This window comes from Miniopterus schreibersii, assembly GCF_964146895.1.
Source record: "Miniopterus schreibersii genome assembly, chromosome: X".
Taxonomy (NCBI): domain Eukaryota; kingdom Metazoa; phylum Chordata; class Mammalia; order Chiroptera; family Miniopteridae; genus Miniopterus; species Miniopterus schreibersii.
The window spans coordinates 93,652,768-93,796,946 of NC_138104.1; the positions used below are offsets into that span (position 1 = coordinate 93,652,768).

Sequence of the window (144,179 nt, forward strand, 5' to 3'; positions counted from 1 at the left end):
GCAGAGCTTCTTGAACTTTAATGGGCACACAGGCCCCCTGGGGATGCTGTGAAAATGCTCCTTCTGATGCAGGATGGGGCCCCAGGGCCTGCACTTCCAAGGAGCTCCAGGGCCATGCTGAGGAAGCGGGGCTCTCTGCACCCCTGCAGAGCTGTTGCCCCCCACCCTGACTCTGCATGAAGTCTGTTGCTGAGAAATTCTGTAGCGCAAATACCTGTTGGCACTGCTGCTAGAAAGGCAGTGGGACAAGGACAAGCAGAAACCCTTTGGGAGCTGGCCTGTGGCAGTCAGTGGCTTAGAGTCCTCTTGTGGGCATGACATGGCCCAGGAGGGCTGAGAAGACAACAAGGAGTCGGCAGCTCTTGGCATTGACACTGGATCGCCCACGTCCATGCCCCCAGGAACTCAATGTTCAGATGTGGAGGAGAGAGAAAGTGATGAGAGAGATGACACATACGAGGACAAAGAACAACAAATTACAGGTGCGTGATGTTCCCAGCCAAGAGCTACATGATGAAAAGTGTTTTATTTTTGAAACTTTTACTTAATGATTTTAGAGAGAGAAGAGGGGAGGGGAAGAGAGAAACATCGATTTGTTGCTCCACTTATTTCTGCAGTCATTGGCTGATTCTTGTATGGGCCCTGACTGGGGATTGAACCCACAACCTTGGCGTATCTGGACAATGCTCTAACCAATTGAGCTACCCGGTCAGGGCATGAAAGATCTTTTAGAAAAAGGTGTTTCTAGGTTTAAGGGAGATCTCCTTTTGTAGACTGAAAGAACTTACCCCATTTCAGGGAAAATTCACTATCTACACACATATGGCAACAAGTTTTATCTACAAAAGAAGACAACCTACAATCACCAAGACAGGAGAAAACAAATCAGCATGTTCTGCACACTTACTTGAAGCTTTACGTGAATTCTCTCCTTGGGCCTCAGAGCATCCCAATACAGGGTAGTGCTGACCTTTAAGGTGACCAGATTCAGGGACTCGAACCATGTGGCCAGGATCCCTTTGCTCTCCAGCTGCCTCAGCTCTTTCCATCCTTCTGGGGGCAGACAGGCTTCCTCCAGACGTGGCACAGGCAGCTCCGGCTCACATTATCCTGGCTCAGTAACCCCAGAAGAAAGAGATGGAGTCTCTCCTGGTTTCACTATAGAAGGTCTCCAGTTGTCTTTATGCTATGTGATCGCCCTTGGGTCCATCACGGTGGCCAAGAGAATGGAGCAAGATAACTGGCCAGGGCAGAATTAAAAGGGTGGAGAGAGAAAATAAACAAATAAAAGAGAGGTTTGGCCAACAAATGCAAAGGGTCCGCGACGACGGTGAGGTCTATGAGTTGCCCCACTGTACAGATGATGAGAGCAAGGATTGGAGAGGCCTAGTGACTTGCCCAAGGTCATACATCCAGTATACATTGAGGAGGCGAGGATTCAAACCAAGGCAGTTCAATGAGCGCTCTTAACCACTATGCTATAAGGCAACAAAGACCGTTTGGTTTCAGACTTCTCTGCAACATCAGCTTTCAGAAGAAAACGGAGACACAGCTAGACGTCTTGAGAGAAAGAGATTGTAAGCAAAGATTTGTACACGCCACGTTTTTCACAATAATAGCTAACAAATATTAAACGCGCACTGTGTGACAGGCACTGCTCTAAGTGCTCTATATATACAGAGAGAGTCATTCATTTCGTGAACAACCCTGTAAGACAGGAACTCTTATTATCCTTATTGTACCTGAGAAAACTGAAGGCCAGAGCAAACTTACTTCAGAGTTAGGACGGAGCCTCGGCAATCTGATCTTCTGAGGCCATGCTGTGAACTGCTCTTCCATGCACCCAGGGTTCAAACCATACCAACACCCACTTCTAACTTTTTTTTTTTTCAGAGAGGAAGGGAGAGGGGGAGAGATAAACATCAATGTTTTTGGTTTTTTTTCCAATATATGTTTTTATTGATTTCAGAAAGAGGAAGGGAAAAGGAGAGAGAGACAGAAGCATCAATGATGAGAGTCACTGATTGGCTGCCTCCTGCACACCCCCCACTAGGGATCAAGCCCACAGCCCGGGCATGTGCCCTGACCAGGAATCGAACCGTAATCTCTTGGATCCTGGGCTGATGCTCAACTGCTGAGCCACCCCAGCCGGGCCAACACCCACTTCTTTAAAAAATTTAATAAAAATATACACCACAATAACAAGAGATCAAAAAACAATACAAAAATGAGATCATGTGGAAACCACAAAGTTAGTTTTTAAAAGTCTAAGTGATTAATCTCCATCTAAACCTAAGATTTTCTTAACAAAGAGAAGATGGAGGAAAGTAAAAGTGAGCTCAACTTGGCTGAATCAGGAGGAACTAGAACATTAACATTTCAGTTTTAAAATTCTGATAACGTAAGAAATATAGGCAACAGAATAAATGCTTTTTAAATTTTTGTTCTCAAATATTTTTTTAGAAGTTTTCTGAATGTCGCTGGTGCCATAAACTCTTCTGTAGGAAAACAATGAAGTATTATTATTATTAAATATGTCTTTATTGATTTCAGAGAGAGGAAAGGAGAGGGAGAGAGAGAGAAACATCAATGATGAGAGTCACTGATCGGTTGCCTCCTGCACGCCCCCTGCCGGGGATCGAGCCCGCAACCTGGCTTGTGCCCTGACCGGGAATCAAACCGCGATCTCCTGGATCCTAGGTCGATGCTCAACTGCTGAGCCACACTTGCTGGGCACAATAAAGTATTTTTTAAAAGAAAGGTAAATAGTAGGGTGTGTTTTTTTTGTAATATGAACTCAAGGATTCAAACTTATTTGATGTGTTTAATCCATGCAGTTATCTTTACTGATGCTCAAATTATCCCAACTGTGACTAGCTGGAACTTTAAGTAGGCTCCTGAGTCCTTTTGCCATGACTCAGTAGTCTCTGAAAGCTTTATTGCTATCAAAAAACTCTGTACAGCCCACCTGGAGGGGCTCAGTTGGTTCAGAGTCTTCTCGTGCACCGAAAAGGTTGCCACCAGTTTGATTCCTGATCAGGGCACGTGCCCAGGTTGAGGGTTCTGATTGATGTTTCTCTCTCACAGCGACTGTCTGTCTGTCTGTCCATTTCTCTTCCCCTTCCTCTCTCTAAGCATGTGCTCAGGTGAGGATTAAAAAAACAAAAGACCTTGTACGTGTCTTTCCCCAGATCCGCAGAATGTTTAAAGGTCATACTTACGATTCTAAAAGGTGTATATGTGCCTTCCAAAGCACAGAGGATACAAGCAAAGAAAATCCTCATAGGAGAGAAACCAATCATAAAGCAAAAGAAATGGCAAAGAAAATGATGAAACATGATAAGCTAAATGAGTTAGTTATAATGAGAAATATAAATGGATGCTACTCCCATATTTAAAAATAAGCTTTCCCATCCCTGGCCGGTGTGGTTCAGTGGTTAGAGCATCTGCCTGGGCACCGAAGGGCCTTGGGTTTGATTCCCGGTCAAGGGCACGTATCTGGGCTGCAGGCTCGATCCCCGGCCCAGTCGGGGCAGGTGCAGGAGGCAACCAATTGATGTGCCTCTCTCCTATTGATGGTGTGTGTGTCTCTCTCCCCCCGCTCCCCTCCACTCTTTCAGTGGAAAAAAATATCCTTGGGTGAGGATGAACAACAACAAGAAAAATAAAAATAAACAAACTTTCCCAGACTGGATTTAAAAAAATTAGTGCTATGGTATTTAAAAGAATCACAAAATGGCACAAAAAGATCTATGTAAGAAAATTGGGAATATATGCAAAACAGACACACATGAAGGGAAACCAAACATCAAAATACTTAAATTAGAATTTGAGACCAAAAAAACCACACACACACACACACGACATGGAATAAAACGGCATTGAAATGTATAAAACCAAAATAAGATAAGAAGGCGACTCAATAATACAATTAACATCTTATTTAATGGCTTCCTGGAGGAAACATGCGCGCTAGAACAATATGCCTTTTTTCCATGGAGCACTTATGAAAATTGAATATACAGCTGCACACCACTCACAGTGGCACTTCAACAGGGTTCAGTCGTTGAAGAAGGGACCCAAAAGGACAAAGCTTTCAAATGTGCAGTTTATTACAGGGAAAGGACACACTATAGCAGGAGCCTGAAAATCAGAATAAACATCGCAGCATATGACTCACAGCAGGGGTCTGGAGAGGCCACGTGCAGGCTGCTATTGTCCCCTTTCTCTAAGGGCCAGGCCAGATGTCCGTGGACCGGGAGCCCGTGCTGTGCGCACAGAACACTTCGGAACCAGGAAGACAAAAATGAAGTCTGCTGAGGTTGTTTATATCTTGCTTGTCACCGAGGCATAGCCCTGCAGAACCCTGGGCGGGGGGCTGGTGACTATCACACCCAGACCAGGTGCAACTCTCCAAGTGCATTGTTATTAATAAGCAATGTTGACAGGCTGGGTCAAACTCCCCTGAAACTCTTTGGACTCATAGTTGCATAGACACACTATACATCAATGCTTCATGCTTTGACCAGGAGCCATGCCAGCCAGGAGCTTTAATTTAACCAAGCAGCTCAGGTTAATTGTAGACCTGCCGTGATTACGCTTTCGCTTTACAGCACAATAGCAAAGCAGAGTCTCTCACTGATTTCCAAAACACTGCAGCCATACAAACTGTATTTTTGGATCACGCTTCAAAAAATGAATCAATATGATAAACACGAAGTAATCAAAATGCAAATTAAAACAAGGTGCTTTTTTTAGACTATAAGTCTGACAAAAATTAATAAGAATGATCATATCCAGTGTCGATAAGGAATCTAGGGGAATCTGGCCTCTTTGTTCACGGCTCCTGGAAACATACATTTGTAGAATCTTTCTTAGGCACATCTTGGTAATCTCGATCAAAATCCTTAAAAAGGTACATTCTCTTGGCCCAGAAATTACATATTTGGCATTTCATCATGAAGAAATGATTGAGGATATGAGCAGGCAAGAATGCTCATTGCAGCACAGTGGATAATAGCAAAACGTTAGAAACAATCAAAATGTCCAGCAATATGGGGACTGTTTCAGTGAGTCACAGCCATATCCAATTGTTCAAAATAATTTTGTAGAAGTCTGTTTGTAGCAGGATATGTTAGTTGCATATCTAAAATTGTCTCCCCTGCCCAGCCGGCGTGGCTCAGCGGTTGAGCATTGACCTAGGATCCAGGAGATTGCGGTTCGATTTGCAGTCAGGGCACATGCCCGGGTTTTGGGCTCCATCCCCAGCAGGGGGCATGCAGAAGGCAGCTGATCAATGACTCTCTCTCATCATTGATGTTTCTCTCTCTCTCTCTCTCTCTCTCTCTCTCTCTCTCTCTCCCTCTCCCCCCCCCTTCCTCTCTGAAATCAATAAAAATATATTTAAAAAAAAGAGTAAAGTTGTCTCCCCTCTTCTATAGTAACAGAACCCAGATACCGTTTAGGGCAGCAATGTTCACTGCTCCAGGCACAAAATCATGACAGTCCTGTTCCCACTTGCCAAGCTTCCCTTGCACCCAGGAGCAGCCATGTGATCCAGTTCTGGCCAATGAAATGTAAGAAGTCTGCTGGGGGTTTTGAGAAAGATTTTGCTTTCCTAATAAAAGGGAAAGATGCTGTTAATGCCCATAATCATCTACTGCAGATCTTATAGTAAATGAAAAAAATTAACTAGTTGTTAAGCAAGAGTTGTTTGGGTTTTCTGTTATTTGGAGCCCAAAGAATCCCTAACTGTGGTGGATACTGTGATGTGCCTCACCAGGCCTCCCCCAGGATTCCCAGACACTAGGAGTGCGAAATGCTGACAGTTTTCACCTGCCAGCTATCTCCAGGAATTCCAGGAAGTTGGCTGCCTGGCCCAATGTCATGTCCCTGTCCTGGGAGGCAGTCCATAGGAGTACAAAGGCTCAGCCTTCTTTCTTCAATCTGGGACAACTCTTCAGGGTCCCCACCTCCACAGTTGGAGCCCTTGTAACTACTGCACCATTGCCTAACTTCCCCTTGTGCCTAATCCTACTTTATTCCCAACCCAATGGTGTTGATCTTAAGAGCACTTCTTAATAAATTTCCTGCACTCAAATCTTGTCTCGGAGTCTGTCTCCTGGGTAACCCCACCCACAGCATCACTGACACATTTATTCATGTAAAAAGACATTCAAAATATATTGCTAAATGACACAACAACATGTTATAAAGCAGTATGCATGGTGTTTTCTTATACCGATTACATAGGGGTGGGCAAAAGTAGGTCAATAATAATAATAATACAATAATTAATAATAATAGAATAAACTCTGTTTTGCAAACTCACAACTGTAAGCCTACTTTTGCCTGGCCCTGCATATCAGCATAGTAAAAATGCGAAGGAAAACACACTAATACAGTGGTACCTCGTTTTTCGAACGTCTCCGTGGACAAACATTTTGGGTTACGAACGCCGTAAACCCAGAGGGAAGTGCTTCAGTTTTCGAACCCGCCTCGGAAGTCGAACGTGCCCCACGGCTTCCACGGAGGGCAAGATCCTGAGGCCCAGCTGTCGGCTGTGGATCCCTCGGTTTTCTAACGTTTCCGAACTCGAATGGGCTTCAGGAACAGATCACGTTCAAACACTGAGGTCCCACTGTATTTTAACACCAGGACTTGTGTTTCCAACAATATGCTGGACTAGATGTTTAGAGAAACTCCTTCTAGTTCAGAACACATTAAATGCCAAAAAGTAAGTTTTAATATTTTAATACAGAGTAGTGATGAGAAAGTAAGGAGATTCCAGGGAGGGGGGCGCATAGAAATGATAGGAAAGCACAAATCCTCCCACAAAAGCTAAATATCATATTTACTCTGGAGGTAGCTGCTGATTCCTGGTGGCCTAGAGCCAGGTTTTCATGAGCCATCGCTGTGGGAGATGGGAGACAAAGCCTAGAGCTTGAGCAGTGGGAGAGGTCAGGATGGAGACCCTCGCATTAAGGTAGGAGAGCCAAAGAGCAACAGCCTTAAGAAGTTCAACTGGAAAAGCCCACCCTGCAGATGGTGCTGGGAGAAGTTTGCTCCATGGGAACAACCAGGCATGAGCAAGTTCACATGGGTGTGGGCCAGATCTGAACCAGGATCTCTGGGGCTCCAAACCAACCCTATGCCAAAGACAGAGTTCAAAGTGGTCCTTGGCAGAAAACTGACAGAAGAAAACAAAACGTTTTCTTTGGAGGAATGCATTCATAGACTTCATAGAATTACCATATGTTTCTGAACTACAAATTCAGAAAAAAATTGCTAAATCCGTGAGGGTCAGCAGAAATATCACACTTCAGAATCAGGCACACACACTCACACACATAAAAAAAACTATAGATAGTGAGACATTCACATAAAAAATATAACAATGCTGTTTATTGTATATAAAGAACTTAAGATGGGGTTGATAGAATAAGGGCACAGAAGTTATCATGAGGTAGATTTGCAAGAAAATCATACAGGAGTTTATAAAGTAAAAAAGTAACTTAGAAACACTAAGGATGTTATACAGCAGACAGAACTAAAGAGAAAATTAGAGAATTAGAAGATATATCTAAATAAATGACCGATATAGGGCAAAAGGACAGAATGATAGAAAATATTAATTAGAGGTTAAGAGAAATTAGAGCATAGAGAAGGTCCAAAATACTCTGTATGTTCCAAGTGGAGTTCCAGAAAAAGGCCAGTAGCAGAGAAAAAGGCAATAACAGAGAGGGTTTCAGAAATTATGAATGACACTTCAGATGCTGAAACCCAAGAATTCCAAGCAGAGTAATTAAAAGAAATCCACAGTTTAACACATAGTAATAAAACTGCAGAATACCAAAGACAAGGAGTAAACTTTCCAATAAAAATATGAAAAACAATTTTATTTACAATAGCATAAAAATATGAAATACTTAGGGATAAATTTGCCAAAAGATGTGAAAGAGCTGTACACTGAAAACGACAAAGTATTGCTGAGATTGATTAAAGAAGACCTAAAAAAATGGAGAGATATACTTAATTCATGGGTTGGAAAACTCAATATTAAGATGTCAATCCTGTCACATTGATCTATAGACTCAATGCAATCTCAAAGTCCCAGCAGGCTTCTTTTTCTATAGTAAAAAACTGACAAATAGATCAATGAAACAGAATAGAGAGTTCAGAAATAAATTCACACATATGTAGACAACTTATTTTTTATAAGGGTGCAAAGGCAATGCAGTGGCAAAAGAATACCCTTTTCAAAATATGGTCATGGGGTAATTGGATATCTACATGCAGGAAAAAAATGAGCTTGGATCCATACCTCATACCATATGCTCACCACATACCAAAATTAATTCAAAATGTAAAATATACCTAAATGTAAAACATAGAACTATAAAGCTTCTAGAAGAAAACAGGGGAAAATCTTTGTGACCTTGGGTTAGGTGAAGATTTCTTAGCTAGGACAACAAAAGTATAATCCATTAAAAAACAAACTGATAAATTAGACTTCAGTGAAATTAAGAACTGTTCTTCAAAAGACACTTGTGATAGAATAAAAAGATGAGCCACAGACTGGGAGAAAATCTGCAAAGAATATACCCGACAAAGGACTTGTATCCAGAGTACATAAGGACTCTCAATATCCAACAACAAGAAAACAAACAACCCAATAAAGATATGGGCAAAAGATTTGACCAGACACTTCACCAAAGAAGATAGGTGAGCTTTGGCTGGCGTGCTCAGTGGTTAGAGCATTGGCCAAGCACCAAAGGGTCTCTGGTTCGATTTTCAGTCAAGGGCACAAACCTGGGTTGCGGGTTCACTCCCCACCCCTGGCCGGGGTGCACACGAGAAGCAACCAATTGATGTCTTTCACATTGATGTTCCCCTCTCTCTCTCTCTCTCTCTCTCTCTCTCTCCCTCCCCCCTCTCTCCCTCTCTTCCACTCTCTCTGAAAAGCAATGGAAAAAATATCCTCAGGCAAGAATTAAAAAAAAGAAGGTACATGAATGGCAAACTCATGAAAAGATGTTCACCATCATTAGGCCTAACAGGGTTGGGCAAAAGAAGGTTTACAGTTATAAATACACAAAACACAGTTTATTCTTGTATTATTATTAATTATTGCATTAGTTTCCATATGAACAACTGTAACCTGCTCTTGCCCCACCCTGTATTAAACCACATGAGATACCACTTCACACCTATAAGAATAGCTAAATTAAAAAGACTGGAGCTCTTCTCTAAGCACGCCCAGACCTCCCTTTTTCTCAGATGTGTACTTTGCTTCTTTTCTCTTAAGCTTTAAAGGTCCCAAGGAGACTTGCACACAGGGGCTTGCCTGGGATCCTGTCTCCATGGGCCCTTCCTTTGCCTCACTATCCCAGGCTTTAATAAACGTACTCTCACTTTCACCTGGACTTGTGTGTGTCTTGAAATCGTCCCTGCATGAGTCAATAACCTGCAGGTGGCCTGACACTGAAAGGTCCTGGGCCTTGCCTGGGCAAGACCAGCCCTTGGTGCGGAAGCAGCCCGGTAACATATTTGCATCTAAGATAATATACCTTTGAAATGTCAGTAATTTCCTTTTCTAGACTACTCAGGTCACAAAAAAGAAAAAGAAAAAAAGACATGGTATCAAGTTGAGGAAGTTCCACTATATTCATAATTTGCTGAGAGTGTTTATTATGGATGGGTATTTAATTTTGTTAAATGCTTTTTTGCATCAATTACATTATCATGTAATTATTCTACTGTTGATATGATTGATTACACTGATTGATTTTTGAATATTGAACCTTTATATCCTGGAATAGACCTCACTTGGTCCTATTATAAACTTCTTTTTATATATTGCTGAATTCCATCTGCTAAATTGTTTTGAGAATTTTGGTGTGTAAGTTCATGCATGCCGTTCTGCAGTTTTCTTTTTTGTAGTGCTTTTGTCTGGTTTTGGTATTATATTGTCCTCAAAATGAGCTGGAAAGTACTCCCTCCTATTCAATTTTCTGGACTAGTTTCTATAGAATTGTTGCTAAAACTCAGAGAATTTTAAAGCTGGAAGACACCCTGAAATCACTAAGGGCTGACCAGAAACTTGATTGGACTTTAGAGACACCAGAGACCCCTTTTAACACTCTCCAGGCAGCCAAATTCACCTGGAGGCTTCCATTCCTTGGAGGGTTAGCGAAGAATTAAATGGTTTTTCTTGACACGGTATAAAAAGAAGAGAGTCGGTTCAGAAGGAGCCAAAAAGTCATTTCCTAACAAAGCTGACAGTTGCTCTCTTCACTGCACTATAAAGCCAGGAAACAACACAGAGTAAACCAAAGCAGTAAGAGCTGCTGAGTCTTTGGTTTTCCCAGAGGCTGACTCGGAGGCAAGGATTCCAGGGCAAGTAGTTTATTTAGAAGGTACAAAAAAACCCTAAACAAACAAACACACACACACGGGAGTTACTGGGGAAGTGAGACAGGAAGGCAAGGCGGCCAACAGAACAAGTGCATTACCAAGCCGGGCGGCTGAACTGAATCGTGGCGGGGCAATTCCGAGGGCCAGTGTACCGCACACACGCACACCTCAGTTATTCCACAAAAGACAGAAGGAGCTGGGATATTTGTACACCAGCTTCTTGCAGGAAGAGGCAGAGCCAGAGCCACTGCCACTGCCGAGGGGCATGGATTCCTTGGCCCTTCCCGCCTGCCCCATAAAAACCAGCGGAGCCAGCTCCAGCCGCCAATGCCCTAAACAAAAGCCAGTCTGCTTACCAAAAGCAAAAACAGAAACCAAAGCAACTGTTTTACCTGTTGGTTCCAATATTGATTCCTTTTCCAGGTTTTGCATTTGTCTCTTGATCCATCCACTCTTCTCTCTGTGGTTCTTAGAATGTCTGTCTATACTGACAATTTACGAAATCACACTTTCCCAGGTTTAGAAGGATGCGACATGGGCTGAGGGGTTGAGATGGCACAAGCAATGTTATTTCAGCTCCCTTAATAAAATGTGGCAATTATTCCCCCCAAATAAAAAAATATAAAGATGTTTACCATCAGTACATCGCAGGAGTCTTCCTAACAATGCTGCTAAATGTGAAAACAATTTTATAGAGAAAAGGAAAGGTGGTCAGGGGCTGGTAAGCTGGAAGTTAGGGATATGGGCGGCACACCTCCAGCACCTGCCACAGCCTGGGAGGGGAATCACATTTGGGACAGGGAGAGAAATTACCCTCCGGATAAAGGCTGGTATGACTTTAGAAGGGAACTATAAATACCATGATTTCATTTATTCCAAAATTACTCAAATGACAGAAATCTATTCCTGGGGGTGACACTGTAAAATTCTTCTCAGAAATAATACTCATTTGATGCTGCGCCTTTGGAAATAATCTGTGAAGGCAAAAGGCACGGGCAGCATGTAGTCTCTCATTCCCTTTAAATGAATGCAAACCTCGGTATCATCATCTGATCCTATTTTCCCAAGCATGTTCAAAGAAGTACACTGACTTATTTGTGCTAAATGAGAAGGCGCTCTGAATGAGACAAAAGTAATGGACTGCATGCCGAGAATAACCTATGGATTAATATTTAAAGTTTCTCAAGAGATGATGTCATAACAAACCCCCTGGAACAGATAGTATAATGGCATTAGTCACGGATTTCCGGAAATGCTGACCCAACAACTTTTAATGCTGGAGGTTTTTTATTTATAGAAACCTGTAATAATCATTGATCCAAAATAAGCTCAGGTTGTATCTGAGTCTTAGTATTCTGAGATGGAATGGTGTAATTTTTGGAATTTAGTTTTTGAGTCTGGTCCATAACTATCATAACTTGATTATTTCACTTTTAGAAGTTCCTCATACCTCTGCAAATGTTAGAGAATATAATTTGACAGGTTAATTTTAATGCCAAAGATTGTCATAATTTAATATTACCAGGGAGAAATGAATATTCACTTTTCCAAAAATACAGGAGGAAATGACTTACTTTTGGAGAACTTTAAAAAAATGACACACATGAATATTTTAAACTTAATGTCGTTTCTATGAATCATAGCTGAATATAATACTGTAAATTTATGGAGTAGGGTTGAAAATTTTTGGTTTGGGGGCAATCTTCATTCTCTCATATCTTCCTGGTCTACAAATCTGAGCATCCCCCCTTACTTTTAAGCAAATAATTAATAGAAGTGAAGTAAGTCTTGTTACTAAAACTTCATTAATTCTATAAACATTATATATAACATAAAATGTTCACTAGTACATTATGAGAATAAGCCACAAAACTATTTAAAATTAAAGCACACTTTAAGTATTTTAGCCAAGTTCTGTTCATGAATAGGAAGCCTTCACGTTTGATTTTTAAGCAAATCAACATTTCTTCAAGTTGCCAATATTATTCTAGTAATAATTAGCATTAGTTAGGGAGACTGTAATATTGGTTCATCATAGGAAAAAGTTATAGAATCTTATTATTCTGTGTCCTTTTTTAAAAAAACTTAAGGTTCTGATTATTTAGAAATATGTATTGAAATTTCCTCTTCTTTTTAAAAATACTTTATTGCTGAGTTCCTACCAACTGTTCCTATGAAATCTGCAATCATTGCCAGTGATACTGGTGAATGTACCATTATTAAAACCAGCCTTGCAAAACAGGTTTCTATACAAGTGGTTATGTAGTTGATAATTTCTTCCGGAAGGCATTGCTGTACTCTGTCTATGTTATTGTCAGGAGTCCCTTCATCAGTTAATATATATTTCACATATAAGGTCTAACACTTTTGGCGATGCTTTCTGAGTTGGCAACCGAGCTGCTATAGCATGAACTATAACAATCTGTCCCTCAAAAAGATTCTGTCGGTTGCCTTAAAAATTACTTTGTATTTTTATAACATCTCATTCAGGCATGTAAGAAGTGCTCGATGTATGTTTGCTGAATTAGTGTTTTTGTTGTCACTGTTGTTGTTAATAGTAAGGAATGTGCCTCCAGGTCCACCTACTGATTTACAGGAAATGCAGCAGGCAGAAGAACATGTTGAGCTACCCCAGAGGAATGCAATCAGCAGAATCCAGATCATGGGAGATGCCACAGATAAGCAATCCAGTTTTTCCAACAATTGTAAAAGGAAAGAAAAGAGGCAGACAGGGAACCTACAGATTAAAAAGAGGTAAAAGCCATATAAAAATAATAGGTGAAATTAAACCACAGTGTTTATGGATGCATGCTTAGGTGACGAAACCATGAAGTCCTGAAGTGATTACAGTACAAGTCAGAAGTATGGTTGCTTTTAGGAGAGGGGGAGCAGATGGAGAGCTTTTGGGGTGGTTGGTTGGCCATAGTTCTTTTTCTGACATGGATGGCAGTTACAAAGGTGTCTTGCCTTACAATTATTCATTAAACTGCATGCTTGTTTTATATGGTTTTCTATAGTTAACAATAAAAAAGTTTAAGAAATAAACAACAAGAAATACATATATTTTCAAGTTACCAACATGGCATCAGACAGGTCCAGTAAACACAACATCAAGATCATAGATCACAGTAAAATGCAGTAAAATAATTAGGAAGTGATACTAACTGTGCTTTTATTTATTTATTTTTAAAATATATCCATTGATTTCAGAGGGAGAGAGGGAGAGGGAGAGAGAGAGAAACATCAATGATGAGAGTCAATGATCGGCTGCCTCCTGCATGCCCCCCTGCTGGGGATCGAGCCCGCAACCCGGGCATGTGCCCTGACCGGGAATCTAACAGCGATCTCCTGGATCCTAGGTCGATGCTCAACCGCTGAGCCACGCCCGGCTGGGCTAAAGGAGGTTTTAAGTGTATACATTAGGATAAAGAAAAAATGATCCCAGAAGGAAGTTTGCGATTTATAAAACAGCAACAATGTCTAATTTGGAGGTGAAAAGCAAGATGGTACTGAAATAATCAATAAATAACTTTTAAGATAGATAGTGGTGATTAGCACCATAACACCCTTGGGTAGTTGGGGGGGGGAGGGGGCAGGGTGGAGCTCTTTTGATTTAGATTTTAAGTACATGCTAAAATTTAAGAGTAATCACTAAGAATAGAAAGAGTGTATAACTTCCAAAATAGAGGGGAAAATATGGAATCAAAAGAACAATCTGCAAGAAAACAGGAAAGGGGGGAAAGACATAGAAAAAGCAGGAGAGATAGCACAAAATAAAATGGTAAAGATAATTCCATATATCAACAATGAATATCATAGTAAAGTGTAAATGGTATAAACTCACCAGTTAAAACAAAGATGTCTTCAAATTGGAGCAAAACAAAGCAAAACAGTCCAGATACTTGCTGTATCCTAGAGAAAATCTAAAATACAAAGATGTTATGTCAGAATAGTTAATGTTAGCTACTGTAACAAACAATCTCTAAAATCGTTGGGGCTTCACACAACAAAGTTTATTTCTTGCTCACATAAGAGCCCATCAGGTCAGGTTGCTCCTCTGGCTGTCACTCTTTCAATCAGTGATATTGGAATCTGGGGTCCTTCAATCCTAGTTCTATCACCTTGGAGTTCTTTGCCTCTAGACATGTAAACAGGGGAGAGAGCACACAGAAAATCATGTATGAAATTGTTGCCAAGCCTAGAAGTGCCATACATCACTTCTGCCCGTATTCCTTGGGTGGCCCCAACTGAATTGCAAAAAGAGCTGGGAAGTGTAGTCCTGTGCTCCTAGGAAGAGGAAATGGAATTAGTGAGCACCTAGCCAGCCTCTGACACATAAAAAGGTTGAAAATAAAGAAAGATGCAAAAGCATATGCCAGGCAGACCCTACCCAGAAGAAAGCTAGAGGAGCTCTGTTCACATTGGACAAAATAGTCTTCAAGGCAAAATGCATTATTAGAAACAAGGATGGTAACTACATAAAGATAACAGATTCAATTCACCAGGAGGAGATGCTAATTCTGAAATTATATGTCCCTAATGATATCTTCAAATAACAAAGAGCAAAAAGTGACAGAATGCTGAGGAAAAACTGACAAGTCCACCACCATAGAATTTAACATATACCCTTCTCAGTAACTGATGTCACACAGCCCCCAAATTAGCAGCACATAGAAAATAGAAATAATACAATTAACAAGCTTGATCATAAAAGGGCACGTATAGGGAAAAGTTTTCAATTAGTAATAACTGCACCTTGGATAAACCTCATTGGCTGTGATAAGGCCACTGAGCAATGCTGAAAAAGGGACAAGTGCAGACTCTTGTACCAGTGACAGAGAATGCCCATTTTTCTTTCTCTATCCTGGGCATTTTCTTCCTTAACAGTGCAGAAAACATTTATCCAAGCTGAACATACACTTGATTAGAGAGCCAGTCTCAACGAATTTCCCAGAATCAGTATCACACAAATTATGTTCTCTGATTACAATGCAATTAAGTTAAAAATAAATAACAGAAAGATAAGCAAAGAAAGAAAACTGTGCATGAAGATGTTTACTGTAGTGTTAATTACCTACAATAGTGAAAACTTAGAATCCCTGACATATCCAATGATACAAGTAAATTATGCCTCATCAACCCCATGGGCTAGCATGTAGCCATTAAGATTATTTTTTAAATGGACTATGTTTAAGAGACAATATTAAGTGAAAAAATAAATCTATAGGGGTGGGCAAAAGTAGTTTTACAGCCTGGCCGGGCCTGGCTCAGCGGTTGAGCGTTGACCTAGGATCCAGGCGATCGGGGTTCGATTCCCAGTCAGGGCACATGCCCGGGTTGCAGGCTCGATCAGTGACTCTCTCATCATTGATGTTTCTATCTGTCTTTCTCTCTCCCTTCCTCTCTCTGAAATCAATAAAGATATATATTTTTTTTAAAAAAGTAGTTTTACAGTTGTAATACAAATAACATAATAATAAATCATAATACTAGAATAAACTGTTTCATGTACTCACAACTGTAAGCCTACTCTTGCCCCCTCCATGTTACTTATGATTACAATCATGTGAAAATATGTGTGCATTTAGACAGATTAGAAACATATAAGCAAATTAAAACAATTGTTATATTATAGCGATGAGATTATGTATAATCCTACTTTTAAAATAATTTTCTGTGATGTGGTTACAGTGTTTAATGTGTGTTGAAAGAATCAATAGTAGGCATGTTCTCCAGCAGCTGATGCTAGTTATGTCTTTTTTGTGTGCTAGCTATGTCTTAATGTCGATTATCCCTTTCTCTTATGACAACAGAGTTTTAGTGTGGAACATAACTGCCGGAAACGAGTACATTCCCAGCTTCCCTTGTAGCTAGGGATTACAATGGGATGAAGTTCTAGCTAATGTGAGAAGGGGCTGCCCTTAAACATGGAGTCTGCCCTTCCTGTCCTTTTCTTTCACCTTATCTGAAATTTCCCTTTGCTTTGCTATTGTACATACTATGGGTGGACTGAATCTGATATGCATTTCATTGAAATGGGGACTGCTTCATAATTTAATAAATGAGAATATGCATGACTCATACAGTAAATACCTGTTTTCTATTCAAACAGTGTCCAGTACAAGCTTTGAAAACAAGGGGATTATCTGTCCCATTTCTGGAGATCAAATGAGGATATATTAATATTGAAGAGTACAGGCTTAGTGCTCTCCCTCCCAGGGGCACGCCCGAACCTTTCCCTTCCCCCACAGGTGTGCATCTCCTAAACTCTAAGGGTCCCACAAGACTTGCAACCAGGGGAGCAATGGGCAGTGGCAGCTCCTCCCAGGCTAACCCCTTGAGCCTGTTCCCAAGGCCCCCTTAAGCTCCTTCTATCCTAAGCCTTTCCTTGTTTCACTGTCCCCAGCTTTAATAAACGTACTCCCAAAATTAAAAAAGTACATGTTTATGTTAAATATATTCTAGTGAGAATCATACACATTGACTCCAATATTCTTCATCATTTAAGGGAATGTTTTAGCAGAGAATGAGATCCATTTATAGCCTGCTTGGCCTGAGTTAAAGCAGCAACCAACCTCCATATTTTAAACATTAAACAATATCAAAAATTGTATTTTTAAAGTTAAATAAATAATGTCCTTTGTTTAACTATCACAGCCTCTGGTAAAGTTTGATATCATCCACTACACTGGATCACAAAAATATCAATACTTTGTACTATATCAGGCATGAGAATTTATCAATTAAAAGGATATTGATAAATACTACACAAAACAGCCTTCATACTTGGAAAATATCCAGAGTACAACATTTGAGCAGATGCAAAATTCTGTCCCGACTGTTTGCAATGCTCAGTAACGATTACATATGCTGTGTCACACTGAATGTAGCAACAAATTCATTATTAATTGTATTATAATTGAGAATAGGTCAATCACAAGCTGTTCTATAAAAACAATATGCTACTAAAAAAAAAAAAAAAAAAAAGACACTGCAGGCTGACTCCAGAGCAGCCTTATATTCTGCAAATTCTAATATTTATGCTATGCATGGCTTGTTCAGATACTTTTAAAAAATGAAGGAAAATCAAAATTGAATAAAAGTGCCAGGGATTAATATACTCATCATTTCTCGAACAAAACTGTGTATGGCTAGTTTGAGGGCATCTAGTTAAAATAATCTATTCAGGTTAAAATTCTGCCAGCAAAAAATATTTGTACCCATGGTAATACAAAAAGGGCTTAAAACTCTGTCGCACGTTTGGTTAAGAGAGCACACTGAGGCCGAGTTTGTGTTGTGCTGGTCTTTAGTACTCATACTCATCATTTACAGGCGCACAAGCCAACCAGGCAATCACTTGGTCTTCTTTCAATTGGCTGCGCATTAAAATGGTGGGTAACGATGAATATACAATTCTTGACGCCACGCAAACGGTTCATCTTTGTTTTTCCCCAATCTGTCATCTGACTTGAGTTCCTTAATTTTCACTATGTCAAAAGATGGGGTGGAGAAGACAACCGTTCGTTGTTCCTTGGTATCTGGTCTGCCTGCCCGAGGTCCCTAGGTAGAATTAGAAATGAAAGCAGAAAGTATTTTATAGTTGTTTTTTACTACTTTGTTTTCATATTTAACTTTTGCTATTTCGCTCCACCTCAAAAAAAATTATAGCATATTTTTTAAAAACTACAAAGCAATGCATGAGTACATGTTCATTATAAATATTCCTATGATGCAGGGGTATACCGAGGCAGAATTTACACACTACTGTTTTTTAACTTTATTTTTATTGTTGACACTATTACAGATGTCCTCACCCCCCCACCTCCACCCAGCCCCCGCCCCTCTTCCCTCTGACAGCTGTCAGTCTGTTCCATGTATGCATGTCTCTGTCTCTATTTTGTTCATCAGTTTATTCTGTTCATTAGATTCACAGGATGGCTTTTAAGAAGTTCAGATAGAAATGACTTCCACTCTGAGAAAAGCACCATTAGAGACCTGCTGACTCATCAGTGTCAATATACACAGGGTTGTTGGATTTTTTGCCAGCTCATGCTGATGTGAAGCCAAAACAGCTGGTATTAATCAGGTTTAAGAATTTCAAAACTATGCGTTACCAAGAGAAATGTAGCTTCATACTATTCAAGGTATATAACAAAGGTGTTTCAGCCTTGAACTTGTAGGTTAGAATTACTAATAGAATTACTTGCAGTTTGCATACCGTCAAAACAATGAATTCAGTACAAGCTAAACTTACAGTGCCCACAGAAGTGTTTGCTCCTTTCTCCATCTCATGAGCTTTTCTCATTTTTTCATTTTTCATTTGCGCTTGCTTGGACCGGAGACCTAGATGTTTAACTAGACTTTGCGGTTGACAGGGCCGATATAAACGTTGACTACTTGACAGCGATGAGTACCTAGGAAATATTTATTACAGACAGAAAAATTGCACAAAGTAAAAGTTAAATGTACAGCAAGTTCCACCTTTTATTAAAGCATCCTCTAGCAAATATATCAGAGATCTCAGTACTTGCACCAATACTGTGTATATATTTTTAGGCCAAAGTTTTCATTTCTGCTTGAGTTACATAGCACAGCTCTTTATGTGTCATGAAGACACTGATGATAATAATGATAAAAATTCTAAAACGTGGTATCAGTTTTCCTGGAAGATACCATGTAGTAGCCATTTGAATCTTGTTTTTAAACCATATACTAACACAAAAAGGTATTAAATTTCATAATGGCTGAAAAAAAACCAAACTTCTAAAATCAGTGTTGGGCTCAGACATAGTTGGTACCATGCCCATAGGATAGGCCCCTTGGCCTTACCACTGCAGGGCACATAGGCCCAACTTCCAACTGCTGGCACTGACCTCACTCAGCCTGAGAGCTTTCTTGTGAAAACAAGAACCCATGTGCGGGGAAACTGCCAGAGAAGTAATACCTCTTCTCCTAAGCAACCCTTAACCAGTGACCAATGGGTGCTGGTGTGCAAATATCCCAACTCCTTTGCCGCCTGTGGGATAACTTGAGTTGCATGCTCTGTACTGGCTCAGGCATTCCCAGGAGAGATTCAGCTCCAGTTACCTACAGTGGGAACCTGCTTGCTAACACACACTGTTTTGGCTGCCTGCCCTTCCCTGTTTCACTTCTCTACCCCGTCTTATCAGTGGTTCCTGGGATCACCTCCCAAGTAAACTACTCATATTCAAATCCTTGTCTCATGGTTTGCTTCTGGGAAATCCCAAACTAAGACGACATTCAAAGGAGCCTTTAGGAAAGTCCTTCCCCCCCTTCAATTGATTTAGAACTTGGCTATTTATTTGGCTCTATAAGGCAACTCATTCTTGGATAATCAGTAGCATAAGTCCAAATAGCAAGGAGTCTAGGGTTATATATGGTGGCAGAGAAAATGACATCATTTATTTGACCTTGGTGGTAATAGGGTTAAGTTCTATATTCAGTGTTTATATGGATGAGTGAGAGAAAATCTATTTCATGATGACAGACTGCACTCTACACCAGGCCATCTGTCTGGCAAACATATAGTCTTGCTCATAAAAATAAATGGGCTAAATTATGTTATTGGGTCAGCAACACTCATCTCTACTCCTGAAAAAACAACAACAACCCAGTGTGTTTGTGTGACAACAGGTCACCAGTGTCTTCTTCAGGTACTAATGGAGTATTTTTCATTTCAAATATGACAGTGTGAAAATGTACTACCAATGGGTCCTCTTTAGTCTCCTTATCTCTTTTTCTTAAGAAAGCAAGCTTAATCTGTAAACAAGACGGGCTAGGTGAGACTCGGTAATAGGAAGAAAAAAGAAATATAATTGGAGCAGGCATATTCTGTTCATGTTATTTCAGATCATAATACAGTCTGTTTTGCTGCAACACACGTTTCTATAATGTGAATTGGCTCACATGCTATTGGTAAAGAAGGGGATAATGCCACTGTAATTTATTTGCAATTTATCCTTGGCAAGGCGAGCCAGAATAGCAACAGCAGAATCATAACCTTCAGGAGAAAGGAAAAAGTCCTTAGCTCTGTGCAGCATGGGCAATGGGAGCCCTCTGGCTGTGTTTATAAAAACAACAGTTAGCACCTGCACCTAGGGCTCTCTTCCCAGAGAGACACCCCACCCCCACAGCCCACCCTTACTGTCCTCCATCCTGCTCCCCACCTTGGGTGGCTCTTGCTTCTTGGCAAGTCGCACTGCCTCTCATATCCACTTAAGAGGCAACCACTGCCCGGCCGGTGTTGCTCAACGGCTGAGCATCACCCTAGGATCCAGGAGATAGTGGTTTGATTCCCGGTGAGGGCACATGCCCGGGTTGTGGGCTCGATCCCCAGTGGGGGGTGCAGGAGGCAGCCGATCAATGACTCTCTCATCATTGATGTTTCTGTCTCTCTCTCTCTCTCCCTCTCCCTGAAATCAATAAAGATATATATTTTTTTAAAAAAAGGCAACCACTTCCATCTGCACTATCTCAGTGCCCACTACTTGTTCTAATTAAAGAGTTGCCAGCATCCCTACCCTATTGTACATTTTTTACATATGCCGTGGTGCCTCCAGCCATTCTGAACTGCCTGTCCGCTGGTACAAGTTATCTCCCCCAGGCAGCAATGGTCCTTTTTGCTGCTCTGTTTACAAAGTTGCATAAGTTTTGAGCAGTCTGCCTCACTCCTATTTTTCCCATATGCCCTATTATTATCTTCCGCGAGCTATTTGGCAGAATGGGAACATTTTCAGAAATGTGCCTTGTATTGTAGCCTCAGTGAGGGACCACTTTTACCTAACTTCAGAAACAATCCGCAGCTGGTTCTGACGCATCTCTTCTGTTCGCGGTCTCTGTAACAGATACTTCATTTCTTTCTTCAGACGGTTTGAGATTACTCCAGACTCTGCATAATCAACTATGTCATACATTATCATTGTCCTGGGAATGTTTCTGAGGCTTAATCTTCTCCAACAGTTATTTCTTCCACCAGAAGATGCAGGGGTCTTATCAAGAAGACTGGAATACTGCAGGGTCGGACAAAAGTAGGTTTACAGTTGTGAGTACGTGAAACACAGTTTATTCTTGTATTATTATTTCTTTTATAAAAAATATTTTAAAAATTGTTTTTTAGAGAGAGAGGAAGGGAGAGGGATAGAGAGATAGAAACATCGATGAGGAACATCATCCATCAGTTGCCTCCTGCATGTCCCCGACTGGGGATCTAGCCCGCAACCTGGGCATGTGCTCTGACCAGAAATCGAACCATGACCTCCTGGTTCAGAGGTCAATGCTCAACCACTGAGCCACCCCAGCTGGGCTATTATTTCTTAATTATTGTATTATTTTCCATATGAACAAGTATAAACCAACTTTTGCCCCACCCTGCATATGGAAAAAAACCAATTAAGAATGATTGGTTGTGGGTGCTCTAGAATGGTTTTAGACACATTTCCCAAGGTTCCACTCAAATGTCACTTCATTCAAAAAGCATTCCTTGCCTGGCTGACATGGCTCAGCACTTGATCGTAGACCTAGGATCCAGGAGATCGAGGTTCAATTCCTGGTCAGGGCACATGCCAGGGTTGAGGGCTCGATCCCCAGTCAGGGGTGTGCAGGAGGCAGCCGATGAATGACTCTCTCATCATTGATGTTTCTCTCTCTCCCCCTCTCCCTTCTTCTCTCTGAAATCAGTAAAAAAAAAAAAAAATATATATATATATATATATATATATATATATATATATATATATATATATATTTTTTAAAGAGCATCTCTGAATTTTATTGGCATCTCTCTTCTATGACTCTCATTACTGACTACTTGATGTTTTAGCTGTCTGTGTACATCTTAGCTCCTCTCTGGGAAGGCAGAATCCCTGTCACACGGCACCACACCCACTACATATTTCTTTAATGCATAAACATTTTAATGGCAAATATAACTCAGAGAAATTAAACGCAGGATGAGCCTAAAAACTGGTAATAGCTATGTGATCTGCATACCTGGTAGTGCTCCTTCATGACATGCTTGGGTTGAGATGACATTTGCCTAAGCCTTTTTAGAAATAATGAGCTCATCTCTGGTGCTAAGTGGTAAATTTCACTATTTTCATTTGAAATATTTATAGAAATCCCCCTTTTCTTTTAAAAATATTTAAAACATAAGATTAGGAATTTTAAAAGTGCAAATATGTATAATCAATTGAACCTCATACATGGTCACCTAAGAGAGAGGAATAAAGAAGAGGGATCTATGATGCTGGGAAATGGAATAGCAGCTAGGCAGTCAGGGTGTGCACACGCACGCACACACGTGCAGATAGTTCTCCCTTTGTGCTATTTAGGCATGCATGAATTTCAATTACCACTATTTAGTTGAATAAGCCCAGTCCTCCAACAACATGGTTCAAATTTCAGTTACCACAGTGTAATCGAGCAACTGCATAAAGGAAAACTCTGCTGCTAGCTCCTCAGTCCACAGATCGCTACATAAATAACAGATGTGGATGGTGATTAGTGACCAATCACGTCCCTTCTTTCCAAGTGTGTCAATGACTGGTTACTGGGGATCTGTTATTTACTTCACACACAGACAGCAAAGTATGTAGCTGTGTTGCCTCTCTGTCTCCCAGTGACAAGAAAAATAACAATCAAAAGAGGGAAAAGCCAAAAAAGAAACAAAAAGTGGTAATGCTGGAAGTGAAATTCAAATAGAATGTAAATGGAGTTGCAGAAGAAACAGGTGACTGCGGGGATGTTGATGCTGCCACCATTCAAGGGACTGCACACAGGCAGCCCGAAGAGCCTGGTGACTGACAGTGAACTTACCAACATAAATGAGGAAAGTGGCTGGAACAAAAAGGGTCAAGCTGCCCCGGAGGAAGCAACTCCGGCAAAAAAGACACTTCACAGTAAAAGGACTCTGAGGTATATCATAGCACTTAAAGTCCAAAGGCTAAGCCCTGGCCGGGTGGCTCAGCTGGGCAGCGCATCATCCCCACGCGCCAGGGTTGCGGGTTGAATCCGAGGTCAGGGCACATACAAGCAGCAACCAATGAATGCATAAACGAGCGGCCCGACAAATCGATGTTTCTGTCTCTCTCTCCCTTCCTCTCTCTCTCAAATCAATTAAAAAATTTTAAAGTCCAAAGGATAAAATGTTGCTGGGTGATCCAAACTTAAAAAAGAAGTATGACAACTTGCCAAGGCACAGAGAAGATGCTCACTGGTATTGTAAGTTGTATAAGAACAGAAGACAAGCACTTTAAACTACTCTCAACTGGTTTTTAGTAGCTTTATTGAGATTTGCATCCCTTACAATTCGCCTATTTAAAGTGTATAGTTCAATGGTTTTCAGTATGTTCACAGTTAATAAGTTTAAGTTTTTTACAAAGAAATGGAACACTTTACTTCTCAATGTTTTATAGTGTACTAACTAAATCTTTTGGGTTTTATTTTTTTCATTTTCCTATATATGTACAACAGATAGCAAGAGAGCTTCTAATGTTGTGATGAGATTTTTTTGAAGGCATGGAACAATCACAATTTTCCCCATTGATTATAATATTTGCTTTGCATGATTTCAGTGTGCGTGGTCATTTTTATGGTCCTGCACTACTGTGTACAGTGAGGACTGCCTGTATATTTTATTTCCCTAGAGTGGACTAGTCAGATGGGTAAACATCTCAGCACTGCTCTGTACTTATTAGCTATGTGACCTTGGGCAACTTTTAAAAATCTCATTAAACTCAATTTTTCTCACCTGTTAATGGGTCACATAATTTATAAACTTGAAGATTAAAGGAGATAATATGCATATAAAGAGCTAAAATCTGTGCTGTCCATAAAGGGCTCAATAAGCATCAGTAATCACCATCTCTCTCTCTTCCAGTATGTCAACCTGAGGACTTCTTTTTATGTCACTAATCTTTGGCATAGTCACAATCTGTAAGTATGAGCCCCATGTCCTTGGCAAAGATAGTTGGCACCCCCAAGCTCGACTTATTTCCTGGTCCAATGCCCTAATCTTCTAGGTTAATGCTTTAGAATAAAGAAAAAAGAATTGGGAGTCTCTAAGCACTTTATTAATTTCATGTTTCACACTGAAGCAGATGAGTGAACAGTTAAGGCCATGTATTGTTATTATGACCTAGAATTTTGGGATCCCTTGTTCTTTGGAATGTGTGAAATGGGGTAATAATAGTACCTATCTCTTAGGGTTGTTATGAGGATAAAAGGAGTTGGTATTACAGTCATGCACCACATAATGATGTTTTGGTCAACGACAGACCACATATATGATGGTGGTCCCATAAGATTATAGCAGAGCTGAAAAACTCCTTTCACCTAGTGACACTGTAGCCACTATATCATCATAGCACAATGCATTGCTCATGTGTTTGTGGTGATGCTGCTGTAAACAAACTTACCGCACTGCCAGTTATATGAAAGTACAACACATAAAATTGTAGCAGCAAGCTACACCATCTAGGTTTGTGTAAGTGCACTCTATGATGTTTGCACAATGCCCAAATCACCTAATGATGCATTTCTCAGAATGTATCCCTGTTGCTAAGTGGCGCATCACTGTACATTAGCATTTGCTATGATTATTATTAAGGTATCGAGTTTAAGTTCCCTGATTCAGCACTGCTGTCCTATCAGTTATGCAAACCAGAAAGCTAGGTGCCATGTTGGTTACCTTCCTTTAGCTTACCGCCCTGTCACCAAGGCCCACTGCTTTTTTAAAAAATATGTTTTTTATTGATTTTAGAGAGAGAGAGGGAGAGGGGGAGGGGGAGGGGGGAGGGAGGGAGAGAGAGAGAGAGAGAGAGAGAGAGAGAGAGAGAGAGAGAGAGAGACTGATTGATTGATGAAGGAGAAACATCAACATCAACTGGCTGCCTCCTGCACACCCTACTGGGGATTGAGCCCGCAATCTGGAAATGTGCCCTGACAGGGAATCGCACTGGCAACCTTTTGACGCATGGGATGATACCCAACCAACTGAGCCACACCGGGCAGGGCTATGCTGTGTATATTTTACCACAATAAAAAAGGTATTATTCTTGGAGGACAGAGTCAGAAGGCTTTTTGTTATTGTTGTTTGTTTTCAATATCTAAATCTAAATTCCTTACTTTCATGTAATCTTGCACGGTGACAATATCTATTTCATCAGTTATTTTGAACTTCTGGGAAAGACGTTCATCTTCCATAATTTGTTCATAAAATTTCTTTCTCCCCATTATTTTGAAAGCATCAGTTGAGGCCTATAAAGAAAACAGAAAATAGACTTTTAAAATAGTAGTATAATAGCAATAATTATCAGCATACACTTTACATATTTTTCTGAGAAATACATCAAATATTCTTTTTTTAATTTTTTTTTTATTCTGAATCCTGCGGTTTTGACTATTTCACTGATCCAAATATTCTTCCTTTCTTCTAGTAGCTTGCTATTCAATATGTGAACTGTATTTACAAAGAAAATATTATATAGGGATTTAGAAAACCACTTAAAATTTGTTTCCATAACCATATCTACAGTTTATTATTATTATTTCTTTTTTTAAAAAATATATCTTTATTGATTTCAGAGAGAGGAAAGGAGAGGGAGAGACAGAAACATCAATGATGAGAGAGTCATTGATTGAGCCCGCAACCCGGGTATGTGCCCTGACCGGGAATTGAACCCCGATTGCCTGGATCCTAGGTCAATGCTCAACCGCTGAGCCACGCCCGGCCGGGCTATTATTATTATTTCTTAATGCTCACCCAAGGATACTTTTTCTATTGCTTTTCAGAGAGAGTGGAAGGGAGAGGGAGAAACATCAATGTGAGAGAAACACTGCTTGGTTGCCTCCCGCATGTGCCCCAACCAGGGCCAGGGATTGAGCCTGCAACCGAGCTACATGCCGTTGGCTGGAATAGAACCCAGCACCCTTCTGTCTTCAGGCCAACACTCTAACCACTGAGCAAAACCAGCTGGGGGAGTCTACATAGTTTTACAATGTAGCTAGAGGAGTAGCTGAGTCTACAATCCTTGGAGGACCAGCTTTTAAATTTTTAATAATTCTCATCCGAGGATGTTATTACAGATTTTAGAGAGAGAGGAAGAGAGAGAGAAAGAAATATCGATGTAAGAGAGAAACATCTATTGGTTGCCTCCCCTACCTGCCCTGACTGGGGATCGAACCCACAACCTAGGTGTTTGCCCTGACTGGGAATCTAACCTGCGAACTTTCTGTGTTCGGGAGGTTGCTCCAACCAACTGAGCTACCTGGCCAGGGCGAGGACCAGTTTTTAAAAGATGTTTTTTACCCCCTGAAAAATATTCTTTTCCCTTAAAAAAACCAAACAAACCTATAATGCCATTTGTGCTGTTCATGCAGAGAAAATTTATCTGGTTATTAAATAGGTTGGCCTACGAATTGCAATAAAAGGTGTTACTGGGCCAACTCTCTTTTACGTGTTAGTTAATATATGGCCCCCAAATGCAGACATGTTCGTTTCAGATTGCTCAGACCTCCCTCTTCTTCAGACTTCATTCTCAGTAGCCAAAGATTGGCAAACAAAGGGTTTTTTACATTTGGTACTCAAGGAAAGGACGTGAGAGAGCAAAGATGGAAAAATCACAGAACATGCTGAGGCTCAAATCCTGCCTGGCCCTATCTGTGCCAAACTCTTCCATGCACATCTCTCCTTGGGCTAAGAGCTATACACGGACTGAGTAGAGCCTTAAGGACTCCCCACCCTCCTTCCCACTCCCTCTAAGTATGTGCTGCCTCTTCTAGCACCTATCTGTACTACGTGTCTGTGCTTCTGGCCACAAAGGGTATGCTTATGGGAAGGGAGACTGGCGTAGATGAAAATTCAAATACCGTTTCATTCCAGATCAGTCTCTCTTTTCCTGTGTATCTCACAATGTGATGTCGGTGCACGTACGGGAACTCTTGTGTTATATGTCGCTGATACAAAGCCATAGAGGAGTCTTTGAGACAGGACTGAAACTCAGAATCTGTTCTTTTTACTCACCATACAATACAACAGCAAGCCTTGATGTATTTTCTATTTCAATTCTCACTTTTGTTATCTAGAATATTCCTTTTTTATTTTTTAAGTTTCAAAGCTTACAACACAGACACATATGAAAAATAAAATACAGGGTGGGGCAAAAGTAGGCTTACAGTTGTGAGTATGCGAAACACAGTTTATTCTTGTATTGTTATTTATTAATTATTGTATTCTTTTCCATACGAACTGTAAACCTACTTTTGCCCTACCCTGTATTCAAATGGTTGTAGTTTTATTTCTAATGCACTAAAGGGAGAGATAGTTTACTGAAAATGTGATGGAACTGCCCTTTAGGCAGACCGTTTTGGTTTTCCATTGTATTAGCTTCTCTCTGCACTATGCAGCTAAACTAAAGGCAGCATTGGCACATATCTCCATTATGCTTTCCTGCAATTAATTTTCTGTGGGTTCTAATGAACGATTCCCACAGTGCCACTAAAGGTAAAAGCACATAGACACTGAACAGGTCTGGAAAACCATTTAACTTCTGCTTCGAGCATTTCTTTAGATATAATTATATTTGACTTTAGAACAAGTGACTTAAAAAGGCATTTCTTGTTAGTTCCTCCCTACTGTACTCCACTCAGCCCCCCCCAGTCTCCCGAAGCCTAGTTTATTTGTACGGTGCCTCGGCTGTGTGGCTCAGCTGTGTCAGGCCCAGCCCAGTGTCTCAGCCAGAAAATCCCTACACCTGGTAGCACGGGGCAGGCTTGCTGCCGCCTGTGACAGGGGTTTGAAGAAAGTTTGCCCTCCAGTGGCCAAGATGTTCTTTCCCATACATCTACTACGTGTGGCTGGTTCAGGAAAGTGCTTCTGGATAGGAAGGGCTGGAAAGAAGAGTGCAGCCCCAAAAGAAAGGGAAGGGTGAGTACTAAGCAAGGATTCCAGGATAGCTGCCAGTCAGACTAGGGCTCAAGAGGCAGGTTCCATTCTTAGTGGGCGACTCAAAGGGTCAGAGGGGGCATCTCTAAATTTGACACCTCCCCTGATACCCAGCCTCAATGTGGCCCAGAAGCCCCCCCAGCCCTGTGGCTCCTTGCTGGCCTAGATCCATAATTGGGCTTATCAAGTTACTCTAACATCTCAAGTCTCTTCCCCGCCCGGCTGGGAATTCTCCCTCACGGAGGCAGTGATAGCTAGTACCTCTGCATGAGAAGTTTCTTGGTTTGAAACAGTTCAATTATACACAGGCTCAGAATTAATAAAACCACCATAAGCGCCTCAAAATGTGCAGAGTACATGGAGAAGTGTCCGAGTCTCAGTTGTGCCGACAAGCCTCTCCGAGTTTCAGCTTCCTCACAGGAAAACAGGAACATGTTATCAGGGGCCATATGAGAGCGCACTCAGTGGGCTTCCTGACTCAGCAGTGGTTAACGGCATGGGCTCTGGAGTCAGGCTCACTGGGTCTTGATGTCACTTCCTTCACTTCCTAGTCATGAGACCTTAGACAAGTTACTTAATCTCTTTAAATTGTTTTTTAAAAATATGTTTTTATTGATTTTTAGAGAGAGGGAGAGAGAGATAGAAACACCTATGAGAGAGAAACATCACTGATCGGCTGCCTCCTGCATGCCCCCCATGGGGGACCAAGCCCGCAACTAGGCATGTGGCCACCGGCCATCGAACTGGTGACCTCTTGATTCATGGGTGGATGCTCAACCACTGAACCACACTGGCTGGACTAATACTTAGTCTCTTTCAAATGAAGATAATAACAGGATACATTCTAGAGTTTATGAGAATTAAAGAGTAATGCACATAAAATGTTTAACATCATACTTGATGGTGTTCAATAAGGGCAGCTATTACTAATTTTTTCCTTTTTACATAAATGCACAATCCTCAAAAAGAACAGGATCTTCAATTTAAAATAACAGTTACTGAATGTTAATGTTTAAAAATTGTCAGGCCCTAGCTGGTTTGGCTCAGCGGTTAGAACACTGGCCTGTGGAATGAAGGGTTTCGGGTTCGATTCTGGTCAAGGGCACAGACCTTGGTTGCGGGCTCCATCCCCGGCCCCAGCCGGGGCTCGTGCAGGAGGCAACCAATCAAGGTGTCTCTCTCACATCGATGTTTCTCTCTCTCTCTCACTTCTACTCTCTCTGAAAAGCAGTGGGGAAAAAATCCTCTGGTAAGGATAAAAAAAAAAAAAAAAAGAATTGTCAGTTACCCAGAAGTTTTCCAGGCCATGGTGGGGGCACCTTTAGGACAGTACTCGTCAAAATATATTGTGCCCACAATCACCTGGGAGTCTTGTTAAAATGCAGATGCTGATTCAGTGAGTCTGGGGTGGGGCCTGAGAGTCTGCATGTTAATAAGTCCCAGGGGATGCCAGTGTTGTGGGTCTGTAGACCACACTTTGAGTAGCAAGGCTTTAGAATATTCTAAATATAGTTTGTGGACTAACTACAGTGACAACCCTCTGTAAATAAGCATTGCTCTGAAAATAGATCATCAAAGTAGGTAACTGAAACAAGATCTCTTTTTTGTACACATGGCTATCCAATTGTTCTAGCATCATTTGAACTGCCTTGGCACCTTTGAGGAAAATCAATTGATTGTCTATGTGTAGGTCTATTTCTGAATTCTCTATTCTATCTCATTGATCTGCATGTCTCTCTTTATGTTATCACTACACTGCCGGGATTACTGTGGCTTTTTAGGTCTTAAAATCAGGTAATGTAAATTTTCTGAATCTGTTCTTCTCCTCCAAAGTTTGTTAAGCTATTCTACATCCTTTCACTTGTTTTTGCTTTTTGTTTTTCTGTGTGTATGAATATATGAAATATGCCATTGGAAAATGATAAGGAGCCCAGCCAGTGTGGCTCAGTGGTTGAGCATCGACCAGTGATCCAGGAGATCAAGGTTTGATTCCCAGTCAGGGCACATGCCCGGGTTGCGGGCTCAATCCCCAGCAGGGGGCATTCGGGAGGCAGCCAATCAGTGACTCTCATCATTGATGTTTCTCTCTCTCTCTCCCCCTCTCCCTTCCTCTCTCTGAAATCAATAAAGACATATTTTTTAAAATGATAAGGAAATGAAACTAGAAATGACAATAAAAACAAGAAAGAAGCTAGAACAACAACAACAATCTGTGAAACACCCCTCCTTTGTAAGTGAACTTAGATTAAACATCTGAATGGACTAAAACTGACTTATTTCTTTCATATTAAGAAATAAATAAACTTAGGAAAGTTGGATAAGTTTGCTAAAGACACAGTTTCTACATTCAAAGAGCAAAGGAGTTGAGTAAACTTATAGTGAGAAAAATTCCACTTCTATCAACCATTAATCCAAGTGTTACCAGAGTTTGTTTTGAAGTTAAACTAAAGGGAAAAAGGAACCCTAAACATCCTCTCCAAACTGGGTATGTCCTAATCATTTAAAACCCTTATAATGTTTAGTGAAAAATTCAAGCTGAATGAACAATAAGAACAAAAAATTTAAAAAATATATTTGTGTGTGTATTTTCATGGGCAAAAAATGAAGGCTACACAGCAAACTGTTAACAGTAATCACTCCAGGGTGAAAGTTGCAGCACAGAGAAGAAATGCAGAAGGGCATATTTTTTTTCCTCCTTTTTTTTTTTATCCTCAGCTAAGAATATATTTTTTCCCATTGCTTTCCAGAGAGAGTTGGAGAGAGAGAGAGAGAGAGAGAGAGAGAGAGAGAGAGACATCGATTGGTTGCCTCCCACATGTGTCCCAACCTGGGCCGGGGATTGAGCCTGCAACTGAGGTACGTGCCCTTGGCCCGAATCCAACCCAGGACCCTTTAGTCCATGGGCAGACGCTCCAACCACTGAGCCAAACTGGCCAGAGCAGGCATACTTTCCTTTTTAAAAAAAATCTCTGCGGGATTTCCTTTTAAAAAAGTTACTTTGTAATTTAAATAAAATTTTAAGTTATTATACAGCATTTTTATGAGTTTTAATATACACACAGCGCTTTCCAGTCACAGCGTCCAAGGCTCTCGTTTGCTCCAGCCTGGGGACAGTAGGGGCCTCCAGGAGCTGACCCAGGAGAATTTCAGTTCCTGGAAAGGCCCCATTACGTAACCTCAGAAAAGCAGCAACTGATGCTATTTTATAGGCGAACTCTAAGCAAGCTCATTCTGTAGATAAATGTGGTATGAACGTAGAATAAACATTTACTTTCGCATTTGAAGTCATCCTATATAAATGAACAAATATGAATGTTTCTGAAACACCATATTCTACATGAAAACACATAATCCACTTGATACATTTCTGAAACTGAGTTACATTTTCTATGACGTAGCCTTACAACAGAGAAAAGCAGTCTCTTTTCCTTTTCTAATACTCTTTGGAGAATAAATGCCACACAGGCTAGAGCTGATCAGAAACTGCCAGGCTGTGTGGTCTTCTATCCTGAATTCATGCCATTACTGATTATTTCAGATGGGCCATACTTTTCATGTAAAACACTTCCAGAAGGCTATAGGAAAATAACCTTTGATTTATGGTTTATAAAAGGCTAAATATGAGAGTGTACACATTTATTTTTACTCATTTATAGTCCTATATAAGGGCCAAAGGAGAAAAACCTGTGCTGTAGATCCCTGCTATTAAAAGTGTGGTCCAGCCAAGCCGGCGTGGCTCAGAGGCTGAGCATCGACCCAGGATCCAGGAGATCGTGGTTCGATTCCTAGTCGGGGCACATGCCTGGGTTGTGGGCTTGATCCCCAGTGGGGGGCATGCAGGAGGCAGCGGATCAATGACTCCTCATCATTGATGTTTCTATCTCTCTCCCTCTCCCTTCCTCTCTCTGAAATCAATAAAGACATTTAAAAATAAATAAATAAATAAAAGTGTGATTCACTGTCTGGCAGGTATGGCTCAGTGGCTGAGTGTTGACCCAGGAACCAAGAGGTCACTGGTTCGATTCCTGGTCAGGGCACATGCCCAGGTTTTGGGCTCGATCCCCAGTAGGAGGTGTGCAGGAAGCAGCTGATCGATGATGTTTCTCTCTCATCGATGTTTCTATCTCTCTATCCCTCTCCCTTCCTCTCTAAAAATCAATAAAAACATATATTTTTTAAAAAGTGTCATCCATGGACCAGCAGCAGTGGCAGCACCTGGGAGCTGGGTAGACTGAGGCCCCATCCCAGACCTACTGAATCAGAAAGTTCAGTTTAAACAAGATCCTCAGGGGATTCCTATGCTGTAGACATTTTGTTGAATAATCATGAAACTTAAAAGTATAAGAACGCATATGAAAAAGGATAAACATTTTAAAAGTTCATTTCCAATAATCCAGCGCTGGTTTTCTAAATATGCTACCAGAATTGAAGAAACAATGATAAAATGTCATTAAGACAAAACTGCATCAAATGTTGTGCATAATTTTAAAGCCCTGACCAACTGGCCACTTTAGTCCATTACAGGGGTGGGCAAAAGTAGGTTTATAGTTGTGAGTACCGTTTATTCTTGTATTATTATTATTATTAACCTACTTTTGTCCACCCCTGTATTAACAAACCAAAAATGTAATACAAAGAATACCATTGGATATTTTCTACGGTCTTATATAGTAATTATTCCAAATCTTTTTTAGCTAATAAACAGAGATGCTTTGAAACATATGCTTAAAAAATACTAACTGCCTACTGGGATGTTTAATGGTAAAATAACTTAGTCCGTATACTTAAATGCAATCCAGATACTACATATCTATGTTATGATGTTAAGATATATAGGAAGCTAAATAATATAAAATGTACATCGTGAAACATCACCTTACTTGACGGCTTTAACATATTTTTTCCGCTGAAATACTTGTAACCATGGCCTCCAGTATGTAGAAAAATTTTAAACACAATAAAAGGTGGAAATGTTTCACCACTAAATCTGAAATAAGACCAAAAATGTGTCATTTGGCATCAGGTTTGGGGCCCAGTTACTTCTCCCCCGTGTGCTTAAGATAGTTTACATAGTTTCTTGCATGCAGAGTAAAGGCTATGCCAGAGCACAGAACAAAATGGTAATGAAATAGGTTACAGAAGATGAAAGAGCCACATTTATGTGTGTGTGCTCACAACTATTCTCATGTGTGTCAGACTGGACACACCATGGGATGTGAGAGCCACTCTCAAGGCAGCGTTTGGCCCAGGAGTCATGCATGCCTCAGTTTCTTCACATAATAAATGTAAATAAGAACGCATTTGCTCTGGAATTATATACTGAGAAGTTATGAGGACTTAAGAAAATAAATTTCTAAAATTTCTTCATATTAACCAAGTACTTCTTGAAATAAATCAGCGTAGAAACATTACCTGAATCTAACTTTACACGTCATGCTAGGATCTTTAACAAGCTTGGCCTCTAAGGGGCAAACATTCTTCAGTATTTCATGTGTCACACAATATTCCTGAAACAGATGATGGTGCCATAAATGGAAGGTGATACCCTGCCCAGATGCAATTGGCTGAAAATAACAGAGGCGGCATAACGTGAACAGTACACCAGACTTGGAGTTCTGAAGACCTGGGTTCTAGTCTTGGCTTCTCCACTTACATCTCAGTTGCTTCACGTAATAAATGTAAATAAGAACGCATTTGCTTTGGAATTATATACTGAGAAGTTATGAGGACTTAAGAAGATAAATTTTGTAGCCTGGAGCCAATGACTTCATGCTTTTGGCCTCCCAGTTCGGGTGTGTGTTCCTCCTCAAGACCCCAGGCACTGTTCTCTCCAGGTATTGTAATTAACTATAAACTTTTTATCTCCTACTCGACTGTAGGCTTAATAAAGGTAGGCGCCGTGTCCTTCTTTCCCACTGTATTCCCAGCATGTGGGACAGGGCCTGGACCACAGCAGGTGCTTAACAACCATTTGATACTGAATGAATCATTGTAAAATGAGGCCGATAATAGTACTCTTCCTAGCTTTTAAGTACTTTTCATATACCACATACCGCGTTAGGTGCCTTATATGCATAACCTCATTGAATCCTTACGGCTCAGCAATAGTCCTTGAATATTATCATTCCCATTTTACAAATGAACAGGCTGAGGCTCTGGCAGTGTCTGCAACTTATCTAAAGGCATGCAGGTAGTAAGTGGGGAAGCCAGGATTCAAATGTTGATCTGTTTGACTTTGAAGTCCCCACTTCTCCCCCCATATGACCCTGCCCAACATTTATGCCTATGACAATCACATAAAAATGTACACCAAAGGGCTTTTAAAATGACAAAGCATTATTAATGTAAGGTAGTAACTTGAAGCATTAGGATAACAGATTTTTAAAAATTATTCATTTCCTTCTTTCTGTTACTAAAAGAATCTAAAATAACAAAACCAGTATTACGATAGTTAAATACAAGTTCCATACGGGAAGACAATGGACAATGAACCTGCAGTGTCCCAAGTTGACCTGGGTGGGTTTTCACTGACATCACAAATGGGTCTGTGGGTCAGATGGTGAGGAAGTATACACACTGCTCAGATTTTATGACTTTTTCAGAGGGGCTAAAATCCCCTTAATGTGACTATTACTAAATATAGACTACTGTCATAATGAGTGATTTTATTAGGAGAATATTTGGTACTATATGTAGGAAGTCCTAATATTCTGCCAGGGTTGCCAGAGTTGTTTTTTGGGGGGTGTGGGGGGTATGCATTTTTTACTCAAAGAGGACCATATTATTCATACTCTTCTGCACTTGCCTGTTTCATTAACACAATATCTTAGCCATCTTTCTACTGCAGAACCATAGGCAAAGCTTTGAGGTTTAACACCAGGATAGCACCAACACTTATTTACCCAGCATCATATGGATGAACATTATATGGTTTACTTTCTTTGCCGTTACAAACAATGCTGCAGTGAAATGGTACATATATTGCGGAAGAGAGTCCTAGAAGTGAAATTGCTGGGTGGAAGGTGAGGGCACTTTTCATTCAGAGATTTTTCTTGTTGGATGATCACTGTCTCACATCTTCAAATAAGAAACCGAATTTTACAATAAATATCATGTGGGTTTCAGAAAAAGAAGTAACAGTCACCTATGTTAAAAATAAATCCAGAAATATCCATTTAGGGCTAATCAAAGAAGCAATCTCAGAACCCTATGCAATAATATTGGATTTAAATTGGAGAGAAAAAAAAAGGTTACATGCTTTATCCTTACTTAACAGATATTTTAGCTTGATAAGTAATTAAATCTGTCAGCGAAAACACAAAACAAAATACATACGGCTGCACAAATTGTGTGCTTTAGGAGTTGAAATATTGTCTTGTCCATATGAGATAGCCAGGCTCTTTGTATTGTTAGAGCTGAAATATCTTCATCAGTTCTGAGAGGGGGGAAAAAGAGGTTAAGATTTGTGAAGTCGCTTTCATTTTCCTAAAATCTTGGGGAACTCTGAATTTATGCTTCCTCCTTCTGCACCTCCCCACCCCCCACCCTAAGGCTGACCTAATGAGGAACATTTGGATGTGGTAATTGGAACTGGTCATTTGCAGAATCTAGTTAGAATGAGGATATGAAATACTTGAGAATATTTCTCTTGAGATTAAAAAAACATCCTGGCTAAAACTTTATCATCAAAAGGCACATATATTATAAATAACGTGTGAGGAGACAAATTTGTTTTCTAAAAACATCCATGACCTAAAATGATTCCGCTGCAGTTAGTTCTTAAAAACACCGTCCAACTGGTTCCAGTGCTAAGAAAATAGAATGTGGAATCGCTGAAGTTTACAGTAGGCCCAATTCTCTTCTGGGAGCAGATGACCATGTTCTGGAAAAGAAACTCCTCTGTGATCTACGCTTGAACCAGGGTCATCCCAGCAAGGTCAGGGAATTATTTTACCTTGATCATGTCCCAGCACTAACTGGTAGCAGGGATCTCCCCCTCCCCAACCCCCCAACCCCATCATTACCCACTACAGGCTAAAGCGCAAAGAGAGGTGTTGTGTAACTTCACCATTGGCTGGCAAAATGCAGACTACAAGGCGCAGAGTAGAAAAGGCCTGGCGTATGGAAACAAGCCTTTGAATCTGAGCCAATGCCATTTATTAGCTGTCTAGCCTTCTGCAAACCACTTACCTTCTCCCAGTTGTGGCTTCCTCACTTATAAAATGTAATAATAAGACTGCTTCACAGGGTTGTCAGGATCAAAGAGATGTGCATTAATATGCTTTGTAAATTATGAAATACTATAATTATAATAATTATTCAATTTGAAAGTAATTTTAAAACACACAAAAACCCCTATAATTTACAAAATAAGAAGTGTTTGATGTTAGCTAGGTAAATACTGTATGTAAACAATTTAGTTGCAGAAAATGATACAAGGTGAGAAAGATGGCTGGCTACTTACAGTGATACTGTCTTTGTCTCTTCAGTATTTGACAAAGATATTTTGCGGCCTTTTACCAACCTTGGATGAAATGATTTCTGAACACCAGTGATGGCTACCTTTGTGGAATGATTCATTTTTCTTATAATGAAGCACTCTGAAAGTACATAAATTAAGCATTTGAGGTCATAATCTATATTATTACACTGCTTGGATGAGACTCAAGTGTTCCACTAATTTCAGAACCCCTTAAAAAGGAAGGCATTATGTATCCCTTAATATTGCTTACAGTTTACAGTCTTTGTGTATTAAAAATATTAGGAGGAATGTGGGAAAGACAAGGGGATCTATCCAGTCGCCTTCTAACTGGTCTTCCTGTCTCCAGGCTATTTCTCCTCCTGTTCATTCTCCACGCTACAGCTGGAGTTAACTTTTTAGAGCAATAATCCAACCTTATCACTCCCCAACTTAAAATCTTTCAGGAACACCTCATTTCCTCTAAGCTGAAGTCCAGACTCCTAAGAATGCCGTTCAAGCCTTTTCACAACCTAGTTCCATTCTTTCTTTCAAATCTCAAAATATCAACTTGCATCAACATTCCTCTCTACAATCTGGGAGAACAAGAACTTCTTGCCAAAATCAGTCAATGTTTTACAGCTCTGGACCACTGGTCATGCCATGTCCTCTACCTGGAATGACTCCCCTGCCACCAGCAAACATCAATTCATCCTTGAAGACCCCAGCTAATTGATGCCTCTTCTCTTGTTTTCTACCTCTTACAGAATTGCTCACTCCTGTCTCCAAGGTCCCATAATACTGCATATGTTTTCCTTTTACAGTACTTCTCATATGGCATTATAATATGTTTTCTTGGCTGTCACCCCAACAAGCTTATTGAGGGCAGGAGGCATCTTGCTAACTATGGGACTCCCCAATGCCTAGCGGGGGGGGGGGGTTTACATGCTTGTCTAAAAATTTTCCACCCTGGTTGTGTCATGGAATAACTGAAACTTTGGGCAAGTTTCTTAACCTCTCAGTAACATAGGTCCCGCCTTGGTAAAGTGAGAAGGTGTGTACTAAATGATCTGATTCCATCTCTGTTTTTCTATCCTTTGATGCATTACTCTAATTTGGATGCAGTTCTCAAATTCTTAGGATGAGTTGATGTTTGCTGGTGGCAGTCACTGCTTAGTCTCTTCTATTAAAGCAGAGGCTCTTTATCTTTTCTTTTGGTGTGTGGACGGACCTCCTATGGACAGACTCCTTCCAAGAACTATGCTTTTAAAAATGCATAAGATTGCCTGGCTGGCATGGCTCAGTGGTTAAGCATTGACCCATGAACCAGGAGGTCATGGTTCAATTCCTAGTCAGGGCACATGCCCTGATTGTGTGCTCAATCCCCAGAAGGGGGCGTGCAGGAGGCAGCCGATCAATGACTCTCTCTCATCATGACTCCCTCCCTTTTCCTTCCTCTCTCTGAAATCAATAAAAAGTATTTTTTAAAATGCATAACATAAAATATAGGATTACAAAAAACTCCAATTATATTGAAATCATTGTTGCAATATTTTCAAAAACAAAATTATAGAAATATGTGTTTTTATGCATTAAATAAAATGAGAGCTCTAATCACTACTGTACTTGTGAAGTGGTAATGAGTAGAAATGTTATCTCAAGAAATTGTCCATGACTAGAACATGATATGAAGATATCTGTGCTTTCTCTATAGCAAAGTCACAGGTACTGCTGATATTACTGTGGTTTGTTGCCTACACTATAATTGAAAGAAATGCTAAAGTTCAGTTGGAGGTTAGTAAAATAAAGTTGTAATTTTTCCCTGTCCAAGTTCACATACTTCCTGAATTAAGAACTCCTGTCCTAATTGATCACTATGCTTCACATTTTTATATACACATGTCATTCCACTTCTAATGTAGAGCCTTCAGAGTCTTCTCAATATTTCTCCTTAGGGATATAGATGGGGGTGGCATGGAATATACAATTCACTTGAAGAGAAAAGCAGCCCTTAACATCTGGGAGCTGGCCTGGCACTCAGCTGGGGTTTGGTGTTACCCTGGCTTCCTAAGGACACCCAATCCAGAGCAAAGCCCCGCTTCCTTGACCTCACCCCCAAATCACCCAAGGAAGCCCAAATGCTATAATAGATAAATCATCTAACACCCTCTTACGGAGATGCCCCACTGTTTCCCAAAGTGTATGTTTTCCTAGAAGCAATAAGAAATAAACCCAACTTGTTCAACCACAGTGGTGTTCCAAGTGGCCTTTGACTAGAGGGCAGTGACACTAGAGGGCCACCATACAAACCTCCCCAATCTTCCGGATGCCCGCCTGGATGAGTTTCTATGGAGTTAGGAAGTGAAATACATTATGAAATATGAAACACCCACCCATTATGACATACTGTAGCAATTACGCGAGATCACAGGCTTTAAAGGCAAACTACCTAGCTTTGGATTCTGGCCTCCCACTTTCCTTCTTTGTGGCCTTGTACAGATTACTTCTCTGTGCCTCAGTTTCCTCATCTATTAGGTCGGGAATAATAATCGTGCCCACCTACTTTGGTCGTTGAAAAGATTAGATAAGCATGTGTAAGGGGTTTAGGACTGAGCTGGGCACGTCGTAAACGCCACGTTAGTGCTTACTATTCTCGTTAATAACATAACTGTCCTTATTACTTATTTCTACTAGAATTAAGGGACCAACATTTGATTCCCAGCGAGGGGCATACACTTCGGTATATCAAAGAGAAAACAAGGGACTAAAGGCCGCAGCAGGTTAGTTTAAGAGCTCAGAAACGGTAAAGAAAAATTCTGAAAACCTTTCGCGAGGAAAATCCAGGCCCCGAAGTCAGCGGCTTCCGGCGCAGGGGCTTCCCGAGCCGCCCGAGGCCCATCGGGCGCCCCCGCCCGGCGGCGGCGCGCAGAGGATTCCCAGCCCACGCCGCGGGGCTGCCAATCAGGCCGGCGAAAGCAGATTCTCAGCGCCGCGAGGCGGCCGGCCGTCCCTCCTCGCTCCGCCTGGTGTCGCCCACGCCGAACTGGCGCTTTCTGGCCGCCTAGCAACCGCCGGCGCAGGGGCGGAGCCTCCGGGAGGCGGGGCTTAGCTTCGCCCGTCGCGCTAAGCGCGACGCGCTGCAGCTTAGCGACGTCGCTTCTAGCCCCACGCTTCCGAACTAAGCTTTCGCGGGATCCACTCGGCTGTACCGCGGTCACCCGCACCCGCAGCCCGTTCGCGGTAGGAAGAATCAGGACCCTAACCGGCCGCCGTAGCCGCCTCTCTGTAGTGGGCGGGGTCTAGGTCGGGGTGACCCCGCCAGAGCCGCCGTTGCCAGCGACATGTTCAAGGTGAGAGCTTGGAGCCGGGTCACTGCTGTCACCGCTCCCTCCCGGTGTCCCGGAGCCCTCCCCGCGCTCTCGTGGGCCTCTCTGGGGACTAGGCCCTACTCGCCCTGAGGCTTTTCCCGCCTCCGGGCCGGCTGCATCTTGGTCCCGCGGTTCATTCACCTGTCCGCTTTGAGCCGGCGGCTGCCGGGCGGAGGCGTGAGACTCCGGGGCGGGTGGGTGGGGCCATTTGGGTCGTTTTCTCGTGAATAAAACACTTTGAAAAATCAAAGTACCCCCGAAAGTATCCACCCTGTCCCCGCTGGTGCCCTCTTGGGTTTGTGGGTAGGGTGAGGCCATCTCGGGGCACTGCGGGGGTTCGTCTTTGGTTGCTTGGCCGGGTCCGGTTTCAGAACCTAGTGTATGAATGGGGGAGGGCCGCCCTCTTGAGCTGCTGCAGGATGTGGGGTTTGCTGGCTTAGGAACGGCTGGGCGAGGGGGGAAGCTGGAGCGTTGCCCCCCTCCTTAGTGAACATTATTTAGTATGGACAAGTCGACCTCTTTCTTCACATTTTGCGAATTCGTGTCCTTTGAAAGAAATCGACTTGTACAGTGAAGACTTTGTTCGAAAATCTGCATTTTAACGTAAAGTTGTTATTCTATTAAGAAAGTAAATGGTAGTTTCTATCATGAAAAACAAATCACAAGCTGCCAGAAATTAGTTTGCAAGAAGCATTACACCCATAAACTAATGCTAATGCAATTTCAAAAATACCAAGAAATTTTTTTGAGTTCGTGCAATGTGCTTTGGGTGCATCAGTACAGGCTATAAAATCAGGACATAGATTTCTGCCTTCCAGTCCTGGCACTGCCACTTTCTAGCTGTGTGACCTTGAGCAAGTCACTTAACCTCTTTGTACTTGGTTTCCTGTTGGTGAAATTGGGGGAGTAACATCTGCCTCATAGGGTTGTTATAAGGAATAAATAAGTTCATATGTGTAAAGCACTTGGAAGGGTCTCCGGCACATAGAAATACCATCTAAGCATTCACTTTTATTTTGTCTTCAGGCAGCTCACAGTTTAGTCAGGATGACAGATCCAATAAGCAACTTTCATTCGTTTGATTAGCTTGTGTTGAACACCTATTATGTGCTAGAAACTCAGTTCAGCTTTAGGGTGCAACGACAAAGGATATGCTGTGATCAGTTTATATAGGTATCAACAATGTACTGTGGTAGTAAAAAGGAGAGCAGATCTACTCTGCCTACCTAACCTGGGCTTCTTAACCTGTGGTCCTCAGCCCCTCAGAAGTGTCTGGATAGAATCCAGGGAGTCCCTGATCTCTGGTGGAAAAAGAATTTTTATTTTCACCAACCTTCAACTGAAATTTAGCAATTTCTTCAGTCATGAATGTAGGTAACTGTCTCAGTTATCTGTTGCTGGAGAATGAGCCACTGCAAGCCAGTGCCTTAAAACAATGATTTATTCTCATCATCTATAGGTTAACTGGGCAGTTCTGTTGGCATCCCCCAGTGGCTGAATTCAGCTGGTGGCTACACTACAAGGTGGTCTTACTCCCATGTCTGGGGGCTTGGTACCCCTCAGTGGGCCTAAGTTGAGCTTCCTCACATGATTACTGGGTTCCAAGAGGGCAAGTTTCAATGTACACACTTATCTGCTTGCATTACATTTGCTGATATCAAGACAAGTTACATGGCCAACACCAGGGTCAATGTGATAGGGTACTTCATCAAAGCATGGGTGTGAGGAGGCGTAGTTCACTGGGAGCCATTAACTTAATAAGCTACTATAGCAACAAATCACAATACTATTAACAGTACCTGTCACCAAAACCAATGCAAGTCAAACATTTTCACATCACATTACAGTTGCAGATGTCATTTATGCTCATCACTACTTCAAAATTACAGTAGTTATAGGACTTACTGTTCGATCTTTTTATTTAATGAGCTAATAAGGAAGCACATATTACTATGTCAGATTGGGGGTTTTAAAAATATTTTTGTAGCTATTGCAATATAATTGGTATTTTATGCAATTAGAAGCATTACTTTGAGAAGGAGTCCATAGGGCTCACCAGACTGCCAAAGAAGTCCATGGCACAAAAAGGCAAGGAACCCCTGGGGACTTCAGGAGAGGCTTCACCAAGGAGACATTTAAATTTACTTGAAAGACAAGTAGGAGTTCCTGAGGTGAATGAGCTGGGGAACATCAGCACTGGTATTCCATTGGGGGAAGTGCCAGGAACTCAGTTCTGCTGTGTCAAGGGAAAGATAGAGTGAGCTGAAATGATTCAAACATGTAGTTGGAGTAGAAAGACGCAGGAGACCTTGGAGAACACCAAAGTACAAGGAGTAGGCAGAGGAAGAGGGGACACCAGAGATGTTGGAGAAGTAACTTTCGAGAAGTAGAAGCACAAAACAGTGATGTTTAGAAAATTAAGGGAGGAAAGTTTCAAGAAGGATAGGCTGTGTTAGGATGCTTTCAGCTGGGAAAACCCAGTTGCTTAAATAGTAAGGAAAATTATCTCACAAAGTCCAGAGGAAGGGTGGACTCGTGTGGGTCAACAATGTCATCAAGGACCCAGTCTCTTTTCTTGGCTTTCAGCAATAAGTTTGGTTCCCCTATGTTGCAAGATTACTGCCTGTAACACATGCTTTCCTATTCACTAGAGCAAGAGCAAGAGAGGGCAAAACTCCTTCAGTCTGATTGGACCAACTTAGGTCAGGAGTCTGCCCATGACCCTTTAGTGATCGCTAAGGGAATGCCATGCTCTGCGTGGCTTAGACACAGGATCATCTCCAGATAGGGTCACTTTACCTTAATCACATGGGAGAAATGAGTTCATGAACACAGTGGGCGAATGGAGACTGGATATGTAACCAACAGTGTCCATTACAGAAAGATGAGTTAGGTGAGTTTGGAGAAGTGGTCATTGATTTGGGCAATTTGGAAAGTTTTCATGATACGTTTAGGTTTACTGATGGAAGTGAAAGCTAGGTTATATGGCTGGTGACCAAGAGATGTGTAAATGTGCACAATGATCGATAAGCTTGACTGTCAAGGGAAGGAGAGAGAATATGCTAACTAGAGGGACACATTGGGTCAGGATTCTAGAGTTTTGTGGTTGTGGCAGTATTCAAGATTTAGCAGTGTTTATGGCCTAGGGAGGAATTGGGGAGGGAGCGTTTACAAGAGAGAATTCTTCAGCTTCAAAAGGAGGAGAGATAATCCCTCCCTCCTGTGAGATGGTAGGAGAAGGATGGGAGTGACAGTAGACCACTGGTTCTCATCTGGATGGTGCCAACCCCCTCTGAGTACTTGGGTGGCTCTTCACATCTTTAATTTAGTTGGGTTGAGCATTTGTATATTGAAGTATAATTCTTATAAATCTTTCCTTTTTGTTCTCCATTATGTTACCATCAAGTCAGTCTACTGGTCTCTTTTTTTGGACTTCCGTGTGTAAGTGGGTGAGAAGCTTTGAGGGCTCTGCTGAGAGCTGCTAGGGCAGGTCTATCATGATTGCAGCCTGGGAATGGGGACAGAGCAAATAGTAGGATTGATCTGGGTTTAGGCATTATCAGCTTGGGTCACCTAGGACCCAAGGGTGAAGGAGCTGATAGTATAGGTGTTGGTGGAAAAAGTACAGTGTGTGTGACTAGTTATGTGCATATACAATTAAAATACTTGAGCTGTAACCAGTTTTGATTTAGCTATTCATCTTCAGGTCAGCAGAGGGCACTGGTGGATTATAAAACACTTTTGAAGGGCCGCCCAGTATTTGCATTTTATTGCAGGAAGCAGCTTTTCAGGGTGCTGCCCCTGGAAGCGTGGATATCGAGTACATGCACCCAGCCCAGATTCACATTACTAGATTTCATTCATTACACAAATGCTTACCATGTTCCATCTATGGGCTGGGCACTGTGCTGTACCCTGGTGGGTACAAATGAAAAGACTCAGTTCTTACCTAGGAGAGAGTCCCTAAATTTGTCCGCATATCAGAATTAGTCAAGAGACAAATAGTTTCCAGGGCCCTGGCCACAAATCAGGTTTAATTTATAAGTGAGATCCAGGAACCTCTTTCTAGTTTTGAAAAAAACCCCAGGTGACTGAAACTTCCATTTCAGGAGCTCACAATGCTGTTAGCAGCACATACATAAACAGCCCATTCCAATGCAGTGGGGTAAGTGCTCTGATAGAAAAGTGTTGGGGAAATATAAATATAGAGCAGTGTGTCTCAACCTTGACTGCACGTTAGAACCATCTAGGGGGCTTTTATAAGTCCTGATGCCCCAGACCAATGCCATCAGAATCTCTAGGGTTGGGATCTAGGCATCTAGGTTTTAGAGCTTGCAGCCAACTCTGAGAACCATTGACATAGAGGAACAAGCACCAGCAGGGGGCATCAGGAGACTTTGTAGAGGAGACCGTGCTTGCGCTGACCTTTGAAGCTGGACAGAAGGTTGAAAAGGCCTTCCAAGTAGAGCAGAAAAGTGCTTGCAAGGACACGGTAGTGAGAATTCAGCACAGCATTAAGACCTTACCGTGTTACTGTGGGCAAGATACCAAAGTTCTCTGTAGCTATGTCCCCATCTGTAAAGCAAGGATGAGACTAGCACCAACCTCAAATTGTGTGGATTAAAGTAACTCAGACCTAAAGTTTAGCATGGTGCTTGGTACAAAGTAAGTATTGATAAATGCGAGCTGTTAGTCACTTTTACTTGGCCTCTTGTAGGAGGCTGCTACAGTAGTGGTTTTTCTCCTTTTTACTTACAGCAGTAGTATGGTGGTGCACATTCATGGGGCTTTCTGAAAGTGTTTATTCAAAACTTGGTAGTTGACTGGATGTGGCAGAGGAGAGAGAAGGACAACTCAAGGATACTGTTTAAGCTTTTGGCTTGGAAAATTCAGTGGCTGTTAGAACCATTCATTGAAATGGGAAAGTGGAAGAAGGCCAAGTTTGGTTTGGGGGGAGATGATCATTTGATATTGAAGAGTTTGGGGTTGTTGACGTATCTGTGGACAGTAAGAAGCGATATTCAGTTGAGATGGAACCCAAGGGTATGGAGTTTTCATGAGAGAGATGTGGGCTGGAGATGGGAGAAGCCTCAGATGCCTCGGCTCCAGAAGTGAAAGCTGGTCTGCATCAGTTCCTTTACTAAGGACAGAGATGTGACCTGTACTCAGAGCTCCCTACCCAGAGAAGCCTGAGGTGACCTTATCTTAGGCTCTAGGGCATTATTACTATCAAACCTCGAACAATTTGGTACTCAAACAAAGGGGAGAATGTGCCAGTATGAGTCAGTTTACCTCTAAACCGCCTATTGTTAACAACTCAGGAAGTTGTGCTGTGAATATTTTTGTGGTTTTTTTGTTTTTTTGCTTTTGTTGCTGGCAAAATGGAGTATTAGAACAATTTAAAAACATAAAGAGGCCATCAAGAGTGCTAATATTGCTAATGGTGTGAAAGAAACTGATCACAGGCAGTTGAAGAGGTAGAAAAACTGTTGTTGATTTGGATAAATGGAAAGCAGTGGATGCTGCAAGCTTACCTGAAAGACACCCCTGGAACGAGTGCGGAGAGTGATTCGTTTAAGGCTAGTAGGGGGTGGTGCGATAAATTTAAGAAAAGAAGTGTTTGTTTATAGATTAAACAGTACATTAGACATGTACTGTATATATGAAAGGATAAAACGGAATCATTTGGGGGTCTGGAATGAATTCAATTTATATTATTTCTAATGGGGAAAAATGATTTGGTTTTCGAACAAGTCGCTTCTCGAACAGCCATCTGGAATGAATTAAGCTTGAGAACCGAGGTTCCACTGTACCTCATATACTCTTTGTGGCTGTTTGGTCTTGATGCCTTTATTGCCTATCTTACTTTCTTAAATTAATTTTCTTACCATGAATAATATGTTACAGCGGTACCTCGGTTTTCTAACGTCTCCATGGACGAACATTTCGGTTTACGAACTGCTGTAAATCCAAAAGGAAATGCTTCAGTTTTCGAACACGCTTGGGAAGTCAAACATGCCACTTGGCTTCCGCTGAGGACAAGATCCTGAGGCCTCCCTGTCGGCTGTGGATCCCTCGGTTTTCGAACGTTTTAGAACTTGAACGGTCTCCGGAATGGATCATGTTCGAAAACCGAGGTCCCACAAACTGATGAGAGAATTGCACTGCTAAATGGAAAAGGGACATCATATGTAAATTGGAAAAGAAATATTGTGACTTCATTTTACTCAAATATTATTTTAAATGCCACATATTTTGAAAGACGATAAAGATATTTTCCCCTACAATTTAAGCATCTTTGAGGGAATTCTTGAGGCATTATAGTGAGTCCATTTTTACTCACATGACTAACATGAGGCGGAAGGCAATTGTCGTCAGTGAATTTGGCATTCTTTGTGCACATAGTGGTCTATTAGGAAATGAAACCTATTAGGAAACCTTCTCTGTGTACACAGTGATCTATTAGGAAATGAAACCTAGATAGACTTTGACAGAATAGCTCTTCCTCTTAGAAAATATAGATTTTTTTTTTTAGTTGCTTGAAAAATATAGAAGCATTTGAAAGGCAAGTCTTTTTTAAAAATATTTTTTTTATTTCAGAGAGAGGAAGGGAGAGGGAGAGAGAGATAGAAACATCGATGATGAGAGTCATTGATTGGCTGCCTCCTGCATGCCCCCAACTGGGAATCAAGCCCACAACCTGGGCATGTGCCCTGACCGGGAATTGAACTGGGATCTCCTGGATCCTAGGTCAGTGCTCAACCGCTGAGCCACGCCCAGCTGGGCTGAAAGGCAAGTCTTGATGTAAATATTCCCCTGTGATTTTTTTTTTCCCCTACCTATATTCCCTTAACTCAGAAAAGAACAAATGGATTTTGGGGTGCCATTCCAAGAGAGAAAATATATATATTTTTTGGAGATTTAGGTAAGCAGTGGTAGGTTTCTGTCTGGATGAGGAAGTTCAAAAATATTCAAAACGTGGTAAATTACACGTCATCTGTATTCCAACCGTATGAAACCAGTATAGCCCAACCAGATGAGTCAAAACCTGTCTGAAGAAACAATTATCTCAGTTTTTGGCCCTGAGGTTTCCTCCCTATCTATCAGTCATATTTTTGACTTTTCTGTGTGAATTTTGCAAAATCTGATAACTTTTTAATGAGTAGGAAATGAAACAATTATAGATGAAATGTAGTTTCTTTGCTTTGCCAACCTCATTTTCTGGTGAATTCTGCTCTCCAAAGATAAAATAGAAGTTGATTTTCTGTAAGAAAGAGATAAGTGTTAATCTTGAAAACAGCCTCAGTTTTTTCTTTAGTCATCTCTTTAGATCACAGTGTGTTCATAGTGGATGAGGAAGAGCTAGGAAGTATCAGTTACTCCAGTACAGAGTTGAAAGTTTGTCATGAAATAGTTCTGTGTTTGTCATAGTTGGAAGACAGTTTTTTCTTTCTGTCGGCTAAAGTCTGAACTCTAAAAATGTTGGTGTGGAACAGATTGAAGTGATTGTGGTTTGTATTGTTGTTGAAGTATAAGTGCTCCCGAATGTGTACATTCAAATGAGTGCCCATCAAAACTGTCTTTTTGAGAGGACAGATTTAATTATTCTGTCAATATATTTCTCCCAAACACAGTCACTGAGCAATATACTTATTACAAAAATATCACTGATCAAAACATTTTTCCCATCTTCTTTTGGCGTTATCTTCATATTTTGTGGTAAATTCTTTAGAATATCCTCAGGAGCTAGCTATTTTTGTTTTTTTCATATCACAACACAAATCAATATTCATTGGAAAAACTTCAGGAAATGCAGATAATACTAGAGACTCCCACTATTTATAGAAAACCACTGTTAACATCTTTTCAGACTTGTTTCTGGGCATACTTATATATGTTATATCCTCAATTTGATGTTTTTTTAAAAAAAACTCACATGTCCGGCCGGGCGTGGCTCAGCGGTTGAGCGTCGACTAGCATCCAGGCGATCGGGGTTCGATTCCCGGTCAGGGCACATGCCCGGGTTGCGGGCTCCATCAATGACTCATCATTGATGTTTCTATCTCTCTCTCTCCCTCTCCTTTCCTCTCTCTGAAATCAATAAAGATAAATTAAAAAAAAAAACACAAAACTCACAAATTCCCCCTTTTTAAACAGATACCATTTTCTAATCTTTCTCATTTTTATTTCAGATATATTGAGACAGATTTTCTTACAAGCTGAAAATTTGATCTGAAGGCATTTAGAAATGGAAGCCATAGGATCACATATTGAAAGTAAATTTCGTGTACTAATTTGTTATATAAATAGTTGCAATAAGTTTTGACTCAGTATATGATCCATCAAGATTACTACTTTGAAGAAAAAATACTTTTTTTTGAGGAGGCATACTGTTTATTTTTCTTTCTGGCTGTATGGATTTTTTTTCTTTCTTACCATCTTAACCATTTTTTTTAGTTTTTTTTGGTGCTAAAAAGTTACATAATATAAAATTAGCATCTTAATCGTTTTAAGTGTACAGTTCAGTAGTGTTAACTATATTTACACTGATGTGGAAAAGAGCTCCAGAACTTTTTCATGTTGCCAAACTGAAATTCTATACCCATGAAACAACTCCCATTTCCTCCTTCCCCCAGCTCTTGGTAACCACCATTTACTTCCTGTTTCTATGAATTTGTCTACCTTAAATACCTCATATAGATGAAATTATTCAGTATTTGTGTTTCATGGCTGGCTTCTTCACTTAGCATAGTGTCCTCAGGGTTCTAATATTCCACTGTACGTATATACCACATTTTCTTTACCTGTTCATCTTTCCATGGACACTTGGGTTGCTTCCACTTTTTAAAAAATCCTCACCCAAAGATATATTTTTATTGATGTTAGAGAGAGGAAGTGGCAGGGGGGAGAGAAACATCTGTGTGACAGAGAAGCATTGATTGGTTGCCTCTTTAACACCCTCCAACTGGAGATCAAACCCATAACCTAGGTATGTTCCCTGACCTAGAATCGAACCCACAGCCTTTTGGTGTACGGGACGACAGACGCTCCAACCGGCCGAGCCACCCGTCTGGAGCTTGCTTCCACTTTTTGGCTATTGTAAATAACATTGCTATGAACATGGCTGTGCACATATATCCTCTGGATAAATACCCAGAAGTGGAATTACTGGATCATATGGGAGTTCTATTTTTAATTTTTTGAGGAAGCTGCGTAGTGTTTTTCTTTATGGCTGCACCATTTTACAATCCCACCAACAGTGCCCTAGGGTTCCAGTTTCTCTCTATCCTTGTGAACACTTGTTATTTTCTGGTTGTTCTTTTGACTATTTTAAGGGGTATGAGGTGAGAAAATACCTATTTAAAAAGTGTTTAAGTAACACTGAAATAAATTCCTTGAAAAAAGTCAAAACAGTACAATTAAGGTAATTATCAGGTTTCCATTGTCTGCTTCCCTCTAACCCCCTTCTCAGAGAAAGCCTCTGTTACCAGTTTGGTGTGTGGCCCTCCAGATTACACAGGATTGTCGTATAAAATACAGTGGTGCTTCGGTTTTCAAGCGTCTCGGTGGACAAACATTTCCGGTTACGAGCGCTGTAAATTCGGAAGGCAATGCTTCGGTTTTCAAACCCGCCTGGGAAGTCGAACATGCCCCGCGGCTCCCGCTGAGGGCAAGGTCCTGAGGCCCAGCTGTCGGCTGCGGATCCCGTGGTTTTTGAACGTTTCAGAGTTGGAACCATCTCCTGGAACAGATCACATTCAAAAACCGAGGTCCCACTGTATAGGTACTTTACTGAATGCTCCTTTTGGGAGTGAGGGCACATTTTTTGGTATATCAAGAATATGGACTCATTTAGTTTCTCTTTTTATTTTTAATTCAATTTATGACACATTAGTAAGGACAGTGATGTAGCCTGATCTGGGCATAATTGTTGATTGTTTGAATCATTTTGTTTTACCCTAAATTCTTTCACATGTTTATTTTTGTTTTATGTTCTTTTTTTTTTTAGAACAAGAATAACCTCAAATATATTGTTAGTTTTCAAAGACCTTTTTTAAAAAAAATCCATTTCAGATTTTTACTTATTAAATAACTGAAAAGAATCCAATTAAAAGCATTTTGTTTTTAAATGAAAAATGGAAATTATTGCAGAAAAGATTGATTGAAGATCAAAGAGCCGGTGTAGCATGGTGGGTGATACATAATTGTGCCTCATTTCCTGTAAATAGGGGAATATCTAATTTTAAATGGCATTAACTTTAAAATGTCCCCAAATACATTTATTTTACAAAATGATAGATATAAAAATGATCTTATGCAATAACTGTGGAAACAGCTGCACATTTTAATGTGCAGGTTATATAACAGCTAAAATGCAATAATTAAAGCTTTAGATTGCCCTGGCCGTGTGGCTCAGTTGTTTAGAGCATTGTCCCGTACACCAAAAGGTTGCGGGCTCAATTCCCGGTTGGGGCTCATACAGGAAGCAACTGATTGATGTTTCTCTCTCTCTCCCCCCCTTCCTCTCTCTTTAAAAATCAATAAAAATATATCCTCAGGTGAGGATTAAAAAAAAAGGCATTAGATTTATTTATGCAGTTTTTGATACCAAATTATTTTGAGTGGATTATTGTCAAAAATCCTACTTGACCTTAATATTAAAAGGGAACTTTTTGATTTAGGATGTTTTTGAAATTAAAGTAGCAGCCATGGTTTATGGTTGCTTTTATTTGCTCTGTATAGCAGTCGAATCTACCACAAGCTGAAAAGATTGTGGTATGTCAGAAATCATCCTCACGTTCCAAACCTTTGGTTTCTTTTGTTACTTCTCTTTACTGAGCCTGTTCCTAGTGATGCTGAGTCTTAACATCAGCCTGTTGGGTGACTGCGAAAAGATAGAAAGGAGGGTGGCAGGAAGGCAGGCGGAAACTTTCCAATTGTTGATTCCGCCTTCTCTCTGCAGTTTCCCAGAATTTCTTGTTGTGGCATTATTCCGTTTTCTTTGTCACTCCTGCCCCTTGTCTGTTAGTGCACTTACACAGGTGGTGTAATTATTTGTTTATCCGCTTTATTAGGCTGTGGAGGCAGTGACCACATCTTATTGTTTTTGAAGTCTGTTTTCATTAAAGAGTTGCTTTGAAGTTGTCCTTTGACTGTGTGGCTTGTAGGGCCATTAAATGAGGTAGGAAAACTCAGAGAAAAGTAGGTTTTGGAGAAAGAAAATTCATTATGAGGTAGTAATTGAAAAACTTGGTGCAGATGCCCGTGGAAAGTTAGATATACAAGCTTGAGGCTTAGGAGAGGCCCTGGCTGGGAATACTAATGTGGGCATCAGTAGCGTAGGGTTGGAGTTAGAAACAAGACTTAGATTTAACCGAAATTGCTTAAAGTGAGAAGAGGAGAGGGTGTGAGGAGACGGTCAGGGGTTCATGAACTTCGAAGAGCCAGACAAAAGAAGACAAGGCCTACAGAGCTTGTAGGATGGAGCTAGAGGAGAACCTTGGAACAGAGGAAGAGAGAGGTTGAGGATGGTGGGGTGGCCACCAGTTTCACGGTGCAAGCAAGGTGCCAGATGTTCGCTGAAGTTTAGATAACTGGGAGGCCTTGGAAAGAGCGGTTTTAGGCACCTTGAATAGTGAAGGGAGGAGGGAATAAAGTAGAGAAAACAGTCTCTATAGCTTGGTGTTGAAATATAACACATACAGAAAAGTGTAGAGATCACAAGTGAATTTTTACAAACCGACCACTCTAGAATCCCTTGTCAATGTAAGAAACGTCCAAACCGGTAGAGAATTTTTACAATTTTATTTTCAAACTGACGATTGCCAGGAAGCCAGATCTCAGCAGATTGAGAAAACGCTCCCCAAAATGGCAGTTTTACCTCTTACTTTTTACATCAGAATCCAAGGAGAGGACTTAAGGGGGTTACATGAAAGTCATTGGTGATAGATTAGGGAGGCAGGAGAAAGCAAAGTGGGGAAATCCTTGAGATTGGATAAAAAGTAGCACGAATAGACACTTTACATTGGTGGGTACAGGATCGTTAACAATTAACATTTACAGCACATAGAGATGGTATGCCTGGAACAAGGTGACAAAGAGGGGTTCTATGGTCTGTGCTCTGGTAGAAGGTTGTGCCCTGAGGGGTCTGGAAAACAGAAATTACCCTGACATTCCAAAGATTTGTTATCATAGATACAAAAAGACAATAGACAGGCGCAGTTAAGGTTAACATTGACCTTTGTCAGGGAAGATCTAGGCCAAGGACATGACTACATGGCATGACTCACTTTTAGTTAGGAGGTTTTCATTTCAGACCATCCTATGTGGTTACTTTAGGTCCCTGAATTTGTAAGGCCTCCCCGAGCTCCTCAGGTTTAGTGTGTGTGTGGCCCCTTTTTCCCCCACACCCTCATGGCCCTTCTAGTCACTCAGTAGCTTGCTAAGGGTATCCACTATTCTACCTCCTAACCGTGGTCTATTTTTAAAATAAATTTGTCAGTGGAGGGAGATGGAAGGATAGGGTGGTAGTTAGAAAGGGAATTAGGGGTAGGAGGTATTAGTTGTGTTTTGTTTAAAGATTTTCTTGAATGTTAAATCCTGTAACTTCTCTAGCTGGTGGCCAGTCACTATTTCTTTTTATGTTTGGGACAGTTTTCATTTTACTCTTTCAGATGTCTTTAAAAGTAAGTATGTTTGGAGTATTTATACAAATTAAGTGGAATAACTGTTCCCTAAGCATCTGCTGTGCAGTAGTGGTTTTCTAAACTTTGCTGAACATGGGAATAGGTTCTTGGGCCCCTCTAAGGTTTACTGAATGAGATACTCTGGGAATCTTTGCTTCTAAAAAATTCCCCGGTGATTCTGAAGCCTCGTGTACACAGTCCTGCAAAGCAAGGCTTACATTTTATCAAGAAGGAAACTGGTATATATTTTAAATGAAAGACCTAATAAGGTAATAGTTCTAGAATTGTGGGAAAATAAAGGGCCACCCTTCTTAAAAATGGGAGAGACTGTATACTGGATTCTCCATAAAGTTGAAAAAGAAAGCAAGTTGTTAGGGTTTTGAGACCCAGCATTATTAAACATCCTAAAGGGTAGCTTTTATTTAGCTTGAAGCTTTTGTCTTTAAAGCAGTTTTACAGGGACTCAATCAGAAAGAGGTCCGGGAGCCCTGGCCGGGTGGCTCAGTTGGTTGGAGCATCGTCCTATGCACAGAGAGATTGCAGGTTCAATTCCTGGTCAGAGTTATAAAAAAAACAACAGTGGTCCTGGATCTAGACTTCTGGGCCAGAATTCTGGGCAGTGCACTTTTATTGCAAAACAAGAACTACTCCCAAACCTGGTGTTCAGTTTTCATTAACAATTAAGCCCCCTGTGGAGATACTTTGCTAGGGAACAGAATCAGACAGAAAGTTTAGCCACGTGAGCCAGGGAGCTAAGAGACACTCTCCAGGAGGTTTGCAAAGCTATAAGGGTCACCAACTCATCTTTGTTTGAGCCAAATTTTATTTTTCCCTATAACTATGGGTTTCTTACACCTATATTCAAAACCAACACAAAAACAAACCAATACATTGGGGTCCCTACTTTGAGACCCCCAACCAGCTGAATTCTAGGAGAGGCATCTAGTAACTGAAGGGTACACTCCAGAGGATAGGCTAGATATAGAGCAACACAGCTTCTGGATCTAGTTAGTCTGTTGCTATAGCTTAGCACTCATGGAAGATGCAGCTCTTAACCTAGCGGGCTTGACTTTGATCCTGCAAGCCAAACTCATCTGGTCCAAAGTCCAACATGTCTAATGAGCCTTTGGAAGGTACGTATGTACCCAGTGGCTGAGCCAAACCACCTGCCCTGGGGTAGAGAGTGAGCCTGGCAAACAAGGATTCTCAAGAACTGTCACTTGGAACAGTGAGTGCTTAGGCCATGGGCATGTGCACGTTAGAGGTTCCAGCCCTTCATCAAAAAAGTTCCAGGGGAGAACTCACTTCCCAGGAGGTATTTTTAATCTGGTTGTACCATAATGGGTCTCATGGAGAGAGAACAGCTTTATGTTCATGTTTCACAAGGCAACCCAACAGGAGTACCGATGGGAGAAAAGGTGATAAAGCCTAGAGCTCTGGTGATTATGACCCACATCGAGGTAGCTGGTTAAATCTTTCTTCAAAACATTTAACTTTCAGATCAGTATTCTCTTACTTCCTTGGGGAGTCAAAAGATTGAAGAAAGTGCCTCTGTTGCCCTCACACTTACCTGGGGGTGACCTCTGTACATTTTGACAGCCTTTCCCTTTTTATTTTTTAAAAAAATGTATCTTTATTGATTTCAGAGAGAGGAAGGGAGAGGGAGAGGGAGAAAAACATCAATGATGAGTCATTGATCGGCTGCCTCCTGCACGCCCCCTACTGGGGATTGAGCCGGAAACCCAGGCATGTGCCTTGACCGGGAATTGAACCACAGTCTCCTGGATCATAGGTCGATGCTCAGTTGCTGAGTCATGCCGGCCAGGCAAGCCTTTCCCCTTTTAAATTCTGATACTGAATGGGTTAGCCTGAGTACTTATTATGAACTCTAAGAAATGTAATGATAGCCACCCGGCAGGAGTCCAGTGTCCACAATTCCCATTTGTGATAACATCTGGTCCAGCCCAGGCAGAATGGGGTGGTCTTTTCCCAGGAAGAGCCCCCTTTGATGCCAGAAAGGAAAGTGAACCCCTCAAGATGTCGGGCAGCACATAAGCATCAGGCTTGTCTGCCTATGGACCTTTTACGCAGGCTCCTCCTGTGGTTTCCATCACACATTCAATACCACCTGCTCCTTACCACAGTCAGGTGTGTGGCTGACTCTGTCCTAGGAATGACCATTGGCCTGAAGTTGCCACCCATATGTTGGCATGGATTTGGCACCACTTAGGTGTGCATAGATCCTTTTAGAAATATAGTTTGCATACAGTGAGATGCACAGATTTTAAATTGTACAGATCTTACAACAATTTGAGTTTTGACGTCTCTGTACACCTTCTGTAACCCTCACCCCAATCAAAATATAGATAATTTCTTTCATCTCAGAAAGTTCCCTTGTACTCCTTCTCAGTAAGTCAACCCCCCCCCCCTTCCACACTTTACCCCCAGGCATTTACTGCTCTGATTTCTGTTACTATGTATTAGGTTTGAAGCCATAGAGTTTAGAACATACAGAGTTTCTTAAAGTCTGCATGGTAAAAGATGTCAGCAAATAATATTTATTTAAGTAAATTAGTACTTCTCAATGGGGCTGGGGGATGCCCCCCAGGAGACTTTTGGCAGTGCCTGGAGACATTTTGAACTCATGCCAGGGGATACTCCTGGCATCTAGTGGGTAGAGGCCAGGGATGCTGCTAAGCCCCCTGCACGCACAGGGCAGCCTCACAGCAAAGAATGATCCAGCAGCAGATATCAACAGTGTCCTGTCGGGACTGAAAAACCCTGAAGTAAAGCATGTACTCTCTGCCCTGGGGAAGATTCGCCCAAGTCTCCCGGGATGACCTTTGTTTTGCTTATTTGTTGAGAACGTGCAGGAAGCTAAAAGGGTGACTGCTGGAGGGGGCTTCGTTGGGTGCTACCAACCTGTGGCACAGTTCTTGCCGTTGAGGGGGAGTGAGGGCAGGCTAGGGGGTAGACTAACAGGAGGAGTGGAAGGAGAACATGACTTGGGCAGTAAAGGGGCAGGCTTAGCACAATATTAAAATGAGAACAGTGGAAAAGAGGAAAAAATAAAGTAGAAATTAATAATCAAGAATCCAATAAATTGTTAAATTTTAAAAATAAAGTTGAGATTGAAAAGAAAAGATGAACAGGAGAATAATTATTAAAAACATAAAACGTGGGAATCTGAATTAAAGTGAGAGAAGGCCATGAGATGGAAAATGAAATACGTACATAGGATTAAGGATTGAAGGCAGGAATCAAGACTTAAGAAGGTCAATGTAAGGCATTATGTCCAACGAGGATGAAGCTTGGGGTCAGCATGAACCTAAAATGCCTGGAGCTCCAGTCCTGGGTGGGGATGAAAGGGGGGTAGCTACCAGCTATTGCCCATGAGGAAGGGCATCAGAAGCAAAGTCCAGGGTGGGACCAGCTGGCTCAGTGGAAAGTCCTCAGCTCAAACAGTGCTGTTAGTAGGTCATGGGCAGACTCAGAGGGCAGAGAGCACGAATTCACACCTCCAGATACCAGTAGCCTAGTGCAGGGAGGGACCACACTGACTGGGTCAGCAGTAGCTGGCTAAACTTCACCCTGGAAGCAAAAGAAATTTGTAGCAATATTTCCTTGAAATTAAGACCTTTCAAGATGAACACATAATACTTGCAGGATGTGTTAATTATTTTTAAACCAGTTAAAGTAATAACCACTTAAAAAAAATAACTTCTATCTCTTTGCTTCTGAAATACGGGAATTTCCTTTGTGTGTGTGTGACTTCAGGCATGCATTTATTTTTGTTTGTTTTATCTTTATTGTTGAAAATATTACAGATGTCCCTCCTTTTTCCCCCCCATTGATCCCCTCCACCCTGCACCTGCCCCCCCCCCCAGGCCTTCACCACACTATTTTCTGTGTCCTTGGGTTATGCATATATGCATATAAATTCTTTGGTTAATCTCTCCCCACCCACCCTACCCACCCCCGCCTTCCTTCTGAGATGCGTCAGTCTGTTCCATGCTTCTCTGTCTCTGGATCTGTTTGGTTCATCGGTTTATTTTGTTCATTAGATTCCACATATGAATAAGATCATGTGATACTTGTCTTTCTCTTACTGGCTTATTTCACTTAGCATAATACTCTCCAAGTCACACCATGCTGTCTCAAAGGGTAAGAGATCCTTCTTTTTGTGGTTGCATTGTATTCCATGGTGTAAATGTCCGAGAAGATGCTTGATATGATTTCAATCTTCTTGAACTTGTAGAGACTTGTTTTGTGTCCTAACATGTGGTCTGTCTTTGAGAATGTCCCATGTGTACTTGAGGAGAATGCATATTCTGCAGCTTTGCGATAAAATGTTCTGTAAATGTCTATTGTCAATTAAATCCATTTGATCTAGTGTGTCATGTAGGATCACTGTTTCCTTGTTGATTTTTTGTCTGGAAGATCTATCCAGTAAAGTCAGTGGGGTGTTAAATTCCCCTACCATGACTGCATTGCTGTTGATCTCTCCCTTAAAGTCCTCCAGAAGTTTTTTAAAAAATATATTTAGACGTTCCTATATCGGGTGCATATATGTTTACCAGGGTTATATCCTCTTGTTGGATAGATCTCTTCAGCATTATGTGACTTTTGTTATCTCTTGTTATGGCCTTCAATTTGAAGTCTACTTTGTCTGATATGAGTGTTGCTACCCCAGCTTTTTTTTTTTTCATTTCTATTTGCATGGAAAATTTTTTTCCATCCCTTCACTCTCAGTCCAGACATACATTTCAACAGACATTTTTCTTCTGTTCTGTGTATGTTTTGTGGGTATTACAGAATAGCCTAGTCTTCACAGTACAGGCACTGCAAATCTCAGCACTGGGATTTCCGTGATGCTAAGTCATGCCGAAGTACTTAGAACAGGTCAGCTGCTTCCTTACTTTTCACCTCTCTTCTGTCCATTTAGGCAGGCAGTAAACAGTTCCTGAGCATTTCTTACATGCTAGGCAGCCATGGGCACTAGAAATACCAAGTAAGACATGGCCCTATCCTGAAAGGGCTTTCAGTCTAGTAGGGAGAACTTGATAGACGTAAATAAATGGACAGATAAGGAAAGCAATGAATCTTCCTGCTCTTAGGCAGTGGTACAGAAAGACAAAGCAAGCATAGGCAGAGGACTCAGCATGTGCACACCCGCGAAGCTGGGAAACAGCCTGGGAGAAATATAGGAAGTTAAGTTTTGTGGGAGAAGGCAGAATGATAGAGAGATGAGGTTAGAGAAGGTTGGGGTGAGATTGGAATGGGCCTTGTTTGGCCCACATGAAAGTCCTAGGTAATGAGTTCCAGAGGATCTCAAATAAGGATAGAAAATAATCAGGTTTGTAGTTTACAAAGATCATTCTTTCACAGTGTGGTGGTTTGAGTCATCAAGAGGCCAGGTGAGCAGTTAGAATGCTGCTAAAACAATCCAGGAAAGAAATGAGGGCCCAAGGGAGAACTGTACAGGAGGAGATAGAGAGGGTGAATTGAGATTATTCAATAGGCAGAATTAAGAGGACTTGACGACCAATAGAATGGGGGTGGCGGTGAAGGATGACCTCAGAGTTTCTGCTTAGGTTTTCTAGTTGGGTGGTAGCACCCTTTCCCGAGGGAGAAAGTAGAGGAAGTGGGACAGGTCTGGGTCAAGTGCTGTGTAAATGTAGGGGATAATGGAGAAAAAGCTTCCTGACTTGATTCACAGCACACATCCACCCATCAGGCCTAGTGCGGACTTGGAGGCACAGATGAGGTCCTGATGAGTTAGTTTTGGACATGCTTGATCTGGGGAGCTTGTGTCCCATGCAAGTGGAAATATCCAGAAATCAAAGGGTGAGTGAGTTGGTAACTCAGGCTCTGGACTAGAGCTGTGTATCTGAAAGTCACTGGGCATGAATGACTCCCAGTAAGGGAGAACAAGTCACAGAAAGAGACTGAGTTTAAGAACTGAAATTGAGAGAGACCATCTTTGGATGGGAATGGAAAGGGGAAGCTTCTGAAAGTTTGATTAGCAGAATTACAGAAATAACCTTCACTCTATTCAATGAATTACTAGGTGAGATCATTAAAAACTCCTTCCCTTGTTGATGTGTGTGTGTGTCTATACCTATATCTGTATCTGTATCTGTATCTGTATCTGTATCTATCTCTATCTATATCTCTTTTATTTTATTTGAAAAGCTAAGTCGAAAAACTTAGAAACTACTGTCTTTGGGAAATTAAGATAAAGGTGACGTGAAAATTAAGTCCACGAGAACCTGTTTTTTAGGTTCTGACTTCCATAAAACTTCAGGAACACATTTATTTCTCATAAAGCACAGGAAGCCTTTCAGGGCAGGAGTGGCTGAGGTTATGAATATGCTCATGTTGTGCACATTCATTTCATAATGTTGAGCGAAGGCTTAAGATTGCTTCTGTGTTTCAGGTAATTCAGAGGTCCATGGGGCCAGCCAGCCTGAGTCTGCTCACCTTCAAAGTCTATGCATCACAGAAAAAGGACTCACCTCAGAAAACTTCTGTGAAGGTTAATGAGGTAACATGCTGTTCATCTTGGGATGTATTTTGAGCATCCAATTTACTTACCATGGGAAGTATACAATTTGTGTATCAGGAAGATATGACATTTTAGAGGACGTTTAATAGGAGGAAATACATTTCCTTATAGTTTATTATTCTTTGTGAAGTTACTAACCTGGCTTTTTCAACAGATAAACTTTAATTAATGGTACTTGGCATAGGGCATAATATTTCCTAGATTTTTACTGGGGAATCTGCTGTGTACCAGTAGATTGTAAGCACAGTTCGGTTCTATGTGATCTGCCTGATTCAAGACTGCTTATCAAGCCAAGAAAACAAATTGATTTTTCCTCTCTCTTAAAAAAAAAAAAAAAAATTAAAGACCTGGCCTCATTTTGCTTCTTCGCCAGATTAGAGGCTTATAAGTAGATGCTTAATGAATACTAAAGAAATAAAACAAGAAATCTTCTCTCCATTCACATCTTTTTTTTTTTTTTTTTTTGTCTGTACTTGCCACTGATAATTTTGGATATTTGATTTCTGTTGCCTGTGAGTAAAGTGACATAGACGTCTACCTTCAGGCATGAGCAGGGTTACTTGAATGGTGTTTATATAAAACTAAATAGCTTCTCTTTTGCCCTTTAGTCTCTTCTTCTCAGGCCTTGGGGCAGTAGAGTTTTTGAGGGTGAAGAAGGCAGCCAGTAGTGGCTGTGAAGAGTTTCTTCTCTGGGTGGGAAACAAACCTGCTATCCTGCTTTGATTAGCATCAGACTGATCATTTCAACTAAGTAACATGTTCTCCAGTTACTCTCAAGCTTTTATTTTTAACCCCCTCCAACCTACCCTTTAGAGTAATATTATTCTTTTTCCAAACTAAATCTAAGGCAGAATATCAAATTTCAGTATACAAAACAGACAAAGGAAGGCTGCTTTGTCTGCTACCAGCGGGGGGGGGGGGGGGGGGGGGGGGGGGGGGCAGTAGAAGACCTCATAGCACTGCCCTCTTGGCCTTGGCCTTATTGATTAAGGAAATAAGTAAGGTGCAGAGATCCTGTGAAGCAAGGTTTAGGGTACATGTAACCCTTAGAGTCCCTGCAGTTCATGAATTATTAGAAATACAATGCTTACAATTTTGGTAATTGATGTTGTTTCATTGCTGTATAGACACTTCTATTTTTTTGTTTTGTTTTTTAATGTATCCAGCTTTCACTCTACTCCATTCCTGAGGAGGGTCAGTCTAAATATGTGGAGGAGCCAAGGACTCAACTTGAAGAAAGCATCTCACATCTCCGACAGCATTGCGAGCCATATACAAGTTGGTGTCAGGTACAGCTCTTCTGAAAATGGAGTGAACACATTTCCGTTTAGAGTCAGTACTGGAAAGTGTGTATCAGCTGCATGTTTTCAGAAAAAGGCTTGATAAAGCACCCCAAGTTAAGAGTACCTAACTTACACATGTTCATCAGTGTCACCCCTGGGGGGTGGGGCAGAGAGCCGTAGCTCCCTGGCGATGGCTGTTGCCCTAGCTGCACAGAGAATTTCCCTCCCACCGGGTGGGTGCAGCACCATGACTAGAGTGGAGGGCTGGTAGTATCTTGTTGGTCACAGCTATGAAAACACTATTGTCTACCAGTAGAGGATACGGAGCTGGAACTCTAGAGGAAGGAAAAGAGCACAATATAACCATTTATGTCAAGATTGGAAAGTCCCCTCCCACTTAGAGATTCCACAAATCAGTACCACTTTAAACAGTAATGGTTACAGAGCATTTTGAATGCTATAATATGAAGATAAATAACTAAAAGAGGGTAGAATTACATATTTGAGTACTGAACTGTTTGCCCCAGTAACCCAAGAACTACTTAAACAGATTGGATTCTGTCACTGCTCAGGTTTTAGATCAGGCATTTGTCATTATGTTCATGAAGGCATTTCTGTGATTTTTAACATCTAAAACCGAAGTTTACAATTTATAGAATGCTGTCGTGGGCTTTGATACATATGTTTGCTATACTTGATCTTGATTTTGAAAATTGATGGAAAATTAGTAAAAAGCATGTAGATGTGTGTGACATGGTCTAGATTTATTTTGCTTGAAACTTACAAACTCAATTTTCATCCAGAACTTATTTAAAAATTTTAAATTTCCGCTGTCTATGTCAGTACTTAACCAATTTAGAAAGAAAATAGTAAGCATAGACTATCAACAATATGAATTAGGCCATTATACTTAAGTATCATAACCATATTATTGAGTTATATAATACCTAACATCTATACATAATGAGTTGTAAAACACTTAGACTTTATTCTCTTGTTCCAGAAGATTTTTAAGCCATCTGCTAGTGGTTAAGATAAGGTCAGCAAAGTTGTGCAAATATTTTTGTATCATGTAGGCATGACTACTGTTATTTCTCTCTCTCTTTTTTTTGTTTTGTTATGAAAGTACTTTGCCTCTAGCTTTCAACCTAAGATTGCTTTTTGTTTTTTACTTTTTCGTCAGTGCAGCAAAATACCTCTGTAGATGATAAAATAGTTATCAACATGTTTATTTGCACTACTTCTAAATAAATTTTGTGTGATTATAATGGTTTTATTTTCCTGTAGGATAAAGTCTTCATGAATAGAAATATCTTTAATTCTAGTCCCTTTCTTCAAGAACTAATTTAATTTTTTTCATGGTAAAAAGATTATGCCAGCAAAAGAAGTGGGCAGTCACTCTCGACATTAATCTGTAGCTTTTTTTTTTTTTAATGGGGAGCAAAAATCAATAATGAATTTTAATGAAATGATATTCAGTTGTTTTTTTTGTTTTTTATGTCCCTCTCCAAATTTAGCATTTATTATTTAAGTCCATTTAAAAGTATTAGGATAACTTGTTCTGACTTGAACTAAATTATATAAAACGAATCCTTTTCCAAGTGGCAACTGGTTCTGATAACTTCTGATACCCACACGTCTCTTTTCTCATCTTCGCTGTAGACTTCTTGAAGGTGGTTACCTTCTAGGTAGTTTTTGGGATCATCTGATGTTCATGTCCAAAGCCTTTTTGTTGTTGTTGCTGTTTTTAAGGGAATATTAACACTTCATTTGCTTTAGGACTAGGGTAACTGTCTTTCCAAAACTTAGATATATAGACTCCTTTGTTCCAGTAAAGCTAGTCATTCCTGCTTCAAATGAGCAGTTTTTAGATATAAGCTCTAAAATCATGGCAATCAGGAATTAGACTTAATATGAAAGACAGATTTAATCTCACAGGGAAAGGATTGATTATTGAGGGGACTGTTTGTCCATTCTCTTCAATTTTAATAGAGAATGACAAGGCTGGGTTGTTGAAACCACTCTACTTGAAATCTTTGCTTCCTGTGGCAATCATAAGCCATTCTGTGAGCAATTTGCACTGAAGGGGAGATTACAAAAGAAAATAAAGAACACAAAAAACCCAGATAGACACTATGTTTTTGTTTGAAAAGTGTTGATAACATGATAATTTATTCAGTAAAGACAAATATGTTTATTGTTACTTTCTAATCAGCAAATCCTACTCATTCATTTTCTTTTCACCTTTTTAGGAAATGTACTCCCAAACTGAGCCCAAGATGCAAAGTTTGGTTAAGTGGGGGTTAGGTAAGTTGATTTTTAATGAAGTATCATCAGTTTCTTCATTAACATCGGACTCTAACCGGGGTTCCATGGATGGGCTTCAGGAGATCTGTGAATTCCTTAAAATTATATGCAGAATCTTAGAGCTTTGTAGATTTTTCTGGGAAGACAATCTATTGTTTTCATCAGATTTCAGAGGGTTAATGTACCCAAACACTCAGGTAAGTCTCTTCAAGATCATTAGTATTTTTGGGCTAGCAAGTGCAGATATACTGGATTTTTTTCTTTAAATCTATTCCAGGTGCAATGTCCCGAACTCATGGTAACCCACACTGACCCATCAATAGGTTTTCAGAATCAGGAGAGCTCTTTTGCACAGCTATTAATACATTTTATAGAAGTTTAAAGGCAGGAAGAAACTGGGTTGGTGTGCCTAGGAAAGGCCTTATTGCATAATTAGTAGTGTTCTTACATTTTCATTAGTTCTTATTTTTTTCAAATTATAAAAGAAAGTTTATTTAGAAAGTCACAGAGGTAGAAAAGGTGAGCCAGCTGGGCTGCATGGGCTCAGGAACTGAGTTACAGAGGCAAAAGAAGGGCCCTTGGCGCTTTGGAAAAAGAAAGGCAGAGAGAATGTGCCTGGGGGAAGGACAGGGGGAAAGATTCAGGCATATGAGAGAGAGAGACAGAGAGAGAGAGAGAGAGACAGACAGACAGACAGACAGACAGACATGCCCTGGGGAAAGAAGGGGGTGGGTAAAGGCATGGGTGTGCTCAAGAGAGAGAAAGTGCACCTTCATTTTGTTTTTTAATTGTTGACAGTATTACAGATGTCCCCTACTTCCCCCCTTTGTCCAGGTTCTTCATTGTTTTTTACTGTCCTTGATTGTTTTCATAAGCATTTATCTCATAGACTCATAAACTGGGTTCACAGTCTATGTTTTGACTAATCTCAGTCAGGAACTGGTAACATTTTATTTCCCTTTTTGGACATCTTGGCAAATCAAACTCTTATTTTTACAAGTGTTTGTTTCCATGACAGAATAAAATAAAATGAGTATAGTTTACTTCTGTGCAAAGATCATGATAGAGTGTTGATGTGCTGATAGCCCTGAAACTACCAGATAAATAAATTTTTCATTTCAAGACAGTCATATTAATAGTCTACCAGTTCTTTAAATTATTCATGCATGTTAATAAGTAACATCTTAATTTTATTAATTTCATAAACACTTATTTAGTGCTTATTATGTACCAGGAACTACTAAAGTCTAAATACTTTAAAAATATTAATTTATGGCCTGGCCAGGTGGCTCAGTTGGTTGGAGCATTGTCCCATGCACCAAAAGGTTGTGGGTTCAATCCCCATTTAGGGCACATACGGGAGGCAACCGATCAATGTTTCTCTCTCACGTTTATATTTCTCTCTCTCTCTCTCTGTCTCTGTCTCCTCCTCCCCCTTCTTCTCTCTCTAAAATCAATAAAAACATATCCTCAGGTGAGGATAAAAATATATTAATTTATGTATAATCCCCACAACAACCCTGAAAAGTACTTTATTACCTTCATTTTTTTAAATCCTCACCCAAGGAGTGAGGATATTTTTTCCATCGATTTTTAGAGGGAGTGGAAAGGGGGAGAGACAGAGAGAGAAACATTGGTATGAGAGAGAAACATCAGTTGGTTGCCTCTTGTATGCACCCCAACCAGGGATTGAACCCACAACCTGAGTATGTGCCCTGACCTGGAATCGAATCCACCACCTTTTGGTGTATGGGACCATGCTCCAACAAACTGTGCCCCACCGGCCAGGGCTATTACCTTCATTTTTTATCTGAGGAAACTAAAGAACTCCTGATCTTTTATTTGGTCATATGTGACTGAGGAGATCTCTTCATTGTCACCTGTTATTTCCCATTGATTCAGAGCAGTAGGCATTATTAGCAATATGTCATTTTTTCTTCTCTTAGACTCATAGTCCAAGAGCAAAGCTCTTAAGAAGAAACATTCCGTTATGAGTTGTGGTGTTGTCTGCCAAGGCAGTCAGTCCATTTCCTAGCAGTCACAGCCAAGTCATGTTACCAGAATCTGGGCTTCAGCCTCAGTGCGGTCTTATAGCATATCTCCTTTCCCATTTCTTTGTGATTTACCCCCTTCGGCCCAGCTCACCAAGGCCATCTGGTTGTCCTATCAACTACTCCGTGTGTATGCCTAGAATTGAAAACACCATGGTAATAGGCAGAAATAAAGGGAAGCAGATGTCCTGGCCGGTTTGGCTCAGTGGTTAAAGCGTCGACCCTAGGACTGAAGGGTCCCGGGTTCGATTCCGGCCAAGGGCACGTGCCTCGGTTGCAGGCTCAATCCCCGGCCCTGGTGGGGCTTGTGTAGGAGGCAACCAGTCGATGTGTCTCTCTCACATTGATGTTTCTCTCTCTCTCCCCCTTCCACTCTCTCTGAAAAGCAATGGAAAAAAATATCCTTGGGTGGGGATTAAAAATAATAATAATGATAAAGGGAAGTAGAAAATTGTCTCAAATGACCCAGGCAAAAAGATGGAAACTTAAAACCAGGTTAAAGGCAAAGTAAAATGCCAGACAAGAATTAGTACCAACAACACAAGCCCTATAGTAGGATTTAAAATGATCACCACATTTCGCAAAGAACCCAGGAAATGGAAAACTGGCATGTGCCTGGTATTATCTGGGGGAGAGAATTATTGAGTATTCCAATTAGTTCAGTTCTGCATAAGTCACCGTAACGGCAAGCATTGAAGATCAAGGCTGATTAAGACAGTGGTCCCAACCACTGCTGCATATAATAAATTATTCATTATTAGTGCAAACACAGAGATGGTCACAGACCACTATCAAAGGTACAGAGGAAGGAGATTAGTTTAATAGAGATTAGGGAGATGGGAGCAGTCAGGGAAGGGCTTCTGAGATAAGCCTCAAAGAAACAGAGGTAGCCACACCAAAACATGGGGGTAAGGCTGCGCGGCATTCCACACAGAGGGCACAGCTCGATCCAGGCCTGGATGTATGACTCAGTGTTGGGTGCACTGGGAGCTGGAGGCAGATAGGGAGCACTGAAGATGAGGTTGAGAAAGAGATGTGAAGGCTTTTTAAGTCATGACCTAGCTAAAAGCCATTCATTAATTCCTTCAGTATTCATCAACTCCTAGCAGTATTTTTAATAAATTATCCGTTGAATGAACACCCACTGGTACCACTGAGGAAAGTAACATAGAAGTCTGAGCAGTGCCCCATTAAGGAGTGTATGTGCTCCTTGTTGAGACAAAATACACCCCTGGCTAATTAAACACAGTTGCTGTAGAAGTAGGCGCCAAGTTATGGTACAGAGAAGAAATATGATGGGACTTTAGAGGAAGAGAGGTGTGGGCTGATGAGCGTGGGAGAGGCTCTTCTGTGCAATTAGGACTTAAGCTGGCAGTTATTTGGTGGGATTGGCTCAGTGGAGAGGAGAGGAGATGTGGCATCATGCAAATGAGGTATAAGGCATGTTTAGACATGGCCAATAGGCCTACGTGTTGCCTTTATTTTTATTTATTTTATCACTATCAGCAGTGACTATTTCCCGCATATACTTGCACTACTAGTTTCTTTCATTATCCAAATTTATTCTGTTCTTGAGTTGGAATAATGAGTTCAGATAGCAAAGGATACTTTCCCCCTGAGTCTAATGTATTTGGTTCCTTAGTTACAGAAAGCAGGCCCCAAAGCGTCAGAGAGCGATAGATTTACCCAAATCTACAGGCATACCTCATTTTATTGTGCTTCACTTTATTGCCTTTTTTTTTTTTTACACAAATTGAAGATTTGTGGCAACCCTGCATTGAGCAAGTCTGTTGGTGCCATTTTTCCAAAAGGCTCAGATGATGGTTAGCATTTTTTTTTTTTTTTAGCAAAAAAGTATGTTTTAATTAAGGTATGTACATTGTTCTTTTCATCATAATGCTACTGCACACTTAATAGGCTGCACTACAGTAAAAACATAATTTTTACAGGCAATGGGAAACCAAAAAATTCATGTGACTCGATTTATCATGGTGGTCTGAAACCGAACTTTCAGTATCCCTGAGGTACTCCTGTATTCTGTGTTTCTGTGTTTGGATAACAAGTTTGGATGGCAGGGGATCCCTGTATTTGTATTTCTCCCCGTGTGAGTAGAGTCAGGTGTGTAGCCTTCAGGAATATGAAGGGAATCTGACATTACTATACTGTCAGTAGGTTGTCAGGCCAGAATGCTTGAAAATTGGATACTTGGTATGTGAATAGTAAATCATGTTTATCATAGAAAAAGAATGTGTTGAAAAGAAGCATATTAGCAGAAAGCCAAGAATACATTATTTGAAAAGCATTTGATACTATATATATTAGTTAGATTTAAGATTTTTTTTTATAATGAGGAATTTATGGAACTGTTTCCTCATCTGATTCTATTGTAGACAGCTATGAATATCTTCAAAATGCACCTCCTGGATTTTTTCCAAGACTTGGTGTTATTGGTTTTGCTGGCATCGTTGGACTCCTTTTGGCTAGAGGTAGGTACAATTTTGTGGGTTTTTAAAAAACAGCTCATAAGGGAGAGAGAAGATATATAGTTGGTTCTTTCTTTTCATTCATCAGTTTTCAGAATAATGAGTTGGATCCTGAGTATGGCCTTCTTAATATATAATTGATATGGTTGTTTCCTTCAGGATATTTGATTTTAAGCATACATGGAAAGTGTAAAAAACATAAAATGCAAAGTTGTATACTCTTGGTTGAAAAAAGAAATTAGTTATCCTTTATAGGCACATTTACTTGTTCAAATTGCTGTTGTTCTTTGGTACAGAAAGAGAGAATGTTTGTTAACCAAAGTCTGTGATATCTGAGACACTGATTTAAAATGTTTGACTATTAAGATCAGGCTATTAATCACAGTAAGTAGAACAGTGATTTCATAGACATTTTATTAAATTTTTTGATGTGTTATAGCTTCAGTACTTGAGGATATAAAAAATTTTAAACACTTAAAAGCTAACAAATGCCAACTTAAATATTAGTATACTTCTGGATTATAAAACATTTATAGGAAATAAAGGATGGTAAAACCCTTCACAATAATGAAATGGATCTCTTATGAACTACTTGAATTTTCACTGATTGTGAAATCCAGACTTTACTAAAATTCCTAAAATAGAAAGTTTATGAACCTTGTAATCAGATCCCCATAAAAGATTAGTGTAGAGACTAGTTTGGTACCCATTCCTCCAGTTTAAAAAATCTCTGCTGTACGTGCCTTAACCATAATGTTAGAATCTGGAGAAGCACTATTGGTGCCACTCCCCAACCTGTGGAATGAACTCTTATTGGAGTTTCTGTGCCCTCCTCCCATCTGTGTAAGAATTAAATTTAGAGTTCATTTTTCCTAATCAGCTTGAGAAATAGTTGAACCAATTCCGCCTTCTCCCCCCCCCCCCCCCCCCGTTTCTGTAAAGCTGTCCAGAAAAGCATTCCTGTCTTATTTAGATAGTGTTCAGAATTTATGAAGATCCCAAGGCCAGGGTATTGGAATCTTGGCTACTAATTAACATATCTTCTCCCAGAATTACAGTTTTGTGTGTGTGTGTGTGTGATGAGAGGACTTGAAATCTTTTCTCTTAGTAAATATCCAGGATTCAATATTATTAACTATAGGTACCCTGCTATACATGAGCTCTCTAGTCTTATTTTCTGTTTCTTTATCCATTCATCCATTGTCAGACACTTAGGTTGTTCCCATGTATTGGCCATTGTGAATAGTGCTGCAATGAACTTGGGAGTACAGATAACTCTTCGAGATACTGATTTCATTTCCTTTGGGTATATACCCAAAAGAAGGTTTGCTGGACCATATGATAGGGTTTCTTGAGCATATCTGCTAAGATAGTCTGCCTTAGTTGATGAGGATGGCCATGGCTGTGGTGGTGACAAGAGAGGTGAGTGCATGATCATTCAGAAGAACTGGGCCCGGCCAGGCCTCTCAAGGTCTGGCAGGTGGTTGTTGCTTGCTCTTGTGGCCCTCTGGTGACTCCCCCCAGCCCTGGCAGCCAGTGGTTCCCCTCTGGCAATGCTGATAGTTACAGCTCAGACCACTGGCTTCTTGGGAGGTGTGGGCATGGAGATGACGGAGGCAGGAGGTTGCATTTCCTTCCTGAAATTCTGGGGTCCCTGCTCATTGTGTGAACCAGTAGGAGCCGGAGGCCCGAGAGCTGCTGCATATCGGCTTTCTCTGGAGGAGTGAGAAATGGCAGGCTGGCAGGCTTGCTGCCCTTCACTTGGTCCTCAGCTGTGTGAGCCGCCCAGGTGCTGAAAGCTTCGTGTACAGGTGGGATCCCAGGGGTGTGGCAGGCTTTTCTCTTTGGGAGTAATTATATCCTTTCAATCAAGGCAATAGGACAGGGAGAGAAACATTAATTTATTAAGAGTCTAGATTGATAATATTTGTATTCTTTTCTGCAACCCCCATTCCATCTTTGGGGATTTGCCTGTTTAAAGTTAAAAACCAATAAACAGCACTTACACATTATTCTGTGTAAGCGTTAATAACATACATTGCACTAGCATCTATAGGGTGTCCCAAAAATGTATATATACACTTTGAATAATTATAAAGGCAGTGTTTATTAAAATACATTTCATTTTCAAAACTGAGCTATCAGCTGTTAAAGTGTATATACATTTTTGGGACATGCTGTATATGCATCCCATATAAAAACCTGTGCCTCTCAGTGGAAACTGTTTCTCATATCAAGTTCATTTCAAGTGTATTTTCCTGTTTTACCTACTACCTGTTTTCTTAACCTCATTCTCAGGTTTCTCCCAGCTCTCCGTCCTGTTCAATTCCCCTTTTCCCGAGGCAGCATATCCTCTCAGTCTGGACTGATACTCAGCACAGCTGTTGTCTTGGGACAGGGCTCCATGCTCTCTTGGGTGTGACCCTCTTTTCTCGTTCCATGTCATCATTTCCTTGGTTTGCTCTGCCATGCTGTTGAACTACATGCTTAAGTCACTTTCAAAAAAGCCTATGTTGGAGGTAAACTTTCCAGGTCCTTGCAGGTCTGAAAATTACTTTTTGCCCTCATACCAAGTAATAGTTCTGTTGGGCCTAGAGTTTGTTTTCCATCACAACTTTGAAGGCCACTTCTTCTAGCATCAGGAATTGCAGATGTGAGTCAGCAACCAGCATGGAAGCTTGCTCCTTTGGAAGTGATTCATTTTTTTCCTGGAAGCTTTGAAGATCTCTTAATCTGCAGTGCTCTGAATTTCCATGGTGCTGTGATTACATATAGTTTCATTCCTGGTTGAGCATTTTGGTGGCTTGCAGTCTTCAGCTGGAGGAAGAGATCTATCTTGTATTTGTTTGGAAATTTACTCTCATCCTTTTCCTTCCTGAACTCATATGAATTAGCAATTGAGCTGTTTAAACTAACCCTATATGTCTCATATTTTCTTGATTATTTTATTTTATTCTTTTTAATTTTTTTTACTTGGTCATTTCCAAGACCTCATTTTTGTTCTCTGATTGTTCCTTTTTCGTAGAACTCTTTTTTTAAATGTAGTAGCTTCTTGAATTTATTCGATGATACTTAATTACATAATTACAGGTTTAGTTTTGTTTTTAACTTTTGTTTCCTATAGGGTCATTTTTTTCCTTCTTGCTTATCTTGATCTTCTCTCTCTCTCTTTTTTTAAAATCTTTACCTGAGGATATTTTTTACATTGCTTTTCAGAGAGAGGGGGGGAGAGAGGGGGGCAGGGGAAGAGAAAGAGAGAGAAACATCGATGTTACAAAGACACATCAATTGGTTGCCTCCCGCATGTGCCCCATCTGGGGCCGGGGGTCAAGCCTGCAACCAAGGTACATGCCCTTAGCCAGAATCAAACCTAGGAACCATCAGTCTGAGGGCTGATGCTCTAACCACTGAGCAAAACTGGCTAGGGCTCAATCTTCTCTTTTATATTTATAGGCTTTCCTCAAATGACTAGTGATCCTTGGTTGTACAGTCATGTTTAAGAACAAAGCAATTGAAATGACAATAGGAACTTTTGGAGCATAGATGGGGCTTGCTGGCAGGCAGGTTCTATGTCAGGGTGAGCTGAATGGAAACTGACCTTAATATGGGAGGCGCCTACCCTCAGTGCCCGAGTCAGGAAGGCTCTACTCTCAGGCACTTACATGCAGTGCACACACACCAGTGATCTTAGTTCTCAACAGAAATCCATGGCACTTCTTTAGAGATACTCCATCCAGTTTTTAAATTTTTGCCTGGAGAGCCGCCTGGCCACAGGCAGTTTTGCCCTGGACTGGCGTGGGGGAAGGAGAAAGTCAGCTGGCCCATGCACAGAACTTGCATTTATACCCCTGTCTTGATCGCTGGTTGCCCTCTGCACCCTTCCTAGTACCTGCCATCTCTGGGCTTCTGGGACATCCTGTTCCCTCCTCCACTGCAGCCCCTCCCTCCTCAGGACTTAAAGGCTGTGTGTCCTCTTGCTTCCATCCACTCGCCATTTTCTGAAAATTGGTTGATACTTACCTGTCAGTGCCCCCCACACATTTTCATTTTGCTGTGGGCTTGTCTGTATCTTATTCTTACACTGTTATTATCATGGAGTATTAGAAAGGAGAAGAGAGGAATACTTGTGTTCAGTAGGTAAATAGGAAGCCAGTTTACTATAAAAGAACATAAACCTTAGAAGCCAAAATAATGTGTTTTTTCTTTGCAAAACATTCTTTTTTCCTGCTTCCTTGAAAATGGTGGCTCTCTTAAACATTGCGCTGATGAAAGAAGCCAGTCGCAAAGAACATATATTATATGATTCCATTTATATGAAATGTCTGAGTAGGTAAATCATTAGAGAGAGAAAGTAGATGAGTGGTTCCCTAGGGCTGGGGGCAAGAGGAATTGGGGGTGACTGCTGATGGATGTGGGGTTTCTTTTGGGGTTGATGAAAATTTTCTCAAATTGCTTGTGGTGATGGTTGCACACCTCTGTGAATATCCTAAAGCCACTGAATTATACACTTTAAAACACTTTGAACAGGTGAATTGTATGAATTCTATCTCACTGAAGGTATGAAAATGTGGTGGTCCTTTTTGATATGTTTGATATTGTTGGGCACACTCTGTCAGTCTAGGACCGAAGAAGTTTTACTCAGTGTTAGGCAAATTGTGATGGTAAAGATGGAATCATTTAACAGTGTCCACAACCTTTTATTAATAGGTTCAAAAATAAAGAAGCTGGTGTACCCACCTGGTTTCATGGGATTAGCTGCCTCTCTTTATTATCCACAACAAGCCATCGTATTTGTCCAGGTAAGTTAGACCCAGTAAGTTAAGGTGTCCTTATCAAGCTTAGGTATGTATGGGTTTATTGCTTAATTTTATTTTATAGCTTTTATAACACCAGACTAAAATTTGTTTGCACATATAAATGAATACAGCAGATTTAAATGTCTTTCTCCACTATGAACTTTAGTTCTGCATTCAGCGTTATATCAGTCATATGGGCCTTCAGAGAATGCACACTAATTTGAATATTAATAAAAGAAAACTTAAGATACCTTTTTTTGCCTATTGACATGGAAGTCCAGAGACTCAAATTCCAAAGTTGATAGTTATGGTCCATTCTCAGTTTGGGTGTATCTGGTCACAACCTGCCCTCCTTGGAGTTGCAGGCCCAGGCCTGTGCTTGGCCCTCCATGTCTTCTCCCTGGTCCTGGAGCTGGCCTCGCTTTCCTTGCTGGGGTACTTCAGGGAGTGCAGGCCCCTCTGCTGGGAGCACCCTTCTCGGGGCTCTCATTTGGCTGCTCCTTTCTCACCCTTCAGGCCTTAGCTTGATGGCATCCTGGCAAGTAGAACACAATGGCAGGCAACATGGTTAAAGCTGATGTCTTAGTCAGCTTGAGCTGCCTTAACGAAACATCACAGACCGTGGGGCTTAAATGACAGAAATTTATTTCCTCACAGTTTTGGAGGGTGGAAGTCCAAGATCAAGGTGTCAGCAAGATTGGTTTCTCTTGAGGCCTCTCTCCTTGGCTTGCAGATGACCACCTTCTCACTGTGTCTTCACATGGCCTTTTCACTGTACATGTGCATCTCTGGTATCTCATCCCCACCATACAGTGACACCAGTCATATTGGATTAGAGCCCCACCCTTCTAACTTCATTTGACTTTAAAAGACCCTATCTCTAAATAAAGTTACTCTGTGGGTTAGGGTTTCAACATACGAATTTTGGGGGGAAGTAATTCAGTCCATAACCACTGAACCAGCAGGTCTCAAAGTATGGTCCTTGGACCAGCAACATCAGGATCACCTGGGAACTTGTTAGAAATGCAAATTCTCATGGAACCTGCAGGAACCAACCATGTGGACAAATGAAAAATGCCTTTTGTCTACAAATTGCAGTGATCCTACATAAACATGGAGGTCTCTGTCTGGCTTAGGACAGCTGACTAATTCTGATCGTTCCCCTCCATACAACCTTTAAAACCGGCACTCCAGGTACTGCTTTCCTTGCCACTTCGTTTAATATCTCTGCTGATTGAGTGCACTGGATTATTAATATACAACCAGGTGAAGTTGCTTCTGCATCCATCTTTTTTTTTTAAAAAATATATCTTTATTGATTTCAGAGAGAGGGAAGGAGAGGGAGAGAGAGAGATAGAAACATCAATGATGAGAGAGTCATTGATCGAGCCCACAACCCGGGCACGTGCCCTGACCGGGAATCGAACCCCGATCGCCTGGATCCCAGGCCGATGCTCAACCGCTGAGCCACGCCAGCTGGGACTGAATCCATGTTAACTGATTTTTGAAAATAGGAGTCCACTGTGCTGACTGCTGCTGACAGTCAGGGTACAGTTAACGTGCTGGAGTTGATATGAAGGGTTTACTCAAGTTAAATTGTACTTGATACTGCTGAAATACAGAAGACAGAAACTGTCCTGTCATGTCTCTTCCCAAAGTCATCATGGGTTTTGGATTTGTTTTAAGTATTTTTTCTTTTACTCTTTTCCTCCTACATGGCCTTTGGGACATGGAAATATCCAGGGAACACAGTGTAGCTCTGCAGACTTTGCTGCTGTTGGTGGTGTAGTCATCACATTTTTGTGATAAACACATTCTTTTGTGTTTTCTTTTAATAAAGATTTTTTAAAAATATGTTTTTATAGATTTCAGAAGAGGAAAGGAGAAGGAGCGAGAGATAGAAACATCAATGATGAGAGAGTCATTGATTGGCTGCCTCCTGCACAACCCCTACCGGGGATCGAGCCCTCAACCCGGGCATGTTCTCTGACCAGGAATCCAACTGTGACCTCCTGGTTCATAGGTCAATGCTCAACCACTGAGCCATGCTGGCCGGGCAGAAACACATTCTTTTGGATAAAAATAAGTAATAAATTTTTTTAAGTTAAAAAAAGAAATGCAAATTCTCAGGCCCCAACCCAGACCTCCTGACTGAACTTAGTGGGACTCTAGGCATAGAATCCCATGGAAAACTGGCAAGAGCAAAGCAGGCTCTAGGTTTTGAGTTCCTGGACAGCTGATAGAGAAAGGGACCAGTTGCCAGAACTTCCATATCACACAAAGACTTGTGGAGGAGGAGGAGCAGTGCTGTCACCACAATTGGGCTCTGAGGGCTCTGAGCCAGGCTGACATGACACTGAGCTCCCTGGAGTCCTCATGGCAGGATTGAGTCTAGATTCCTGGATCATGCTACAGTTGTAGATGGGACCCTAGTGGCTCTAGCTATGGGAAATTGATGGCTTTGGTGGCAAATTCCAGTAAGATCCCTCTAGCATGGTCTTGATGTTGTTTGTAGCAGCCCTGGAAGCAGACACTGTTTTGCCTGTTTCAGCCCCAGCTCAGGAACAGGATCATTCTGCCTGCTCTAGATCATAAAAATAATCTAACATCATGTCAGCCTCCTATAGTTTAAACAATAAATGGATAGGGTGGGCCTGGCAGCTGATTGAGAAGCACAGGTGGCTGCCCCTTGAGTAGGTCTTTTTAAAATCTTATATGCCATAGCATATGTTGAAAAAGATCTTTGGTGTTCACAACCAAGATAGTAGGATACAAATCTGAGTTGCATTCTAATTTATTTTTAAAGTCAGTGGGAAGGAGTTTTGTCATTTATTTTGTACCTAGGGTAAGCCAGAACAAAACAATTAACTTTATTTTCACTAGGTATAAAACATTAATGATCTCTTTGGGATGGTGAAAGTGTTCTAGAAATGGATAGTAATGATGGTTGCATAACATTGTGAATGTATTATTTAATGCCATTGAATTGTACACCTAAAATGGTTAAAATTGTAGATATTATGTTATGTTACGTGTATTTTGCCACAGTAAAACAAAACAAGCATCAGTGATTGAAAAGGATTTTCTGATATTGTTTTAGTATCATTTGGTTCCTGTTTCACAGTTTAAATTCTTGTGGTTTTTTAATGAATACTCTCACTTTGGACAAGCCCCTTAATCACATACATTCTGTTTTCTGTTCAGTAGTGTTTGGATAAAAGTACCGTAGAAAACCTTTAAAATGATAGTGAATGTTATTTTCCTCTCAGAAATTTATAACACCAAAAACAATTTTATATATGTGGTGAATGCTCAAAATGGCTCCCTATGGGTCCAAGAATCTCACCTTATTTTAAGAACAGTTGGAGCAACTGGAAGAATATGACTTGTAAGAAACCAACAGGTTACAACAAGCGCTGGCTTTACTAGCGCCATGACCTTAGACAAGTCACTTGGCCTCTGAATATTTCCTTATCATCTTTGCCTACTTACCTACCACACAGGGTTGTTATATAGAATGGAGATAATTCATGTGAATGTGTTTTGTAAACTAATATGTTATATATGGATAAATTATTATAAAAATTAGGAATAAAAGAATAACTTCAGAAATTTGCGTTACTGTCATGTGGAAGAGTAATCAGCATTCTTTGTCATAAATAGGACCAATGAATGCAAATTACTGGAAGCGTGGTTTTTAAAGAAAGCTCAATACTTTGAAAAAAGTTTCCAACCACTAAAGCTAGCTAGCCACAGGTGGACAGGTTCCTTTTAAGGTACCTGACCCCCAAATATTCTTTGACCCTGGCGCCTATATCTTAGGATGTTGTAGAAAGGATTTGGGGTCAGGAGGCAAAATCCCTGTAGCAACTCGAAGACTTTATGTTTTGGGGACCTGGGAAGACTGGGAGCATCTTCATTGGGTTCACCATTTTTTTATCTAAACCCTAAAATGAATGATTGGTTTTCAGCTTGGCGAATGTGACTTGGTTGGCTGTTATGTGCTAGATGTGGTAGGTACAAGTCGCCTTTCTGCATCTGCGTTTCAGGAATTTCCCATACCAGCAGTTATCTCCTACATTTTTTTCCTTGAAATTGTGAAAGTTTGGAATATACACCTGATTCGTGGCAGATTATTTTAAATGATAACTACATACGACCAAACTATGTTTCTTATTCTGTTTTTACTGTTTTTTATTTGCCCATGTTGCACAGTTTTAATGTGTATGTCTCCAGACTTCTATAGCCATCATATGTTTAAATACAGTTCTGTTGGAAATAGGGAAAAGAATAGTGGAGAATTCTGTTCCTTACCAGTCACATATGGACCAGCAGTGAATCTTTTGTATTTTGTTTCAAGGTCAGTGGGGAGAAACTGTATGACTGGGGTTTACGAGGATACATAGTCGTAGAAGATTTGTGGAAGGAGAACTTCCAGAAGGTGAGAAAGAGCTTTTTCATTGTCTTCCTTTTGCTTTAAATGTGTAGTTTCCTAGGGTTTTGTGAAATTCTTGATAACCCTATCGCTCAAGCTGGCCTTTTCTGTTGATTTGTCACGCCTCTCGCTCAGATTCTCTGACGACCGATGACCGTAGTGGAGGAGCCAGAGAACTTCTGTGCTCTTGCTTCTTAACAGCAGGGCTGAAGAGGTGGTAACCATAAAATGCCTTCCGCAGCAGTCCTAGACCATAATTGCCCCTGTATTGTATTTATAATTTGCTCAAAGTGTAGCATATTATCTGAAAGTTTTATCAAAACTGGATACAAAGGGAACATACCTTGCTCCCCGACAAAGGACAAATAACCAAGACTCCTTGCTCTTTCACTCATTCAGCTACAGGCCAGGTTCTCTGTGCTGGCTGATGGACAGGTGACAGGGAGGAAGTTGCGAAACTGTAAGGCGGTGTCACCTTTTATCTCTCCTCGCAGCCACATTGATGATTGGATGTTGCCCATGTTTACTGGAATTTTCTCTCTCCCTGATCTGGAGGACTGAGTACAGAACAGGCATCATGTCTCCTCCCGGCGCTCAGAGGCATAGCTAGCTAAGGAAGAGTTAGAACGCTTATATTAACATACCTTCTACATTGTAAACCGAAGGAAGTTTATTTTGACTCCTATCTCAAATCACAACACTCTTTTAAAAATATAAATAACTGTCTCAAAGGTAAAATCCAGAACTTGGAAATCTGGAAGTAATTTATAGAATAAATTAAAAGCCCTCCTCATTGAATACATAAATAATCTTCCAGTGAAATCTTTTTTTATCTTTGTTTTCTTTATGTTGACACTATTACAGATGTCCCACCTCTGCCCAGCCCCCTCACCCCTCCCTCTGGCCATCACCACTTCCAGTGAAATCTTGACTAATTTTTGTACTGGTTTCTAAAGGAATTAGTCTCTACTGAGCCTATGTAAACTAGCTCTTGAGTAGGAAGTTCTGTATTAATATCAAGTGCCGTTTGGTAATCCCTTTTAAAGAGTAAACGTTCATTGTGTTACTTTCATTTCTCTGACATTTTCTTTGGAAGCTTCCTTTCCTGTTTAAAAAATTCCTTAAGTCCACACTGATTTTTTTTTTGTGTGTGTGTGTGTGTGAATCCTTACCCAAGGATATTTTTTCCATTGATTTTTAGAGAGAGTGGAAGGAAGGGAGGGAGGAGTGGGGGAGAGAGAAACATCGATGTGAGAGAGACACATCAATTGGTTGCCTCCCTCACTTACCCTGACTGGGGCCAGGATTCAAACATGCAACCAGGTATGTGCCCTTGACCACGAATCGAACCTGAAACCCTTTGGTCCACCAGCCAACTCCCTGACCACTGAGCCACACTGGCCAGGGCAAGTCCACACTGATTTTTATATGGGAAAGAAAATAAAAGAATGTCAGGGAAGCTCTACACAGCCCTAGAAAGAAGTGTGGAAAGTGAAACCCAGCCTCAGTTCTGAGTGTTCACTGTGTTGTCAGGCAGACACATGCACTCCAAAGCCAGGTAGGTTGCCCCTGGAGCCTCTTGCTTGGAAATAGTTTTTTCTGCTCTGATTCAGCCCAGTGCACAAGCAACAGGACTGTGGTTGGAATGCAAGTCAAACAGGCCAGCATTTTTTTGATAATTTGAAAATGTCAGATTTTAAAGCTACTCAAATTTATATGCTTGCGTTTGGGGAGTGAGATGGTTAAGGGGAGTGAGACAGTCAAGATGTCTAATTAGCTTGTGGTTGCTCTACACTTCTTTCTCTCGCTTCCTAACCCCAGAGTCATGAAGAACTTACATTCTGCCATTTGTTTACTTTCAAAGCATAATTTTCTTGACAGCTGTCTGTTCTCAATAGGTAATAAAGTCAGTGCTGAGCACATAAACATTTAGCACAAGTTTTAAATGAAAAATAGAAGGCTCTATTAATTCCAGATTTGATATACTTAGAATTCAGGAATTAATTTATAGGGAAATGCCATTGTTTTTTATTGATTCCCCTACCTTCCTTTTGTTTGATTTTGTCAGTTTCAGTGTTTTGTTTTTTTGTGTTTTTTTTTTGTTTTATTAATGAGAACAAAGATTTAAGCTACCCTGGAACAGGAATCTTTTAGGGCCCAGGAACTGTCTTTCTCTCTCTCTCTCTCACCTGAGGATATTTTTTCCATTGCTTTTCAGAGAGAGTGGAAGGGGGGGAGAGACAGACAGACAGACAGAGACAGACAGAAAGACAGAGAGACATCGATGTGAGACAGACACATCAATTGGTTGCCTCCCACACGCGGCCCGACTGAGGCCGGAGATCGAACCTGCAACTGAGGTGAGTGCCCTTGGCCAGAAATGAACCCAGGACTGTTCAGTCCAAGGGCCTACACTCTAACCACTGAGCTAAACTGGCGAGGGTGGAAACTCTCTCTGATGGAAATTGGGGAACACTTTATGAAGGAAAGTTTTATTTGTTTCTAAGCTTGTTTGGAAGTTGGTTTTAAAGTCAGGATTCCATTACCAATCTCTATTAGGTGCAATGTAATTCATAATTGTTTGTACTATAATGATGTAACAGATGTACATGATATTGATCACAAATAGTCAAAGAAATTTTTGGACACTCTGTGTAAAACAAGACCCTGAAATTTTAAGTGGTATTAATGATGGCTCAGTTCTCAATTTTATTATTTCCCATAGAGCTGTATTACTCTCAAAGACCCTAAATAAGTCTGTGGCATTTTTCTGTTCTGCCATATCCCTTTTCCATTTTAGGAATTCTAAATGTTTGCACTGAGTCCTGTAACAATAAAGTTTGGATGAGGTTATCTTCCATGTCAGTCATTGTCATTGGTCAGTTAAGAGAAATTTGTGTGCTTCAGCTAAAGTGAACTCTTTGTCAGAACTGTGAAGCAAAGATGGGTGTGTCCAGAAATATTGTCATTCTAGGGTGGTCTAGGGTTTGTTTTTGTTTGAGATAATAGAACATATAAGCCCTAGCCAGTTTGGTTCAGTGGTTAGAGCGTTGGCCCTTGGACTGAAGGGTCCCAGGTTCGATTCTGGCCAAAGGCATGTAACTCAGTTGCAGGCTCAATCCCCAGCCCCAGTCGGGGTATATGTGGGAGGCAACCAATTGATGTTTCTCTCTCACATCTATGTTTCCCTCTCTGTCTGTCTCTCTCTCTCTCCCTTCCACTCTCTCTGAACAGCAATAGAAAAAATATCCTCAAGTGAAGATTTTAAAAAAGCAAACATAGAACATATAATATACAGGTGACCCGTGAACAACACTAGGATTAGGGGCGCCGACCCCCAACCTAGTCGAAAATCAATGTATAACTTTTGACTTGCCCAAAACTTAGTTGTCCTTCGGTATCTGTGGGGGATTGGTTCCAGGACCCCCTGAGGATACCAAAATCTGTGGATGTTCAGATCCTCTATGTAAAATGGTATATAGATCAATGCGTAGTGTCGGCTCTCTGCATCCATGGATTCCCATCCTTGGATCCAAAACAGTTCAGGTGTTTACTGGAAAAAATCGCATGTAAGTGGACCCACGTAGTTTAAACCTGTGTTGTTCAAGTATCAATTGTATATATACATTTTAAAATCAAACAATTAAACAACCACACATATACCAATCACCCATCCACCCTTAAAAATAGGAAATTACCAATGCTTTTTAAGTTCTTCATGGGCCCCTCCATTTCCCCAGAGGGAACTACTATCCAGAATTTTGTTTTTCATTCGTTTTTCTTTAAATTTTTCTCTTAATTTAACCACATATGTATATATTCTAAAACACTGTAGTTGAGCTTGCCTGTTTTTGCCTTTATAATTTAAATATATATATAAACATAAATCAATATATAGAGTTTATCTAGAGGGAGTCTTACTATATGTGCTATTTGTAACTTGTTTTGTTCCCTTAACATTATGTTTATTGGCTGGGTGTGGCTGTAATTTCTTCATTTTCACTGCTGTAGAATATTTCTTTCTGGGAAAATGCCCATGTTGATGGCTAGTTGGGTGGTTTTCATTATATTGTTGCACACAGACCTGTGGGCATTTTTGTACATGTGCCATGGTTTATTAAGAGTTTTACCAGGCTGAGATTCCTAATCCAGAGGGTCTGCACATCACTTTTACTAGATTGGACACATGAGTGCTCAAGCACACTTTTATTTTTCTGAACCATTTGGGTTAGTGCAGGTATCATTGCCTTTCCCACCCAGTGTGCCTTTCTAAAGCACATGGACATTGTCTCATGTAATCACAGTTTCATTATCTTACTGAGGAAAGTTAGCATTTCATTGTTTACACGAACATTACCTAGTGTACAGTCCACATTCCGATTTCTCCGGTTACCCCAAGAATGTGCTTTCCTTCAACAATTTAATTTTTTTACAGCTGAGGGAATTATAGGGTAAACACCCTTGTATCCATCATCTAGGACAAAAAACTAGAACCTTGCCAGCCACCCCAGAAGCCCCTGAATGTAGCCCACCCCAGTCACAGCCCTCTTCCCCGGTCTAAAAATACCCCTCTTCCTGACTTTTATACTGATAACTCCCTCCTCTTTCTCTGTGGCTTTTTCACCTAAGTATTGATCCCTGTCACTTTAGTCTTGCCTATTATTATTTCTGACTTCATATATCTTTTATGTCTGTTTCTTTTTTCTTCTTTTTGCCTTTTAAGTCACTTTTAATCTACAGGCTCCCCTTCTATTCTTTTATTTTCCTTACAATGAATCTGTTAAAAGAACCTGTCCTGTTGGACCTGTAAAATTTCCAGCAGTTTGGGTTTTGCTAATTGCACACTCAGGGCGCAGTTGACCAAGTTCCTCTCTTCTCTTCTCTGCATTTTCTGCAGATTGGCAGCTGGATCCAGAAGCTGCTTAATCAGGGTTATGTTTGATCCCGTTGACAAGGCAGTAGGTCTATGTAGGCACATACGTCTGGTTTTTTCTTTGCTATTTTGGTGTTAGCGGCTGTTGATGCTCAATGCCTAGACCCATTGGTTCACTGGACTTAGAAAATGGTGTTTTTCTACTTCCATCATTTCATTTTCACATATTAGCTGGAGTACTTTACTAAGGAACCACTTTCCCTCATCTACAGTTTCGTTAGTTACCCAGTTATGGGAAAGACAGGACGAATGCTTGATTTTTAAAAATCTTATTTATCCAGTTATAAAAGTAATGAATTGGTTCCCCCTCACCCTCAGAAGGTCACCAGTTTTTTTAAAATATCATTATGAATTTGTAGATTTAAGCTTTTGGGGTTTGAATGCTTTGTAATTCTTACCCTTATTAAAGTTCAAATTGTCCCATTTTTACCATTAGAAGTTGGCTCTGAGTCTTTTTTTCTAACTTTAAAAAACATGTTTTTATTGATTTTAGAGGGTGGGGCAGAGAGAGAAAAACATCGATGTGAGAGAGGAACATCGATCGGTTGTGTCCTGTATGCTCTCTGACCAGGGATCGAACCCAAAACCTGGGTATGTGCCCCGACTGGGAGTTGAACCGGCAACCTTTCTGTGCACAGGATGCTGCTCCAACTAACTGAGCCACACCAGCCAGGGGAAGCTATTAGTCCTTTTGATGCGACCCAAGTAATCTGTGGTCGTTTCCTCATTTTCTGGTATGACAAAATGGTCCCAGAATTTCTCATTGTTGTTTTAATGGACATTTCCTTGATTACTAGTGAGGTTGAGCATCTTTTCATGGGTTTATTGATTTCTTCTTCTTGAAGTGTCTGTTCATGTCTTTTGGCCATTTTTTTTTTTTTTTTGGCCATTTTTTATATGGGTTGTTTGTCCCTCTCTTAATGATTTATAAAAGTTCTTTATTTTTTCCCTTGATACTAATATTTTTGGTCACATATTTGCAAATGTCTTCTCCCAATTTGAGGCTTGTCTTTTCAGTTTTGGTATCTTTTGATTATCAGAAGTTCTTATGTAATTGCTTTGTTGATTTTTTCCATTATGGTTTTCATTCCTTGACTCTAGGAGCTTAATAAAAGCATGGGACTATTTATTGACTGTCCATTGCTAATTTGAAACTCTTTCAGAATAGTCCCAGTCTGAGTATCAGAGATGGAGGCCAGTTGTAGGTGTTAGGCCCAGGGATCACAGATGGCTCTTTTGGAGTTGTCCTATAATTAGCCAAACACAGCAGTATGTCTCAGTAAATGTCATGTTTAGTTTTTACTAGGTTTTTAAAAGAAGTTACAAGTTACTATTAAAGAATTGTAGAATGACTGTTAGAGTCCAACACTAACTAAAAAGAAAAATCTTAATTCTTTAAAGGGCAGGAAAATATAAGGAAATATATAAACTCGTTACTAACTTGAAAACTGAGTCGAACTTCTGAAGCTGAGTTTTTAATAGTTGTATTCAGGCCCTTGCTGCCTCAGTGGGAATATTAAAGGGAAGCAGAAGCCACCACCCTGTGTAAATATGTCCTGCTTTCTCTTCCTCTATTTGAAATTCTTTAGCCTTCTAAACATACTCCAGTATAGCTATAAGTTATGCTATTTAAATGATTTAAAATAATCATCTTTGAAATAAGCCAGTCACAGGAGAAATATTGCATAATTCCACTTATATGAAGTATCTAAAATCAAACTCAGCAGAAGCTGAGAGTAGAATGGCGGTTGCCAGGGGCTGGGGCAGAGAGAAATGGGGAGTTGTTCAGTGGGTATATAAGATAACTACCTTCTAGAGATCTGCTGTACAACACTATGTCTATAGTTAACACTACTGTATTATGCACTTAAAATTTGTCAGGAGGGTAGATCTTATATTAAGTGTTTTCACCACAATAAAATAAAAACAAAAATAAGAGCCTGGCCGATGTGGCTCAGTGGTTGAGCATTGACCCATGAACCAAGAGGTCACCGGTTCAATTCCTGGTCAGGTCACATGCCTGGGCTGCGGGCTCGATCCCCAGTCAGGGCATGCAGGAGGCAGCCGATCAGTGACTCTCTGTCATCATTGATGTCTCTCTCTCTCTCTCCCTCCCCCTCCCCCTCTCCCTTCCTCTCTGAAATCAATAAAGATATATATTTTTTAAAAGTTTAGTAATCCTGAAAAAAATGATCATCTGTTTTGAAAGGTATACACTTTTGGTATCAGAGAAGGTGGACCTGGAGACCAAGAGAGTGGAATCCACAGTGAGTGTGCCAGGCTCTCTCCCCGCCCCACCTCTTACAAGACTGGAAACCTTTTGCAAACTGCTCCAGAGCTCTGGGAAATCGGGGAAGTAGCTCATGGGGGCCGTTTTGAGGATTAAGTGAGATTAGCCATGTGAGAAACACATAAAATGGACAGACTAGCAAGCTAGCCATGATAGATGTCATATGACACTGCACATTTTCACTTCTGCCTGACAAGATAACATCTGATGGAAAAGGAAGCCATAGGGCTTATCCCCATTAATCAAGAGTCCTCCTATCAATGTTTTAGATTTTTATTACTGCGTAACAAATGACCCCAAACTTACTGGCTGAAAGTAATACAAATTTATTATCTTAGACTCTAGGTCAGAAACCTGGTGCTAAATCAAGGTGTCAGCAGGGCTGCAGTCCCTTCTGGAGGGTCTAGGGGAGAATCCTGCTCATTTAGGTTTTTGACAGAATTCAGTTCCTTGCACTTATAGGCCCAAGATCTGTTTTTCTGTCAGCTGAGGGACTTTCCCCAGCTTCTAGAGGTTGCACAATTCCTGGGATCATAGCCCTCTTCCTCCATCTTAAAAGCCAATTACTGCAGGTTGAGTCCTTTTTTAAATGATTTTATTGATCTTAGAGAGGAAGGGAGAGGAAGAGAAAGATGGAAACATCAATGAGAGAGAAACATCAATCGGCTGCTGCCTCCTGCACGCCCCATACTGGGGAACAAGCCTGCAACCCAGGCACGTGCCCTGACCAGGAATCAACTGGCAACTTCTTGGTGCATGGGTTGATGCTCAACCACTGAGCCACACCAGCCTCACTTGAGTCCTTTTTATTATAGAGAGGAAGAGAGAGAGAGAAAAATATCGATGTGAGGGAGAAACATCTATTGGTTGCTTTCTGTACGCTTCCTGATGGGATCAAATCTGCAACCTGGGCATGTTCCCTGACTGGAAATTGAACCGGCAGCCTTTCGGTGCATGGGACAACTCTCAACCAACTGAGCCACTCCAGCCAGGCAGGTTGAGTCCTTTTTATTTCCCATTTCTCTGACCCCATCTTCTGCCTCTGTTTTAGACTATAGGAATGTATGTGATTCCATTGGACCCACCCAGATAATCCAAGATAATCTCCCATTGTAAGGTTAGCTGATTAGCAACCTTAATTCCATTACCACCTTAATTCTCCTCTGCCCTATAAAGTAACACAGTCATAGGTTCCAGGATTAGGATGCAGACATCTTGCAGGGGAGGGGGAGCATTATTCTACCTGCCACATTTAGTGAACTGGAATTTCACTGGAGTCTTTAACAGGTCATTTACCCTTTTATTTTTTATTTTTTAAAATTTATCTTTATTGTTGAAAGTATTACAGATATTCCCCCTTTTTCCCCCATTGATCCCCTTCACCCTGAATACACCCTGCTCCCAGGCCTTCACCATGGGTTATGCATATATGCATATAAGTTCTTTGATTAATCTCTCCCTACCCACTCCCCCACTCCTTCCTTCCCACTGAGATTCATCAGTCTGTTCCATGCTTTTATGCCTCTGGATCTATTTTGTTCCTCAGTCTATTTTGTTTATTAGATTCCACATATGAATGAGATCATGTAAAACTGAATCAGGAAGAATCAGAAAACCTGAATAGGCTAATAACAACTGATGAAATTGAAGCAGTAATAAAAAAAACTCCCAGCAAACAAAAGCCCTGGTCCGATGGCTTCACAGGGGAGCTTCCTAATTCTTTAAGTTGTAGGGTTAGATAGTTTACTAAATTTTTTTTTGGCCTTTTGAGGTAGGCCTGCAGTGCTATGAACTTCCCTCTTAGGACTGCTTTCACTGTGTCCCATAGATTTGGGGTTGTTGTGTGTTCATTTTCATTTGTTTTTAGGAAGTTTTTGATTTCTTTCTTAATGGGTTTCTTGTTGGAAACCCATTCATTGTTTAGTAACATGTTATTTATCCTCCATGTGTTTGAATGTTTTTGAGTGTGTTTACTGTAGTTGATTTCTAATTTCATGCTCTTGTGATCTGAGATGCTTGATATGATTTCAATCTTCTTGAATTTGTAGAGACTGGTTTTGTGTCCCAACATATGTGGCTTATCTTTGAGAATGATGCATGTGCACTTGACAATAATGTATATTCTGCAGCTTTGGTGTGAAATGTTCTGTAAATATCAGTTAAATCCATCTGATCTAGTGATTTAGTCACTGTTTCTGTGTTATCTTTTTATCTGGAAGATCTATCCAGTGGAAATCAGTAGTGTGTTAAAGTCCACAACTATGACTCTATTGCTGTTGATCTGTCCCTTAAAGTCCTTAAAGTTATTATGGATAGCTCCTTATTTATTGCCATTTTAATTCTTTATGCCTGTTTCTCTCTCTATTTCTTATTATTACAGCAGTCCCTTTAACATTTCCTGCAATGCTGGTTTGGTGGTGATAAACTCTTTTAGCTTTTTTTTTGTCTGGGAAGCTCTTTATTTCACCATCTATCTTTATTTCACCATGATAGTCTTGCTGGATAAAGTAGTCTTGGTTTCAGATCCTTGTTTTGCATTACCTTGAATACTTCATGGCATTCCCTTCTGGCCTGTAGAGTTTCTGATGAGAAGTCAGCTGACAGCATTATGGGAGCTCCTTTGTAGGTAACAGATTGCTTTTTTCTAGCTTCCTTTAATATTCTCTGTTTTGAACTTTTGGCATTTTAATTATGATGTGTGTGGGTGTGGGCCTCTTTGGGTCCTTCTTGCTTGGGACTCTCTGTGCCTCCTGAATTTGTGTGACTTTTTCCTTCACCAGGTTAGGGAAGTTTTTTGCCATTATTTCTTCAAACAGGTTCTCTAACCCTTGCTTACTTTCTACCTATTCTGGCACTCCTGTGTTGCTAATATTGTTACATTTCATGTTGTCCCATAGCTCCCTTAAACTGTCCTCTGGTTTGTTAATTGCTTTTTCTTTTTGGATCTCTGATTGAGTGATTTTTTTCTACCCCGTCCTCTTAATTCACTGATCCGATCCTCAGCTTCCTCTAATCTGATGTTTATTTCTTCCAATGTATTCTTTGTTTCTGCTGTCATTCTTAATTCCCTTCATAGTTTCCATATCTTTTCTTCATGCTGTTGAGCATTCTTACAATCAGTATTCTGAACTCTGTATCTGATAGATTGCTTATCTCTGTCTCATTTAGCTCTTTTTCTGGAGACTTCTCTTGTTCTTTCATTTGGGGCTTGTTTTTTTGTCTCCCCATTTTGGTGGCCTCTTTGGGTTTGTTTCTATGTATTAGGTAGGCCTGCTAGGAGACTCAGTTTTTTTGGAGGGTCTCTGGTGCAGGCCAATGTCAGACGATGTTTGTGACTAGCCTTGAGTACTCTGTTTGGAGCTATCAACAACCCACGGCTTGAGGTCCTCTCTGTTGGGGCTGGGTGCATTTGGACAGGACCAAGACGCACACCAAAGTCTGCTTTTCCAAGGCCCAGGTCCAGAATCAGATCAGGCAAAAACTCAAAGGACCCTGAAGTCTGCCTCCGGCTGTAGGCTAATTAATCTGATTCTCTTAATGAGCCTCGAGCTATAGAAACTCCTCTGGGTAGGGCGAGAGGTTTTCCAGCAGGGTGGGGCAATCGCTTCCCCCTCTGGCAAAAGCTTCTTGGAAGGTATGGGAGAATGACTCAGCACAGGAATGCAGAGGGGTGCCCTCTGAGCTCTGTCTCCAGAGCCCAAAACCCTGGATTCTCCTCACACTGCTCCAGTCCATTCTTCCCTCCCTCTGCTGGAGCCCAAGGTGAGTGGCTGCACAGGAAACTTTGTGCATTAGCCCTTTAAGAGGGAACCTGTGTTTCCAGCCGTCTCTCCCTGGCAGATAGAAACCCGGCTGCTTTTCACAGCCAGATGTTATGTGGGCACCTTTCTCAGTTCTGGTGCTCTTGGCTGGGAAGCCCAGTGTGGGGTTTAGGCCCCAGAGTCCTCAGTGGGAACCCCCCTGGCTGAGATCTCCCCCGGGACCTTCAGCTGCTGCCTGTGGGAGCCCAGCCAGTGCTCTCGCGCCTCCACACTTCCTACCAGTCTCTGTGCGGTCTCCCCTTTTCCTCCTTGGTTATGAGGGTGTTCCCCAGCTCTTCTGCAGTTGCAGTTGATTATTCAGGGTGATTTTTCTGTATTTTAGTTGTAATTCCTGTTTGGTCCTGGGAGAGTGTCGAGGTAGGTCCACTCCGTCTGCAGCCAGCTTTAATCTCCTCTGTCCTTTTATTTCCTCATCCAAAAAGCTAAAGCAGCCTGCCACCTAGGAAAGATAATGTTTGTTGAGCACTTGCTGTGAACTTGGCCCTGGGCGCCGCCGAACTCTGCCCCTGAAGAGTCCATGAGGAAGGTTCTGTTTTTATCCCAGTTTCCAAATGAGGAAACTGCATTTTGGAAAAGTTAAGTCATTGATCAGAGTAATTCATCTGGCGAGAGACTCAGATAGTTCCGCGGACTGCTGTACGCAGGGTTTGGCTGGAAACCCCTCTTCACATGGCGGCGCATGCTAATTAGAAAGAAATGTTTTGATTAAAACAAACGTTTCAGTTTTGCTAATAAAAATTATCATTCATGTTTGTGGACAAACACGACTTTTCTGCTGTGAGTCTTCTGCTGTAGGGTAGCTCAGTTGACACATAAAACTAACCATCCCAGTGCTGTTTAGTGTACTCCTCTCGCCCTGTGTAGTTCGCTGTGGCAGCCACTAGCTGTTGAGTACTTGAACTGTAGCTAATCGGAATCGAGGTGTGCTATAAGCATAAATCCACACCGCAGCAAATGTAGAAGACACACTAGAAATAAAAAGAGTGTGAACTGTCTCATTATTTTTACATTGGTTATATGTTGAAATAATATTTTAGATATGTTGGGTTAAATAAGTGTATTGATTACTAAAAAACAATGAAACCCGATATGTATTTAAATTAGAGTATAAGGAGAATGATCGAGTTGTAAAATATTTTAAATAAAATTATTTTTCTGAAAATGGCTTGTGCTAAATCACAAACTGTCTTTTGAAGTCAGAAGGTTGTTTTTTCTGAGATCATGGAGGTTTCTGCCAAGAGAGATCTGGTTTGTAGTACAGTGGATGGGCTCAATATTTCTTTAGTGAGATACTTGAAAGTCATGTTTTGTTATACTATAAGTGATATGTAACCAAACAAGAAAATTTTCCTAGCAACAGAGTTGTTTTCCTCAACCAGAAGAATGTTTTTATGTGCCCATTTTCTTAATGTCCAAAAGATAAAAAAGCTTATGATTTTAGCATTGTATATTTTTGAGATTAAGATGCTGGCAAGTATAGATAGTAGAATATATAAGAATGTCACTAGAAATATTTGACAAGCATTATGTTAAGGTAATTCAGACCTAAAGTATGTTTAGCTCGGTAGAGAACCACATAGTTTTTATGACAGACCCAATTGTTGGACATGGTTATCTCACCTCCATGAGCCTCATTTTTTTTTACCCTCACCCAAGGATATTTTTTCCATCACTTTTCAGAGAGAGTGGAAGGGAGAGTGAGAGAGAGACACACACACATTGTTGGTTGCCTCTGGCACACGCCTCAACCGGGGCCGGGGATCGAGCCTGCAACTGAGGTACGTGCCCTTGGCTGGTATCGAACCCGAGACCCTTCAGTCCACAGGCCAACGCTCTAACCACTGAGCCAAACCGGCCAGGGCTCCATAAGGTCTTTTTAACTCCTTTTGTTCTTCATTAATTACATGCCCAAGCTTTTTTCATACAAATGTTTGAATGCCGTGTGTTAGAAGACACTAGGGATATTGTGCCCTCATGAGGCTTATGTATTAGTGAAGGATTCAGACGTGAGTGAAAGATTTACACAGGTCAGGAAGCTCGTGGGTGCTGTGAAGATGAATGAAAGGTTCTTCTCTAAATCAAAGGGCAGCGGGCAGGGGAGAGCCCATCTAAAGGACGAGTAGCATTTAGCCAGGCGGAAATCAGGACTGGTCGGTTAGGTCAAGGGGTACATTTTGTAAAGGTCTCATCCCAGGAATGAGCTTGGCAAGTGGGAAGGGCAATAGCAGGAAGGCCTCTGGGGCTGTGTGTGTGTGTGTGTGTGTGTGTGTGTGAGAGAGAGAGAGAGAGAGAGAGAGAGAAAGTGTCTCAGGAAGAATAGAGTAAGGCACACGGGCAGAGAGTCCTGTAGAACCCTGTTCAGAGCAACAAGTAGGCTGGGTACATATGGCCTTGTTCTCCAGAACTCAGTCTTCAAGTGGATATGGTTTGTAGATAGGGTGACCATGTAATTTATCATCCCAACTAGAATACACTAGAGAGCAAAAGGAGGCGCTATTAATTATGCTAGGACAGTGGGTATAAACCAGTATAACTTGGGCACGCCAGGGTGTTTGATCCCCATGCTCAGAGGCCATTTCTCAACCACTCCAGTAAGCCTGAAGCTGCCTAGAAACCATGCTCGGAACTTACAGGATTAGTCACATGTTTGTGCTTTCTCACCACCCCCCTTCACCCATGGATAGGAGAACCTGCACCAGGTCTAAGCCACAGATCACAGCCCCATTGCCCTCTTAACTGTAGCTTAGTGTTTTTCAGGTTGCCATCTCATGAGAGCTCAGATCCTTGATGTACGTGAAGTCTTACTAACGTGTTTTTAGAATTAAAGTCTTAAAAACATAGAGGAAAGAAAGTAAGGCTTAAACATGTAGCACATAAACTTCGCCCACTAGAAACTTTCCTACATCGCTTCTCATGGATGACATGACCTAATTATATGTTCCCAGATGGCAGTCAGGCAGAATGGGTGTGGTCCGATTATAAGCTCTTTCAGAATAAACATGTTTTGTGATTTGGCCCCTATGGTGGATGATACACAGAGCAGAGCACCTACAGGACGCATCCCCATAGTTATAAAACCTTTAACAATGACCATAGAATGAAGTAGTAAAGGAATCTTTTCACTATTGATTTGATTTTTTTTAACAGAATCAGCTGTTGGCCTGACTTTGTATAGTGAGATTTGATGGAGCTTTATTTCCTGTTCTCCTCTGTGCCTAAGTCACTCTCTGCAGCAGGGCCCTCCAGGAGTCTTAGTAATTCCTTAAGTTTACTGAGAAATGGGTCACTTTGCATTATAATAATATTTAGTGTTTATATCAGCCAAATGCTGAAGACTGGCACTTTGAGGTGTTCTTCTGTTTCTTTAGAAGTTTCACTATTTCTTTTCAAACTGTACTAATATTCTTACTTTTTGTTTTACAAGCCAGGAAATGTGAAGAATTCACCTGGAAATAAGTAGAATACTCCATGTTCTGCCCATTTGAATCAGGTAAAGAATAGGAGAACTCTGTGGTTATTTTTAGCATTGTTAGCACCAGCTAAAATGAGCTGTCTTTAATTAATTTAATTCTATAAATTAATTATAGCAGTTTCAACTTTATATGGAAACATAGGGTCAGGACAATGTTTCATTCCATCTTTAATTTCTGGGTTTAAGTGCCATGACTTATATAATTGTGTTTGTTCCTGAGATTTACCTGGGTTTTTTGGACAAGCCAGAACTTGACAGTTGTGATTTATGATTTCAAACAATTAAAAAAATGCCATTACTTCTTAGGTTTCTTTTTTTCAAACTTCACTATAGTTAGTACACTTGTACTCATCTAATAGTCATTCATTACACATTTGTTGACTGTATGACTGTTGTAGAGAAATTCAAAATTATATAGAGATGTTATTGTAATTGACACAGGGAGCTCATGGTTGTAAGTATTCTGTAAAGATTGAGTAACCTAAGGCTGGAGAAATTTAGGATGATATCAGATGAAGTCAGAAAATGAGTTTTATTTCTTCTGGTCTCATACTCAATTCACTATTTTCATTCATTTGTTTAATATTTACTCATCGAGTACCTACGTACAAAACACTGATTATATTAATATTATTTTGTGTGCATATTAAAAATTGTATGCTAGCCCTTGTGATTTCCTGGTAATTAGACTGTATTGAATTTGGAAACAATCTAAATATTCAACTGCAGGCAAATGGCTCAATCATGGTATATCCATAAAGAGGAATGTTACTATGTTTTAATAATATTTAATTGCATGGGAACATGTACACGATTGTTAAGTGGAGGAAGAACAGGATAGTATGATACTTTTAAAAAAAAATTTTATTGATTGATTTGAGAGAGAGGAAGAGAGAGAAACAGAGAGAGATGAGTTTGTTGTCCCACTTACCCATGCATTCATGGGTTTCTTCCTGTATGTGCCCTGACTGGGGATCAAAGCCACAGTATTGGTATATCCAGACGATGCTCTAACCAACTGAGCTAGGGTGATAGTATGATGCATTTTTAGAAAGGGTAAAGACCGGGAAATACAGCAAAATATTTAAGTAGTTCCTCCTTATCCACAACTTCAGTTTTCATGGTTTCAGTTACTTTTGGTCAACTATGGTCCAAAAATATTAAATGGAAAATTCCAGAAATAAACAATTTACAAATTCTGGGCAGTGTGATGAAATCTTGTGCCATCCTGCTCTGTCCTGCCCGGGACTTGAATCATCCTTTGGTCCTACTTATCTGTGCTGTACCTATAGTACAGTAAGATATTGGAGAGACTATGATCACATAACTTTTATTGCAGTATTTTGTTCTAATTGTTCTATTTTGTTATTGTTCTTGTCAGTCTCTTACTGTGCCTAATGTGTAAATGAAACTTTATCATAGCTATGCATATCTAGGAAAAAGCATAGTATATATAGAGTTCAGTCCTATCCCCAATCTCAGGCATCCACTGGGGGTCTAGGAATGTATCCCCTGCAGATAAGGGGGACTACTGTATATATCTTTTTATATTAGAATTATAGATGATTTTTATATTTTTTCTTTTATATAACTTTCTGTATTTTTAAATTTTCCACAATGAATATGAGTTTTCTTTTATAATAAAACATTTTTATATTAGTGTTACATTTGTTGTAAATTATGGCTGTGATTTAAAATTCATGAAAGCCCCAGGTTTGAGGATTTTCTTTCTCAAGCTCTCTCCCTAATTTTGGAGACCTAGACAATCATATAATCTTTGAATCTGAGAAGGGTCATCTCGCCCAACTCCCAGCCTCAAGTGTGTGTTCCCACTTTTCACCTCCACTGATAGAGAACTCACCTCACAGGGCAGCCATCTTTGGATAGTTCTGATTTTTAGGAAGCTGTTTCTTATACTAAGCAAAAATATGCCTCCTTTTAACTCCTACACAGTGGTCCTGATCCTGCATCAGGGTCCACAGAAAACAAATTCAGATCCGCTTTCACATGACAGCTCTTCATATAGTCACCCCAAGTCAGCAGGTCTCAAATTATGTTATACAAACAAATTACTTGGGGAGCTCGTTAAAAGGCAGAGGCCTAGGCCCCACCCCAGAATCGGCATCTCTGGCGAGTGGGACCAGATGTGCATCCGATGTGCAGTTAGAAGACAGACTAGAGGGCGAGCAGTGAGGAAGATACACTTGTCCTCCAGAGAGTTTTCACTGAATTATCTTTCTGTACAAGGACAATGAGACATGGCATAAAGGGAAACTGTGTGAAAAATATTCTGGGCCAGCCTAGATGGCATGGCTCAGCTGTTGAGCATCGATCTAGGATCCAGGAGATCCTGGTTCGATTTCCAGTCAGGGCACATGCCCTGGTTTCTGGCTCGATCCCCAGTCGGGGGCGTGCAGGAGGCAGCAATGACTCTCATCATTGATGTTTCTCTCTCTCTCCCTCTCCCTTCCTCTCTCTGAAATCAGTAAAAACATATTAAAAATTCTGGGCCAGAGTTCAACTTATACATAGCCTTGATTTCATTATTTTTTTAGATCTTTATTAGAGATGTATTTTTAATTATACAAGTGATATATATTTATGTAAAGAAAATTTTTTAGATAAATAGTTTTAAACTTGCCTTTTCTTCCTTTCCTGGAGGTAATCTCTTAATATTCTGTTACATCATCCCAGCTGGTTTCCCTGTGGGTGAATATGCCTCTATACATGCTTTTGCTTTTTTGACAGAATGCGATCATAGTCCTTATATTATTTTAGGAGAACACTGGAAACTCCATGAGGGCAAATATCACAATAGTATCACACCTGAAGAAATTAACATTAACTCCTTAATATCATCTAATAACCAGACAGTATGCAGACTTCCCTGATTGTCTCATTAATAACCTTTATACTTGGTTTGTTTGAATCAGGATCTAAGCAAGATCAGCTCACTGCATTTGACTGATAGGTCTCTTAAATCCCTTTTAAACTGTAATAGGTCCTTCTCCCTCATTTTTCTCTTGGCGTTTATTTGTTGAAAACCTCAGCTTATTTGTCCTTTAGAATTTCCCATGCTGTGGCTGTGGCTGTGGCTGAGCACATCCATTTAGTGTCATTGTGTTTATCTCTTGGTTCCTCTCTTCTCTGCATTTCCTATAAACTGATGGATCTAAAGGCTTAATCAGATTTAGGTTCAATTGTTTGGTAAGAATACTTCATAGACAGTGCTGTGTTTAACTATATGGAATGAATGAACTTGCCTTTTTTCACTTAATATATTGTGTACATCCTTCCCTGTTGGTACTTGTAGATCTACCTCGTTCCTCCTTTAGCTGCATAATAATTTCCTAGTATGGACTACCATGATCTATAGAATCCTTATTAATATAGGTTGTTTCCAGTTTATAGTAATTTTTTGTTAATTTTCACCCGAGGATATTTTTTCCATTGATTTTTTTAGAGAGAGTGTAAGGGAGTGTGGGAGACACAGAGACACAGAGAGAGAAACATCGATGTGAGAGAGAAACATTGATTGGTTGCCTCCTGCATGCACCTCAACCAGGGATCGAACTGCAACCTGGGTATGTTCCCTGACTGGGAATTGGACCCACCACCTTTTGGTGCACAGGACAACACTCAACCAACTGAGCCATACCGACCAGGGCTAGGCATTTATTTTTTATTTATAAATCCATCCATCAGTTTAATTAGCTCAGGTACACAGCCAGTCAAGAATCTGAATGTAGTATTGATGAAACACAAAACCTTTCTGACATTTAGTTTACCTGTCTGTAAAATGGGAATAATTACACTTTGCTCTTGCTCCTTATGAGCCTCATGGTCATATAATGGTAATGTAAATATTTGTTATGATTTCTCTATGTAAACCTAAAGAATTTTCAAACTGCAAAATTGTAGAGTTGTTTTTATTTTTTCTGGCACAGTTTACTTATTTTTTTTCTTTCAGTTGTAGGTGAACATTGGAAACTCCATACAATAAACCAGTATTTCTACAGAAGAATGGAAGAGAAGTCAGTATTGAATATAGCAACTGGCTTTCTTCTTCAGGAAAACCTAAACTAGGCCTCTTTGTTACCTTGGGTGATGCCACATAACAAAGGGACTAATCTGAAATCTTTTCACCTACAGAATGTACAAGCCTTAGAACTTCTTGTTCTCATGTTGCTATTTATGTACATAATTAAAGTTCCAAGTTAAAAAAAGTCGCTCTGCTTTTTTCTATTCTGATATTATGGAATGACAGTTTAAGTGTATCTAGTGCCTGTGTGTATCTCTGAGTATACATGTATGTGTGTGTGTATATCTGAGTGCATGTGTGCACATGTATGTGGTGTGTGTATGATGTGTGCCTCTGAGTATACATGTATGTGGGGTATGTGTGGTGTGTATGTGGTATGTCTCTGAGTGTATGTATGTGTGACATGTATTGTGTATATCTCTGAATGTACATGTGTTTGTGTGTGTGGGAGTGTGTGTGAAAACCATTAACTCTCCTTAGAGCAGTATCAGCTGGCAATCTGCAGTCTGTGCCCAAAACAGAGTCGAGTCAAGAGCGGCTCTGGAGCCAAGAGACAGCGCTCCGATAGCCAGCACAGGGAACAAAACCTGTAAGTAACAGCCTGCCTGGCACTGATGAGCAGGCATACCAAAGAAAACAGCGATGGGAGCCCGTGTGGTGTTGCCTCGGGCCCGTACAGAGCTCCCACTTCAGTGCCAGTGGGAGAAGCCTAATGAAGTAGGCTTTGTCTTCTGCTGGTGTGGGAACGGGAATGCCCTGTGCTTGTGTGTGGGGGTTCTTTGTATGGTGGCCTCATGTTCGCCTTTGTGGCCCCGAATGCACAGCTTATTGAACTCCATGTTCCCAGTGCTGGTGGGAATGGCAGGCGCCTCTTTTGACGTGTCAGCCAGCCAGGAAGGATGGGCGGGGAACAGTATGTGAAAGAGAGTTGAGAATTTCCAAACTTCAATCCGATTTGGAAGTTAAAAGTCATTTTTATATTCCTGTAACGTCAATTTAATTCCTAATTATTGACCTTCCAGAATTGATAGCAGTTGGTAAGACAGTAATATGCAAATAGAGTCCGGCCGGGTGTGGCTCACCAGTTGAGCATCGACCTAGGATCCAGGCGATCGGGGTTCGATTCCCAGTCAAGGCACAGGCCCGGGTTTCGGGCTCCATCCCCAGTCAGGGGCGTGCAGGAGGCAGCCGATCAATGACTCATCATTGATGTTTCTCTCTCCCTCTCCCTTCCTCTCTCTGAAATCAATAAAGATATATTAAAATATATATATGTGCAAATAGACCGTGCACATGTTAATATTAAATATATTTGACATTCAAAATAGCAGCAATGGTGCCAGCATTGTTACCGGATTAATGAGTTGAAGCACTTTGATGCCTAGAATAATCCTGCTAGTGACCCAGCAGTCTTTTACTTCCTTTTACGCTGAATTACTTTTGTGTTACTATACTAATCATTTCAATATATTAAAGCTGTACCTAAATTATAATATCTCATTATATTGTTATTTCCAGCCTTTCCCATTGGCTTGGCTCCTGCATCACCTCCAGAAAGTACAGATTCCATGAGTTTCCTCGTTCTTGAGATTGCCTGATCTAGAGATGATGAAGAAGCGGTCCGCATCACAGCACGCTCAGGGTCAGTAATCAAAAGGTGTTTGAGCCCTGTCTGGTCTTGCTCAGTGGTTAGAGCGTTGGCCCGCAGACTGAAGGGTCCCGGGTTTGATTCTGGCCAAGGGTACATACCTCAGTTGCAGGCTCCATCCCTGGCCCCAGTCGGCGTGCACGTGGGAGGCAACCAATTAATGCGTCTCTCACATCAATGTTTCTTTCTCTACCATTCTTTCTGAAAAGCGATGGGAAAAATATCCTCAGGCCTGGCCTGTGTGGCTCAGCAATTGAGCATCAACCTAGGATCCAGGAGATCGGGGTTCAATTCCCGGTTAGGGCACATGCCCGGGTTGTAGGCTCAATCCCCAGTGGGGGGTGTGCAGGAGGCAGCCGATCAATGGCTCTCTCATCATTGATGTTTCTCTCTCTCTCTCTCTCTCTCCCTCTCCCTCTCCCTTCCTCTCTCTGAAATCAATAAAGACATATTAAAAAAAAAAGATATGTATTACCTTTATGCCAGTAAAACAGAACAAAATAAATAATAAATTTGATTTTTTAAAAATATCCTCAGGTGAGGATTTAAAAAAAAGGTGTTTGAGTGCCTCCTAACTGTAAGGTATTACTTCCCCTTTTTAACCATTTATTCAATATTGAAACATGGCCTTCAAACCTCTTAACTCCTCCAAAGTGGGTGTAGAGGTTGAGGTCACAGAGCCGGCTCCTGGTGGTACCTGGCCTGTATCTAGGACAGCAGGGGACTCACCTCCCAGCAAGTGTAACTCAGTTACCCTTTATACTATGGTTTTTCCCTTTTGTCGTTTTTGTGTCCAGCACTGCCTTCTTTTGTATTTAATGCTTTTTGCATGCCTTCCATGAACACCCAACTGTAGGGAGTATAAAATTTGCATATCATAATATGTTGCATTTCTCCAGCTCTTTTTACTTTTCAGAGTGCTATTTTACACCTGTTCTTCCTCGGCTTACTCCTGACCTCAGTGTGTTTGTACTGCTTTTCTCTTTCCCGAAGAAATACTCTACTTAATGTTTACCCTTTTTGTTGTTGTTAATCCTTACCTGAGGATATTTTTTCCATTGACTTTTAGAGAGAGTGGAAGGGGGAGAGAGGGGGAAAGAAAGAGAGAGAGAGAAGCATTGATGTGAGAGAGACACATCCATCGGTTCCCTCCCTCACGCGCCCCAACCGGGGCTGGGGATCAAACCTGCAAACCAGGTACGTGCCCTTGACCGGTAATCGAACCTGTGACCCTTCAGTATGTGGGCCGATGCTCTAATCACTGAGTTACACCCGTGTAGGGCACGTTTCTACTTTTTATTCTGTTTCTTATGACCATTTCTCCTTATAATAAAACTATGAATCTCAATCCAGTTTATCTGTCACCTGGTCAACATAGTTCCATTCGAATAACTTCAGGGAGTTTGGAGGGAATGTTCCCTACCATGCAGAGTGATTTCAGCTCATCTGAAGGGACAAATGTCTCAGTGATAATGTGGTAATTGGAGTCCTAAGAAAAATTAGTTTGTAGGAAATCAATATTTAAAAGCAATTGCTTCAGTGGGGATAAAAGGGAGTAGCAGCACTAAAGAATGTCTTCATCAATCTTGTCGCCTGTGTCACCTCTTGGGACAAATCAAAACAGTAGTAATAGGAAGGAAGGACCCCCCACCTGGGCAGTGGTGTAGCAGGTGCCTGGGCTACTGGGTCAGCAGTTTTTGTCCTAAGTGCGCTGCTGGATCGCAGCCCAGCAGCACTTCCCTGATGGGTCATTGACATTATGTCCCGGTGGCCTAAGGAAAATTCAGAGTCAAGGCAAATGCCTGTGTTCACATACACAGATGGAAAAATAGGGCTTGTTTGTGGTTTACTACCCAGTCAATGACAGTTAAAGGTAGGCCAGGTAGTATTACTGGTTTTTATTAGTTTACAGATAAAATTCAGAGTCCTTGAATTCAGTGGGAAAAGAGACAGATTCTGTTCTCGTCATTGTCCTGTCATCTTTTGGGGAAGGCTTGACATTTAGAGAAACCAATTTTCTTGTCATTAGTAGTGTCCATGCAGTACGCTAAAGTTTTCACCTCCTAATTCAATGCACCCACCCAGTCTAATGCAAAAACCACTGTCAGGGGGACCAGCAATATATTTGTGGGACTAAACTCCCACCCAAGGCTTAATTTTAATTAAGGTAAATATTTGAAATAATGGTTTCATTCCCCACTGTTTGGAAGAAACTTCCTTGAGGTTCTGGTTTTCGCCCTTCATACCTCCTGTCTGATGTTTTGTTTCCCTTCTGTTAGGGTTCAAATTTCAAGTCAGTAATTAGCCGGCTCATAGTTCTAAAGGTACAGTTAGTTCAAACTCCACACATGACCGAAGTTCAGGCTTATTTATGTTTGTGAAATGATAGCCAAGGAAATTTCTGGAGGGAGAAAAAGCTTGTTTTCATAAGGCAAGCGTTTCAGCATTTCACATTTAGTTTGCTGAGCAGTGCCGAATGAGCCGCCTGTATTTCACATTTAAGGGCCACTATGCTCTTAACCAACTCTAGAGCTTTGTTGTTGGACTTTCGCTGGGGCTTTGGAAGGCAGAAGGGTAGCAAAGGAAGTGACTTCTCCCTGCCCACCCGCAACCTGTGAAATAGTTTTCAGACTCAGTGTTTGCAGACTCAGTCAATCCTTCGGCACTGGCCTGTCTTGGGAGTGATAGGACAGGACAGGTGGGAGAAAAAGACAAAGGCAAAGATGGAGAGAAATAGGATTTAGAGACTGCTCCGGACACTCAAAAGTGAAGTCCTAGTGAGTCCTGGGATTTTGTTACCCCAAATTTGAGTGTGGTTGGAGGAATGGTTTTAAATGTTTTGTTCACTACAGGGAAAATATGAGCTGTCTAATTTATCTTCCGTATCTCTTCTACATGATAGTGTATCTCTTCAAGTAATGATAGTGTAAGAATACGTACATGACTTTCTCCTGAACCCCCAGGAATACAAGAGGAGGGGAATTTTGAAGATGGCATTAGCACACGAGGAAGGGATGGGAAGAGGGAGGCAGTGGCATTCTGTTTTTTGCAACAGTTAGTGATAACTGTTTGACTTTTTAAAAATTGTTGACACTATTACAGATGTCCCCCATTTCCCCCCCCTTTACCCACCTCCACCCACTACCCACGCCCCCACCCCCCACCCCTAGCAATGACCACACTGTTGTCTGTGTCCATGGGCCGTGCATATCATTTTTAGCTAATCCTGTCACCTTCTTTCATCCAGTCACCCCCACTCCTCTCCCCTCTGATCTCTGTGCCATGCATCCATGCCTCCAGTTCCATTTTGCGCGTCAGTATTTTGTTCATTAGATTCCACATACAAGTGAGATCATATGGTATTTGTCTTTCTCTGACTGGCTTATTTCACTTAGCATAACATTCTCCAGGTCCCGCTATGCTGTCCCAAAGGGTACAAGATCCTTCCTTTTTTTTTTTACAACCACATAGTATTTCATGGTGTAAATGTCCCACAGCTTTTTTATCTACTCATCTACTGACGGGCACTTGGGCTGCTGTTGTAAATAATACTGCTATGAACATAGGGATCCATACTTTTTTTCTGATTGGTATTTCAGGATTCTTCGGATATATTCCCAGAAGTGGGATCGCTGGGTCAAAAGGCAGTTCCATTTTTAATTTTTTGAGGAATCTCCACAATGTTTCCCATAGTGGCTGCACCAGTCTGCATTCCCACCAGCAGTGCACTAGGGTCCCCATTCTCCACACCCTCATCAATACTTGTTTGTTTATTTGTTGATGGAGCCATTCTGACAGGTGTGAGGTGATACCTCATTGTAGTTTTAATTTGCATCTCTGATGATTAGTGACGTTGAACATTTTTTCATATGTCTCTTGACCATCTGTATGTCCTTTTTGGAGAAGTGTCTGTTCAGGTCCTTTGCCCATTTTCTAATTGGATTTTTTTTTCTGCTGTTGAGTTGTGTAAGTTCTTTGTAAATTTTGGAAGTTAACACCTCACCAGATGTATCATTAACAAATATGTGCTCCCATACAGTGGGCTCCCTTTTCATTTTGTTGATGGTTTCCTTTGCCGTGCAGAAGCCTTTTACTTTGATGTAGTCCCATTTGTTTATTTTTGTTGTTTTTCCCTTGCCCTGGGAGATATATTGGCAAAAATATTGTTCCAAAAGATGTCTGAGATTTTACTGCCTATATTTTCTTTTAGGATTTTTATGGTTTCGCAACTTACATTTAAGTATTTTATCTGTTTTGAGTTTATTCTTGTGTATGGTGTAAGTTCGTGGTCTGGTTTCACTTTTTTGCATGTACCTGTCCAGTTTTCCCAACACCGTTTATTGAAGAGACTGTCTTTACTCTACTGTATGGTCTTGCCTCCTCTGTTAAATATTAATTGACCATAGAGGCATGGGTTGATTTCTGGGCTCTCCGCCCTGTTCCACTGATCTATATGTCTGTTCTTATGCCAGTACCAGGCTGTTTTGATTACAGTGGCCTTGTAGTATAGTTTGATGTTAGGTAGTGTGATCCCTCCAACTTTGTATTATTCTTTCTCAAGATTGCTGAGGATATTTGGGGTTTTTTTGTTCCATATAAATTTTTGGAATATTTGTTCTAGATCTGTGAAATATGCCATTGGTGTTTTAATAGGAATTGTGTTGAATCTATAGATTGCTTTGGGTAGTATGAACATTTTAATGATGTTAATTCTTCCTATCCATGAACATGGTATATACTTCCACTTATTTGTATCTTCCTCAGATTCTTTCTTTAATGTCCTATAGTTTTCCAAGTACAGATCTTTTACCTCCGTGGTTAAATTTATTCCTGGTACCTTATTTTTTTGTTGTTGCAATAGTAAATGGGATTGTTTTCTTAGTTTCTCTTTCTGGTAGTTTGTTATTATTGGTGTATAAAAATGCCACCAATTTCTGAATATTAATTTTGTATCCTGCTACTTTCCTAAATTCATTTATTAAATCTAGTAGTTTTTTGGTGGAGTCTTTAGGGTTTTCTGTGTACAATATCTTACTTGTGAATAGTGAGAATTTTACTTCCTCTTTTCCAATTTGGATGCCTTTTATTTTTTCTTCTTGTCTGATTGCTGTGGCTAGGCTTCCAGTACTATGTTGAATAAGTGGTGAAAGTGGACACCCCTGTCTTGTTCCTGATTTTAAGGGAAACGCTTTTAGGTTTTGCCCATTGAGTATCATGTTGACTGTAGGTTTTTCATATATGGCCTTTATTATGTGAGGTATGATCCCTCTATTCCCACCTTGCTGAGAGTTTTTATCATAAATGGGTGCTGGATTTTATCAAATGCTTTTTCTGCATCTATTGATATAATCATGTGAATTTTATCATTCATTTTATTTATGTGATGTATCACATTTATTGGTTTGTGAATATTGTGCCTGCCTTGCATCCCCAGAATAAATCCCGCTTGTTCATGGTGTATGATCTTAATGCATTGCTGGATCCGACTTGCTAATATTTTGTTGAGGATTTTAGCGTCTATGTTCATCAGGGATATTGGCCTGTAATTCTTTCTTTGTAGTGTCTTTATCTGGTTTTGAAATTAGGGTAATGCTGACCTCATAAAATGAGCGTGGAAGTCTACCCTTCTTTTGAATTTCTTGGAATAGTTTGAGGAGGACAGGTGTTAGTTCTTCTTTGAATGTTTGGTAAAATTTGCCTGTGAAGTCATCTGGTCCAGTACTTTTGTTTGCTGGGAGTTTTTTGATTACTGTTTCAATTTCATTAGTTGTAATCTTTCTATTCAGATTTTCTGATTTTTCCTGATTTAGTTTTGGAAGATTGTATGTTTCTAGGAATTTGACCATTTTGTCCAGATTGTCCAATTTGTTGGCATATGCAATTTGTTGGCATATACAGTGGCACCTCAGTTTTCGAACATGATCCGTCCTGGGAGACTGTTCGGGTTCCGAAACATTCGAAAACTGAGGGATCCACAGCCGACAGCTGGGCCTCAGGATCTTGCCCTCAGCGGGAGCCACGGAGTATATTTGACTTCCGAGGCGGGTTTGAAAACTGAAGCATTGCCTTCCAGGTTTGCAGCGTTCGTAACTTGAAATGTTTGTCAACCGAGATGTTTGAAAACCGAGGCACCACTGTAGTTGTTCATAGTATTGGCTTACAGTCCTTTGTATTTCTGTGGTATCAGTTGTTATTTCTCCTCTTCCATTTCTGATTTTATTATTTGGGTCCTCTCTCTTTTTTTTCTTGATGAGTCTGGTTAAAAGTTTTCAATCTTGTTTGTCTTTTCAAAGAACCAGCTTTTGGTTTCATTGATCTTTTATATTGTTTTTTCAGTCTCTATGTTATTTATTTCCACTCTGATTTTTATCATTTCCTTCCTTCTATGTACCCTGGGCTTTGCTTGTTGTTCTGTTTGACTTTTTTTCTTTTTTTCTTTTTTCTCATATATCTTTTTTATTGATTTCAGAGAGAGGAAGGGAGAGGGAGAGAGAGAGATAGAAACATCAATGATGAGAGAGTCATTGATCAAGCCCGCAACCTGGGCACGTGCCCTGACCAGGAATCGAACCCCAATCGCCTGGATCCTAGGTGGATGCTCAACCGCTGAGCCACGCCCGGCCGGGCTCTATTTGACTCTTGAAACCCTGTGCCTGTATAACATTGACACCAATAAAAATGACCAAAAATTTAAAAATAAATTCTAAGGAAAGCAAGGAAATTAGTATTAAAAATCTCATTTAGTTTGTAAACTTTGGTTCCACATGTCAAATGGGCCCTTTCCTGTAATGAATGTAGTATGATACATTTCTTTCCATTTTTTTAAATTTTAGAACGTTATGGTGTATCTTTGTCTCTGTTGCATGTGGGGGTCGTATGTCTAATTCATTTTCTGAATCCTTCTTCAGGAAGGCAACGCTCAGTTACAGCATTGCTCAGGAAGGAGGCTGTGATCTGTTTGGGGGCATGGTCCCTGGTGCTGTAAATCAGGTTGTTTCCATGAAGAAAAGCAGAGACTGCTTAGTGCATTGTTAGCCCTGTAGAGGCCTTTCAGAACTGGAACTGGCCACGGCATCCCAGGGCCTGTCCTGCACTGCACCCCACTTGCCTGTGTTGCTGAGGGTGTAGAGGAAAAAGTGTCCTTTCTGCACCTCTCCTCTCTCCTGTTAAGCAAACCTGGCACTGTTTTCCACTCCTCACTTGGTGTTACTGGCTCTTTGTGGTCTCATTGACCTAAAGATGCTTAACTTATTTCTAATAGATTTCTTTATGTGATTGCTGTTTTCCCCTGGGTCACCTTCTGCTCTTGTTGCTCATTTCAAGTATCAAGATGTGAGATTTAGGGAAAGCCTACACGCTTGTAAAACCTTTTCACCTTGCTTGTACCCATCTTGAATTCACCATCACTCTTATATTTGTGAAGAACTGAATTTCCAGACATGAAAACCTTTTCTCTCTAAACTCCTGGATCACTTTCTAGACTTCTTATTTCCTTGTACATGTTCTACCCTTGTTAGTTCACACTTGAGCTCTAGTAGACTATAATCGCCTGAGGCCAGGGCAACTATTTTTCTTCTTAGTGTACCCACAGCGCTGACCTAATGCACTAATGTCTACATTGCAAAATGTATGCTGAGTGAATTCTTTAAAGTTCAGATTTTCATTACGATTTGGTTTCAGTCGAGCCTTTGCAGGTACCCATAGGCATTGGATTTATTTAATTGCCACCAACCTGAGAGTGTGTGTCCCTGTGTTTCTGACTTCCAAATCTAAAACCAGAGGTGGTTGAGCTAGGTATTCTATAAAGGTCTTTAATCTCTGTGGCTCCCCTGCCCCCCAGATTTATTAAGTACCCATTAAATGCATATTCTGTTATGGTGGTCAGGGGGCAGAAATATGTTTACAATTCAGATACGAAGACAAAGGACAGCAGCATCATGACATACAGATGAACTACTTGATAGCAATTCCAATATTGGTCTTATGCAAAGAAGCACCCAAGGATATTTATCTAAAACATGAATTTAATGTACCTAGGCAGTGGGTTTTTATATTTTTTTTGTACACTAACTTTTTTAGAGAAGGAAAGAGAGTAGTCAGAGGAAACAAGTCTGATAAAACAGGAGCCATTGGCTTTGGATGGATGGTTTTACTTTGACTGAGTTAGACCCCAACTCACGCTCTCTTTGCATGATCACTGTTTTCCCCTTGGGACACCTCTATCCCCAGCAAGTGCAGCAAGAATGAGCCCAGGGTTGGGCTTTTGAGGCCTTGATGTGTTTCTCTAACTCATTCCTTCATGTTATTGTCTATAGACAAGATTTAATGTCTTATTACTTTCCATAGAAATTTTTTTTTAATTTTTTTTTTTTCTTTCCATAGGAATTTAAACATCTGGCTAAGGGTAATACTGGTTGAGATCCTGTAGGTCCTGCTTTAATGAAAAGATATGTTTAATTTAAAATTAATATCTGTTTGCATAATAAGGTATACCACTGTCCTTTAAAAATCTTTTAGTAGCTTACACATGCCATAATTAATATAATATAATATAACTAATATAATATATAATATAACATAATATAATAATATATTACTGTTGTAATATACTTATTTATTCATAGATAGGATAAACTTCAACCCACCGAAATAATGACAAATTTGAATGTTTCCTTAAGTAGTATTTAAATTAGAGTGTGAACCCAGCCAGTGTGGCTCAGCAGTTGAGCGTTGCCCTATGAACCAGGAGGTCACAGTTCAATTTGGGGTCAGGGCTCATCCCCGGTTGCGGGCTCATCCTCAGCAGGGGCAGCCGATCAATGACTCTCTCAGCATTGATGTCTCCATCTCCTTCTCCTTCTCCCTTCCTTTCTCTGAAATCAATAAAGATATATTAAAAATAAATAAATTAGAGCATGAGTGAGTGCCGTGGCTGCTGTGCAGGTCATAGAGATTGTGCAATGATGTGATTTACGGCAAGCGCCTGATTTCCTCCTGGGATTCAGGAATTTTGCTAGTTGCTGGGCAGGGTCTGCTTTTGTGACCAGCCCCCAATAAAAGCCCTGGATGCTGAGCCTCTAATGGGCTCCTCTAGGCAGAGCATTGCCCATGTGTGGCTGCGGTTTTTTTCTGTTGAGAAAGGAACATACTCCTCCTAGGCTGGGAGGTAGAGAGCCTCAGAAGCCTGTGCATGGATTTGCGCAGACTGTGCCTGTGTTTTCTATCCTTGCTGGACTTGTCATATACCCTTTGCTGTTAAAAACCTAAGCCATGAGTGCAACTAAACTACAGGGTGTCCCAAAAAATGTATACACACTTTAACAGCCAATAGCTCAGTTTTGAAAATGAAGTGTATTTTAATAAACATTGCCTTTATAATTATTCAAAGTGTGTGATTACATTTTTTGGGGGACACCCTTTATATGTTGAGTCCTGTGAATCATTTTAGCAAATCGCCGAATGTGTGAGTAATGTTAGGGGCACCCCCCCGAAACAGCATGTTGAAATGGAGTTTGGTTTTATTATGTTATGCCATCTTCCCCTCAGCTTTAGAGGAAAAACATAAATACAAAGACTATTATATTTACATTAAATAATTCCAAGTCACAAGACATTAAAAAACAGTTTTTATTCATCTTCCTTGAGCAAAGAGAAAGTAGTTTTTGAAAGCCACAGAAAACTCGAAGCTCCATTGTTTAGACCAAATTAGTGATTGGATTTTTTTTGATTCTCACAATAGAGTCTTTCTTCCTTCCCTCATGCTATGGAGGCAAGCTGTTTGGGCTGGTTCATAAGTAAATAGGTCATCAACTTCACTCCATTCAAAAGTGACGTACTTATGAAAGCATTTATTTGTCCTACAAAGAGAGCACTGGCTCATTTCAAATATTGTTCTCAGCCTAGATCAGAATGCTAAAGAGCACACATCACATATTTTGTTTTAAACACAATAGTCTCATTGTTTGTGGGGTGTTTTTTTTTTGATGGTGCCACAGATATTTCCCTGGGAAAGCACTACCAAATAGGTAAGACTTTTAGAAGACTGTGTGGGATCATAGACCCAAATGTACGAGCTAAAGCTAGAACTCTCAGAAGACAACACAGGAATAAATCTTGGTGAAGAGTAAATCGTGACCTTGGATTTGGCAATGGTTTCTTCGTCACAACACCAAAAGCACAAGCAACAAAATAGAGATGTTGTACTACCTCAGAATTCAAAAACTTTTGTGCTATAAACAATACTATCAAGAAAATTAAAAAACAACTCACTTAGTATGGAAAATATTTACAAGTAATATTTGATAAGAGACGGTATCCATATATATAAAGAATTTTTATAACTCAACAATAAAAAGAAGTCAATTAAAACTGGGCGAAAGATTTGAACAGACCTTTTCTTTTTCCAAAGAAAATATATAAGTGGCCAATAAGCACATGAAAAAGATGCCCAACATCATTAGCCATTAGGGCCATGCAAATGAAAACCACAGTGAGATACCGTTTCACATCTGCTAGGATGGCTGTAATGAAAAAGGCAGACAATAACAAGTGTTGGTGTGGATGCGGAGAAAACAGCCCAGCAGTTCCTCAAAATGTTAAGCATAGAGTTATGATATGACCCAGAAATTCCACTCCTAGGTGTATACCGAAGAGGAATGAAAACATGATCTGCATAAAAACTTGTACCCAAATTTCCATTGCTTCATTATTCAAAACAGTCGAACAGTAGAAACAAATAAACGTCCATCAGCAGATGAATGGATAAACAAAATGTATTTTCATGCAGTGGAATATTATTCCGTCGTTAGGAGAAATGAAGTACTGATACTTGCTACATCGCTGATACTTGATAGCATTATGCTAAGTGGAAGAAGCCAGTCACATATTGTGTTGTAAGACCACATATTGTAAAATTCCATTTATTTGAAATGTCTGGAATAGGCAATTCATAGAGACAGAAAGTAGATTAGTGGTTGCTTAGGATTCTGGAGGGTGGGAGTAGAGTGGAGTAAAAAGTATCAATCGGGGTCCAACTAGAGAAAACAGCAAGTAGGATATATATTGAGAGGTTTATTGCCAGGAGTCGGCTTAGGTGATTGTGGGAGTTAGCGAGGCAAGTCCAAAATCCATAGGGCGGGCCATCACGAAAAGCAGGCTGGGACTCGGGCGTAAGCTGAGGCCGTCCACAAGTGGAATTTTTTCTTCAGGGAAATTTCAATTCTGATCTTAGGCCTTTCTTTCGACTGATTGAGTCGGGCCCACTTACTGCTTATGGATTTTGATCACATCTCAAAATAACCTTCACAGAAGTACCTGGATTAGTGTTTGAACACTTGAGGACTGTAGTCTAGCCAAGTTGACACATAAAACTGACCATAAGGGGTTGGGGCATGGAGGGGGAGTGACTGCCAATGGGTTTCTTCTGGGGGAGATGAAAATATTCTAAAATTGTGATGGACAGCTCTGAATATACGGAAAACTACTGAATTGTACTCTTTAAATGGGTGAATAACAAGGTTTGTGAATTATATCTTAATAAAGATGTTTTTCAAAAGCCTGTGTATTTGCAAACCCATGTCCATAGCAGCACTGTTCACAATAACCAGAAGGTAGAAGCAACCCAATTGTCCATTGAGAGATGAATGGATAAACAAAACGTGATATATATCTGTACAATGGAGTATTAGCCTTTAAAAAGGCAGGAAATCCAAAACAAAAATTTAAAAAATCCTGTCACATGCTACAATGTGGATGAACATTGAGGGCATTATGCTAAGTGAAATAAGCCAGTCACAAAAGGTGTGATTCCACAGGTGCGAGGTATCTAAACTAGTCAAATTCATAGAAAAAGAATGGTGGTTGCCAGGATCTGGGGGGAGGTGGAGACAGGGAGTTCTTATTTAATGGGTACAGTTTCAAATTTGCAAAATGAGAAAGTTCTGGAGATTTGTTGCATAACAATGTAAATGCATAGGGTGGGAAAAAATAGGTTTACAGTTATTCTTATGGAAAATAAATAATAATACAAAATAAAACTTTCACATACTCACAACTGTAAACATACTTTTGCCCCACCCTGTACTTAACGCTATTGAGCTGTACACTCGGAAATGGTTAAGATGGTAAATTTTATGTTAGATATTTTTTATCACAATTTAAAAGATGAGAAGAAAAAAAAAAAAAGACTGTCCTGCATTGCCCAAGCAGCACCCTGTGATCTGAACTCTTCCCTGACACCCTGTTCTGTCTCATACAGTGTTGTACATACTCTCTGAAATGAGAATGGTGGGATTTCTTAAAAATGTAATCAAAATATACTTAGAGAGCCTGGTCGGGCGTGGCTCAGCGGTTGAGCATCGACCTAGGATCCAGGAGATCGGGGTTCGATTCCCGGTCAGGGCACAGGCCCGGGTTGCGGGCTCCATCCCCAGCAGGGGGCGTGCGGGAGGCAGCCGATCAGTGACTCTCATCATTGATGTTTCACCTGTCTCCTTCTCCTTTCCTCCCTCTGAAATCAATAAAGATATATTTAAAATACACACACACACACACACACACACACACACACACACACACTTAGGGAGTTCAAGTGATATTGGCTCAGTTGTTTCTCTTTGTACCTTATTTAATTTCATTAACCTATTTCTTGGAAGCTGATGATATTTCGAGATGATGAGTCCACAGGATAAAAAGCTGAGGTAGAGTTGTTAACATTTATTTCTTGCTGATTAAGACAACTGCTGAAAGCAACTAAAAATCTGGTCCTCAATGATAGAAAGGTGGTGGACAGCAGGGGAGCCCTCCAGGGACGTCCCCTTCACAGGCCCAGCCCTGCGGCGCCCGCCTCACTGCCCTGCTCTACTCCCAGCCCGTCTGGCCCTGTTTCAGGAGGTGAGGGGGAGGAGCGGCCGGTGACCGAAGCGCTGAAATAGGAAGTACTCCCACTTCCTGGTTTACCCTTTTTCCTCTAAGATCTATTTTCACTTATCACAGTTGGCAAAATACAGCAGAAGGAGGGACAACTAGAACTGGTGAGGCCGGGCAGTCTGGAGGCCTTGTTCCTTCTGCCAGCAGTGCTTTTGCCTGAGCCCAGTGGTTCTCAATCACGTGATTCTACCCTCTAGGCACACTTGACAATATCTGGAGACATTTTTGGCTGCCTCAGCTTGGGAGGGTGGGTGCTGCTGGCATCTTGTGGGCCAAGTTCCATTGATGCTGCTAAACTTCCTCCAACACATGGGACAGCCTCACAACAAAGAATGACCTGGCCCCGAAAGTCAGTAGTGCTGGGGTGAGCAACCCTGCTCTGGACCTTGGCAAGGCTAGCCCCTTGTCATCCAGGTCTTGACCTAAATTGATCTTTGGGTGGGTGGGCTCTGATCAGGCAGCATAAATGTAGTTTTATTTTCCTTGTTGCACTATCACTATATTATATATTTTCTATCTTTTATCTATATCACCTTGCCCCCAACTTACCCTCACGTACAATATAATAATGATTAATATAAATTACAAAATCTGCAAAAATTAAGAGACTTTGTTCCTCCTCACTGCTGTATCCTTAACTTCTTGCATAGTGTTTGGGACCTAGTGAGATATAATCAATATTTGTTTCATTCATAAATGAAAAGAATTTAACTTGCTCTAGTAAGTCGGCCTCCAGCCTGCACCTGTGAGAGTTTCAGCCCTGCCACTGAGGTCGCCAGCTCAGATACCCCCGGGGCATGCCAGCTCCTCTTTCTCTCTTAGTCCTGGAGCCCCGGGCCCCTTCTTACCTCCCCAACCCTTCTCCCATGGTGGGAACAGGGCAAGAGTGAAACTCCCAGGTGCCCCTGGGGGAAGCAGACCTGCAGGGCTCAGGGGAAGTCTCTGGAGCATTCACCATCAGAGGAGTGTGTGAGAGAAAGGACTCAAGGGAAATTTAAAAAGCTAAATGGAAAAGGGTGGGGTGGGGAGTCCGAGAGTGCCTGGCCATGCAACATTTTTGAGTGGGAAAGAAAGGAACTTAAGATTTAGTTGAGTGCCTTTTAGGTACAAGGCAAAATAATCACATTTAATTCTTTTAATAATTCTGAGATGAAGACACTCAAGTCTGGCACAATCAAATAATATATCTAAAGCCACACAACTAGGAAGAGTTGAGATTTAAATCAAGGGTTGTGTGATTCCAAAGGCCAAGCTTGTAAGTCATTTGGGGAGACCAGATAAGACGAGTTATGTCCTCAGAAGAGCTTCTAATTGGGGGGGAGGTCGGGCAAGCCCACAAATTAGTATATGAAAGTTGTAACAGGTATGACCTCTTCACCAGCTTGGAAGTACACTTGTCACTTCCTTGTAATCAAATTAATTGCTTGAACACCTACATATGCAAATTAGTAGGCAGTCCAGTATTTCTCTCTCTCTCTTTCTCTCTCTTTCTCTCTCTCTCTCTCTCTCTGTCTCTCTCGTACACACACACAGCCACCCCCCAAATTGTATTCAAGAACTCCAGGGGTTTACAAGGTCTGAATTGGTCAGTCCTAAATGAAAGACATACATGTGGTCATTACCACCTGGTCACTACTGAAATTATCATTGTAAGGTCTGGAGTGGTGGCCCAAGGTTATTACCACTCTTCATACTCATATAGCTGATTTATACTCATGGGCCCAGCTGTTGTCCCAAAGGGTGGTTTTAGCTATTATCCCAAGATGGTTTCAGCCTCGGGCATGTACCGCCAAACCTGTTATGATCCTATATGGCCACAGCTATATTTCTGGTTCTACATGTTCTTGTAGAACCTGGTTATCCCTCCCACCAAAACGTGGAGACTAATTCTCCTCCCTTTGAATATGGGCTGACCTTAGTGACTAACGCTTATCGAAATAGATGCAGCAGAAGTGATGCTGCATGACTTCTGAGGTTGGGTCATAAAAGGCGATGTGGCTTCCACCTGGTTGCCTCACCCTCAGAGCCCAGTCACCATGCAGTGAGGAAGCCCAGATCACATGGAGAGGCCATATACAGGTGTTCCATTGACAATTCCAGCTACGATCTGGGCAGAACAGCCAGCACCAACTAGTGAACATGGGACTGAGCTAGCCTTCAAGTCTTCCAGCTGAGACAAGAGGAGCAGTGACAACCTGTCCCTGCTGTGCCATGACAAAACTGACGACTCACAGAATCCACAAACATAATGGTTGCTTTTATGCCTCCAAGTCTGGGAAGAATTTGTTTTGCAGCCATTGTAACTGGAACCCCACCCCCACCTGGGAGAGTTGCAGCCCTGCCATTGAGGTCACCAGTCCAGATACCCCGTCTTCATTGTTTTTAAAGGCTTAGTTAAAGGTCAACCTTTGTGTAATCATTCTGTTGCCTCCTAGGGGGAAGTCATCCGTTTTGCCTCTGTTTTGCCATAATGTTCATCATATTGTATTAAAGCTACTTGTGTCTGCTTCCCAGGTCAACTGTGAGCTGTCTTAGAGGACGGGCCCGCATTGTATCCTTTCTCTTCGCTGGCACCTGATATATGGCAAGGCTAACAGGTCCTTGTATACTCATTCCATGAACCATACACTCAACACTCGAACCCCTTACAGTATCAGATAGGTTCAGTAGCTTTGTTTATGTATATATGTACATGGGGGTGTACATATGTATTTCTTCTTTAAAAACAATTCCTATATCCATCTATACAATGGGACAGTATTCAGCCTTAAAAATGAATGAAGTTCTGACAGGCTACCATGTAGATAAGCCTTGAAGACATTACGCTAATTGAAAGAAGCCAGACACAAAAGGATAAATAATGTATGATTCCACTTGTATGAGGCACCTAGAGTAGTCAGATTCATGGAGACAGAAAGTAGGCAGGTGGTTGCAGGGCTGTAAGGAGGGGAGTGAGGAGTTAGTGTTTAATAAGGTGAGGCTTTCCGTTTGAGAAGATGAAGAGTTCTGTGGCTGGATGATGGTGATGGCTGCAGAACAGTGTGAATGTATTTATGACACTGAGTTGCATGCTTAAAAATTGTTAAAATGATAAATTTTGTGTTACATAAATTTTAGCACATCAAAAAATAGACTTCTGTATAAACTGTTATTTCTCAATATCGCCTAAGAAGATACAGGACTCATACAGAAACTCAGCCCTAGAAGAAACAATAGAAATACCTTCTGGACAGTTCCACCTCTGCCTAGGGAGCCTTCCTGAAAGAGCCACATGAGAGAAGTCATGTGCACACAATGTGAGCTGCTTCACTTTCTCATCATGTGCCACTCAGCGCCTTTGGGTTGAAAGTTCAGCCTGTGATCCTCTCCACATGCTTCCCGCTCCTGTGGCTTCCTGTGGCTTGGGCTCTGCTAACAGATTCCAACGTGCTCTTTGTGGTGACCTTGGACTTGATAATACTGATTCTGAAGTGGAGTGCTCAAGGTGCCTGACCCCCTAGCTTGAAGGGGAGAATGCTGAACCAGGAGCTAGAAGGCCTGGATTCATGTCCCAGGTATGTGCCTCACTGTTTGTGTGACCTGGACACGTTTCACAACCACGTTCCACCCTCACTCTCCCCCACCTATTACAAATGCATTCTGAATTACATATTTATATAATGCGTGCCTTCCTACCCTTCTCCCCAGATTAAGACTACAGCAGTCCCCCCTTATCTGTGGTTTCTCTTACTGTGGTTTCAGTTACACAGTCAACCATGGTCCAAAAATATTAAATAAAAAGTTTCAGAAATAAACAACCCCTAAGTTTTAAATTGCGCACTGTTCTGAATAACATGTTGGATCTCACGCCATCTGTTCTGTCCCACCCGGGATGTGAATCATTCCTTTGTCCAGCATTTCCATGCTGTGTACACCCCCACCCATTAGTCACTTAGTAACCATCTCAGTTATCAGATTGATTTGTGGTGTCGCAGTCCTTGTGTTCAAGTCTCCCGTATTTTACAAAAATTATGGAATAAGGTCCTCAGATGGAACACAGCATTAAGGTCACCCGTATGATCACCGCAGGATTACAACCTCTGCAGCAGCACTTCAGTGAGTTAAAAAGAAAGAGAACAACTTCTGATTATAATGTTCTTCCAAAAGGTTTTGGCAAAAAAATCTCCAATTTTCGAGAATCCCCACCCAGCAACATCATCTGTTCCTGGCATCCAGCTATCAACATTGTCGTGGCTCAGTGAGCCAGAGTTACCTGAAGCAGGTGATTCTCTTTCTGATGTATCATCAAAAAGTCATTAGGAGACTAATGCTACTACAGTGCCCACGTCATCCACCTCATTTCATCTCATCACAGGCACTATATTATCTCACATCACAAGAAGGGTAAGCACAGTGCAATAAGATATTTTGAGAGAGACCACATTCACGTAACTTTTATTACAGTATATTCTTAAAATTGTTTTATTTTATTATTAGTTATTGTTGTTAAGCTCTTACTGTACCTAATTTATAAATTAAACTGTCATAGGTAAGCATGCATAGAAAAAAACATAATATTAATAGGATTCAGTACTATCCATGGTTTCAGGCCTCCACTAGGGGTCTTGGAACATGTCCCCCTCAGATAAGGTGGGGCTACTGTATCAGTCATTCACTCTCTTATTGGAAATCAGTTTAATCAGATTGCAAGGGGGTGTTGGACAATTTTGCCAAATGGAGAAGGCAGGCCTGGAAGAGGTTAGGAGTGAGGGAGGCAGATAGGCCAAGGGGAGTCTTTGGTAAGCAGCATGGCTTCTAGAAGCAGGGGAGAGGAGTCAGGAGCTAGGAGACTACCAGTCAAGTTAAATTACCTTTGCTGTTATACAGGAATATATCATGAAAACAATCTAAGCTGGGATGCCTTTGTGAGGCAGAGGATTGGAACCCTTCCTAGACTGAGTTTCGTGTCTTGAGTAGAGAAGGGGGAGAGAGGACGTAAGTTGAGACTGCTCCCCTAGTTCTGTATTTTCTGAGGTCACAGCTATATTAGTTAGCTGTGAGTAATAGAGACCCCCAAAACTAGTAGCTAAAAAGACAGAAGTTTATTTCTCAAATAAAAGAAGTTTATAAGTAAGCAGTCCAGGGCTGATGTGATAGCACCATGTTCATAAGGGACCCAGGCTCCCTCCAGCTTTTCACTCTGCCATCCCTAGGATATGGTCCTTATCCTTATGGTCTCATATGGCTGCTGGAGCTCCAGCCATCACATCATAATCTCAAACAACAGAACGGAAGAAGAGAGGAAGGAGCACATGCCACCTCTCTCCCAGGACTTCCCAGACCGTCCAGCCATTGCTTCAGCTTACTTGTTGATTATAACATAGCCTAGCTGCAATGGAGTCTAACAAAGACAAACGTAGTCTTTTAGCCTGGAAGCAGTACCCCAACTGAAAAGAAAGAAAGAAAAAAAAGGATTCTTTTCATTTGAGAGAGAATTGGAGAGTAGATATTTGGTAGGCAGCTACCACAACAGCCTGAAAGACAATAGCTGGCAAGGTTACTAGGAGATCCAATTCATTCCACCACACACTCCCTTAGCATTTGTTGAGCAGTCATAAAGCAACAACCACTTTCACTTTCAAACTTTTAGCTCCTTTTGATGTGTTGTGTATAAAGACACCCGAACATTGACTGAGTAGGACACGGCTGTGGAGCCTTCCCTCGCTTCCTCACCACTGCTCCTGCGCATAGATTTGTGCTGCTTACCCCAACTCGACACACTCTCGTTCTGCAAACAGCTGTGACCCGCACCGAAGGGGAACTCTCAGTCATATGTTGTGGGGGAAGAGAGGAGGTCATGACATTTTAGGCAACACTGTGAACCCAGAAAATATGGAATGCAGTGTGAATATCTATTGTTACAAACTGAAGAGAGCTGTTTCCCTGAAAAGGAAAAAGTTAGATTTAGTACTAAGAATAGAGCAAGAGAAACATCGGCCCAGGGCCTTCAGCTGAGAAATGAATTTCATTAGAGTCACTGTTATTGTCTATTGTCCCTGTTGGTGGTTCTGGTTGGGCTGAGATCTGATTTCCACTTCAGTTCTCACAGTTGGCATTATTACTTCCCTTTGTAACTTTTGGGAAAAAATTCAATATGAATCAGATTTTGTTTTTAGTTCTCACCAAAGGGAGACTTTTTTTAATACAATGAAAACAGACTCAGACTTAGATCAACATACTTATCACAATGGAGTATCTTTTAGGCGAACTGCTGATCCCTCTGCCTTTCATTGTTTCTGAGTCTGTAATCGCATGACTGACTGTTCCTGTCCTAATTTAGAATGGAGTGCACCTGCTGCCTAAACCCTTTGACTTCCTTTAGCTCAGCCTTCCTTAGTTTTTTGTTTTTCCGTTTTGTGAAATTTACAAGCCCAAGATTTATTACTGGATGCTTCCCAGTCAATGGGACGCACAAAACTCTCACACTTCAAGGGAACACCCAATTTCCTGATTCCCAGTCTTATTTGTTCTTACTGCCAAAGTTTGGATCTTCAGACTTCCCAGAGATTCCATGAGCGATCAAATCGTTTTCCAAAATTTTCTTCCTTGAAGGTACCCAGATTGAAACCAAGATTTTTAAAAATTGTGGCAAAAACATAGAATTTACCATCTTAACCATTTTCCCCCTCTTCTTCTTTAGTGTTTATTTTTTCCCTCTTTTATATTTATTTTTTTTAAATATGTTTTTATTGATTTCAGAGAGAGGAAGGGAGAGGGAGAGATAAAAACATCAATGATGAGAGAGTCATTGCTCGGCTGCCTCCTGCACGCCCCTGACTGGGAGTCGAGCCCACAACCGGGGCCTGTGCCCTGACTGGGAATCGAACAGCGACCTCCTGGATCTTAGGTCGACGCTCAGCTATTGAGCTACGCCAGCCAGGCATCCCTCTTTTATATTTCATTATTCAATTAGGTTACACAGGAAATATTTTAATAAAAGTTTTATTTCTTAGGTTATACAGATGATTTGTCGTTATCTAGTTCAGGATGGGAAAAATAGTGAAGCGAGTAGTTTACCAGATGGCCAAACCAACCAACAAAAGAAAGTATGTGGGGAATGTTTTCAACTCAAGAAAAGAGGAGCTTTGTCTCTAGTGATTAGCCTACAGATGGAAACCACAGCAAGGAATAAACCAGGAAGGTAATGCTCCCAGGGGACACACATACACAAGGGAAAGTGGCTAACAAAACCATCTTCACCATTTTTAAACATGTAGTTCAATAATATTAGATATATTCGCACTGATGTAGAAAAGCTCCTCAGAATTTTTTGTATCTTGAAAAACCAAAACTCTATACCCACTGCATGACAACTCCCTGTTTACTCCTTCTGCCAGCTCTTGGTAACCGCTTTCTACTTTCTGTTTCTATGAATTGACTACTTTAGACGCTTCATATAAATGAAACCATATAGTATTTGTCTTTCGAGACTGGCTTATTTCACTTAGCGTAATGCCCCTGAGGTCCACCCAGTTGTAGCCTGTGGCAGGATTTTCTTCCTTTTACAACCTTTGTTTGTCCATTCATCCGTGATGGACACTCGAGTTGCTGTTACTCTTGGCCATTGTGAATAGCGCTGCTGTGAGCATGGCAGTGCAGATACCAACCTGAGACCCTGCTCTCAGTTCTTTTTGCTAAACACCCAGAAGTGGGATGGCTGGATCATGTGGCGGTTCTATTTTTAACTTTTCGAGGAAACTGCATTCTTTTCCTCTTTCAGCCTTAATGCAGAGATATGTGAGTCTTAATCTCCGCAGGTTCTGATGTGTATGTGCATCAAGGAAACACCAATGTTTCTGGAAGATGCAGAAGAAAAAGGTGGGGCAGAATTCCTATCAAAACGAAGTTATAGCCAAGTCACAGCAGTGAGCCTTTCATTTTGAGATCGGACTCTTGAAAATTGTCAATCTGATTTTCACTTCTTTTTACTAATGTTGGCCTTTTCTCGTTAAAGCTCACTTTCCTTTCCTAGAAGGAGTTCTCAGGTAAAGATCACTTTTTAAAGATAGAGATCACTTTTTTCTTTCCTAGCTCTCTTGAATTGTTAGGCAGGTGAAATAAAACTAGATGGAAGTCGAAGCCTCTGCATGTGCGTTGGGTCAGACAGTGCTAGCAGTGAGTTTGATGGCAGGCATTGCTGTGCGACACCCTTACACCAGACCACTGCACACATACAGCATCCTGCCTCCTAAGCAGTCTAATTTTAAACATTTATTTTGTCCTGGGGGACCCAGGCATCAGTATTTTTGTAAAACTCCTCAGGGCTGGCAACCACTGTGCTGAAGACAAAGAGCATATTGCTGCTGCTTTCCCCCCAGCAGCATGATCTCTAAATTTACCATTTTTCAGTTAAATTGACTGGGGTGACATTGGTTAATAACATTATATAAGTTTCAGCTGTTCACTTCTGTATCTATCATCTGTATATTCCGTTGTGTGCCCACCACCCAAGGTCTAGCCTTCCTCCGTCACCATATGTCCGACCCCTTTTACCGTCTTCACCCTCCCTCCACCCCGTTGCGCTTCAGGTAACCACCATTCTGTGGTCTGTGTCTATAAGTTTGTTTGGTTTGTTTGTCCATTTGTGGCTTTCTGTTTTATATCCCCCATATGAGAGAAATCATATGGTTCTTGTCCTTTGCCTTCTGACTTATTTAGCTTAGCATTTTAAATAAAAAATGACAAACTTTCATTTCAAAGTTAAAGTGCCACATAATCTGTATGATCTGTGACATTTATGGTCTGATAAATATAAGAGCAAGTATCCCTCAAGGATTTTTCTCTCTGCAAGAAAGAACAAATGGCCCAGCCGGGCGTGGCTCAGCAGTTGAGCACCCAGGATCCTGGAGATTGGGGTTCGATTCCCGTTCAGGGCACATGCCTGGGTTGCGGGCTCGATTCCCAGGAGGCAGCCGATCGATGACTCTCATCACTGATGTTTCTCTCTCTATCTCTCCCTCTCCTTTCCTCTCTCTGAAATATATATATATATATATATAAAACATTGTCTTTAAAAAAAATCATTTTTCCATCTTAGGAATATTTGCCCTAATTATGGCTTATGTGTTTATTTCTCACATTTGTATGGCACTTAACACTTTTCAAAGAGCTCTAGGCCTCTCCTACTGTGGGTGTCCACTGAGGGTTCCCACACAATTTGCTGTTTGTGGTTCTAGTGAGTATTGAATGCTTGTGACTCACTGTCACTGGAATGTTGCCCCTTATAATTCTTTTTCACAGCCAGCCTCCTGGTCTCCTTCTACCTTTGATGTTAACTGGCTAACCTTGTGCTTCATTTCCTGTTATTTGCAACTTTGGATTTAAACACATAAATGAAGTCAAAACAATTGAAAAGATAGTCAGGTCAGCTATTTTGTTACGGGTCACAGCTGCAGTTCTGGAAGGTTCCAGTGAAACAACTGGCTTGTCTTCCCTCCATTCCGTGAACGGAGGCCTCTCCTGCGGAGGCAGTTACCAAGGCTGGCCAAAGTCTCTCAGAAACCGTGTGATTTGCGTGAGTGGTTAGTTTCTCTACTCTGCATCACACAGTTTGTTGCTGGGGAAATTTATTTGATGAAAGTCAAGCAGATGATATGTTCCAGTTTATTTAGCATGTAAGGCCTTGTCCTTGAGCATCCTTTATCCCTCAGATAACAGGAATAATAATATGGTGCAAATTTGCTACATGTGCTCGTTGACAGGCAAGTGTGTGTGTGTGTGTGTGTGTGTGTGTGTGTGAGAAGAGGAGGTGTTATAGGCAGTTTGTTCTCTTATGCAGAATTTAGAGTCAGAGGTGCTTGCGTTTGTTGCAATTTATAACTCAGTTCAAAATTCCAAGGTCATAAACTTCAACACCCACCTCATAAGTTGGTTGTGTAGATTAAAGGAGATAACGTAAGTTATGACCAGTAAATGTTTCTTTTTTTTTAAATGTCTTTATTTTATTATTATTTTTTAAATATATCTTTATTGATTTCAGAGAGAGGAAGGGCGAGGGAGAGGGAGAGAGAGAGAGATGGAAGCATCAATGACGAGAGAGTCATTGATCGGCTGCCTCCTGCACGCCCCCGACTGGGGATGGAGCCCGCAACCCAGGCCTGTGCCCTGACCGGGAATCGAACCTCCATCTCCTGGATCCTAGGTCGATGCTCAACCACTGAGCCACGCTGGCCCGGCTAAATGTTGTTTCTTAAGCAACCACCTAGTGTGATCACTTCGTACAAAAACATTCTGGTTTTAGTTTACTTTCTATCACTGGAAAATAATTGAATTGATCAAGTCTTACCTATGACTCTACTACAGGCCAGGGTCGTGCTGTCCATGATGGCAGGCAGGAGAAAAGGCCATTTAGGACGTAGGTGTGGGATGGATTCAGTAATATGAGGCCGTCTATAAGCAGGGGCTGTGGTGTGAGTTTGAGTGGGGCTGACCCCTACGGGCTGGGGTGGAACTTCAGCTGGGAGTTCAAGGATGGAGACTGAGTAGGAAGGCCGGGAAGGGGAAGCGTCTCAAATCACTGTGCCGTTCCTTCAGTGCTTGGCTCTGAAGCCCACAGGCCTCAGCTGCACTTTGCAGCAGGTGCTCCTCGAGGCACTGAAGACTGCAGCCAACAGCCCCAGGTCTCCGCCTCCAGCCTGTGGACTATCTGGAAACAGTGGGAGCTGTGGAACATGGGTGTACCCAGCCCTCAGCCAACTCTCCGGTTGGGGGAGTTTGGAGAGGGGCAGGGCATCAAGACTAATAATCTTGCCCAGCTAGTGTGGCTCAGTGATTGAGCATCAACCCAGGAACCAAGAGGTCACCGGTTCGATTCCCCGCCAGGGCACATGCCCGGGCTGCGGGCTCAATCCCCAGCAGGGGGCGTGCAGGGGGCAGCTGATCAATGATTCTCTCATCATTGATGTTTCTCTCTCTCTCCCTCTCCTGTCCTCTCTTTCTAAAAATCAATAAAAACATATTTTTTTAAAAAGGACTCCTAATCTTACCAGGACACCAGGACCATTTAGGTGGAAGGGAAGTTCTACAAACGAACGAAAAAGAGAAATGGGGAGTGGGCTGGGCCAAAATTGTAGCTACTACAAGCCACGGTATTTGGAATTCTGATTTTTTGCTTTCCAGGCAGAAAACTCAAAATCCAGACTTCCATTAAAAAAAAAACACACACACAAAAGAAAGAAACCGAATAACTCTCCATGTAGTCCCCTGCACTCTCTACATGATGTGAGGTTAATGTCACTGTCACACCGACCCCTGTGCAATACAGACACTTCCCACAACGTTGGGCATGTTGCTCACCTGCCCGCCCTGCGGCCGGCGTGGGGCCTGGGATTTCTCACAGCCCCTCCCCCCTTGCCCTCCCCCTTCCCTGCCTGCAAGTCCTGTGAATCTATTTTTAAATGCTTTTTCTTTCTCCTCATCTTCCTCACCATATCCTCTTTTGGACTTTTTCTAAAACACAACACTAAGGACGAAAAACTTCCCTGAAAGTTGTTAGGATGTTGGGTGCAGCGTATCCTGGGAGAATTGGGACCCCGACTCCTGCCCCCCCCCCCCAGACTTCACCCTAAGAGCCCAGGCGGCAGTGTGGAGATTGTGATGATACTGTGATTCTGTTTTTCAAAAAGAAAGAAGTTGGGCTCGAATCTCACAGCATCAGCTGGAACGGTTTCAAAAATAGATCTTCCATATAAATACTCATTAAAAGGTCTTTTTTTTTTTTTTTCCAGTCAGGACAAATAATCCCCTTCTAAACCTTTAAAATAATCCTGAAAATATATTTGCTATTGCCCAAATACGCATGCATGTGTTTTATATTTTTCTGTGTTTGTCAAATAGTAAAGGCAAAGGTTTAAGTTCTGAAGATACTGTTCCCTTAACAGGAAATGAAACTGCCAGTGTCCCAGAGAGCAGACAAGTACCTAATTTGATGAAGAAATCTCGCTGATTCACCAAAAGAAATGGTCTGAAGCAAAATCGAGTGACCATTTGTGTGTGAGTGTTTTTAAAATTCATTTCCCTTAAGAAAATAAAATTACTTTATAGCAAAAGTCATGTAATGGCATGATCCACAATTTAAAATGTATTTTAGGAATTTCTGACTTATGTACTGATTAGAAAACACACAAGTCACGACCATTTAACTTTTAGGGGTAGGGCAGTTGGAGGTGGAAGTGGAAAGAGAAGTCATTGTAAAATTTTAAGAACAAAGCAATGCCCAGGCATATATACTACTTTTTATTTTTTGGAGAGGCTGCATTTTGTGGTGAACTGTTTATATTTTTGCTTTAACTCAATGAGAAAGTTGCACAGTTTTGCGCAGCATCAAAGGTTTGTTTTGTTTAAATAACTACTTTGTTGGCTGATAGGTTAATTTACTTCGCAGTCTCCCTAATTACTTTTAAAATTATAGCTTGTAATTCTTGCAATATATGCTTCATCACTTTGCCCGCCTTATACCCATGACTTGATGAGAGTAACTGGAAAGCAGAATACTAGAATTCCCAGCCTCCCTTACTGCTAAGGGTTGCCATGTGGCACATCCCGGCCAGTGAGGTGTAGGTGGAAGTGCTGGAAGATGGCTTTCTTCAGAATTTAAAAAAAGGCCACCCTTGCCCTGGCTGGTTTGGCTCAGTGGTTAGAGCGTCAGTCCCTGGACTGAAGGGTCGCGTGTTCGATTCCAGCCAAGGGCACGTACCTCGGTTGCAGGCTCGATCACATCGATGTTTCTCGCTCTCCCCCTCCCTTCCACTCTCTCTAAAAAATCAATGGAAAAAAATATCCTTGGGTGAAGATTACAAAAAAAACCCACACAAACAAAAACAAATTAAAAAGGCCAGGCTATATGAGGACAGGCTGTGTATTTTACCCTCTGCCTTCCCCCTTCCCTGTGCAAAAAATGGGCATATTGCTTAGAGGTGCTGGGAGTGACGTTTAAGCTGATTGCTGAGGAAGAGGAGGAGTTAATTAGGCGAAGGGGAACAGGGATCTTCAAGAAATTATGTTAAATAAAGAATGATTGAAGGACTGCATATCTAACATGTCTATCTTGGAATCATCAAAAGCCCACTCAGTGGGCGAGGGGCTATTCCAGCCCCAGTGGCAGAGTTAAGGAAATAGTTGGGTGAATGGGAACAACAAAGAGACTGCTTCCGACTGGAAGCCAGCTGAACTTTTCCGTAAGTGGAGCTTCCCAGCAATGATTTGAGCTACCGTGTTGGTAGGAATTTCCCCATCACCAAGTGTGTTCAGCAGATGCTGACTGATGACCACCCAGGAACAGTGGAAGTGCCTGAGTCCTGCATTCATGTAAGGATTATACCATTTCAGTTTCATTCAAACATTTTGGCTTGAATATGCCCTAAAAGAATTTTGAACACTTGTGTAGCCCCTCACACATTATATTTTGTCTTTTAAATTTTTAAATGTTCCCTCAATTTCAAACTGACATGTTTGTAAAATCATAGGTGAATAGCAAAGAATGTGATTATGCACATACTTTAAATCTGTTCTTATTGCTTCAGAATCTTGGCACAGCTCTTTTAGCTCACTCAACTAATGGAAAATGCCTGCTTTATAACCTAATGGCAAAGCCAGTCCCCACTGTCAAACCAATCAGCCCAATCAAACCAACTTTTAAAGAATTGTGCAAAATGTTAGCCCTCTCCCTGCTCACCATACAATGGTGGACCTAAAGCTGACATGATTCTTGCCCTCATGGAGCTTGTGCTCTAATAGGAGAGGCAGATCTTAAGCAAAGTATTTTATAAATAAACAGTAAATCACAACTGGAAACAATGCCGTGAAGGGTGGTCTGGGAGGGCTTCCTGGAGGAAGTGACATTTAAGCCAAAAGCTGAAAGAAGGGAAATGGAATTCCTTAATGAAAATCCAACTTCATTTTTCAATTTAAATAAATGTGAAATGTTATTTCACGTCTACTTGTAATGCCCAGATAAAGCAGTTTGTCACTGGATTAAGTAAGTTGCCATTTCTATCACTATACTTTTTCAGGTCTTGAGAGAGAAAATTGTCCCAAATCTTGTCTGGGATAGAACTTTTTTATCTAATGTAATTTGTGGTCCTCTTCTGGGAGATAATCAACCATCCTGATAAAATGCTTGAGCAATCTCTCTGTGGAAAGTTCTGGTTCCCCGCCCCCCAAGCTGACTGCTGACACTCTTTAACCAGTAGTTCCTTTATTGTACCACTTATATCTCTACTAAAAGAGGACCTTTGAATTGGCTTGCTCAGGAGCCTCTTTTTTTGTGGAGTTTAAAATAAAACCTTAGTTTGTGCTCCTAAGCAATCTGAGAAGCTGGTGAAGGGGATCAGAATTTGCAACCCCAAAATAGGCTCTTTGGCATAAGGATTATCTTGAGCTGGTTGTTTTTAAGAACCAGCAGACATGGGAGAATCTCTGAAAACTTGAGTAGAAGTTACCCTTTGTAAGAGACATGGACATTTATAAGGGAATCTCCATTTGTCAGGGTGTCTCCCCATCTGTACCAGGAAGAGGAGGTGACTCTAAATCTCTAGAAACAAGATCTTATCACTGGAGAAGGCAAAGATTTAAATCTACATAACAACCTTACCCTTGTTTACTGTGCTTTTCCTGGTAAGCTCCTATAACTGGTTCCCCGCCCCAACATCTTCTTTTGTCTTTAGCTGGGGATAGTATTTAAGGTGGAGGCTGGGGCCATTTAGGGAGTTGCTCAGTTTTCCCGGGTATCTCCCATGTACACAGGAGGTACCCATGTTATTAAACTTCTGTTTGCTTTTCTCCTATTAATCTGTCTTTTATTACCAGGTGTGAGGTGAGTGTCTCAGCCAAGAACCTAGAAGCGTAGAGGGAAAATTATTTTTCCTCTGCAACACTGACTTAACTCTCAGGGAACTGTTCCCTCAGGAGCTGTACATTCCCGGATTATTCTTTGGTTTGGTGCCCAGAGGTTTTTACACTTTAAGATAGCACACTTGGCTAAGATTCAGGGTGGATAAGGCTTACACTTTTTGTTTGTTTGTTTGTTTTTTAGGCAAGTGGGAGAAGGGTAATTGTGAAAGGGGAGGTTGGCAAACAGAACCGAGCCTGACCTCTTCACCTCGGGCATTGTCGGGCAGATTATTTACAGAGAGAGTATATATGGAATTTGAAGTTCAGAAACTGAGTTCCTAAAAGTCAGTCCCCTGGAAAATTCTCATATACCTCAAGTGGCAAATGTTTCCCAGTTTGAAGGCCTTAAACTAGGTGACTCCTGTAATGCTTGGGGCAGAGGCTTATATAACTGACCACAGAGAGTGACTTATCAGAGATCATATCAAGAGATTATTCTAAGGACTGGGGTAGAGGCCCCTGCAGCAGCGTCCTACGTCTTTTAGAGTTTCCTCAAAGCCCATTCTTCTCAGTGGCTCCTTTGAGGACAGAGTGATTATTATTCAGTGGTTATTGCTGCAGAAAGATCATGTGGCGCTTTAGTCTGAAATGCAGGCCTTGATGAAACAGACCAGACAGAAACAGAAACTTTTCTGAATTTGTCCCCTACTGGTTGGAGCATTTGATACCTAAGGGTTTGTTTTGAAAGCTAAGTCTCAAATAATTATCATTTCAACTAAAAGACTGTGTATATTCACTGAAGAAAAGAATGTTCTTTTTAAAAAACAAACAAACCTGGTTTTGTCTTATCACTCGTAAATGTCAACTTTCAATTTTCACTTCCTTTCTTGATCCAAATCTCAGGAAGATACTCTTTCCTACAAATCATTACCAGGAAATACCTAGGTTTGAAAATGTACACTTTGCTTTTTCCCAGAGTTGTAGTAAGAAAGAATAATAAACTTAATGAAATTCAAACCTAGGACAATACAACCCGGAAAAATTCTAACACAATAACCTGGGTTGCAAAACTTGCTTAGCAAGTTTCAGCTGGAGGTTAATTAAAACCTGCTCAGAAATCTTTTCAATCACAGGCAGGACTGAAAACCGCACACACCACCCTCAGGAGCTTCCTCCCCACCACTTCCCTTGACTTTGGTGGGAACATTTCTCTCGAGTTCCATCTGGTCTGGCCCAAGACCACAGTGTCTGTGATCTTGGGTGTCCGTGACCATGGCACAAGCCCTTTCCTCCTGTGAGGGAGGGGAAAATTTCCCCTTTGTCTTCTTAGTTCTTCCGTCTGGTCGAATAATTAAGATGACATGAGACAGGTTAACAGAAGACAACTGAATTTAAGTCCTTAGGAACCTGGGGCCAGAGGACAAATCAGGCAGCTGAGGTCTTGAGCTAAGGAGATGGAGGGGGTGGCGTGTGGCTTGGGACTTCAAAGGGGAGGAAGGCAATTCATGTGGAGACAGAAAAGCCATTGTTTGGTAAACAAATGTTTGCTGGGCCACCTTTGACAACAGGACACCAGGGGACTTCTATCAAATGAGCCCCATTAGGTTCCACCCTGACTATCACAGCTAGTTCATGTTAAACTAATTTTGTCTGTAACGCTAGCTCCTTTCCTGGAGCAGGTCCTCTAGCTCAGTTCTTTTAGGCAGTTGAGGGGAAGGGAGAAAGTCAGAGGTCCTTCCTCAGTCTTGGTTTCTTAAAAATAACCATCTGGCCCAGCCAGCGTGGCTCAGCGGTTGAGCATTGACCTAGGATCCAGGAGATGAGGGTTCGATTCCCGGTCAGGGCACAGGCCCGGGTTGCGGGCTAGGCAGCCGATCAATGACTCTCATCATTGATGTTTCTATCTCTCTCTCTCTCCCCCCCTCCTTTCCTCTCTCTGAAATCAGTAAAGATATGTTTAAAAAAAATTTTTTTTAAATAACTAGCTGAAAATAATCAACATCCCAAAGAGGCATATTTGGGGGTTGCAAACTCTGCTCCCCTCCACTGCCCTCGAAGGGGAGCAGCAGCAGGACGGTGGGCTGGCAGCCCCTCTTCTGCAGGTGTAACGCTACCTGCGCGCACCACTCCACGTACATTTTAGCTCCCCTGGGAGGTGGGGTGGTGTTAGGATCCGGGACTCAGGGATTGTAAGAATTTCCCCCAGTGTTTCATGCTTCAATTTTGTGTTTTAAGGCTGCGTGCTTTTTATTTTATTTTATTTTATTTTATTTTATTTTATTTTATTTTATTTTATTTTATTTTATTTTATTTTATTTTATTTTATTTTATTTTGTTTTTTCATTTTTTTAATCCTCACCTGAGGATATCTTTTCCATTGCTTTTCAGAGACAGTGGAAGGGAGAGAGAGAAACATCGATGTGAGAGAGACACATCGATTGGTTGTCTCCCACACACGCCCTGACTGGGCCAGGGATCGAGCCTGCAACCAAGGTACGTGCCCTTGTCTGGAACCGAACCCGGGACACTTCAGTCCACGGGCTGATGCTCTAACCACTGAGCCAAACCGGCCGGGGCAAGGCAGCGTGTTGTAAGATACAGAGCGTTGGCCGTCGGACTGCAGGGTCCCAGGTTTGATTCCAGCCAAGGGCACGTGCCTCAGTTGCAGGCCTGATCCCCAGCCCCAGTTGACAAGGAGGCAGCCAGTCAATGTGTCTCTCACATCGATGTTTCTCTCTCCCCCCTCTCTCTCTCCCTTCTACTCTCTGAAAAGCAATGGAGAAAATATCCTCAGGTGAGGATTTTTAAAAAATAATAAAAAATGAAAAAAGATACAGAGGAGTTGAGTGACTGTTCTGGGCAAGAGATCACAAGGAGAGGTCAAAGGCAGACCAGGAGAGGTAGAAATGCTACCTGATATTTTTGACTGGACTATAAGAGAACACTGAAGTGGCAGAACATTCTGGAACATTAGCTGTATGTGCTTTCAGGAGTTCCTCAGGGTTACCGCTATTATTCCTTTTGTCCAGGCTTGTTTAGAGCGATTGTCAGCTAACCCTGCTGGTGGATAAGCATCTGCGTGATGGGCAGGAAACAAGGCCGGGGTATAATTATAACATAACACTTTAACAACATTGCATAAGACTGCCTCGGTATGGTGTGCCAGAGTCCACAGCGACGGGCTGGCTGACAGGCATTTGGATGGTGAGCAGGGTTGGATTGCGTCCTGGAATCAGGCTTGAAGCCAGAAAAACTGGAAAATGATTTTTGTTTTTCAACTCCTTGGAGGCCCGTGTGGAAAATTTCGGAGAAGCTAATTTTAGTTTCTAGTAACACAGCTCAATAGAACTTGAGGAAGAGAAAGTGAGGCGGGGTGGCTGCCGAACCCCCTCCTTGCCTTGAAGCTGGTCTTCTGTGGAGGAGTTGAGTTTCCTCGCAGAGCCGGCTGAGAAGTGAGGCGGGAGCAGGTGGGAGGAAGCCCACATCCCCTCTGGTTCCTCCAACCCTAACCTAAGCACAGGGAAGACCTTTTCCAGGTGACAAAGGCACAGTCAGCCCCAGAGCACCACCAGTGTCGATGACTCAAGGCCACTGTGTCTGGTTGAACTACAGAGTTGTGGTTCAGGAGGTGTGTGTGGATCTCGCTGTCCAGTTCAAATCTCAGCCCCATTCGTCACCTCTGGTTGTAAAACATGGAACGGGCTGCTTTGCCCCCTACCCTGGCTTTCTCATGCACAAATCCATGACTTTGTTTTAAGGACTAATGACATAAGCCATGTATGACGCGCGGGGTGTAGAAAGTGCTTTATAATTATTAGCCTTCCTGTTTTTCCAATCAAATTGCGACTCAAAATGGGTGCCTGTTACAAGTAAAGAATAATATTAGAGTTGATTCTAGCTCGGTTTCTCCCTAAAACTGGGGCTGGTTTATTCCATTTATTTTTCTAAATCCCCCCTTTTTATTGAATTTGTTGGGGTGACACTGGTTAACAAAATTATACAGGTTTCAGGTGCACAATTCTACATCACGTCATCTACACACTGTATTGTGTTCCCCACCCCAAGTCATTCCACTTATTTCATGAATGTTTACTAAGCGCGCACTGTGAGCCAAGCCTGGAACAAGGCCCTCAGGGTATAAAGATTATGGGACATGGGGTCCCTGCTCCCAAGAGTAGGCCAGTCAAGGTCAATATTTTTGTTCATATTGTTATGGCAAAGGGTAAGTAAATAAGTCAGTCCGAGGTCAGAGAGTGTGGAGCAACTGCTTAGAGAAAGGGCAGGTGTGTGGTAGAGAATGCACGTTTGTGGGCACAGATCTGGTGGTCAGCCCAGCCCAGCCCAGCCCAGCCCAGCAGCCCCTGCAGTGAATCCGAGTTGCTCAACTTCTCTAAGCCTGTTTCCTCATTTCAGAATGGGCTTGATTCTGTGGTGTGCTGAAGCTGGCTCCTGCTAGTTTGAAAGAGCCTATTGTTAAATATTTGGGAATTTTGCAAGCCAGTCGCTAAAACCATCAGCCTTGGTGGAAGTGTTTACACTGTGCTAGCCAGCAAGTCCTACAAATCTAGGCTTCCCCACCCCCACCTTCCGCTGGTTTAGGCACACCACTGGTATACGTGCAGAAGGCAAAACTACCTTTATTCTCTTGGGGTCTTTGGCTGGGCCTGAGAATTTAATTAACAGAAAACAGACTAACAGGAGAAAAGCATACAAATCTATTCAGTATAAGTTTTACATGACATGAGGGACCTTATAAACAGGGGTGGGGAACCTTTTTTCTGCGAAGGACCATTTGGATATTTGTGGGCCATACAAAATTATCAACTTGAAAATTAGCCTGCTATGTTTGGTCAAACATTAAATTAACTCACCCCTAATGTGATGGCTGGAACTGCTTCTCTTTGGTGAGGTCTTGGCAGGGCCAGGCCACATGGGCCGGACAGTCCCCACCCCTGCCTTATAAGGAAATGAAGACCCAAACAAGTGGCGAAGCCTAAATGTTATTATACTAGGTTGAACAAAGAGAGGCAATTGTGTAAAAGTCACTAAAATATATGGGGAGGCTAAAGAAAGGATTATTCTAACAAGCTCTATTCAGAATTCTCTTGGTCTTAACTCCCCTTTGATCGAAGAATGTTTCTTTTCTCCTGGGCCAGGGAGCCCATCTTTTCACGTGGGAGCTTTATCTCCTGTTTTCTGAAAGAGATTGGAGAGCCCTTTTGCATCTGCTGTTTTCAAGTGCCCTTAGCTCAAAAGAATCCTTATGCCAAAGTGGCATATTTTGGGATGGTATATTCTGCCACCCATCAAATACCCTACACTATCGTTATGAGATCAATGAAATAAAATCACCAGGGCATGTGGTACATAGGGTTCCTATCAGTATATATATCATGTAGTATATATTAATACGTAATGTACACCCTGTACATCCATGGTCATAATTTCATTTAATCCTTGTAGCAACTCTCAGGCAGTTTAATTTTAATCCCACCAATGAAGTTTATTTTTATTCCCATAAATGAAGAGGAGCCAGGTTGTCATTCAGTTTCCTTTGACTCCATGTGGGGTGTTCTTTCCTCCAGACCCAAACTGCCCCTGGGCCTCGTGTCTCTGCAAACAAGGACCATTGTCGTTGTGGATTTCGCTGTTCCGAAACCATGCTGTTGTTTTTATTGATATACTAGATGAAAGAAAGCAGGATAAGCCACAGGTGGAAGGAGTCAGGCCTGGCCCGCGGCTGGTGGATGCCTCCCTGAGCTAAGCTGGAAGGGAGAGCCCGTGCTGCGCCTGTGTCATCAAAACAGGGACCTGTGAACACCGCTTGTTCCCAGAAAATGTTGCTTCCTTGGGAAACTCTGAAGCTCAGGATTACCTAGACACTGACGTCTGGTCTTGGGCAGGGCAGTACCAGATGAACCTGGGACATCTTTTTTTTTTTTTTTAATATATCTTTATTGATTTCAGAGAGAGGAAGGGAGAGAGAGAGAGAGAGAACCATCAATGATGAGAGTCATCGATCAGCCACCTCCTGCACACCCCCTGCTGGGGCTCGAGCCCGCAACCCAGGCATGTGCCCTGACCCAGGATCAAACCGCGATCTCCTGGGTCCTAGGGCGATGCTCAACCGCTGAGCCACGCCCGGCTGGGCAAACCAGGGACATCTTAAAAGCGAGGAAGCTAACAAAGGCTTCAGGTCCAAAGGACTTGGAGAAGATCTCCTTGAACAGTATGGGCAATCTGAGCTCCCATAAGAAATATCATGAAAATGAGTTAGGGCACAGGAAGTGTTTAAAGTCCATGAGTTAATGAAAACGATACTTGGGGGAGGGGTGAGCCTAATTGGAAGACTCTGGAGAAGCTGGTTCAGTCTTTTGACACTTAGTAAATAGAAGGGAAGACTCAAGCATCTGTCCAGCCTTTGCTAGGTAAACTGTGCTTTAAGGTAACAAAATACAAGATGGGGGATGTTCCCTTTATAGAAGTAGTTCAGCTAGTGGAGAAGGAATGATAGAAATATATCATCACTTTGGAACTCCTAATGAATCGGACGGCCTAGATATCCATGGGAATGGCTGTTAGCATCGCAAAAAGAGACATCCAGACACTATATGCCCCTTAATGGGAAACAAAGCATCTATGAAATACTCTTGCTGAAAATCAAACCTGAACTTGATCAAGTTGGGGCCCAATTGGCAAAATCTTACCTCTGACATCTTTGGCTTTTAAAAAAAAAAAGTATCTTTATTGTTGAAAGTATTACCGATGTCCTCTTTTTCCCCCCATTGACCCCTTCTACCCCCCCCCCAGACCTTCCCCACACTATTGTCTGTGTCCCTGGGTTATGCACATATGCATATAAGTTCTTAGGTTAATCTGTTCCTGCCACCCCCACCCCCGCCTTCCCTCTGAGATTCGTCAGTCTGTTCCATGCTGGTTTTTTGTTTTTTTTTAAACCAAGCAGAAGCAGGCAGTATTGCATTATGGTCACGGCAATAACTTGAGTAACATGGACCACTTTTAAAAGAAAGAATTCTCACAGACCCCCAGTGGTGATTGAAATTATTCTTATTATATTCCTCACTGCAGACATCCAACTAGATGTGAACATTTTATGTTCATAACTCCTGTCGAACTGTAAAACCAATATATATTTATAAATCCAAAACAAACAAAACTACCAAACTAATAACATCAAAATGAACACCACTGATTTAATGTGAGGGAGGGTGTTTGGCTGAAATGAGCTTGCTGCTGGCAAAGGCAATGGTACTGATGGCTGGGGCAGATGTTTCGGCGCTGTGCCCAGTGGGATGGCACAATTCTCCCACCATTTTCCTCTCAAAGCTCTCCAGAAGGTTCTCCTTCATGCAGTATGATGTCACTCCAGTTTGTCCTTGTTTGGCAAGAGCTCACTGTCAGTAACATGGTGCCAAGGTAAACAGCATGGTTGTACTTATAGTTCTGACTAGGATTGGGCTACGATGTGATTTTCTGGATGAGGAGCTGGCAACCCTGGCCTCGCTTTGGAATACTCATTAAAACGTAATGAAATGAGTCTCTGGGGTGGGGCATTCGTATTTCGTAAAAGCTTTCTAGGTGATTCTAACATGCAGCCAGTATGGAGAACTACTGATTTTGATGATCCAGAAAATGCTTATAATCCAAAAGAACACCAAATTTAATCATTCTTCTAGAGAATATGAGGTTTTCTGAAAATATGACAGTGAATGCCCAGGGCTTTGAGAAACTTGGTCTGGAGTTTGATTCCCAGGCCTAGTTGTGTGCCCTCAGACAACTTCCCTTCCCTGAGGTTCAGGTTCTCATTATAAGATGAAGCTAATAATAGTACCTACGTCATAGGATGTTTGTGAGAACTAGACGAGAAAATAATATAGAGAAAGCACTAAATATAATGTCTGGTTCCTGCCACAGTCAGGAGGATGGTAGATGGTTGCCCAGGGCATGGCCAGCTCCATCAGTTGCTACTGAGCAGCCACTTGCTTCAAGAAGCAATGATAAGTGACATCCATCTAGGCCCTGCTGGGACTCACGGGATAGGGTACAGTGGCTATAAGGCATTCGTAAATCATTAGGTTTCTTCTGAGTTGTTGCTTCTGCATTTCTTTGAAAAAGCCTCTACTTCCCTTCCCTGGAAAGGCTGTCCCATGAAATCTAAGCATTTGATGATCTCAGGCTATGGTTGGGACAATGACAGACCATGGCTCTACTATGGACCTTTAGTCAGATCTGTAGCAGGATGTCACAAGCCTATTCTCGGACAAACCCAGCTACTTCCCTTTTTAAATAGTACAGCAAGTCCCCCTTATCCAAGGTTTTGCTTTCCACTGTTTCAGTTACACACAGTCAACCACGGTCTAGAAATATTAAATGGAAAGTTCCACAAGTGCACAATTCATAAATTTTAAATTGACATGGTTCTGAGTAGCATAATGAAATCTCTCCCAGCCCCGCTCTGTCCCACCCAGGACATGAATCATCCCTTTGTCCTGCATCTCCATTCTATGGATGCTCCCCACCCTTCAGGCACCTAGTAGCCATCAGGGTGATCAGAGGGACTGTCACAGTATCGCAGTGCTTGTGTTCGAGTCACCCTTATTTCACCTACTAATGGCCCCAAAGTGCAAGAATAGTGATGCTGATGATTCGGATGTGCCAAAGAGAAGCCACAAAGTGCTTCATTGAAGTGAAAAGGTGGGTACAGCACAGTAAGAAGTTTTGAGAGACAGAAATAGAGGTCACATTCACATAACTTTTATTACAATATAGTATAATTGTTCTGTTTTATTGTTGTTAGTCTCTTATGTGTCTAATTTAGAAATTAAACTTTATCATAGGTATGTATGTACAGAAAAACCCCCAGTATATTTAGGGCCTGGTACTGTCTGTGGTTTCAGGCAGCCACCGGGGGTCTTGGAAGTATCCTCCATGGATAAGGGGCGAACTGTAGCAAATATTTTGATTTTATGGGGTTTTTTTGATTCATCGGCTTTGTTTTTTTACTTTATTTTTATTGTTGACACTATTACAGACGTCCGGACTTTCCCCCTTTGCCCACTTCCACCCAGCCCCGCCCCCCTCCCCTCTGCCATGGCCACACTGTCGCCTGTGTCCCTGGGCTGAGCATATATCTTCTTTGGCTAATCCCCTTCCCTTCTTTCATCCAGTCCCTCCTCCCCCCTGATTTTATACGGATTTTTAAGGGCTAGAATAAACTTAGCAAATAACAGTTATTGAAAAACAACAACAGAGAAAACCCCCGAACATCCTTATGGCAAGCCCTTGGGCCTGAAGTACTATTCTTCCCAAATGGTTATGTCAAGGATACTGTTTTAGCAAAACAGTGATTTTAAGGTTATCTTTACAGAGGTGTTGCTTACATGGACTTTTCTCCTTTTCCAGGCTTATCATTGTTTAATATTTCCTTTCATGTCATTTTCCCAGAACATGTTTTCTTACTTGCCTGGTGATTTCAAGCTTTATGGATTTGTTTTATCGTTCAGCTTTTAAAGAGGGGTCTTGTGATGGAGGTGAACATTTAGCGAGCTGAGGCTGCGGTGTTTCAGTTTCTAATATCAAACCTAAGGGACTTCTTTAAAATGGACTCAAGAACGTCACAAAAGCTTTTGTGGTGACAACACTGGGCCTTTGGGGTTAAGCTCCAACAATGAGAAAACAGAGTTATTATTGTAAGTTGCTTGGCTAATCTAAGTTATTCACATATTTAACCACAGCCAGCGTGTAGTTGTTTTCCTCAGAGGCTCACTTTCCAAAACATAATTTTCAAAATGTTTTCGTTCCCCATGGGCTCCTTGTGCTGTTAACCCTTTGCATGTTCGCTAGCCAGCGTCTCCACTGTCCACTCGCCACCTAGCAGGCCCCTGGCTGTGATGGGCTCCGTAGGCCTGTTTCGGTGGCCGCGGAGCCGCCAGTACATCCCAGATCTCCCCTGTATTGAGTCCAATGCGTGACTGCACTTGTTTAAGCAGCTGCCTTCTCATTTAGGAAGCCGTAACAGACACTGAAACAAAGGGGTGCAGGGCAAAACCCCGCTTCCACCGAGGAGCCCAGTATTTATTTCCTGGAGAACACGGGAGTCCTGTTTTTCAGGTAGCTGTCAACTTCCTTTGGAAAACATTAATCTTGAAAATCAGCACAGTTGTTCTTATCAACCATGATTTTCCTCATTGTGGTAATTAGTGGGTTTGGGAATTTAGGTCAGTGTAATGAGTGATAAAAGGAGCTCACCTATCTGAAACTCTCTCTTCGTGCCCTTTCTGAATTTCATGTTTAGTCCTTGAGAAACTTACTCCCCCCCACCCCCATGGTTTTAAGCACGAATCCTAGAACCCCATTGTTTTAACAAACTGCCCTCCACATGGGATGCTGATTTCCCTTATTGTACTTGTGTCCAACTCCAGCCTGTTTGCAAATGTCCAGCAAAAATGTAGGCATTTTTGGTTCTTGCCTGATTAGCAAAGTGATCCACTTTTCCTTCTGAACAGTATTTTGTGTAGGATGAGATTGCCATGGGCGAGATGTTTTTTCCCAATGTTTCAGAATCCCACTCCTTACTTGTGTCATGTATGGGCTTATTTATGGCAGGCGTCTGTTTCTACACTCTTGAAAATCCCACAGGTGAAATGTACAGTGTTATGAATACAAAGTTATCTTACAGGTGTTGGTACATATAAAAGCTTGGAAATCAACTAGCTCCTTTCCAGATTTATTTAAACAATCACAGAGTTTTAGGTTATGTCTCTTGGCCATTTTTATTGCGAACTCAACAGTGAGAAAACTGCCTTAAGAAACAAAGGATTAGTAAAAATGCTTACACCAAACAATGAAATCAAAGGGTAGTTTATTAAAAAAGAATCAAAACAGAAACTCTAAGTACCAGTGTGTACATTGTACACATTTAAATGACTCACAAGAATGAAGTTTTTTCATATACATTAAGATTATACCACCCTGCTGTGTTATCAAAAGATGTTCAAGGATCAATCTGACTCCAAACTGCACTGCCATCTTAACGTGGCCACATTTCAAACATGCAACGACGCCACTGGTAATAAAGCTTTGGAATGGGTGCTCATTCTCTTATTTCACTACAAACATGATAGAAAGAAGGTAAGTTGAGGATTTTTTCTAAAATACAATGGAAGGTGTAGCGTACACGAGCACTCCGCACCCCTCACTCCTCTGCTGCCATCTTTAGCAAGTACTCCTTGTCGATCTTGAAGAGTCTCCATCCCTCCTCACTGGACAGGTCAGAGGCACCTCTTTTTTTGTAGAAGTTGATAGATGGTTTATTCCATTCTGCTACCAGGAAGTGCATGCTGCTGCAGCGACATTTCATCGCAACCTGTCATATATGGGGGAGAGTAAAACACCAGCTCAGTGACATTTTACCTGCTTTCCAGGACCTAGTTTTTTTTATTTGTTTTTTCTTAATTTTTGTTTTTTTAATCCTCACCTGAGGATATTTTTTTCCACTGTTTTTCAGAGAGAGTGGAAGGGGGAGAAAGAGAGAAACATCGATGTGAGAGAGACACATCGACTGGTTGCCTCCCGCATGAGCCCCAACCAGGGCCGGGATCCAACTTGCAACCGAGGCACATGTCCTTGGCCTGAATGGAACCTGAGACCCTTCAGTCCAAAGGCTGACACTCTAACTACTGAGCCAAACCAGCTAGGGCCAGGACCCAGTTTTGATTCAGTCATTAAAATAATCTAGTAACCCTTACAGAACCAGAAAGCAAAAACCAAGACATACCTGGCTTAGATTCTTCAGAATTTCTGATCCTATCCCAAAACCTAAAAAAAAGAGAAGTACCATTTAAAAAACGTCACTTGGAGGACTTCAAGCCCTGATTTCTCTTTAGAGCCACCCTTCTGCAATCAACCATACCTCTAAAATCACTCATTACGAAGAAGTCCTCAAGATACAAGAGTTTTCCAATCCATGGGTCATAGGTAAAATAGTACATGGCAAAACCAACGATGCTGTGTCCTGTAATCAGAGCATCATATGAGCTACGGGCGAAATGGATTCATAAAAGTTGTAGTTGCAAAATCCGAAGCCTACCATAGGTTTTAAAAAATATACATGCATGTATTAGCGAGAACGCTTTCATTACTTGCCAGAACAAAACCGCTAGAGTCTTAAACTTTAGCCACACATTATTTACATCCTATTGATATACTGGTGACTTGGGGATAAGGCTTACACGGCAGTTCAGAATAGTAAATATTTGTCGTTTAGAAACTCTGCTTCCTTAAGGTCAGGACATTAGGCCAAAAGTGCAACATTTAATTTCAGAACTTGCCTTCCAATGAAAACATTTTCAATTTGCTCTCCCCAGTTTTTAAGCCAGAAGCAGCAGAGGTATCCAGAAACAGGTGTTAATTATGTAATAGCCATATCTCTCTAAAAAAGGCTTCATCCCTTACGTTTTCTGCTCATTTCTTCTAGCTTGGGGATCAGACTTCAGAAAAAACAACAACTTAAGCACCTACCCAAACAACTTCCCCTTTTAGTTCTGTTTTCTGACCAGTTAATAGGGACCAGCAAAAAAATAAAAAAATCAGACTCCCTTTTATTGGGTGTCTAGAATTCCAAATGGGGGCAAAGGTTTCAAATTAAACTTTCTTGCCACTTTATAGTCCTTTGCAAACACAGGAAGCAAGTCGAATAGAGTTTCTGATCTACCGTGTTTAATATCTACCGTGTGATAATAGGGCCTTACCTCATTTTTATCATGATCATCTACTTTATTGTGTAAAGGATCTTTTAGTTACCTCCCCGCCCATCCATGTACACGGAAGGGCCATGTACATGGCGAAGCTAGAGACTGTAACCTGAAGATTGGGACAAATTAAGAAGAAAACGTGATTTAACAGAATTACAAAATAATAAAAAAAAAAGGTTACCACAGGGTCAAACAAGAACCATTTATGAAACTGAATTAGAACAAATGACATACCTAAGTCTTTCGGGTCTCCACTGCATTCTGATACTTACTTTTAAACAGCTCAAGTTCTTCCGTGTCTCCACGGCACTCTGATACTTACTTAAACAGCTCTTTTAACCCGCCCGAGGTGTAGTACATCTATTTTATTTCCTCATTAGTTTGAACACTGCCTGGCTATTATTTCTGGCCACTTCTCAGTAACCTAGCCTGTGTTGTCAGTAGCTCTACACGGCAGACACTACGTTTATACACTAGATCTCTCTGGCTTCTGGAGGGGGAGGGCGGTTACCTTCCGGAGTGATGTGCTCCTTGGATACTTCTGCCACCAGGCAGTGGTAGAAGGGATGCTCTCCGAAACCATCCTCCAGCAGATCTGCGAGAAAGGGCAGCGGGGACAGGCAGTGTCAGCCCCGGTGAGGGTAACAGGCACCCGGCGCTTCCCCTCCCCCACCCGCCCCGCCCCGCCACTGTTGGTTACCTTTTTCAGTTATTATTACTTGTTCCTCCATATATTCATATTTAGCCAGTTCCTAAGGCGATGCACATAGGAGAAAAGGAAAGATGCGGGAACCTGAGTGAGGCCCCGGCTGGCCAAAGGGAAGGGGTTGGGGGTGGGGCGGGGCGGTGATTCACCCCGCAGTCCACCCAGAGCCGAGGCGCGGCCGGGGCTGGGGGGGGGGGGGGACGACGGGTGGAAGGGGAACCTGCCCGAGGCTCTCAGACCCGCCGGGAACGCAGCCGCCCCCTCCCACCTCGCCCCCGTCCCCCTGGCCCCCCGCTAACCTTGATCAGCCGCAGGATGTCACTGCAGTCGGCGGCGGTGGCAGGGCGGATCACGAAATTGGCCATTTTCGTCTTTTGCTTTTCTTCCCTTTGCGGACCAGGCCCCTGTACTTGAACAACAGGAGAAAGTGGTTCTTCATTCGTTTCCCGGGAGCGACCGCTTCTCAGTCAGGCTGGCACCATGACCCGGGAAGCCTCGGCGAACAACTGAAAGACGTGACCAGAGCGCGTCGGCGAATACGTCTGCGCCGCGGCCCACCGGCCTTTAAGCGCGTAGAAGCACCGCCCCGGGTCGTGACGTGAAGCACCTCGTCCAATGAGGCGGCGACCGCCCTGCCCCCTCTTCCGGGCGCCGCCCTCGCTTCCGGCGCCGTGTGAACCCTCAGGGCGCGGGCGCGGGCGGCGGGGCGCGCGGCCGCTTCTCCGGCGGCGCCCCCCAGCGGCGCCTTGCGGAGCCTTCCCGGAAGCCCGGCCTCGGAGCCTCGGCGTCCCTGGTCACCTTTGCAAAAGGAAGAGGGGCTTTCCCCGCTGGCCCGGACCAGCGAGTGACTTTGCTGTTTCCTCCTTGTCCCGTCAGGGAAGGCAACTCAGGAAACCTGGCCTTGGGCGATGGGGGGATTCGGTCAGCGGTTGTAAAAGTGTGGTCTGGGGGACCCTTCGGGTTCCAAGATCCTTTCAGGGAGTCTGTGTCAAAACGAGTTTCGTAATAATAGGAAGACGTCATTTACCTTTTTCAGTGTCACTAAAATTTTCCAGAGGCAACCTGATGTGTGATTAAGTCATCGCTCAGATGACTAAAGGAATGGCTTCTTGTATGTTCCGTGCTTTCTAGAATTTGCTAAGGTAATCTATTTGGATTTCTCAGTAATTGTTTTCCTCCTATACGGTACCTGTACTTTTTAGAGCTAAGAGAATGTTTTCTTTTATACTTTTTTCCTTCTTAAATCTTTGATCTTCCTTGTGGGAACCCTCCCGCCCCAGGTCCACTCTTCGTAATTTCCTTGAGTGAAGGTCTGCTTTTGTAACGTTTTCTGTTGTTGCTTGTATAAATGTGCGTTTAATTCACCTTAAAATTCTTGAGGGATTTATTTCACTGCTTATAGAATTTGAGGTTAGAAGTTACTTTCTTTCAGCACATTGGCGAAATCTGACTGCAGAATTCCACTGCTGTTGAGGGCTTTTTTAATTCCTGCCAGCTCCATCTGCACTTCCTTTTTCCCCTTTATTTTTTATTTTGAAATAATTATAAATTTACAGGATGTATGATGACATCATTGCTCTGGCGACTAAAGGAACGTGTTGTGTGTTCCTATGTTTTCTGAAAAGGTCAAAGATAAGTATTTTTGCATTCAATAATTTTTAAATGTCCCGAGAGCAAAATGTTTGAGGACAGTTGGATTAGAATATAGCTCCTTCTGGATTGTACTCACTGGGACAAGTATTCGAGCCTCTTGCAGATAAGTTTTTCTTGTACAACCCACCTTCCCAGACAGGCCCTCCTGAGGGTCTTACTTTGGCTGCCCTGTCTGGGATTCTGGATGAGTGAGAGAGGAAGCATGAAAGGGGCCTGCAGTGCTTTCAGTCTGTAAAATGAGAGGTTGAACTATCACCAAATGATCCTCACCCCCAAACATCAACAAGTGGCTTTCTGTCTTTGCTAAGAATATCTCATAGGTAGAAAAGAAAGCAAAAGTAGGTTCTCAGTTACGAGAACCTTCTGGGGATGTCATGCATAGTGAGTCACTGTGGAACTTTATGAAATGTCTTTCTCAATGATCTTTTAAAATGTCATTACTTCTCAATTGCCTAAACTACTGCAGGTGTTGTCTTTCCTGACACCGTGACACACGGATGACCATTCATAGGCCCTCCCCTCCACTGCTTTGGTCTAACACGCAGGAGGGCTTAGGAGAGCTTGCTACACATTTACAGATAACTGTAAATTAGGCCTCTGTGACTAAGACGTAATGACAGCTGCCTAGTTGAAGCAAAACCAAGTCATTTTCTATCTGGGTTGCTCAGTTTTCCAGAAATGGATTGTTTCATTACAATGCATTATAATATTTTTTCTTTTACTTTCTTTTCCCAGTCTTTCATGCTCTTATGCTTTGCTTTGTCATTATGACAAGAAGAGCTGTCCTGAAAACAGATGGCTAAAAAAAGTTCATTGTGGTTGTGTTTGTGCAGGGGTAGGAGTTTAGAACCCTAGGAAACTTTAATTTTCTTCATGGCAGTGAGTCAGCTAGGCTTTTCCACTGTTGTAAACAGATAGATGCAATGGATAATAGATACTGGAATGTATATATTTGAAATGGTATAAAGAAGGGATTAACTACCTAGTATTTGGGAAACTTTATTTTGGTTAATAAATAACAAATCAACAAATATTTATTGAATCTTGTGCTAGGTATTTGGGGGTTATAAAGGAGGACTTAAGTTTTTTAAATATATATTTTTATTGATTTTTTTGAGAGAGAGAAAAAGAGAGAGAAAACATCAACATGAGAAAAAACATCAATCTGCTGCCTCCTGTACGCCCCTTACTGGGGATGGAGCCTGCAACCCAGGCATGTGCCCTGATGGAGAATGGAACTGGTGACCTTTGGGGCATGGGACAGTGCTCAACCAGCCTTGCCAAACAGGTCAGGGTGTAGTGGACTAAGTTTTGAAACCAGCCCTCAGGGCATGCAGTTTACTTTTAGAGATTTGTGTGTAGTTTGCTACAGTGGAATTTAACCTTTATGAGAAAGAATTCTAGTAACTAGGTTTGAATAGGGGGAGAGGAAGAGGAAGGGAAATGTCAAGGCGCTTCCTCGATGTTTTACATTCGTTGTCTCATTTCGTCCTTACAAGCTTTGCAGAATGTGTCAGGTTAGCTCCGTCTTTACAGCTGAGAAAAGGGGAAGCTCAGAGGGGTTACAGAGTTGTCAAAGCTAGGAAGTGGAAGAGCTGGGGAAGAAGGAATTCTGTTGATTTTGGTGCCAAAGTGAAACTGTCCGGCCTGCCTATTAAACTATCACGAAAGGTGTCACTTATTTTTCTGTCTATTAAAGTAATGCATACGGATTAAGAAAACTAAAGCACAGAAAATACAAACAAGATAATGAGAATAATCCCTGTTAATACATTGGTTTCCTTCCAGTCTGTTTTTATGTACATATTCATGCAGGGCTGATATTTAGTTGGCATATACACTATAGTGAATTAAAAATCACCCGGCCGGCATGGCTCAGTGGTTGAGCATCGACCTAGGATCCAGGAGATCACGGTTCGATTCCCAGTTAGGGCACATGCCCGGGTTGCGGACTCCATCCCCAGTGGGGGGCGTGCAGGAGGCAGCCGATCAATGACTCTCTCATCATTGATGTTTGTCTCTCTCTCTCCCTCTCCCTTTCCCTTCCTTTCTCTGAAATCAACAAAGACATTTTTTAAAAGGTCACAAATGGCCCTGGCCGGTGTTGCTCAGTGGTTAGAGCATCTGCTTCGAACCGAAGGATCACAGGTGCGATTCCAGGTCACGGGCATGTACCTGGGCTGCAGGTTTATTCCCCGGCCTCGGTTGGGGCACGTGTGGGAGGCCACCAATCGATGTGTCTCTCACATTGATGTTTCTCTCTCTCCCCCTCCCTTCCACTCTAAAAAAGTCAGTATCCTGGTCTGGCTGGGCATGGCTCAGTAGTTGAGCATTGACCTAGAATCTGGGAGATCGTGGTTCGATTCCTGGTCAGGGCACATGCCTGGGTTGCGGGCTCGAGCCCCAGTGGGGGGTGTGCAGGCAGCTGTCCAATGATGACTCTCTCATCACTGATGTTTCTTTCTCTCTCTCTCCCTCTCCCTTCCTCTCTCTAAAAAAAATAAAAATATATTCTTTTTGAAAAGAGGCTGGACCGTAAAGTGTAAGGTATTAATCAGGACCCCTGTTTGTAAGTGATGACACCTGCCTCTAACTAGCTGAGGCAAAAGAGGAATTCCCTGCTCACTGTAGGAAGCACAGGGATGACAGGAACCAGGACCCGTGGTACAGTTTGAAATACATATTGAGGGAGAGAAAAGATCTGGGCATTTTCTGCTTTTGAAAAATTATTTACCCCTACACCCAACTAGATGATTCTCCTTGGTAGGGGGCTGCCAATCCACATGCCACCCTCTTGGTCAGTATTGTGACCCAAGACATGCCAATCGGAGTCTTTTCTCATTGGCACCGAAAAAGTCCTTTCCCGAAGACTAGTCTTTGGGTGGTGAGCACATAAGAGAGTGTACAGATGTTGTATTATAAAGTTGTACACCTGAAATTTATACAATGTTATTAACTAATGTTACCTCAATAAATTTAATAAAAAAGAAAGTCCTTTCCTTTCTGCTGGCATATCTGGGGAGATATGGAAGTCTAGGACAATGACTTTGACCTGCCAGAGAAGACGGACCACATTTGAGTTTCTGGCTCTGCCTGGATCCTCCCAACTACCACTGTTGCCTACTTTGACTATCTCACCTCCCAACCCCTGCCAACCACAACCACTGCACACACTTGTAAAGAAAAGGGAGCCAAATGGTCGGAAAGTCTCCATTCCACTTACCACAGAAAGAAGTGGGGATAAGAAACTCCTTGGCCAGAAAAGGTTGGGGTGGTAAATGCTGTTTGGGAACATGCAGAAATAGGGGTGATCATACTTGCATTCCCATGGGTGTGCCCCGCTCTGCTCATTTCTGACCCTCAGACAAGGAATGCCTACAGCAAACCAAAGAGTGAAAAGCTGTACCGGTAGACTGGGGCAGAGACATTCCGCTGTTGTAAGGAGTCATCCCAAACTGCCCCAATCTGTTTATAAAATGAAATCTACTTGCTACTCTGGCCTAAATCTATACCAGGCTGTTACAATTGCAATCCTTCGGGGTCTTACTGAGGATCACAAAAAATTATGGCAGAGACAGACCAGAGACCCCTTGGGTGAAGTTTAACAGTTATGATCATGCCTCTTTTTCCTGTCTAGTCTTCCTGTCTTCTTCCTTCTGAGGAGGCCAGCACATTGGCAATTTTCTGAAATCCACAGAGATTGCCCCCTGGAAAGCAGATCTACAGGCAGGCTGAGTGATTTTTAGGCAAAGACATGGACATATTCCAAGGCTATGAGTGTTTATGACTTAAGGTTGGTCTTGTTGACCCAATCAAAGGTCATTGGTCTCTACCATGAACACCTTTTGTTTCAAGGTTCCACAACAGCAAGGCAGTTACTTAAAAGCATACTGTATGACGTTTTCTCCTTTCTTTCCAGCACCTGAGTCACCTGCTCTCTTCTCCTTTGCACAGCCCCTCCCTTAATCATTAAGCCCTCAGGACAATGAGGTTCTGATCAGTATCAAATAATCTAAGAGCAAAGCCTTGGGTCCGTTGATCCCAGAGGCAGAGTTTTTCAGATCAAACTAGAGATAACATCTAGGCCTCAGTTGTGTTTCAGCTCCAGGCCCAGAAAAGTGGTAAAACCAGACAAAGCAATGCCATGGCTGACATCAGGACCAGATGCACTAATCGACTGCTCCTGCCCTAGTACCAACCACCCAGTAGAGACCATGACCCTAATTCCCTTAG

General features: G+C 41.5%; 3 protein-coding genes across 3 annotated transcripts; 1 reads left to right on the top strand and 2 right to left on the bottom strand.

Moving 5' to 3' along the window:
- Positions 1–16,847: 16,847 nt before the first annotated feature.
- On the bottom strand, positions 16,848–39,886 carry LOC308550813 (uncharacterized protein CXorf58). The gene is made up of 9 exons (XM_081125081.1): positions 39,661–39,886; positions 36,843–36,978; positions 35,714–35,813; positions 33,791–33,885; positions 33,254–33,365; positions 25,561–25,692; positions 21,217–21,446; positions 18,671–18,830; positions 16,848–17,976 (listed from the first exon to the last, which is right to left on the bottom strand). The coding sequence occupies exons 2-9, from the start codon at positions 36,956–36,958 to the stop codon at positions 17,800–17,802; spliced, it is 1,122 nt and encodes a 373-aa protein (XP_080981207.1). The 5' UTR covers positions 36,959–36,978; positions 39,661–39,886; the 3' UTR covers positions 16,848–17,799.
- A 26-nt stretch (positions 39,887–39,912) lies between these two features.
- APOO (apolipoprotein O) lies at positions 39,913–95,559 on the top strand. Its single transcript, XM_081125082.1, has 9 exons — positions 39,913–40,186; positions 59,330–59,437; positions 60,625–60,747; positions 62,994–63,048; positions 67,490–67,585; positions 72,290–72,381; positions 76,739–76,819; positions 91,282–91,347; positions 95,300–95,559. Exons 1-8 carry the CDS (start codon positions 40,178–40,180, stop codon positions 91,315–91,317), a joined length of 600 nt encoding a protein of 199 aa, XP_080981208.1. The 5' UTR covers positions 39,913–40,177; the 3' UTR covers positions 91,318–91,347; positions 95,300–95,559.
- A 40,120-nt stretch (positions 95,560–135,679) lies between these two features.
- On the bottom strand, positions 135,680–138,834 carry SAT1 (spermidine/spermine N1-acetyltransferase 1). The gene is made up of 6 exons (XM_081126034.1): positions 138,593–138,834; positions 138,288–138,339; positions 138,099–138,182; positions 136,747–136,848; positions 136,612–136,652; positions 135,680–136,200 (listed from the first exon to the last, which is right to left on the bottom strand). The coding sequence occupies exons 1-6, from the start codon at positions 138,656–138,658 to the stop codon at positions 136,030–136,032; spliced, it is 516 nt and encodes a 171-aa protein (XP_080982160.1). The 5' UTR covers positions 138,659–138,834; the 3' UTR covers positions 135,680–136,029.
- Between the last annotated feature and the right edge of the window lie 5,345 nt (positions 138,835–144,179).

What these genes read in the sequence shown, in the direction of transcription:
- LOC308550813 (XM_081125081.1), bottom strand. Translation starts at nt 36,958, where the DNA reads ATGAATCATTCCACAAAGGTAGCCATCACTGGTGTTCAGAAATCATTT. An exon ending in ACGTGTAAAGTTAGATTCAG is followed by an intron (nt 33,366 to 33,790) that starts GTAATGTTTCTA and finishes GTCTTATTTCAG; the next exon opens with ATTTAGTGGTGAAACATTTC. An exon ending in CAAACACTTCTGTGGGCACT is followed by an intron (nt 17,977 to 18,670) that starts GTAAGTTTAGCT and finishes AATTCTACCTAG; the next exon opens with GGACCTCGGGCAGGCAGACC.
- APOO (XM_081125082.1), top strand. An exon ending in CTTCTGTGAAGGTTAATGAG is followed by an intron (nt 59,438 to 60,624) that starts GTAACATGCTGT and finishes TAATGTATCCAG; the next exon opens with CTTTCACTCTACTCCATTCC. An exon ending in CATATACAAGTTGGTGTCAG is followed by an intron (nt 60,748 to 62,993) that starts GTACAGCTCTTC and finishes TCACCTTTTTAG; the next exon opens with GAAATGTACTCCCAAACTGA.
- SAT1 (XM_081126034.1), bottom strand. Translation starts at nt 138,658, where the DNA reads ATGGCCAATTTCGTGATCCGCCCTGCCACCGCCGCCGACTGCAGTGAC. An exon ending in AGTAATAATAACTGAAAAAG is followed by an intron (nt 138,183 to 138,287) that starts GTAACCAACAGT and finishes CCTTTCTCGCAG; the next exon opens with ATCTGCTGGAGGATGGTTTC. An exon ending in CGTAATGAGTGATTTTAGAG is followed by an intron (nt 136,653 to 136,746) that starts GTATGGTTGATT and finishes TCTTTTTTTTAG; the next exon opens with GTTTTGGGATAGGATCAGAA.